The sequence below is a fragment of the Sceloporus undulatus genome, chromosome 2, assembly GCF_019175285.1.
Source record: "Sceloporus undulatus isolate JIND9_A2432 ecotype Alabama chromosome 2, SceUnd_v1.1, whole genome shotgun sequence".
Taxonomy (NCBI): Eukaryota; Metazoa; Chordata; class Lepidosauria; order Squamata; family Phrynosomatidae; genus Sceloporus; species Sceloporus undulatus.
In genome coordinates, this window is record NC_056523.1 from 219,944,403 (window position 1) to 220,088,581 (window position 144,179).

The following is a 144,179-nucleotide window of genomic DNA, read 5'->3' on the forward strand; positions in this document are numbered from 1 at the left end:
AGGAAAAATGAAGACGGGGAGGAGAGGAAGAGGAGAAGGAGGAGGAAGAGAAGAAAAGGAAGAGGAGGAGGAAAAGGGAGAGGGGAGGAAAAGGAGGAGGAGAGGAAGAGGATGACAAGGAGGAGGAAGAAGAGAAGGAAGAAAAGGAGGAGAGGAAGAAGGGGGCGGGGCCAGGGCCAGGGGCGGGGCTGCGTGCTCCAGCCGGGGAATCCTCCTGGCTGCCTTGCTGCGGAGCCTCATTCTCCCTCCGCCTGGTCTCCTTCCTTCCTTCCTTCCTTCCTTCCTTGGGGCGCCTCCTGTGTCCCGGAGGGAGGGAGGGCTCCTTGGCTAAGGCTGAGGCTGCCTTGCTCTGAGCCTGGCCCTGCGGCAGGTAAGCCACCCTCTCTCTCCCTTTCCGGGGAGCAGGGCCACCTGGGGCTCAGGCAGAGGGGCGAGGGAGGGAGGGAGGGAGGGGGCTGGGCCCTCGGTCGCCCATCCATTCTCCCTCCCGGGGGAGACACTTCCCCACATCTCCCTTCTGGGGGGAAAGAATGGTCCTGGAAAGCACTGCATCGCCCAGAATCCCCCGACCAGGGATAACCTCAAATGGACACCCTCCTGGGATAGGGCTGGGGAGGCATCCGCACTGCAGAAGTAACCCGGTTACATACCGCTTTAAGGACCGTAGCTCCATGCTCTGGAATTCCGAGGGATGCAATTTGTGGAGGAGCCCCCCCCAGCCTTCCACACTGTTAAAGCGGTATCAAACCGCATTAATTCTGCAGTGTGGATGAAGTCCCAGAGCTTGGCTTTTGGTTTTGTGTGTGTGTGGACCCTTTTTTGTGGAGGACCTTTTGGCATTCCTCTTGGACAGAAGGCTAAAGTGGAGGACGTGTCCTGGAAAAGGAGGACCTCTGGTCAGCCTGAGTGTGCTTCTTAGTGATGCTCAGAATGGAAGACCTTTTGGCATTCTTCCTGGACAGAATGCTAAAATGGAGGACATGTCTTGGGAAAGGAGGACCTCTGGTCACCCTGAATGTGCTTCTTAGCCATGCTCTAAATGGAGGACAATTTGGAATTCTTCCTGAACAGAAGGCTGAGATGGAGGACATGTCCTGGAAAAAGGAGGACCTCTGGTCACTTTGAGAGAGTGTGACTTGCCCAAGGTCATCCAGTGGGTTTACACGGGGAGCCAGGACTCGAACCCTGGTCTCCAAAGTCCTAGTCCAGTGCTCAAACCACTATGGCACACTAGATCAATAACTGGACATATAAGATACCTATAGGATCTCCTCTTCCCATACCATCCACTCCATACATTCAGGTCCTCTGGGGGACATTTGCTCCAGTCGGCCAGGACTAAGACAGTCTGCATTTAAAATTCATCATTTAAAGTCATCTGGATAAACCTGCTGGAAGAGACTGGCCTTTAATGCTCTTTTAAATGCGGACAGCATATTCGGTTGTCGGATATTTTCCAGCAGGTCATTCCAGAGTCTTGGGGCGGCCGACTGACTGGAGTGAATGTTCCCCAGAGGACCTGAGTGTATGGAGTGGAGGCTATGGGAATAGTAGATGCCATAGGTAACTTGAACCCAAACCATGTAGGACTCTAAAGGGAATAACACTTTGTACCCTGCCTGGAAACTAACTGGCAGCCAGTGGAATGATGTTCATATCAGCGTATGGACTTTATCACGCATGGGAAAATGGTGGGCTTTAAAAAGGTATTTTCCCGGGACAGTCACACGATCGCGGCAAAGATTTCCCCAGAAGTCACGATTAGAGAGGACTTATCCCAGGAAGAACCAGGAATGCTCCAGCAACAAATCATTCTTGGGGGAATCCCGTGAATGATTTGTTGCCGGAACATTCCTGGTTCTTCCCAGGATAAGTCCTCTCTCTCGAAGGAGCTTATCACACAAAGGAGATCGGGAGTTTATCCCGTGAATATCCTGCAAAAACTTGTGCAATTACACGAAACGATTTCACACGACGTCACACAAAACCCGCCATTAAAGTAGTCACAAACAAGCATCTTTTTTACTTTTGGGATTTGAGCAACAAAGCATTTCCGATATCACTTTATTTGTGCAATTGCGTATGATAATCATTCACGCAATTACCATTTTCGCTTCAATTGCAGGATGCTTTAAATATGCATTAATCTCTCTTTAATGCTAAAATTAGCCCCAGTGTGATAAATTCCTAAGTGTGATATGTGTGAAAATCTTTGTCGCGGTCGCACAAATGTCCTGAGAAAATGCCTTTTAAACCCCTGATTTTTTCCCTGTGTGATAAAGTCCTATGAGAACCAGCATGGCATAATGGTTTGAGTGTTGGACTAGGACTCTGGAGAGCAGGATTCGAATCCTGGCTCGGTCATGAACATTCACTGGGTGATCTTGGCAAATCACACTCTCTCTGCTTCAGAGGATAGCCATGGCAAACCCCCCCCCTTCAAGAAACTTGCCAAGAAAACCCTATGATAGGGTTGCCTTAGGGTGGTCATAAGTTGGTAAGGACTCAAAAGCACACAACACACACACACAGAGACAATATGATCACTCCTGGTAGTAGCCTTTGTTGGGTTTGTCAGGAAACTCTCGGGGGACCAGATGTTGCCAGGCATTTCCTGCGAGTTCGAGTTCTTTTCTTGACTGACTCAGATCAGCTGTGCGATTGTGAGCCTTCGCCTTGCGGGTGCGGGGTGTGAGTATTTTTACAGAAGCACATGGCTGCTTATAAAGCAAGAGGGGAAAAGAAAAAGAAAAAGAAACCAATACAATAGCCTTGCCTAGACAGCTTACTGGGCCTTGAGCTTTCTAATATCCTGGGTATTTAAAACCAGACTTTTCTCAACATCCTAATAAGCTACAGAAAAGGATTTTTAAAACAACCCTTTAAACTGAAGCTCCAGACTGTAACTGGATGCCATGGAAAAACTTTATCCCATATTTTGCTGCAAGATTTCTTGCTCGCTCTCTTTCTCGGTTGCTTAATTTAACTATGTACAAATATTGTTTGCTTTCTAACTCCTGTAAAAGGTGCTAGTTTCCTTAAAACTGTGCCTAGCTGGGCTTTTATTACATCAGTCTGCTGATGGCATTTCCAGTGCTTGGCATATTAGTCTAACTTAGGCTGCATCCTGAGTTGTTCTAGGGCCCATTTATTTGTCTTTTCCATGGTATCTGCAGAATGTCTCTCCAGCACCACATCTCAAATGAGCTAATTCTCTTCTTACCCACTTTCTTCACTATCCAGCTTTCACAACCATACATAGGAGTTTATCATATGAAGGAGTTTATCCCGTGAATATCCTGGAAAAATTATGTAATTATGCATAATAATTTCACACGACGTCACACAAAACCCGTCATTAAAGAGGTCACAAAGAAGTATTAATGGGCATCTTTTTACTTTTGGTATTTCAGTGTCAGTGCATTTCTGATATTACTTTATTTGTGCAATTTGCGTGTGATAATCATTTGCTCAATTACTCGCTATTTCTGCTTCATTTGCAGGATGTTTTAGATGTGCTTTAATCTTGCTTTAATGTCGAAATCAGCCCCAGTGTGATAAACTCCACAGAAGTAGGAAATACAATGGTGTGGACAATCCTAACTGTAGTATTCCTTCACAACTGTCCTTCCATGCCCTAGTCTTCTGATTTCTTGACTGCAGTCTCTATCATGATTAATAACTTGGAACTATTTCAATGTCTTCACCATCTGCTTTAAAGTTATGTAAGTCCTCTGTGGTCTTTATGTTTGTTTTCTTCATGTTCAAGTGTAGACCTGCCATGCTCTTCCTTGACTTTCTTCAGTAGTTGTTCCAAGTCTTTGCTATTTTCTGCTAGTAGTATGGCGTCATCTGCAGATTTTAAATTGTTGATGTTCCTTGATCCAATTTTCACGCCTCCTTCTTCCAAGTCTATTCCTGCTTTATGTATAATACATTGTTGTTATGTATGGTACATTCAGCATATACTTTAAACACATAGGGTGAGAAGATGCAGCCTTGCCCGACCCCTTTGCCAATTGAAAGCCATTCCGTTTCTCCATATACAGTGGGTCCTCGCCTTATGCAGGGGATCCGTTCAGGATCCCTCCGTGTAAGGCGAATTCCGCCTATGCTCGAGCCCCACTGGAAACAATGGGGCTCGTGCGCGGCGGCGCAGTGGCGCGGGCGCGTGCAGGGCGCAACGGGCATGTGCGCCCATTCAATTAAATGGGATGCGCCGCCCCTTCCGCCCCGCGCGCGCCGGCGGCTTTGAGCGCCTATGCTCAAAGCCGCCTATAAAAAGGCAGCGTATGGCGAGGCGCGACTGTATGTGTATCCATATACAGGTTTTATATAGTTCTGCATATTGTTTCCATCTTTTTATTTCTGCTTGGTCATATAATGTTTTCCTTTGTTGGCCATAGAGAATCCTCATTCTTGGTTTAAATTTCCCTTTGATTTATTGGATCTTGTGGAAGAGGTCTCCCGTTCTTACTTTTTTTGTTGTCATCTTATATTTATCTGCATTAATGGTTATACTAGTTCTCCTTGTCCCAGCATACTGGTTGTTGGACAGTTATATTCAGGATCCTGGTTTTATTTCTCTCTTTTCACTTTTGCTTCTCATCTATCCTTAACTACTTGAGGAATTTCAGCTATCACCCATTGAAGTTTCTCCTTTTTGTCCATTAAGAGTATCTTTTTGCATTCTTCCCTGACAATGTCCCTGGCACTAGTCCAGAGTCCATACAGTTCCTGATGAATTAGGCTTAATACAGGTTGAGTCTTCCTTATCTAAAATTCTGAAATCCAAAGTACTATAAACCTAAAACCAAAACGTTTTCCATGAGTGGCTGAGATAGTGACACATTTGCTTTCTGATAGTTCAATGTACTTTGCTTCATACACAAAATTATTAAAATATTGCATAACGTTCCTTCAGACTATGTGCATACTGGGCCCTTGGTATCCGCTGGGGTTTGATTCCAAGATCCCTCATGGATACAAAAACCTGTGGATACTCAAGTCCCATTGAATACAGTGATACAGTAAGATGGTGTCCATTGTGTAAAATGTCAAAATCAAGGTTTGCTTTTTGGAATGTATCTATTTTAAAGATATTTTCAAAAGGCAGATGCTTGAATCCATGGATATGGAGAGCTGACTGTATCTGTAACATACCTCAAAATACATCTGGTCATAAGCATTTTGAATAAGGGATGCTCAACCTGTAGTAAAAATCTATTTTTGACATTGTCTGCTTTTCAGGTTGTATTTCAGCATGATGGTTGATTTAGTATTCATCGTCTGCTTTCACCTTTGCTATTAGTAGTTCATGGTCTGTTCTCGCAGTCTGCTCCTGGTCTTGTTTTTGCACAGGGAATGGAGCTTCTCCATCTTCTGCTTCCAGTTATGTTTTCTCTGGATTGGGCATATATTTCTTCCATCAGTAGGTACAGATAAGAGAGGAAGTTAGGATAATCTCTGGCTTTCTGCTGCTAATTTTAAGGAATCTTGAAAGTTTAGTTAGAATTTAGTGACAAAAGAAAAAAAATATCCCTTTAATTCAAGTTTAGGAAAGCCTGGCTTCAATCCTAAATGTAGTATGGTGGACGAGGATGGGGATGGTAAGGGATTTAACTAAGCCATTAGTCATGAACAGAAAGATGTAAATGTTGGTTGCCATGGGACTGGAGAGCAGAAGAGAAGGTATAGAACCAATAGGGCATCTTGAAGGCTGCTCCCCAGGAAGAACATCAAAGCAACAGTGAAAACAACTGGGTCCATCCATCAGCCAGTGGTGGTCCCCCCCCCCCCCCGAGATGTTCAACTCCAATCTCTAAATGTCCTGAGACTGCAGAAGCATGAGTGGAGGAGAGCAATCTGGCTGGGAACTTATTTGAGCTCTAGCCAGCGTGGCATAGTGGTTTGAGCATTGAACTAGGACACTGGGAGACTAGGGTTCGTAATCCTGACTCAACCATAGTAATCCACTGGGTGACCTTGGGCAAGTCACACTCTCTCAGACTCAGAGGTTAGCAATGGCAAACCTCCTCTAAAGAAAATTGCCAAGAAAACCCTCTGACAGGGGTCTCCATCAATTGGAAACGACTTGAAGGCACACAACAATAACTGATGTGACAGTTTCTCACTATGGTGGTTTAACTTTCTTTACTTTGAGGAAAGGAGCAGAAAGTTGCGGCTATGGCAATGGAAGGAAAAGGCTGTCAGTTCTATGCCACCTGTTTCTCAAATACCTGGCTTGACAGCAGTGTTCTGCTCCTTTTTAATGCAATAATTGTTGGTGTTTCTTCCTTTCCTTATTGGTTGGAGAATAGTGGAAGAATGAAGATGAGGGGCACAGATTCTTTTCTTAGGTACCCCAATTTGTTTGTGAATGTACTGAATCTCTCATCTCATCTCATAGATGGAAACATTCTGTGGCCTAGCTCGAGGCAAATTTAAGTGCAAATTCAGTAAACTATATTTTAGGATCTCAGATTATGTTTCTAAATGTTATTTCTAAATGTTGTTACTAAACTTCAGATTTTTTATAATTGTTACACTAATATATGTTTTTGTAATGTTATGGGGCCTTATTCACTTTGGCATTGCACATCTTAAAATCAGCACATGCTTAGAACCTCAGCACATGTGTTTCTAAGTGCTTTTATCTTTTTTGAACTATTTTTTAATGAGTGATCAGTTTTAATATTGTAATAATTTAATCCTATTTTAATACTCTCTTTTGTATGTTTTTAATTGTACTGGAGGGTTTTTTTAAAATGGTAAACTGTCCTGAGTGCCAATTTGGGAGGGAAAGCAGGATATAAAATAATAATAATAATCGTCATCGTCGTCATATTCTTAATCCGCTTCTGGTGTGGCTGCAGGCACATTACTGCCTCTTAACCACTGCTCTGGATCTGTTATGTAGAGTATACAGTTGGCCAACTCTACAAGGTGTTTTTTTTTAAATACTGTAGTAAGGTATGTGACATATATGGCAGTTTATCAAAAGCTACTTATAATGAATTGCTGCTGTTTATAGTGGCAACCTGACTTCCTGCACCAACACATAAATGCCTAAGGTTCAACGTACTGTATCGCTTCACTGTATGGTGCATCTATACAACTGGATTATTAGGCAACATGATATTTTACCAGTTTGTTGTTGTATGCCTTCAAGTAATTTCTTCCCCTCCCCCCCCCCCCCCTTTATTAACATCTTATTACCACTTTCTTTTAAAAAATCACAAAACATTACAACTTGACACACATTACATTACATATATCACACATATAACATCTTTTCTTGGTCTTTAAACTCAAACATTCTTTCTTAGACACTAAAATTGACTTCCGTATGTTTGTAATTTCCCAGGTATCTTTGGTTCTAATGCAATTAATTATGTTCCTTATTTATTTCGTTTACCTCATTATATAACAGTTTCAACTTAGGACCTTTCTTGCATAGTTTCACAAGGTTTTCGTAACTATCTAATTTAACAGTTTTCTAAATTAAAGTTAAAAAACAATTTTTGACTGTATTTGGTTTTCATTAAATTTTGTTTATCCTTATAACTACTAAATTTTATATTTCAAGATAATTTTTCAGTAATACCGGCACTCATTCCAGTATATATGATATATTGTTTAGTAGAAATAAAAACAATCATAATACCATTTACATTTACAAAAAGGTTATACCATAAAACAAGTTATAATGCTATTTTCCTTTTGTTCTTTAAGTTAAATCATATGTTATGTTCCATTCATCTTTAATATAAGATACAACATTATTCTAGTCCTTTATAATTTTACATATGTTTTTGTTTGCGTAGAATTCTAGTCAGTTTATCAGATTCAATTGCTTCGAGTAGTTTCTTCATCCAATCTTTTGTTTTTTCCAAGACTCCGCCAAAGTCATTCTAGCTGTTGATATTCAATAAAACAACACTTTACTATAAGTTTTCTCCAATTCTTTCTCAACAATATTCAATAGGGACATTTCCGGAATCATTTCTGACTCATGGGGACCCTAAGGTGAACCTATCATGGGGTTTTCTTAGCAAGGTTTGCTCAGAGGAGGTTTGTCATTGGCTTCCTCTGAAGCTGAAAGAGTGTGACTTGCCCAAGGTGACCCAGTGACTTTCGTGGCCAAATGGGAATTGGCTAAATTTACTTTCAAGTGATAAAACTACTGGGAGATTTTCCCTCAAATCAAACTGTGTCTAGAGTGGGCCTAGCAAAGTCAGACACTTCTTTTCAGGGTTGCAGAAGTAGGTCTACATGTAGCTCTGGGAGAATAATCTTGTATATGAAAACCTGAAGAATGGAGAATTTTTAGTTGCTCATGTTCGTCTTCAAACATCTAGGTGTTCACTTTCTCTGTATTCTGGATTTGCCCTGTTGGCTTGCACCATCATAACTCACTATTTGGGTCATTGCAGAGACTGGCGTTCTTTATTGATGGCTCAATGACCAACACCCTGCCTTTACTTACTGTAATTGCAGCCCCCTCCTTGGCCATTTTCTGCTTTCTGTAGCTGGAAGCAGAGCAACTACATTATCTACAGGGACTTCTGGAGGACCCACAGGGGTCCCTGTGGATGCTGTGGCTTGGAGGGCTTGGATAGGAGATGCATGATAGGGATGTATCTCAGCTGCATCTCCCAATCCAGGATCTTGGTTGGTTGTTTTAGAAGACAAGATTATTTGAGAACAGCCTTTGACAATTACAACAGCCTGTTGCCTTTCAGCCTATCCTTCCCATCCATCAGGGTAATTGCCTATGATGACTGGGGATGATGAGAGTTGTAGTTTGATATACCTGGAAAGCTCCAAATAAAGGTAGGCTCTTTGAGGGTGTGAATGCAGTTACCTAAAAATCCATGAGTGAACATACTTTCCCTTCCTCTTTCTACCTTCAAAGTGCAAATGATGTTTCTTACTCAGTGGGTCAAGCCCTGACCTAGCAGACAGATTTTCTTCTTCCCCCATTGGAATAGAAGGTCATATATACTGTGGGTGTGTGTATATATTATGGGTCCTTCTAGATCATAATTGTCATTTCCGACTGGCAGCAATGATTCCTAGGAGTTTAGGCAAGACTCTTTTCTAGCTCTTCCTGGAGGAGGGATGTAAAGAATATACTGTATTCTCACTTTTGCTGAGAGAGAGGGTGTCTGGGCTCATTAAGATGCACCATAGAGAGATGGGTCAACCACCATTTTTCACATTTTCAAATATTTCACATCTGAGAATTTCTTTGTGAAAAAAAATTATACTAAAAAAATAGGGTTTGTGTGCAGGAAACGGATTTGCAGAAAATACACTGTTTCAGAGTGTTGTTGTTTTCACTAGCCAAACAAATGTCTTGCAAAAAGCCCTACCCATATGCAAAAAACAAACAAACAAAAACAAAAACAAAAAACCTTCCCCAAAAATACAAAAATTTCTGATTTCACCCAGGAAAGAACAAAGATTTACATTTCTGAGATATCAATCTCTGGTAGTTCCTGGTAGTTCCCCATCTATGTATTAACCAGGTCTGACACTGCTTAGGGGTTATTCAGACAGTGAAAATAATCCTGGTAGAATCCGGGTTGAATCTTTATTGTTCACATGCATTTTGGATACATCCGATTAAGTCTTTCTGGGGAGCTGCCAAAAAAACCCACTTAACCGTGATAATCAATCGCGGTTTGCTTTCCAAGTTTTTCTGAAAGATTCACATTGTCAACTATGTGAATAACCAATGCGAATAGACCTGGTATAAATCAGGATAAAACTTCATGCCTTGATTGTGGTTCAAATATATCCGTGTCATTGAATCCACTTTTATTCGCGGTGCTGACATGTGTGAGCAACAAAACTCACAGAGATGGGCAGAGATCTGGTTCCGATTAAAAAAAATAGTATGAACAACAAAACCGGCATTTGTAAGTGAGACTATTCTCAGTCACACTAAAAAAAACAACATCTGAGTGACCACTACGCCCATCTTTCAAAATAACTCAGTGTGTTGAAGGAGATGTACTGAATGAACTTTATAGTTCATTCATTGCCATATTTAAAAATTGTGTAATCCTTTTTTTAAAAAAAAATGGAGAACTACAAGACAATTTTTGCTTAGCTCTGTGCTCAACCAGCTTTGACTTGCAGACACCTGGAACCAGTTTCTTTTCTGCTTAGTTCATCAGAGAGGATTGTTTGTGTGAACAAACCACAGTGGGTGTGCGGTGCATCCCCCCAGTGTTCATGCTGCTTGAAACAAGCACATTTTTCTATGTGCTGTGAATAATATAGAAGGGAAATAAAGCCCTGTGTAGCCTGCAGTGTCCACTTTGGAAGGGGCTCAAGTTCAGAGTTGGCAACTCGTTATGCATTATTCTTGGCAGCGTGGCCCAAATTCTCAAACGGTTTACAAATAGAAATATGAGAACTCAGGGCTTAGGCTATTTACTCCAGAATAATTGTGCTAACAACTGGGACTGGTTCCAAGTAAGATAGTCATCTATCTTACATTTGCATTTTATGCCTTTTGATAACTCAGTTGAAAGTTTCAGATGTTAATTACTTTCCCCCCCACTTTCTTCGGGTCTTAGTAACAATACATTTCTCAGTTAATCATCATTTAGTTTTATGATTAGCAGTGTGGCTAGGTTTTCAAATGAGGGCAATTAACATTTTCCATTATAATTCTTTTGTCTTCTTCTTTCTGATCCAATTACTAGTGTGAAAAGAGAATTTTGACCCTGCTGGAGAAGAGGCATTGAGGGATCTAAAACAATTAACTGTTGGACTGTGAATTAAGACTCTGGAAGTGGGGGGGATCTGGAGGAGGAGAAGCAAACAAAGAACGTTTTTAGCGATCATAAAATATAATAATTGAATAACTACGGCACTTTGCCACACAGTTCTTAATTATGCTTAGCGTTTTTCCCCCTTTCTTTATTGTCTCTAGAATGCACTGAGCATATGTTAAATTGGAAAATCTGCTTCAGTAAAGCAAACATTTTCCACACGGTGTACAGTAGATTAAACAGATTTCTTGAGTGCAGAATGAGGAGGAAAAAAAGACAATGATATTGGCTTGCTCTGATTGATATCTTTGTTCCAGATTTTGCAATTAAATGAAATATTATAAGGTATTTTCTTATGCTGCCTCACTTTATATATCCACTCTTCCTGCCCTTTAGGAAAGCCCAAAACTGATTTAAATCTACTGATTTTTGTGATTCATTTTTTTCTTTCCTGCTGAACAATCATTTTGGCAGTAAGGATTGAAGGAAGGAGGGTTATTAGTACAGAGAGCTTGTATACTATCTACAACACTAATGTAGAATTTTTAGTAATGCCTCATTACTTTTTTCCTCAAGTACTGTGAAATTAATGGAATTCTCTTTTGCTCATTTTGTAGACATGCAAGGATGCTAAGTAAGATCTTATATAGCATAATTCTACGTAGAGTTAGGGAAGCACAAAATGGTGGATTTGCCACCCCATACCCCTGTTGGCCTGCCATAGTGAGGCAGAAGATATGGGCGTAGTTTGTGGGTCTTGAGAAAGAAAACTGTCACATCCCATTAGATGTTTCAGGTTAGTATAGCTCTGGGGTCTAAGCCAGGCAGCTCTTGGGCAGGGTGACCAGATGTCCTAACTGCAAAGGAGGACAAGAAGCACTGCAAAATTTAAGACATTCCAGAAAGATATAGAACATTGCCAAATAAAAGCTTGAAAAATTCATAGAAATATAAATTCATGCTCCTTAGTCCTGCTCAAAATGGAGGACATTCTGTCCTCCTAGACAGAAGGCTGAAATGTCCTGAAAAAGGACATATCACTGGAACTTGGCATGTTACTTCATCTGGTCACCCAGCTCTTGGGCTTTGACCTGCCTCATGTCTGAAATGATCCATTTATGCTACTGTTGGAGAAAAGACTAACAAATAGCTTTCTACTTGGAAATTTTCATGGGTGGAACCAGGTCACTAGAATATGCAGAACCCCTTCAGTTGACTTCTCCTTCTTCCAGTGGGAGCAAATCTATTGCACCTTAGCTGGTGGATCTGGGAATTAGAATTTTTCCATTAGTTGCACATGAAACTGTGTGAAATATTAAAGATGGTGATTTCTGGGTTCTAAACTGTGAACTGCACAATTGCTATCTATCAGGCTAACCTACCATATAGGGTAGTTGTAAGAATACATGATGGGAACCATGTAGAGCCAGCTGGTAATTCAAGAAGTGCCACCCAGAACATGGAATCACCAGACAGAAGAGAGAACTGTATTTATTTTTGAAATGGAAAATGCTGGTCTTTGTAGTTGATAAAAATATTGAACACTAGAATCTGCCACAATAAGCCATTACTCGTGTTTGTTATCACTGGAACTGGGCATGTTACTTCAGCAAAGGACAACTTCCAACTACAGCTTTGTTGCTTCTCCCAAAGTCTGCAAGGATTCCAGGACGCCTCTAAAAGTGCAAAGGACATAATTTCTGTTATGGCACTTTGGAGAGAGAGAGAGAGAGAGAGAGAGATGCAATCGCTCTAAGGTACACTAGCACTGGCGCTCTGTAAAGTGCTGTAGCATAAATTAAGGAAATTATCACATGGGGTTATAAAACAGGGGGAAATGGAATGCTCCTGTCACTATAGCGTGATCGCTCAAAGATTTTCACATGATGTTGCGCCCATCCAGTACATCTCCTGTAATAACCTAGAATCATCCTGCAACTATTCATTAACAGGAAAACCTTATGAATGGTTTGCCAGTAGCACTTCATTCACACTATTGTGAAGACATGGAGTTAATAACAGTGCATTTGCCCTATTGGGGAGCACTATTGGGGAGTTTTCCCAGACTGCACTTCGGCGCAGGTAGTTTTCTGTCATTGCTATGATCATTTCTGGAGTAGATTTCTGTCTTATTTTGAGGTATAGAGCATTATTTTATTTGAACTGGATATATATCATGGTCTTTAAATATAGAAATTTTATTTTGTTGTGTTTGGAATTGAACCACATTTCAGACATGCACAATAGTATAAGAACACATGCATGAAGTGTCCAATCACGATGTACAGTACTAACAATACAGTCTGATGTTTATCACACTATGCTCTTAAAGAGGTACTATTCCAGTGTGACTCCTCTAGCTGCCTCCTGTTGCATTCTGGGATTGGCAGTTTTAAGGAGGGGTATTTAGAATTCTCAGGCAGAGAAGTTCAGCTCCTTAAAACTGCCAATCCCAGCATGCAACAGGAGGCTGCTAGAGGAGTCACACTGGAATAGTAGCTCTTTAAAAGCATAGTGTGATAAACATCAAATAATGCGATTGGCTTTTGTATGCAGAACGTGACTATGTTTTTGTTTTGCTATTTCATTGTTATAGTGTAATTGCGCATCTGTGCAGAGCTACAGATCACTATAACACTGTGCTTCCGTTATTTTTCAATCACGCGATTGTTGTGGTATTGGCCCTAGTGTTATAATCTCCAATATCTTTCCTGTTCCTGGAAAAATTCCGACTTAGAGCATATGTAGCCATTCAAACAACCTCTAAGTGTATAGAATAGTTTGGATTTTGTTTTTTGTTTTTAAAGAGGAAAGATGTTTTGAAAGACAGAAGGCAGCTAGCTTCTTCAAGAAGCTGTATCGGAGAGAAATTTAAGAAAAATAAAAACGAATGTTAGCTTGCAGTAGAATTTGCCAGCAACGGGTAATGCAAGTAACTCTTGTTCTCACTGCAGAGGGAAGAAAAAGTTTGAGCTCTTGTTGCTTTGGATGGGGAGGGCTTGGGTATTGGAAGGACCATGGCTGCATCCTCACTGCAGAAATAATCCAGTTTGACACTACTTTAACTGCCATCACTCAAAGCTATGGAATTTGGGAAATTGTAGTTTTGTGGGACATCTGGACTTCTCTTTCAAAGAGCTCTGGTACCACAATAGGCTTCAATTCCCAGAATTCTATAACATTGAGCCATAACCATTAAAGCAGTGTCATAGTGGATTATTTCTGCAGGGCAGATGCAGTCTCTTTCTGCCCATATGAGCCTTAGGGTATTGAGATCATCCGAAGAGGTCCTCATCTCTGTCCCACCACCTACTCAGGCACATTTAGTGAGAACAAGGGAGATGACCTTCTCAGTGGCTGCTCCCAGACTTTGAACCTCCATCCCAAGAGAGGCCAGGCTGGCCCTGTCCTTGCTGTCCTTGCAGCTGCAAGTTAAGATATTTCTGTACCACGAGGCCTTTGCAGATGGTTGAGGTTGGGCTTTTAATGATCTGTGGTGCTGGATTTGAAGGTTTTTAAGTGTCGGTACATAGTTTTATTTTTATTGTGTTAATGTGATTTAGAATCCTTAACTGTTTTAATTTGTACAGGTTTTAAGTGCTTTTATCTTTTTAAATTGCATTTTATTTTCATGAGTACAAGCTCTCCACACTTGCTGGGTTTAGGGGGTCAAGACCTCCGTGAAAGTGGGAAAACCACAAATTAAAAAAAACACACTATTGGTATGTTTTTACCTGAGAGAACACCTCTCTAGGAATCTCTAGCTCCTCCAGTGCAACTCCATGGTCAACATCTGCCAAAATTTGACCATGAAATTGCACTGGAGGACCTACAAATGGCCAGAGAAGTGTTCTCTCTAGAAATCTCTAGGTCTTCCAGCCAACTTCTGGCAGAGGTTGCCCATAGAGTTACACAGGAAGAACTAGAGATTTCTAGAGAGAACATATTAATCAAATCTGTAAATAATCAAATCTGAAAACGTCAAAGCCATAAATGTGGAGGACTGACTGTAATGTGTTGTAATTCTGTACCAGTTTAATTCTATTCTAGTGCTCACTTTTGTATGTTTTTAATTGTATTGTTCTTTTAAACTGTACATTACTTTCTGTCTCAGTTTTTTGGGGAAGCAGGTTAATCATTATCATCGTCATACTACCCTTATTTTGAATGATTGTGTAAAAGGGAAAATTCAGCTGGTGTTGCTTGCTATGCAACCAGATGGCAAGCAACACCTCCTGAAATTCCCCCTACTGCAAGGTATAGGGTTTCTTTTTAGTTTTTACTCTGGTAACCATAATTGTTAATGACACCCGCCCAAGGGATTACTTACAAACAAAATGTTATATTCATTCCAAGCTCCAATATGTATCTGCTTCTGTAGATTATTGGATCCTCATATTTGTGTTGCTCATTGTTGAACTGTTTGAAATGCAGAGAGGTTAAATGAAGCTTCAAGTGCTATCATTATAGAAAGGACACAGACACTACATACAATAAATAAAATAAATATAAGATATTTGTAATGACTGACTTCTAATACTAGATATTTCTTCTTTTGTATAGAAATGCATTTTTTTACTCAGTACATTTGTGTGGGTTCCATTCTGAAATACTGTCTGCAGAACAATTTATTTTTATCAAATTGAAGTTCTTTTCATATCAAGCTCTTTTAGAAAGGAGATAACGAATTTTTAAAATTAAAGTCTTGTTAAAGTTTTAAAAGAACAATTTTAACCTGATCAGTTGTCATCCCTCCAGTAAGCTCAAGTGTTGGCTGTAGTAGAGGAGGTGGTGGTATGAGTAATTGCATATGTACTGTGCATTTAGTGATTTGTCCTACTGTTGCTAGATGCTAAACTTGTAGAGAAACTGGTTTCCTTTTGCAGCAGTGATACATATGTTTGTCAAGTACTGGTTTGATTCATGCAAAAACTATGTCTCAGAAGCCTAGCCCATTCCTGTATGGACTTTACTTTTCCAATATATTTACAAAGGTAGTGTGATCAGGTCACAGAATGAAATATTTTCTGTGTGGGAGATACAAAACTTATCTCCAGATTGACAATAGACTTTGTATGTTCAGGATGTTTGTTGTTAAAGGTCAAAGTTGTGGAATTTAAAAATATTGTGAATGTTTCCAGGACAATTCCAGCAAAGTTAAACACGTTGAAATCCAGTTGATCTCAATGGAAATGCTAAGAAACAGTTTAAATCTTTTCCCATTTTTCAGTTACAATCCTCTGCCCCAAGAATCTTACAATCTGAGTTCTGTCAGTGGGAGAAGACAGAGTGAAGTAAGACAGAACCATAAGAGTATGGAAAAAGAAGAGTGAAAAAAAAGATGAATGCAGGCAAATCCAGTCTTCTGTATCTGGAGTTTGTTTTATCTGAAAAGGATGTCTGGGAAAAGAATTAAGTATTAGAAGGACTAGGAGCATACTGTATAGTGCTATTTCCTTTCCAAAAAGTGTTTCAATAGTTATTTATATTTCATGCTGATGCCGCTCCATCAAAAAAAAATTTGTGTACACTCAACTAGGGATGTACAAATCTATTTATTTCTTCCAGATTAGTATTTTATCCCTAATGTTGAGAATTAAAGTTGACATGAAAATTTGTATACATTTTTATCCATAGTTCTTCTAATATTTGCATTTTATACACGATTTTGCCCTACAGGCAATTTTTGCAAACAATTTTCCTGATATGTATGAATTCCACTGTGTAAACCCAGGACACTATTTATTTTATGGAAAACACATCTATCCACATCTCTACATGCTTATGTCACACATGTCAGCACTGTGAATAAAGATGAATTCTACCATGCAGATCTATTCAAAACACATTCAAGGCTTGCAGAGTTTCGTCTCAATTTATCCCAGGTCTAATCACTTCAGTTATTTACACAGTCAATAATGCAACTCTTTTAGGAAAACTCGGGGGGGGGGGACTGAAATTTATTATCCCAGGTTAAATAATGTTTTTTTATCAGCCCACCTCCCAAACCCTAATCGGATGCATTCAAAATGCATCTGAACAACAAAGATTCAATCCACATTCTACCTGGCTTATTTTCTGAATAACCACCTGTAGTGAACCCTGTGTTGTTGTGTACGAGAAGATGTGTGCGTGTGACAAGACCAATGGAAACAGGAGAGTGTTCAAGCTACAAAAGTCTTCATTATCTTGCATTCTTGACTCATAGATTTGTCTATGTCAACAAAGTATATATAGAAGGATCTCTGTAAACCCAGGACAGCCTTACACTTTATACAATGAATGTAAGCAGACTGTTATTTCCTAGATCAAATCAGGATAGTGCAGATGATTAACATGCTTCCTTAAACATCCATATATACGTTCTGTCTGGAAGCCTGGAATGGTCTGGGAATTCCTGGCACATGACCATTGTTGCTTGCAAGCTATTCTGTGTTGCTTATGTATGATGTGCTTATAGTTGGAGAAATTGGTGAATGCTCACAAGAAATGCCAGTGGGGGTGACCTTCTCTTGCAGTTAACAGAAAGTTGGAGAGAGATCCCATAAAGTAAAATAAGTTTGGGAAATGGAGAGAGGGAAGTTCATAGAAATTTGAGTGGGGTGTCATTCATAGCAGTGGTGTGTCCTTTCTTTCCAGATAGCTGGATTACAGAGTGTGATCCAAAATTTTAAGACCAGCCAAGAGAGTGGAGCAGTGAAAGATGAGCAGCGAAGCTCAATATACAAGATGCAGAGGGCCATCAAAGTGAAGCAAGAGGGCCTGAAAATGTCCGCGTGCAGTGATTTTGTGGAACACATCTGGAAGCCTGGCTCCTGCAAGAACTGCTTCTGCCCCAGAAACTTCCATCAGCTGCAGACTTCGGCCTCACCTCTTGAACTAGGAGGTACCTTTGGTCTCATACAGGATCTGAATGGAATCAGAGCTAATGTCGAGAGTATGCCTCTGGAAGATGACAGCATAATTTCCTTGCCTTATTCAAAGCCAACAATTGCTGTTAAACCGACAATGATAAACTCAGATGTCGCTGATGTGTGGGTGGACGGGAACCTGAATGCAGATAACCCACAGGTAATGATTAACAAAAGGTGTGGTGTATCTTACAAGGTACTTCCGTTGTAAAAATCTGTATTTGCCTCAGAGCAGTCCTGGTATTTGTTATGGCAGGACTCCCATAAATTTGCTTCTTTTAGTTTTGTGAACAAGCCAAGGGAGGTTCTTCAGCCAACGGCCTGGAATGCTTTTGTTCATCATTAATGTAGGAAACACTTTCACAATGGTTCTAGGTATCTGTGGGCAAAATCTCATAAAATTTATAGGAATTTTAAAGAAAACCAGAAAGTGTCAAATTCTTATTTTTGTGCCAAGCCTTTACATGGTATCATGTAGTCCTTTGGCTGTGTGAATCCAGGTGAGCTTTACTGCTGCTCAAGTTTCCTCTTGGCACTAGGTGGATGGATGAGATTGTCAGTTTTCAATTCTATGCCACATTTTGAGTTTTTAAAATCTCAGATTCTTTCTGTTCTGAATATGAATAAATTTGTGTAATTCCTAGTAAATGAAACTCAAATATAATTGCCTCAGAGGGATGCTGATGTGGGCAGATAGAGAAAAACACATATTTAGAGGGAAGGCCACAACTTTATTAGCATAACAAAAGCTATATGAAATCATAGGTAGGGTTGGCCCAATGCATGAGGTCTGGATCTGTCATCCAACAGCCCGGTGCTGACTGGATGAACCACAGCTTGGTCGCGGCCAAGCTTCGGGATGGCAAGGGATTTCCTTTTACGCCCTTGTTCCAACGTTCGCCCAAGCGATTGATCACATCTCCGCCAATGTGTCTCAACACATAACTATCCCTTGCCACTGGGGGACGCTGTATCGGTGATGCCCCCGCAGTGGCAACACCGCCTCGCTTGCAGCACCCCCGTGTCCGGATGGACTCCCGATCCAGCGCTACGCAGCCCTGGAAACCACGCCCCCCAGATCCAAGACCTATGCAACCACCCCAAAGTTGTGACAATAGTCCAACCCACATAGGGAGGGTGGGTGGGTGAGCTCCCTGAAAATGGCGCCCGCCCTGGTGCCTTGTGGGCCTTTTATAGGCTCACCGCCCAATAGGAGGCCTGGGAAGGGCTGTAGAGCCCGCCTCCCGGCCCTCCCTCCAATCACGGGCAGCGCCGCTTGATGACGCCGCCCAATGGGAGGCCCCTTCCGCTCGCGATGCCCACTGGGACTTGTAGTCCCAGCATCGTGGGTGGAAATCCCACCCCCGGCTCCCACCCGGAGCCAATCCCAGCTCGAGCGGCCCCCGCGCAAGGGCTGCTGTGAGGCCGCTCGCCGGGCGGGGCCATTTACCACTGCGGGGACGTCCCCCGTCGGCCACTGGGCCGGCCCGCCAAGGCGGGCGGCCTCATTTCTCACCCATCTCTATTCAGCTATACAGGAGCCCTGGTGGCACAATAGTTGAACGCTGGTACTGCAGCCACAATGTTTTGAGTTCGATCCCAGGGCTCCAAAGTTGACTCAGCCTTCCATCCTTTCGTAGGTCAGTAAAATGAGTACACAGTTTGTTGGGGGCAATTGGCTTATAGATTGTAAACCACTTAGAGGGTGCTGAGGTCACTATTAAGCAGAACAAAAATGTAAATGCTATTGCTAAATGCTATCCAGAAATTAATCAGCCATACATAAGCACAGTAAAGATATACAACTGAGCACTAAAGTCAGAATTGTCCAGTCCATTGTATTCTCTATCACCATGAATGGATGTGAGAGCTGGACAGTGAAGAAAGCAGATAAGAAGAAAATGGACTCATTTGAGATGTAGTGCTGGAGAAAGGTGCTCAGAATACAGTGGATGACCAAAGAGACAAACAAATGGGTCCTAGAACAGATCAAGCTTGAACTCTCCCCAGAAGCCAAGACCACTAAATTGAGGTTGTCGTACTTCACCCACGTCATGAGAAGGCATGACTCATTAAAAAAGACAATAATGCTTGGAAAAGTAGAAGGGAATGGAAAGAGAGGAAGACTACATGCCAAATGGGTAGACTCAACCAGGGAGGTCATAGGCATGAATCTACAATACTTAAACAAAGCAGGGAAGGTTGAGGGGTCTTGGAGATGTCTCACTCACAGGGTCACTATGAGTTGGGATCAACTTGAGGTCAGGTGACAACACCACATAAGCCTTAAGGTTGTATGGTTCTTTCTCCCTTATCCAGAAGAACTGCAAGGTCATTGGAAGTGTTCACTTTTTAGAAATTAACTACAGTTGAATATTACCTCTGCACCTTGATATGTGGTAGAATTCAAAGATATAGCCGTGTTAGTCTATATGCATCTGAGGAAGTAGACTGAAACCTACGAAAGCTCATGCTGCCAACTTCTTTATTTCAATTAGGCTCAAAGGTGCTACAAGATCTCTACTCTAATATGTGGTTAGTTTAGTGTTTACTTTAGTGAAACCAGATAAGTTCATAAATCAGAGTAAGAGGTTGAATGTTCTGGCAAACCATTGTTAACACTGATTGCAGTTACTTGGACATAAGGTTACCATGTGATTAATTTAAAATGAAATAGATCTGATCTTTGTGCAGCCACATCAGAGCCAGAGAAGAAAGGAAGAAATTGGCGAGCCCATGTCTCATTCATGTAATACCAGATTTAAGGATGGCAAGTTGTATGTTTAGGAATTATCCTAGCTTTCAGTATGGCATATCTGGAACTCTTCAGAGGCTGGATTAAATCTGCAAGCCACAGGTTCACCTCTTCTGCTTTAGCTCTAAATGTAGCCAATATGTCAGTTAATTCATATTTGCCATGTCTCAGAATTTTGTCTGTTCCCAGAAAGTCTTCCATCCCAGTTAAACTAAAATATTTTTATCCTGAATTTTTGACAAATATGATCCTGCCTTTGATAACAAGATCCCCTAGTAGAGTATATGATTCACATACTTTCCCAGCTTTTAATAAAGCCAAGTTCATGGTGGCAAACCACAATATTAAAACAGTCAAGTTAAAGCAAATACAGCAATAAACAACCAATGTCAACTAAAACCGTGTTTTTTGTGCAACATGGTAATGTGTACTGATTAAACTATTCATTGAGATAAGGCAAATCTTGGTCAGATCTTCTGTTAACAGTGAAACTCATTGACTATGGGCCACCCACAATCTCTCGGTCTGATTTTATGAAATTGTAAGCAAGGTAAAATGGGATGGAGGATGTTGTGCATGCAACTTTGATTGGAAGAGCAGGATAAAATGTCAGATATAAATAGAGCAACAGCAACCCATCAATAATACTATTGGGTAACAAATAGATATAAAAAGATAAAAACAGTGTTAAAACTGATAAAAACAGTATACCTTGGGTGCATCTACACTGTAGAAATAATGCAGTTTGACACTACCTTAAGTGCTGAAGCACCATCCTATGGAATCCTGGGGTTTCTAATTTTATAGAGTCTTTATCCTTCTTTGCCAAAGTGTGCTGGTGCTTCACCCAAACTACAAATATCAGAATTCTGTAGGATGGAGCCATGGCATTTAAAGTGGTATCAAACTGTATTGTTTCTACAGTGTAGATGCATCCCTTAAGAACAAGTAATAGACCTAAGATGATTGCTTTTGATTGAAAAGGAAGCCTATATCAAATAATGAGTTGAGTAGAGTATAATCTTTTCATATTTCCTATTTAGCTCAAAGTTTTAATACAATGGCTGTGGTTGGACGTGGTGAACCACATATCACGAGAAACCTGCCTTCTTGGTTAGAGCAGTGTGTTGCGGCACATTCTCCGATCACTTCTGCCTCCAGTGGGAGCTACTAAACCTCCTAGCAAAGCTCTTTGCTTTTCTGTGTTGTTTCAATATGGTTACTTTCCTCGTTGTTTGAATTGTTTCCCAACAATTGTTTTTGTTTGTTTTGATTTCTTGCGTGACAAACAAGAAGCAGCAAAGCACTTGCATTTGGACAATAAACTTTGCTCCGTGGTTTGTTTAGCCTCTGCCTCTACTAGGTGAAGCGGTCAGGCAGCATGTGCCAGCATGCTGTTCATCCATGAGAAGCCAGTATTTCTGTAGCTCCCTAGACTGACATCTTATCCAAATCTACCCTATGCAACCTAACCTACCCTATAATACCCTATAATAACTGAAAGAAAAAAGTGTGCAGCATGACCTTTTGTAGGCTTAAGTATACAAAAGCTCATGCTGCCAACTTCTTTCTTACAGTTAGTCTCAAAGGTGCTACAAGATCTTTCTTGATACCGACTCTACAAACTAAGACAGCTATATCTTTGAATTCTTGAAATCAGTAAAATGTAATGGTTTAGCTTCTTCCATATGAACTATTAAAATTATTTATTGATATTTTATGCTTGGAATGACATAGTGCAAATTCCTTCAATATGGAAAATGCATGAGCAGGTTAGGACAAGAACAGCAATTTCTGTACAGAAAATAGCATTTTGTACAGAAAATAACATTCCTGAAAACAAGCTTCCTGAACAGTAAACAGCATGTCTGTATATTTCTGCATTTCTGATTTCTGGGCAGAAAATGTTGTTTTCAGCACAAAAGGTGCATATTTTGCACTGGAGAAGTTCGAAACTGTAGCCTTGAAACAGCCTTGAAAAGCTGCAGTTTTCAATAGCTTTCTCACAGTAAAGAGAGGAAAATTGTAAAATTATTTCTTCTTGCATGTGAGAATAAAATTTATGAAGATTTACATTCCTACATTTATACCATGACCTTTCACCATCAGAGTTAAAAGCTGGTTGGTGAAAATATAAGACAAAACTATTCCTGTTTCAGCATGCAGATTCTTGAATTTCCATTTGTTAGGCCGGTCGACTTCCCCTTTGCTGGCATTTATAATTGTATCCTCTTATCATGCCTTAGCTTTGAAATAAGGCTTTCTTTTTTCCTCTTTTGTGCTGATTCTGTCTCTCTCTTTTTGGTGTGTGTGCTGTAGATGCTTTTATGCTACTGTTGTCATCTGGTATATTTATTTATTTATTTTTATGTTTTAATTTTATTTAGATCCCTCCTTTCTCCCAGTACAGGATCCAAGGTGGCATACAGTGTTTTAAAAGAACAATACAATTTAAAAACTCTACACAATTAAATTAAACTTCTATTTTAAAAGCACGCATTAAAAATAGCAGCAAAACTAGTTAAAAACAGCTTTAAAAGACACTGAACACTACACCACCCCATTAAAAACCAAAAGCTCCCTTAAATAAAAAGGTCTTTACCCACTAGTGGAAAGACATCAGGAAAGGGGCAGTCAGGTCTCCCAGGCCAAGAAGGCTGTCTCTGGTGTCCTCACCAGACATGCCTGGGATGGTAGTGGGACAAAATAAAGTCTTCCCCATTAGATCTTAAGACAAAGGCAGGTTCATATAAGAAGATATAGGGGCTAAACAGATGACCTCAAAGAAGCTGCTTGCCACCACCCCTTTGAGCACCAGATGGGAGCTGCAGCAACTGTCCCGATCCGGTGATTTCCTGCTCCAAAAGAAGCGGCAGAAAGCTGCTCCTTTTGGAGCTGGCGTAAAGCTCCCCTTGCTATGGTGGTGGGGGCAGCTTTTCCCTGTTTCTTTGACACCCTTAGAGTTTTTCAGCAAGGGGCTTGCATGATCTCCATAATCTGCTCCAGTCAGCAGCCTAACCAAAGTATTTTGGACTCACTGAAATTTCCAAAAAGATTCCAAAGGCAATGCCATGTAGACCAAAGGCCATGGGGTCAACAGAAATCCTCCGGTACCACTTTCAAGAAAGACTGGAACCACTGCAGAATAGTGCTCCCAAGTCCCAACCCAGAGAGGTAGCTCAGAAGGATACCATGGTTAATGTTATAGAAAGCTATTGAAAGATCAAGCAAGACCAACGGGGATACACTCCCCCTGTCCTCTTTTCTGTGTCAGTCATCCACCAGAGCGACCAAAGCTGTCTCAACCTGGCCTGAAGCCAGATTGAAATGGCACTAGATAACTGGTTTCATCCAGGAACCCCTGGAGCTAGGAGGCCACCACACAGCCGAGAACTTTGGCAAAAAAAAAGAATATTGGAGACTGGATGGTGGTTACCCGGTACAGTCGGATTCAGGAAGGGTTGTGTTTGTTTAACAGAGGTCTCCTAATAGCTTCTTTTAGGCAGGATGAACTCTGCCTTGCTGCAGCAAGGTATTCAATACTCCCATTGTCTACTCATCCAGTGTGGTGGCTCTCATCTCACCAAGGATCCTGTCCACTCCATCCTCAAGCTGCACAAACAGAGACATATCTATTAACCTGGAACAAGCAGGAGCCAAGATTGTATCCACTGGACCTGTATCAACTTGCAGCATCTGAGTCGGAGTGGATCAAAGTGATTTTATCTGCAAAGTGTTATGCAAACTCTTAACAGTGGGCTGCTGAGTGATCTACATGCTGCTTTTCTGGGGCAGAACATAAAAGTCCTCATACCGCTCAAGAAAGCTTCAGTAGATGACACAGTGGTGGCAGAGAAAAACAATTTCTTTGCTGCCACCACAAACATGGAGTAGGTTTTCCAATAGGCTGTAGCTCATGTTCAGTCAGACTCTGGGTTTTCCACCATTGATACTCTAGCCTCCATCCCACTTGTTACATCACCACCAGTCCCCTTATGAACCAGATTTTGTTTGTTTTTATTACATTTAATAAAATTGTATATCCCTGTTAGTACTTTTTTGTGCAGAAAAGAGAAGTAAATATATTATTGACATTTATCTACTTTATTCCAACAGGTATTAAGATAATGTTATATTTTACTTAATTTGTATTGTGTATCCACTGATGGTGGTGTTTTTAATCCTTTCAATTAATAGAGGTGGAAGAATATTGTATATTGCATAATCAGTGCCATTTTTCCTACTGTCTGTACAGACATTGTTTCTCCAGATTACATTAATTGGATTAACCTTTGCCCAATCTAACATTCGATGAAAAGTTGAAAATTCCTGAGTACCCCATAGATCATTAGCCCCTTAGAGCAAGGATTTTTTTCATTATAAACACTTTTAATTGTAAATATTGTTAAATAGAAGGTTTTTCAGCTGTTACATCTTGGAATGAAATCACTTAAAACCACCTGTATAAGAACACATACAAGCCACAATCAGACATGACAACAAACCATGATTTATAATCATGATTAATATTAGACCTGGTTTATTATTAGCTACAGTAAGCTTCAGATTTTGACCACACACTCCCACATACAATTTCAGAAAAATAGCAATTCTCAATCCTAATATGTAGTTTATGCAAAATGTAGTTTGCTAGCAAATAAGGTGCCTGCTTAGTATCCTAGTTTAGTATCTTAACTAACAATAATTTGTACAAGAACTGAAATTTTAGTTTGCTTCATTATCTGGACTCACTGTTTTTATGGACCCGGAACAGAGAAACCCCCTGGACACTAGTCTTGCCTTTTTTCTAACAATATGTGTGTAGCATGATGATGAAGAAGTAAGAATTATTCAGATTTCCTGAAGTTAGCCTTACAAGACAATCTTAACTCAAAAGCATCACTATTGCCCAGAAGGTATCTGACTATGGTATTAATTCCAAGACTACTGATTTCCATACATCAAACCCTTGGTTGTTAATATATATTCTTATTACTATATTTTTATTTTGGTTTTAAAGTAACTCATTAACACCATTCATTATTTAGAGAGTAGCAAGTTATCCCTGAATTACTAAGGTCTTACTAGTGCACTTCTGTTACTCTGTTTTAAAATACTGTGAAATTATAGAAATACAAAAGAACTTGATATCATTTCTTAAATTAAAATGGAAAAATATCAGATAGAGATGTCTGAAACTCACAGACACACCCCTTGAAATGTCAGCAGATTTTCAAAGGTTCCTTTTGACTTTCCATGTAATTCCTCAGATCTTGAGCCCAAGTCTGTACTCAACATGACATTTTGCTTCAGACACACTTGGGTGCTAACTCTGGTTTTGGACAAGAGCTATTTGGTAAAGAATAGATCAGAAGGATGAGCAAGGCAAGTTATTGATTCCATGCAGTTCCTTTAAAATATCACGGTTACTAATTTGGATAGATTCCTAATGAGCAAGATTTCATCACAATCCATTAAAGCAAAGTTCAGTGTTCTGCTACCTACATGTGCAACTGAAAGCCTTTTTTTGGGCACTCAATGAATTAATCATGTCAGGATATGTGGAATAGAAGGAAGAAAGGGTTTTCTGATGCTTAAGGGCTGCTGTGCAAATGCTGGATACATTTTCTTTTTTAAAAAATCGTTTTAAAAGCAATTCTCTAGCCCTCTTTGTTGTAGTGAAAATGGGAAACTGTGACAGCAGTATGCCCCAAAGCCACAAATTGAAAGGGAAAAAGAAGATATATTCGGGAGCTGCCATGTATTATGCTTTCAGATCTCATGATTTCAAAATCTGTTTGATGTTTCTGAAAGCATGGTTTGTGATTTTGAACTTGGGGAAAGGAGTAGCTCTGGCATTCTTTGTCAGCTCAGAAGACTGGGAAATTCACCTTTGTGGGAAGTTGGGGAATAATTACCTTAACGGATGTGAAACTGTTTTACTACCCAAAGCAATTTAGAGTCATATCCGTTGCTATTAATTCATTATTAAAAGGAGGGCTCTTTGACCTTTAATCGGTTGATTAATGAAATGACACTTTATAGTTGATTCTGAAATGGCTTTGTTTTAATTGGTAATACTGAAAGGTAAGGGAGAGACTATTTAAGATTACCTTTCCTCACCTACACTACTCATATTGGAATGAAAAGTAAAATAATACTATACAATCCTAAAGATTTCTACTCAGAGGTAAGTCTCATTGGGTTCAGTGGGGCTAGCTCCTAAGTAAGTGGATAGTGGATTGCAACCCACAGGTAGTCCCCCCCCCCGGTAGCAATTGTTAGATTTGTTTATTTATTTTAAGATATTTTCTTCCACTTCCATACATTCCTTGAAATGCTTCATATACTGAGGTTTAGTGAAGAATACAGTATATTTAAGTGAGCTGGTTGAAGGGCCAATCAGATTTTTTAAAAACATAATCATGAGTTGACTAGGTTTCATAAGTTGGAATATGTCTTGCCATCATGAATTTTTAATATTTCATGTGGTACTGAAGTGCTTATACATCTGTCAACTCTAACCTGACTTCAGTCAAGTCTGGAGATTTTTATATTTACAGTGTTAATTATATGTTAATTAAATATAATGTAAATTAAATAGGCAAACTAGCTACTGTCTTTTTGGGTTTTGTTCAGTCGCTATGATTATTCTGACAACATGCCACATGTCAATGAGGGGTTGTTATATTTTAAAAACAAATCAAAGGAATAGTCCTGCTTAAATTGAATCTATTACCACATAATGAAATAAAACAAAAGAAATAGTAACAATAGTTGGCGATAGAATAATGTTCAACCCATTGCTCATATTACTTGTCTTAGGATGCATCTGCACTGCAGAAATAATCCAGTTTGACAGTGCTTTAATTGCCATAGGGCAATGCTATAGAATCCTGGGAATTGTAGTTTCATGACACATTTAGCCCTCTCTATCAGAGAGCCCGGGTTCCACAACAAACTACAGTTCCCAGAATTCCACAGCACTGAGCTATGGCAGTTAACATGCTGTCAAACTGGATTATTTCTGCAGTGCACACGCCACCTAAATGTTTGCAACTGGTCTTATGCTGGAATAAAATAACAAGTTGCTTTTGTACCAAAAGGAACTATTTTTTGTATTTCTTCCTGACCCCCACAATGCTTAAAAGTCACCAATATATTTATAAGAACAGCATGCTAAAAAGGTAGTAATCCATTAATTCATTTTTATTAATCCATTATTGTTCCTTGAAAAATTCAACAATTGTGGATATTAAAGTTCTGTGTTTTGCTGATAGCATGACTGGCACAGAAAGAAAGGGCAGGGAACAATTAACAACCTTTTTCAATGCAGACTTGACTGAGTAAAGTTCCACTATGTCTGTGAGACTCACTCCCAAAATGAGCATAGCCAGCATGGTAGCTATGACTTGTTTCTGGATTAGCTGGCATAAGTGCCTGCATGTCTTTTTAAACAATGAATGCCTCACTTTTGTTGTTAGCAAAGAGATTAGAAGTGACCAATTAAAAAATTATTTGCCAGTCACAAGCAGTGTCACTGTCATTCCTAAAAGGGTATTTACTATACAGCTCTTTGAATTTCCTTCTTCCTTGGGTTTAGGCTTTCTTTAACACAGATGATTTGTATCAAGACAAAGCTTTTGAACTGCTGTGATTTTGTTTCTCAATAAACCCAGATCCCACTTTACACAGAATGACTCCTACGCCTTTGTAATGCTCATAACAGATGAGGGCAGTGATAAGTCAAATCCCTTTTATGGAAGGGAAAGGAGAGAGGAAATTGTCAATCATCATGAACTTGTGGGGAAAATTTCCTGAACTGAGTGATAAAATAAAAAATGGCATTCATCTGATCAGTAAAATTCATGAATGCATTTTTCTCTGTTCCTCATCCTTCCTTAACCATTTCATTACATTTAATCTGCCTTAGGTTACATTCTCATGAAGGTAATAAAGCAATGTGTAGGCTGCACTAGTCAGATAGGCAGTGGGGATGGTGGGGTCATATGGTTGAACATCCCTCCATACAAAAACATTCAGGAATTTCAAGTCTGATGGCTGAGCCTCATCTCTTTGGCATCTGTTTTGATGGAGGAGCAGTCCTATTGGAAATTTGAAGTCTTACAACAAGCATAGAGGTTATTCTTTGGTAAGAACTAGGCTTTCATTGAAAACACAATCAGATATACAGTGCACCCACTCCATATGCAGGTTCACCATACGCAGACTTGATGTCACATGGATGGTGAGCCCCTGTTAAATGAATGTCATGCATGCCCATGACACGCAGGAGCATGCCACCAATTAAAAAAATAGGATTTGAGGTCCCGCTGTATTTCTTTTACATGGGGGTGTCCGGAATGGATCCCCCACATACATCAAAGGTCCATTGTAATTTTTTCTTCCATACAGAATGATATTGTAGATGGAGAGACATAGCCATGTTAGTCTAGAATATCACTTTTCAAAGGGATCTGTTAGGATCTTTGATATTAATTAAGCAAAATATTACAGAATCACAGAATCACAGCTTAGTAGTATAAGCTTTTGTAGACCAGAGTAGATGAGCAGGTAAAAGCAGCTCTATTCTGTTTTTCCCCAAAGTGGATCAAAACCCCACTATCCACATGGCCCACTCCTAAAGTGGGGCAAATACCCATGTGCAGATCGCTGGGTAATTTTTTGTTGTTGTTGCCTCCCCCAATGCATGCATATCATCACACAAATGCACTGCCTGAGACCTCCAACAACCTTCCACATCCACCCAGATGCCATTCCATTTGATGGCCGCACCTTTAATTGGTCACAAGGCACACATGTGATACTCCGTCTGTACAGAGCATCAGTGTGTCGGTGTGCAAGTGATACAATGGCAAAGTACAATCATGGAGGCCCCCATTCACTTCAGCCCATGCCCCTCTGTTGGACTGTCTGGTTTGTGTATATTGTAATTACAGCCATTGGAGTTGTTGCACTTCCATCTTTTGTTTTGCCTCAGCCCTGTACTCATGCTTGGCTGTTTATATGCAGGCATGAAGATATGCATTTTTTGGGTTCAACTGGAATATCCCACCTTCTTTTTGCTCCGATTTTTAACCCCAGAACATGGCTTTGTTTCGGTTTCCACCTGCTTTGGAGGCATGCGTCATAAAAACCTTCTGCCTTCAAAGCGGGTTGGAGCTTTATTTTACCCATCTGTTTCATTCCTTAATCTATTCCCTACAAAAGTATGCAAAGGTATCTTGCAGCACCTTTGAGACTAACTGTTCCAAAGAAGTTGTAGCATAAGCTTTTGTAGACCAAATCTATGAAGTCTATGAAAGCTTACACTATAATGTCTTTCACACAGTTAGTCTCAAAGGTATTACAAGATCCCTTTGCCTTATAGATTGAGGTGAGGTGCTAAAATTCAGAACTCTACCACTTCATAGCAGTTGTGGGTATACCAGCCAGAATTCACTTGGGCAGTTACAAATTCATAATTACTGTAAGTTACATAGCTGCACAGTGATTCCCAGCCCCACACTCCCATCCCAGTTAGTAGACAGCTGCTGTTGCGATCAAAAGGGACCTGTTGCTCGGTCAATTGCAAAGCAGGTAACTGATGTTCCCTCTTCTTCCTGTGAGCAACCTCTGATGCGACAGGAAAAAGCAGGGTCCCTATTGCATCTGTCAGTTGCTTCCTGACCGACAGGGGAACAGATCCCTGTAGACCACAGCTGCTGCCACCTGGTACTGTATATGGGGACTGGGAGAATTTCACAATCTCTGTATATCCCCTAAACTAGGGAAATACATAAGGATCATGAATACAAAACAATCATGAATGCATAACTGCAGGTGACGCATTTGTATGCCTTATTGGATTCCAGCCACTACATTTTTTTCCAGTACTGACTGATTATTTTTTTAAATCCTCCTTGTAGTGAACTAGCGCTCCAGAAAGAAGGTTTCCTAACACAGAGAGGATTCTGTTTTTGTTTTACATTAGTATTTTGTACATGCACACATGGATGAAATTGATACAGTACTGAAATTCATAACCTAGGTCTACTCCCTCATTTGCATATTGCATTAAAAATCCTTCCTAGCCCTCCTTAGGTATCATTACTTAGCACACATATTCCAACGTCGCATTATTTGTATCTAAATTATAAATTTAAGTATAAATTTGTTCCTAAATTATACATTGTGAAGTGTGGGAAAGCTGTATATGACTTGTTCTCAGGAGATGACACAGCAAGCTTGCCAACTTAAGATTTAACCTGGTCAGAAGCGTAAAGCTTGGCAGGTTGGAGCAGGTCAGAGGCAAAGCCTTGTTACTTTAGCTGGGTCAGAGTGGAATCTGGTTCAGTTTGGCACACTGAGAGATAACCAAGTAAATCAGGATGCAGAGGCAGTTTTGAGGGGGAAATTAAGAATACCTATTTTATGAATCAAAATAATTGGTACAGAATTTAAGACAAAATCACCAAATAGGTAAATACCTGAGTATTATCACATTAAAATGAGGTAATATCTGGTGTATGCAGTATTTGTTGGTTGGTAGTATTGTTAATGGGCACCATTCAGACAAATTTAAGCACTTTTAAGTCTCAAGATTTTTGCTGGAATTGGTGGGATTTAAAATTTTATCTTTGATTGGCTTATGTAATTATTAGAAAGTGTACAGGAGGGAGGTGTGTAATAAACTTGAAAAGAGAGAAGCAGATTAGCCATCGTATATGATTTATTCATACATTGTTGCAAATCAAAAGTTTTTATTTTAATTAACAAGCAGAGTATGGACCCCTTCATTATCATGGGCTTTTAAAATATTCAGTTTTAGTTGGATTATTTTCAGACTTTATAAAAAAAAGTTGAAGTAGTATATCATAAGAGATCAAAGAAGAGCAATAACTTAAGCAATTTTGCCTTCTATGACTTTTTCTGCTTATCTATGTACATATATTTATCTTTGATCAATGCAGGTTACCAAGAGGACAGCAACCAGAAAGCAAGCCTTGATGAAATCAGGAGAAGAACAAAGTGCCTGCATTGAAAACTACAGCAAAAGCATCCTAAGGAAGCCTGTCATTGAGAATGCTCCAAATGACTGTAATTCATACAGTCTTCAAGTTCCTTCACTGATGGGTCTGTCTGGTCTTGAAGGCAGATCAGATAGAAGTATCTCCCTCAGGAATATGACAATTCTAAGTGATACTGGTATACAGGAGGATAGTGTTGAAAAGCCCAGCAAGGAGAAGTTGGCATTGCCATATTTAGGTCTCTGTCACAAGTCATCCATTTTTAGTGACCAATGTCTTGGTTCCACCTTGGACTCTGAAAAATACTCTTCCAACCACCAAAGAGGAGAGGTATCATTTTCAGAGAAGGGCAGTATATCCCGTTCCTCTGACATAGAAAGTGAAGGTGGAGAGTATTGCTCCATTGTAAACTATTGTGGAGAGCCTCCCACTCACCAGGGCTTGAACAATACTAAAACCAAAGTTGCATGGCTTGAAAATGAAAACCCTGCTTCAACATTTCAGGGGCAGGAAGCTGCAGTGAATGGAAGAAGCAGATCAACAGGGGTCAGTTTCAGTGATGGGGGAAACAAGCCATTGAATTCAGATACAGATTTCCAAAGGGAGAAACATCATTCACATAATCATGTATATAACCACGTATGCTCAGAAACAGACAAATCAGCATTTCCTCCAGATACTGTATTAAAAAGCAGGAGCCCCCTTGGTTTATCCCAGGGAAAATATTCCTTTGGTCTGGTCAGAGAACTGGAACAAACTGATGGCAAAAATATAGAAAATGTAAGTAATTCTGTACAGCAAGAACTTTCCTTTCAAGTGGACCGGCAGAATGAGCCAATCTATGCGGAGAGTACTAAAAGGAAAAAGGTGCAGCTAAATAATTCCAGCACATGTGCAAGGAGTGATTCCTTGGCATACAGTCCATGTAATGATGAGGAGGACAGTCTTTGGAGCGAAAAGGCCCTCCACTCAAGCTGTGGAAGGGAGTTTCAAGATTCTGCTACTCAAGTAGCCGCAACTATTACCATTAGGGCAGAAGACGACAACAGGACGATCTTCCTTAGCAGCCCAGACTCAGCTGTTGGGGTTCAATGGCCATGCATTAGCCCCACTTCTAATCCAGAGAGTGGGAAGGCATCATCTTTCTTTGAGCACAGAGAGTTTCCTCAAGCAAGCAGTGAGATGACTTCAAGGGGAAATGGCTCAACTATTCATTCTCAAATAACTTGCAAGAAAATAGTCGGAGAGACCCCTGCTGTTCCTCCAAAGTTGTCCAAAGGGCTCTCATCTTGGAGTGAAGGGTCTCTCATCTCTTCAGTCAGTCCCACTGCAGAAACCTCTGATAGCAAAGACCATGAGGATCTTGATGTTCCAAGGCATGGTGGAAGCAGTCCTATCTTTGGGCCTTCATCCTCCTTGTGTTCTCATGTGGACAGAATCTCTTCAGAGGAGTCCAGCAGAGCACCAGTGTCCTCCAGTGCTGAGAGAAGACAGAAATACTACAATCTGGCTTGGAGCAAGCAGTGCAGGATAGAGGAAGAAGAGGAAGAAGAACATGGACTCCAGAAAAATGCTCAAAAGGTGGAAATGGAGAATGGGGCAACCAGTCCTTCAAGTACTTCTGATTGCTATCAAGGGGAGAAGTTCTCTGTCCAAGACAATAAGCCTACAGGAATGAGCAAATCAGCATCTTTTGCCTTTGAGTTCCCCAAAGAAAAGAATGGAATTGAATTCATGCCACCTCCTCCACCTCCAAAAAAACAATCCAGGTATGTATGCATGCTTTCATGTAGTTAAAAATATGTGATATATATAAATAGATGGTGATATAATGCAAAACCCAGGGCTTTCTAATGGTAATTCTTTGTGCATGCCTCCTGCCCTCTAACAGAAGTAATATGGATGTTACCTTGGGAGGAAATTTCATATTTATGAGTCTCTGACTTTTCTGATTGAAAATGCACTCTAGTGGCATTTGGAGGCCCTTTGGGTCTTCTAGAGGTCCAAAACAGTTTTTGCAAAAAATATCCCCAAGAAATTGTCCCAAAATGTCCAAGAAGATCCATGGGCAAATTTCCATCACATTTTGTGGCTCCCTTGGACCAATTTAGGTCCAGGATAAGCCACCATGCCTAAGCCAAGACGCAGCTGAAAGACCTTTCCTCCATCCCAAATGCCACTGCCCTGGCCTTGGAAGGAGAGAAGAACCAGCAGTATCTGCTGGACTTAATTCCCTCCGATCCACTGACATCCCCTTGTGTGTCATGCCTCATTTATCTTGTAAGCCTGAGGGTAGGGAACTGTCAAATTAACAATTTGTAAGATCCTGTGAGAGCCTTTGTAACTGAAGAGTGGGATATAAATACGCAAAATAAATAAGTGATTTTTGCAATGGAAAGCGAACAGAAAATGACTTCTGCTCATTTCTTTTTATTAAAAAAGTGCCTCTTCCTGGCCCTGAAATAGCCCAGGAAGGTCCCAAAACCAGTGATGTATTTAGGTCCAAGCCTCAAGTTGAGTCTAAAGTCTCTACCTTCGGGTCTCAAGATGAGTCTCAAAGTCCTTGAAAGATACTTTCAAGTCATATCTCAATTCTCATGTCTGGGAGCCATTTTTTATTTCCATTTTTTTTAATGATACATAAAGTCATACATTCTGTGCTAAGAAATCATCTCTTTCATACCTAGAAAAAAGTGTCCAGAAAACAAAGAAAACAAGGATTAAAGAAAAGTCATATCAAACAACTACATTCATATAAATTATTAATACATAAAGGCATATATCCAATCTCACTCAATACTTCCTTATACCTTCCTTCTACCGATTCATAACCATATTCTTTTTACCAGCATACCCTTTTAATTTACCATATCTAATGTCAAACCTTCCTTTTAGACATAACATCTTAATGTACAAATTCTTTAATTCCTTTCTTAAGCTTTCCTTTCTCCTTAAAGGGTGTTCTGTTTATAACACATTCTTCTTATTATAATTATTATTGTTTGTGTTTATTCTTATTCTTCAATCATACTTATGTTTATTGTATTTTCCCATTTTTCCTTTAGATAACTGTAGACTTTTTTCCAGTTATCTATTATACTTTATTTTTTGTTATCGTTAATTTTTTGAGCTAATAAGTCCGTCTCCATCATATCTAGAAGTTTTATTTGCCATTAATCTATTAGGATATCCTTCTTCACTTTCTAATACTTTGCATAAATTAATCTGGCTGCTGTTAACATATAATATATAACTCTCCCATGATTTTGTTTCATTTTCTTCATCTAACCTACTCAGCAATAGTATTCCAGGTCTATATTCTATTTTAGTATCTAATATTTCATTTATATTAGTAATCTTTTTCCAGAACTTTTTAGCCTCAGTACACGTCCACCATAAATGAAAGAAGGTGTCTTTTTCTTTTTCACATTTCCAGCAGAGGTCTTTCCCTGTTCCATACATTTTGTTTATTCAATCGGAAGAAAGATGTCATCTATATAAGATCTTATAATAATTTTCTTTGACATCTTGACTAACTGAGCATTTTATTCTAATATTCCAAGATTTCTGGGAGCCAAATTTTAACAGAGAAAAGGAGGTGAGTGCATTTCTCAGAATAGCAAGTGCATTAAGCAATGGGCTTGAGGCAGGGGGTTGAGTTGTGCTTGGTAGCCTCTTCTCGCTGCACTTCAAAGGAGCCTTCTAAAGTTTTTCAAAAGCTTTAGAAGGTTTCTTCCGCTCGAGCCCATTTCCAAATGCATTTGCTTTTCCCATCCAACAAATGCATCTTGCATTGGGGGGGCAGGCCTTGCCTGCTGTTCGAAGTGAATAGCACCAGCAAGTCAGTCACTAAAAATATGCAAGTCTCAAATCAAGCCGAGTTAGAGTGTCATTTTTGTCAAGTCAAGTCCAGGCCATTGTCACTGAAGCAATTTAAGTCAAAGTCAATTGACCTGAGTCTACATTGCTGCCCAGAATATGGTGGAAATGTTCCTATTAGGGGAAATATTTATTTATTTATTTCAGGAACAGATGCATCCTTCCAAGATCTCCAGGGAAGGTCTAATGTAGACCTTCCACAGTTGCCCACCTCTTTTCTACCACAATGGAATGGCTTTGGGAAGGGGTCTTCATAAGCAGAGTTCAACATGCAGAACCCTTCTGTGGTCAACCAAGTAGGATCTCAACCATTGATTGATATGGAATGAGTGTAAAACCTGTTTAATTGCCTTGACTCCTCTCCGAAATATCCAGGCAGTCAATTACATCCGATATTATTGTTCCCAATAGCCTCTTTTTAAAATGAAGTCCAGCAGATGCCTCTTTTTTAAAAAGCTATTATATGCCAGATCTTTCACTCCGCATGTTAATTTACCAGCTATACAGGAGGAACATTTCGAAATATGAACCTTCTCTAGCAATAACCTGTCATAAAACAATCTGGTATTCAACTAATTAAGTCTATGGACCCATTCTATGAAATATCTAACATGGTTCTTAGTGCTGCTTGTAGAAGGTTCAAGGTGAACTCATGTCTTCAGACACACTGACATCAGAACTGATACACTTGGGTCTCTCTAAAAGAGGTACGATAGAATCAAAATACAAGATAGGATTTGTATATTTCAATTTTTGCACAATTGGGGGGACTTGCATGACATGGAAGCCATTGCTGTGAAGAGAATTTCCCCCTCCTTTCCTTCATGTTAGTGAGACAGGAAAAAGTGGAGACAAGCATTAGTCAATGGAAGAAAGAAAACCTAATATTGTCAATCACGTGGACAAAGATAAGCACCTAAGAAGGATTTTAACTCAAGCATGTTGGGCAGCAACATTTGTTTAAAATCAAAGGTTTCCTATAATTCTTCTACTTCTAACAATTTTAACAAGGCATCACTAAAAATCACTGGCAGTTCTGTTCTTTGGTGATAGGTATCTTTTGAATCATAGATATCTTCTAAGATATCTTTTGAATATAGAGATAGAGATGTACAGAGTACCTTTTGAATCACGCTCAGCCTTGTCTGATCCTGATTTTTACATTACTTTATTATTAGTTTTTATTCTGCTATAGCTGACAGATAAAACTGGTGTTTGAAATTATTTTACAGTAGCTTCTCTGCAACAGAGTTCCTTCAGTGAAAACAAAAAACACTTTGTTCACCAAGGAAAAAAACCTGACTTTTGTCAAAAAGTGCTCACTGCTGCAAAAAGAACTTCATTACGTTGCTTTGAGTAAAACCTTTTAAATTCACCCAGCTGATCTACTTCATTTTTGGAGGCAAAGAGGAGGTCATAACAAAAGGCCAGTGTTTGCTTATTTGGAAAATCAAAGATTGACTCTGATTAAACAATATTGTTGTTTTGTTTATTTGGCAAATCAAAGACTGACTGTGGTTAAACAGTACTGTTGTTGGGAGAGGGATTTACTAATAAGAATGGCTTTGAGAAATAAGAGAACTTCTCCTGTATTACGTCTTTTGTTTGGAAATGTGTTTTGCAGGAATTGGATGTGTGGCCACTGTGATAAATGGCTTCATCCACACCGCAGAAGTAATCTAGTTGGACATCACTTTAACTGCCATGGCTACATGCTATGGAATTCTGGAAACTGGAATTTGTTGCAGCACCAGAACGGAGCCACAATTCCATGGAGCCATGGCAGTTAAAGTGGTGAAAAACCAGATTATTTCTGCAGTACAGATGCAGCCAATGTTGTGGTTGCCTCCAGGCTGGGTTATTGCACGATGCTGTCTTTGAAGAGTATCCAGAAGATTCAAATCTAGAATAACACAATGATGCTATATCAATGGCTGATTTAAATCTTGGTTTAAACCAAATGATTTTTTTAAAATAAAAAATTGCTGGGTTTTTTGTTTGTTTATTTGTTTGTTTTTTTAGTATCCTTTTTTGTAAAGTTTAGCTATTACTACTATTTTCCAGCCCACTTACTGGAACAATATTTTAACGTTAACAATTTATTAGCAATTGTTCGTTCTTAGACCAGTGTCTAGTATCAGTTGCTTCTATTTCATCACTGTATAGTGCAAGAAATGCCATTCTGAAACAAATCCCTCAATTTACATAAATTAACAAAATAAACTTGCTTTAAAGGAGGACTATTTAAGCTAGTGGCCATAACATTTGAAGTGCAGTTCGCTATTTAATTTTCTGATTTAGGCCTATACTGGTGTAGTACTACACATTAATGCAAAACCCCGATTTAAACAAACAAACAAACAAACAAAAAGTTTTAAACCAAAAAAGCCAGGGTTATTTTTAACTGTTTTTTCCCTAACCCAGATTTGTGTTCATAACATAATACCAGTGGTTCTCAAATGGTAGGAAGATGTGAGAGTTAAAAACTCTGATCCCCCCTCCTTTTTCTCCTCCTAAATTTTTTTATGTGTAAAATTCACACCAGCATTGAGCTAAATGAAATGCACAGATATAGGATGGGGGACACCTGGCTGAATGAAACTACATATGAAAGGGATCTGGGAGTCCAAGTAGACCACAAGTTGAACATGAGTCAACAGTGCGACACGGCAGCTAAAAGGCCAATGCAATTTTGGGCTGCATCAAAAAAAGTATAGTGTCTAGATCAAGAGAAGTAATAGTGCCACTGTATTCTGCTCAGGTCAGGCCCCACCTGGAATATTGTGTCCAGTTCTGGGCACCACAATTTAAAAAGGATGTGGAGAAACTGGAGCATATCCAAAGGAGAGCGACTAAAATGGTGATTGGTCTGGAAGCCATGCTGTATGAGGAAAAACTTAGGGAGCTGGGGATGTTCAGCCTGGAGAAGAGAAGGTTAAGAGGTGATATGATAGCCCTGTTTAAATATTTGAAGGGATGTCATATTGAGGAGGGAGCAAGCTTGTTTTCTGCTGCTCCAGAGACTAGGATCCGGAACAATGGATGCAAGCTCCAGGAAAAGAGATTCCACCTCAACATTAGGAGGAACTTCCTGACAGTAAGGGCTGTTCAACAGTGGAACACACTTCCTCGGAGTGTAGTGGAATCTCCCTCCTTGGAGGTCTTTAAACAGAGGCTGGATGGCCATCTGTCGGGGATGCTTTGATTTGGATTTCCTGCATGGCAGGGGGTTGGACTGGATTTTCCTTGCGGTCTCTTCCAACTCTAATATTCTATGATTCTAAATACTGAATTTACTTAAATGAGACTAGTCTAATTTGAAACAGTGTGGTATAATGGTTTGAGTGTTGGGCTATCACTTTGGAGACCAGGGTTTGATTCCCCACTCAGCCATGAAATCCACTGGGTGACCTTAGGCAAATCACATGCTCTCATCCTCAGGAGAAGGCAATAGCAAACCTTCTCTGTACAAATCTTGCCAAGAGAACCTCATTATACGTTTGCCTTAGGGTCATCATAAGTTGCAAATGACTTGCAAACACACAACAGCAATATTTTTTAAATAAAATGTTAAAGTATGAATATATATGAATGTGTGAATGAAAATGCACACACTAAATAAAGAAAATATTTTTATTCACATACTATGTCGAGCCGTGGGGGGGGGGTATCATATCTGCATGTAGAATCAAGGGGGAGGTCCAAGAGTAAAACATCTGAGTACCACTGCATTATACCCTTTGCATAGACAGATGTAAAAGTAGCTTCCATTTCTGTTTTTAAACTTTAATGCTTTATAGAATGCATGTCAAGATCTGATGGTAGCCTTCTGGGTGATTTGGAATAGATTGTCAAGGGCTTCTAACCTCCAAACTGGGTCCTTGGCTCTGGTTGGAGGGCCTTGTAGTTGTAGTTAAAATTTATATATAGGTAGGTAGGTCATATAAGCATGAGGTCAACCCAATCTTGCCCTACATAATGTGAGTTCAAGACCTCTGAAAGAATACCTGTTTCTGCATGCGCTTCCTTGAGTATTAAGAGCCTTGGTGGCACAGTGGTTAAATACCGATCCTGCAGCCACAATGTTGTGAGTTCAATCCTGGGGCTCCAAGGTTGACTCAGCCTGCCATCTTTTCATAGATCAGTAAAATGAGTACCCAGCTTGTTGAGGGCAGTTGGCTTACAAATTGTAAACCGTTTGGAGAGTGCTGAGTTCACTATTAAGTGGTATAGAAATGCAAATGCTATTGCTAAATGCTTAGGTATTATGATAGTGTTCAGGTGTTGATTGGTAAATGGTGTGTACTTTTGGGATGATGGGTGGAAGGGAGTCCACAATTCTATGGCTCACTCCCAAGAGGTTCCATTTCGTGTATGCTGCCCCACTTCCACTGAAAGGAAAAGCAATCACAATATACAGTCATAAGCTACAGGCCCTTTTTGTGAAGCTGAGACCCACACAGTTGGCTAGAGCTGCTGGGTTTGCATTGCCTGTCTCCAAACTGCATTCAGTGAACACAAATGAGTTAAATTGAACTTATACTCTGTATTTCTAAGATGTGGTAGTTGTGCATTTCTGAACTCTTGGATTGTGATGGAGGGGCAGAAAGGATGTTGTGAAAGAGCCTTTGTTTCGATTAATGGTCAGTGAGCAAGTAATGCCACAAAATGTAATCATCCATTTTATGTCATGTGGGGGGAAATCAGTCTTCATGTTTTACCGAGGAATATGCTGCAGGCCACACTTAAAAGAAGGGGAAGAAGGGTCACTGGGAGAAATGGCAAGTAATTGGCATTCATTTAGTTATTTTTAGTACTTCAAGCCATTGCCCCTTTGAAAAAGCAACTAGAGAACAGCAACAGTCATATAAAATCAGGATGATGGGCAAACTTCCATCTTTCTTTTCCCCATCCCCAGTTCAACCTCTGATTTAGAGCAATTCAGATTTTACTTATAACATAATTAGAGATTGTTAAGGCTGTAATCATGTGCATATGTTAATTGGGAGAGAAATCTAAAGGGCTTACTATGTATACATAGGACTGGATTTACATGTCAATTTTTCCTGTGTGTTCTAACCATTCCCAATTTCTTTGTACTGCGGGGGCTTTCCAGATGTTATCTCTCTTCCTCCACCACCTGGAGAGAAATTGGGAGCCAAACTCAGGGTTATGTTTCTTCTTCTGAAATAATGTTTCAGGCTTCCAGGATCAAGGAGAGCCCAGCTTTTTTTGGTCAAATAAACAAGATATCTGCCTCAGAGATAGGGATTTTTGTTTGGTTTGCATTTTAAGCAAGCCATACTAAAACCCACTTCTCAGATATGCAGGTAGAAACACAGATAGCCTTCACACTGTGCATTTTCTTGAAGTTTGTAACACAATTACCAGCTGCTAATTTTAGTACCAAAACATGTATATTCAGGAAAGTTGCCTACAAAAGTGTATGTGTTGGGCAGAGTTGCAAAAAGAAAAGAAAAGAAAACCCAATAATGATGCAGAAATTGGATGGAATGGGGTTAGAGCTATAGCATTACAATAGCATTTAAATTTCTGTACCGCTTATCAGTGAACTCAGCAACTTCTAAGCGGTTTACAGTCTGTAAGTCAATTGCCCCCAACCAGCAGTGTACTCGTTTTACCAATCTATGAAAGGATGGAAGGCTGAGTCAATCTTGGAGCCCTGAGACTGAACTCAATGAATACATGCAAAACTGACAAAAATTAAGCTGAGGAAGGTTTTCCTGCTTAATTATAGGTTATCTCTATATGATGAAAACTGATTTTTTTTTGTATAGATCATATAGAAATAACTAAAGGGCATTCACTTGTTGAGGCGCATTGCTCTCTACACCCGGAGAGTGGAGGAACTAAAGATAGAGTAGTGTAGGGCAAATGCACTCACCTCTTTGTGTTTTGATTCAACATGCTTTTTGAATAGCTGAAAAGGGCTGGTAAATATAAAACACAGGGGAAAACCTTTTAAGAATCAGCAGCATCTCTGATATTTTGCTCAATTAAAGGTTATGATGACTGTGAGAGATATAATAGACAGGTGCTATGTTGGTCAATTGATGTTATTTTATTTTAGAAATGTTTAAAAAATAGGCATTGTTGGATATCATTACTATACCATGTTGAAGAAATAATTCCTTGTATTATGCCTTTGAGAGCCAGTATTGAGCATTGGACTACAACTCTGTAGAACAGTTCAAATCTCCATTCGGCCATGGAAACCCACTGGGTGACCTTGGCAAGTCACACTCTCTCATCCTCAGAGGAAGGCAAAAGAAAACTCTCTCTGAACAAATCTTACCAAGAAATTGGTGTGGTAGGTTTGTCTTAGAGTTGTCATTAGTCAGAAGAGATCTATGTAGGTGAGGAGTGCCAGTGTGATCTTGCTTGGCATGCAAGAGAAAAGGAAACTGGATCTGCAGAAATTCCTTCTTTAATAGCAGCTCCTAATGGTGAAAGGAGAAGGTGCTGTCAGATCTTATCTTTTGTATATGTATGGGCCAAGATTTTCTTTTTATTTCCTGGCTTCTCCAGATAAAAAATCTCAAACTTTTGGGAATTTTCTTTTACCCTAGTCCTTTGGAAAGGAGCTCCCAGTCAAAATACACTTTGCCATCTTGCAGGGACCAAAAGTCTTGACTCTCTAAAAAGACAAGTTTTGTGTAAAACTGAAACTCATGTAAAACTCTAGTTTCATATAAACTAGAAATCTAGAATGAAAATACAGTTGTTGTGTGCTTTCAAGTTGTTTCATACTTATAGTGACTGTAAGGTGAACCTATCACAGGTTTTTCTTGCCAAGTTTCTTCAGAGGGTTTTGCCATTGCCATCCTCTGTGGCTGAGAGAGTGTGACTTGCCAATGGCTTTCCAGTGGGTTTACATGGCTGAGCCGTGAAGAAAACGGAAGTTCTCTACCAGCTGGCACCTCAGGAAGAACACTACCATCCCCACATCACTGTAGGCACATCTGTGCTTAAGTCCATCCAGCAGTTCACCTACCTGGGAAGCATCATCTCCTCAGACACCAGGATTGGTAAAGAGATCAATCACAGACTGGCAAAGGCATATAGTGCATTCAGAAGGCTTCACAAAAGAGTCTGGAGTAACAAACACTTGAGGCGAAGCACAAAAATCAGTGTGTATAGAGCCATTGTACTGTCTATTCTCCTCTATGGGTCTAAAACATGGGTCACCTATCGCCAGCACCTACGACTCCTTGAACGCTTTCATCAGCGCTGTTTACGCACAATTCTAAATATACACTGGACTGACTATGTGACGAATGTTGCTGTCCTTGAGCAAGCAGGGATCACCAGCATTGAGGCCATGCTATTGAGGACGCAGCTGCACTGGGCAGGACACATTTCTAGGATGAAGGACCATCTCCTCCCAAAAATAGTATTCTATGGTGAACTCGCCATGGGTCAGCATAAGAGGGGCACCCCAAAGAAGAGATACAAGGACTCCCTGAAACAACTTCTCAGGTTTGGCCAAATTGATCACCAACAATGGTCCTTCCTGGCCTCGCATCGGGAGGCATGGAGACGCAACATCCACGATGCTGCAGCCTTTTTTGAAAGCTCACGCCGAATAAGTCTCAAAGAGAAACGACAACGCAGAAAGAACCACAACCTGGAAACATCACCCAAGGAGACTTTCCGCTGTGCTTTCTGCAACTGGACCTTTTTAGTCACCAACGTGCTTGTACAAAGCGCGGGATGAGTCCTTCCTGAATCTTCGTTCGCGAAGCAAAGCCAGAGAGAGAGAGACATGGCTGAGCCAGGATTAGAAGCCTGGTCCCCAGAGTCATAATACAGAGTCTTTACTTTCTTCCTCTCTAAGAACTCATTCCTTTTCCCATCAAGGAAAATATAGTACATACAGTAGAAGAGCTGTTGAACAGGGACGTAGCTAGGATTTTAGGAAGGGGGGGTCCAGACTAAGTGCCACCATTATAATGGGGCTTGGGTGTGGCGGTGCAGCAACACACACCATTCGTTTTTTTTAATGGAAGGGGGGTCTGGACTCCAAGAACTCCCCCCCCCCTTTGGCTACGTCCCTGTGTTGAACTGAAGGTCCTGCCTCCATATACAATGGATAAGGTACAGTGGATACAGTTATCTATGGAGAACTTTAAAAATGTATGTGGATAATGTTTCTGAGATGAAAGGACTATACTATTTTACCTTTTTCTTTACTAAATCATCTGAAAGGTCATTTGGTAATTGCTTTCAAGTAATACACATTTAATTCTTTGAAATAATGTATTTGGAACATTACACACCAGCCCTGACTATTTTGCTTTCTTCCTTAAAGCTCAGTAACTTTCCATAGGTCAAATCTGGAATCGAAGCATAAAGGTAAAATTGATCTTATCTGATGTTGCCTAACAAGTATCCATCAGCTGCAGCTGTTAATAATAATATATCTAGACCTCAGGCCAAGAATGGGACTTTCCAAAGGTCAGAACTTGAGAGATAATTCTGAATTTTGGGATATCAGCACCTATTGCAAATGCTGCTGTTTTTCCAAATTCTGCCATCAAAAACCATACGGTGATGCTCATTTGGCTTTTCCTAAGATGGCCACTGTGAGAACACCTGAATTGATTCTTTGTCTGAGCCTGTCTGTGTTTATTTGCCTATTAATTTTAATTCTTACAGCAGTCCCTCATATAATAGTTCATAAGTCAGTCCAACTAGACATGCCTTGAGGTTATGAGTTCTCAAAATATTTTGTCTGAGCTGGGTTCTGTATATTTCCAACCTTTGAAATGGCAATGTTTTCATTATCCTATAATTTTATATGTAAATATGTTTCAAGTTTCCAGTTGTATGTAGTTCTATTGGATAATGCCTAACGAATAATAATAAAGTATGAACAAAAATTGTAGATTCTCTTTTTGGGAAGAAGAAACCTTAAATAGGAAGGGGAAAGTCTTTCCATGGGAAATAAGGTCTCAGCAACAACACAGGTTTCATTTTTTAAAATATGATTTTGATGTGTTTTTTTTTTCAATATGGCTTCTGTCTGTTTGAAAAAAGATCTTTGCTTTATTCACATATGAAACAAGTTTGGACTAGAAATGTCCATATTTGTGTTAATTCATTAGCCTTGACTAGCAGGGAGTGGTACTTTATGTACTTTGGAAAGTATAGGAATCGTATACTTAATGGTGTCTGTTTCCTAAATTTTGCTAAAGTGTTAAACCTGGCATTCCACCTCCTTCCAATTTTCATATATGCCCTTAAGCACTGCGTCTTTGGCATTCCTCTTGACTGTAAATTGCAAATAAAACTGGAAAGTGTAGCATACTTTCCACATTTTTATCTGGGCAAATGTTGAAATTTTCCTTCCTTCCATAGATATTGAACAAAGGTGGATTTGGAGCGAGTGATCAAGCAAAATTAGAACTGCAGTCCTACTTGGGAATAAACCCCCATTGAGCTCAATGAGTCTTCTCACTGATTGTATTGTTGCTGTGTTTAATAATTTGCACCTGCCTCACTTAAAAGCTGCCAAGGGCTCCACTTCTTTCAAGAACCACCATGGACTGAAATTTTGTCTCAAGCTGTGCAAACAGAATGTACGTCATTCTGATTTTTGTTTTATGAGCAAAGCCACATGTATTTCTGTGCCACTTTTTAGGACAGTGAAATGCAGGGGGGAAAGGGAAACAAATTAGGTTCTGCCTATCTCTCCTTTGGATTTTCGTGCTTTAAACAGATTATATGTTTCTGTCAAATGTTACCTGAAAGAGTAGAATTTGATAACGTTTCAAGGAAAAAGAGATTTCATGGTCCAGTACCTCAGTCTTTTCTAGTCGCTATGGCAAAAAGACTAGAAGGTGCTGTTAGTTTTCTTGCATTCTTCCAACTTTACAAGATTGATCAATCTTGGTCCTCTGTATCCATGGATTCCTTATCCATGGATTCAACCATCCATGGCTTGAATACATACATACACACACACATTCCAAGAGCAAACATTGATTTTGCCATTTTATATAAAGGACACCATTTTACTATGCCATTGTCTTTAATGGGACTTGAGCATCCATGGATTTTGTTATCCACGGAATCCTGGAATCAAACCCCAGTGGATACCAAGGGTCCACTGAATCATCATTTATTGGGCAGGTTTCTCTTTGTTACAAATGTCCATGTTTCTAAATTTCACCGTCCAAATGTAGAAAGGGAAATTCCATTAGTGGTCAACACAAGGGAGACTGGGATTGAACCTGTTCTGAAAATATCAGGTTCGTAGCTGCCCCTATGCTACCTTGGATTTCCAGATGGCTTCAGTAACAAGGAGTACTTCTGCACAACTCCATACTCCATTCTGAGTTGGTGTGAATTAGCAATAATCATCTGTGCCTCACTTATGCTGTATCATGAATACTACAGCATGCTTTGTGATAAATAGCCACATATGTGATGTAAAATGCAATAGCTAAGCTGCTAACCATTGAGTATCAAGTTCATATCACTGGATTACAAAAGACCTGCATTGATTGCAAATGGTATTCTGAGCAAAATTCAGTGCTGATTTTAATCTTTACAAAGCTGAATGGCTTAGAGTCTGGCTGCCTTTGAGGCCACACGTCTTATTATGAACCAGCCCAGATACTGAAATCTTCAGGAATGATCCTTTTGAGAATACCATCATCTGTGGAGGCCCAGATTGTTTTATCTACTTGCCTCAGAGTGGTCAGTTCCACTTTTGTGTGAAGGTGCATCTTTTCAACTTGGCCTTTTAACTGATTTTATTTATTTTAATGGGATCAGCTACTTCATATTGTTTTAAACACTGCTTGGTAACCACCTTGAGTACTGTTATTTACTAGTAAAGCAAGACAAAAATGAAATTAATGAATAAGCAAAAGAGAAATTGCTTCCTTCTTCATGTGAGTTTATTTCAGAAATAAGCTACAGGCTGGCAGCCAACATTTGGGCTGGTAAATTCTTTTCGATGTCCTTGTTCCTGTTCAAGTGGAAGGCAATGGAGAATTTCTCTCCCTCCCCCAGCTCACTCTCTAACACACAAAACACACATTTACACACAAACACACACTGGTGCCTCTTACTTCAAATCCTTCCTTTATCCACTTTTTTCTCTAAGACCCCAAATTTCTAATAACTTAAAATTTCAGTTGCTCAATTAGAAATACAGTTTAAGCATGCAAAGAAGAAGCGACTAAGGTCATGCAAACAACAGCAAATATAAGAGTTCAAGATGTGAATGATTTTCAGTGTCTCACTATCTGCACAGCTAGAAATTGCAGGCCAGTGTAAAGAAGAGATGAAGCAAAACCATCTTAATCATAAGCGTCACTTTAAAAAAAAGGTTCCCTTATATTATGTTGGGTTGATGATTTCCCCATATCTATTCCCTTTTCCCTCATTTCATAATCTTGTGCCAGCTGTACACACACACACACACACACTTGGGCAGACTCCCTTCCCTCGTCCATCTCCGCCACTATTGGCATTTAGAGTGTGAGCTCCCCTGGTCAGTGATCTGCCTGGGTTTGGGGAGGAAGGTTTACTTAAAAATAACTTACATGCCTACATATATATTTTACTGTGAAAAATGCCATGTACTTTTACAGTGTTATATAAAATAAGAATGCTACTTTGCTGAGAGTGCTCGAGGTTATTCTCTTGTATGGCAGCAAAGACGGAAAACCGCTGTTCCCCAAGCAGCAATGATTTCTATTTCAGTTTTACCCCTATTCAGAAAGTGCATTTTGCACAAGGCACGAGGGCAGTGGGAATAAAGAGAGCTCTGCTCACATATGACTTCATCACAACCAGAGATGTGATGCAGCTAGCTTTTGAGGGGAAAAATTCTAATTCTGAATTGATTTCTTGCATTGCCCTGATGTTGTCGACATGATTGCATGCTAATATGTCAGACACTCCTGAAAAAAAGTTTGACGTTCTGGTTTTACATCATTTGCTGGGATGGTAAGTTGCCTGTGGGTATCTGGCTGCTGGTTTCTAGTGCTTAATAAGCTATTTTGCTTTTTTTTTTAAATTACTTATTGTGGGTTTTAATAATAGAGTTAGTTGTGTTGTAGAGCTTTATATAAATGTTTTGTTTTCCTTGAACAGATAAATATTTTATTTGTGAACGGAATTGGAAAGGCTATAATCCTAGGCTATCCAAAAACCTATCGACATCAGTGGGAGTGACTCCCAAATAAACATAACATTGAACTCTTACATATTAGCTTCAGAAAAATCAAGAGAGATAACATATTTACAGATCTTGAAATATTTTCTGTGAGATTGTGTGAGTGAAGGAATCCTTGAAAAATAATTGTGTTGGGGTCCAACTTACTATTTATTTAATGAACATACAAGTATGAATGTATTTTCCTTTGCAGATATTTAATGCAGCAATTTTCCACACCTGTTAAAAAAACATTTTTACTAATCAAATATTGGGGTCACATAGACAACTATTTAGACATGGCTTTGGAAAAAATATGCTCTTGGACAGTGGTCACATTCACACATAACAAAGGCGAATTTGTTTGGCCCAATTGCTATTTGTCTGAATATTCAAAACCACCCACAAAGTGTGGCTTAATTTTTACCAGAAACCCCATTCAAAGTGACAGAAAGTTCCTGGTTTATGTGTTGTGGCTTATTTTGATTGTGGTTTGTTGTGACATCTATATCTGTATTGGGGTTTATTCCTGGTTTGTTTTGGTGCCACATCCTAGCCTTTTGGCAAGCAATACAGGTGCAAGGCAAAAACAGGTAGATAATGAAGCTGTTTCACTTTTTAATTTGCTGGATTCTTGTTCCCCCCCAAATATACCCTCTCTCTTCACTTTGTCTAGCAACAGACATTTTTCTTTACCCAACAGCTCTTAAACTCATATTAAAAAAAACTTTTACATTTGGAAAAAACATGAATGCTGGAGGCCTCACAATGACCTTGAGGCCAAATAGGACCCATAAGCTGCATTTTTCTGTATCCCTGCTCTACAACTTGATAGACTGAATTCAAGGAAATCTAGAGACCTAGAATGTTGTCCTTGGACTGGATGGGTCTTTAGAAGCCTAGTAATGTGTTATTTTATTTATATCCATGCTTTCTCCCAACATGGGTTATGAGAATGGGCTCCATATCTGGGAGTTCTTAGTTCAAATATTGGCTTAAACCAGCCACTTGTCTCCTCAGTCCCTCTCCTTCCACCTCAGTCTCTAATAATATGAGTATAACTATACAGTACTGTCATGTTACAGGGATTGCTTACATAAAATCTGAGTACATTCTCTTTGTAAGCAAGAAAATTTGCCTTGTTCTGTCTACATGTATTTATTCTCCAGATGGTAGCCCTCTTAGGCTGTAATCCTCGTTATTCACTTATCTGGGATTAAATCCCATTGGATGCAGTAGAACTTCATTTTGTGTAGGCCTGCATAGGATTGTATTGTACAAGGCCTTAATTGGCATATTTTAGACTTTGGATTTAATGGTCTCAACAGGTTAAGATATATTACTTCATTTACTTTAAAAGGTTGTGCACCAGCCATATTAAATCCTGGACCTTCCTGTTTATTTTACTGAGTGGGATCATGGACTTTTGCCTCCCAAATCTTGCCCTGGTGCTGTTAATTGCTGCAATCAAATTAGAAATAATCTTGTGTCATCTGTGAGGGAGCAGATGTGTTACAGCATAAGCTTTCATGGACACTAATAGAGTCATCTTCATTAGATATGTACACCTGCATGTTTGGCGGATATATGTACACATGGGTGTCAAGGGGGAAATGTTTTAACAAGAGGTTAAAAGTAATACTTCTGCTAATTATAATGATAGATGATATCCACTGAAATGAAGGAGAACTATATAAATCTTTTGGGACTGAGAGATAAGTTGGAGGTTTGGATTTTTTTTTTAAAAAAAATAAAGCAGTGCAGTGTAAGAAAACAGCATTACATTTTTGTAGCAGGGAAGAAATTGCAAATATCCTCAGTGAATAATAGCTTGGTGAGAAAATAAATGTATGTGAGCTTTTGTTACGCTTTTCAGCTCCTGATAAAGACATGCTGGATAGGTAGGAGTTCTTTTTTAATCAGAAAGGCAGCTCACGCCTTCTCAGTGAGCATTCCTTTTGTAACTTATCAGCATAGTGCTTTAGTGCTTATTGCAAAGGTATTCTGCGAAAATAATAACAGCAAATCAAGCACTTCGCCTTCCACATGCAGGGAGAATCATGCTAGAAATGGAAAATTCCTGTACAAACCAATCAGTCAATTTTGTTGCATATGTGAGCATAATAGCGATGCGGTGAGGCAACCCTGGGGTCATTCAGAATGTTGAAATTTTCCTTCCATCCATTCAGACATCTCACACATTCCGGGTTTGTTATTCATACTATGGAATCACAACGATCTGCATCTCTGTGAGTTTTGTTGCTCATATGTGTAAGCATTTGAATAAACATGGAGTCGATGATGCAAATGCATTTGGAACCCCTTTTTTGGTATGCAGAGTTTTATCCTGGGTCTATTCAGGTCGCTTGTTCATGCTACTGACAATGCAGATCTTTTTTTAAAACTCAGGGGAAAACCAATATCAATTATCCCAGATTAAGTGGGGTTTTGGGCAGCTACCCCACCCCCAAACTTAATCGGGTACATTCAGGATGTATGTGAACAAGAGAGATTTAACACAAATTCATCCTGGATTATTCCCCCCCCCCCCAAGAATGCCTAACTTAGACATATCAGCTTGCCTCTGAAATGGCCATTTTGATTGCCTTAGTAAAAATTTACTTAAGGAGCAAGAGCACCTTTGGAAGCAGAATGTGGGTGTGTTTCCTGAGAAGTAAATTGTTTTGCTTCCTATATTTGGGTCTTCCTTTACCTTTCCTGAAAGCAGCTTATATGGTTTTTCCAAGCTCTGTTTAGGCGTGGATTAATCTTGAGACCTGCTTAACTTGACCATTCCCTTGTTATATCAAGATCTAGCCCTCTGAACCCCTCTTCAGTGTCAATATCAAATTGATATCTATCGGACATTTAAAGCATGTAGCCACCCCAGTGTCAGAAATTGCATTCCTATATAAGGAAATCCAGTAAGCTCAGGATAGGGGAGTTCAAGAACATGTAGACAGGATAAATCAGTTGAGATCAGAATTCGCATAATCCCTGCACTGATGGAAATGATGGTAAGCGATAGACCTGGTGCTTACACGTGAACAGAAATCCAAGTGCACTTCCCTCTGGGAGCAATACTTTTTTTGTCTAAGGACATTTCCAGTGATTGTTCAGCCATTCTCAACTTCCTTACTCATTCTTCCCTCCTGGACATCCTTTCATATCCTGAAACCTACCCCAGGATATGCTTCACCCTATAAATATGCCTGCAGCACACCCACCAATTTGGTCTTATTTGAGGTCAGACATGCACTGTCCATATCTCGCTTGACTCCTCAGCATAAGCTGGCCTTGCCACAGTCCCAAGGCAGCTACTGAGCCATTTTCCATTTCACTGCATTCCCTGATTGCAGCTACATGTCTGGAATTGGTACAGTATTACCCTGTGCAAACCCCTTTAAATCTCTATTTGCTACCAACCTTATATCATTCTTTCTTGAGTGTGTTCATTACGTTGAACCTGGACTGAGGATTCCTGTTTCTTGGAACCGTTATACACAGTCTTGATCCTCGTTTAGTTGCCCAAGCCAGACACGCATTCTAGACTTTAGGAGAACGGATTTCAGTAAACTTAGAGAAGTATTGAGGGAGATCCCGTGGTCAGAAATACTAAAAGATAAGGGAGTTCAGGATGGATGGGAGTTTCTCAAAAGGGAGATAATGAAGGCACAATTTCAAATAGTTCCAATGAAGAAGAAAAATGGGAGATGTCTCAAGAAACCAGGATGGATGACTAAGGAACTTTCAACTGAGCTAAGTTTTAAACAGAACATGCATAAGAAATGGAAAAACGGGAAATCACCAAAGAGGAATTCAAAGAAATAGCAGCACATGTAGGGGTAAAGTCAGAAAAGCCAAAGCACAGAATGAACTCAGGCTTGCTAGAGAGGTTAAAAACAATAAAAAGGGCTTTTTTGGATATGTCCGCAGCAAAAGGAAGAAGAAGGAAATGGTAGAGCCACTACGTGGAGAAGATGGCAAAATGCTAACGGAAGACAGAGAAAAGGCAGAATTACTCAACACCTTCTTTGCCTCAGTCTTCTCAGAAAAGGCAAAGGGTGCTCAACCTGAGGATAATGGAGCAGAGGACAGAATAGGGGAATTTCAGTACAGAATGAATAAAGAGATAGTAGAGGAATACCTTGTTAATCTAAATTAATTTAAATCTCCAGGACCAGATGAAATACATCCAAGGGTACTAAAAGAACTGGCAAATGTAATATCGGAGCCATTAGCAATAATATTTGAAAACTCCTGGAAAACAGGAGAAATCCCCGCAGACTGGAGGAGGGCAAACGTTGTCCTCATCTTCAAAAAGGGGGGAAAAGATCCCAACAGTTATCGTCCAGTTAGTCTGACATCAATACCAGGAAAGATATTGGAGCAGATCATTAAACAAAGAGTCTGTGAAAATCTAGATGGCAATTCCATAATCACAAAAAGTCAACATGGGTTTCAGAGAAACAAGTCATGCCAGACAAATCTAATCTCTTTCTTTGATAAAATTACCAGCTTAGTAGATGAAGGGAATGCTGTGGATACAGTATATCTTGATTTCAGTAAGGCCTTTGACAAGGTTTCCCATGATATTCTTGCAAACAAGCTTGTAAAATGTGGGCTAGACAAGGTAACTGTTACATGGATCTGTAATTGGTTGACCGGCCGAACCCAAAGGGTGCTCAACAATGGCTCCTTTTCATCCTGGAGAGAAGTGACCAGTGGGGTCCCACAGGGCTCTGTCCTGGGCCCAGTGTTATTCAACATCTTTATCAGTGACCTGGATGACAGGATTGGGAGCATACTTATCAAATTTGCAGATGATACCAAATTAGGAGGAATAGCTAATACTTCAGAGGACAGGATCAAAATTCAAAATGACCTGAATAGACTAGAAAGCTGGGCCAAAACTAACAAAATGAAATTCAACACGGAGAAATGTAAGGTACTGCACTTAGAGCAGAAAAATAAAATGCACAGATATAGGATGGGAGACACCTGGCTGAATGAAACTATATGTGAAAGGGATCTGGGAGTCCAAGTGGACCACAAGTTGAACATGAGTCAACAGTGCAATGCAGCAGCTAAAAAGGCCAATGCAATTTTAGGCTACATCAATAAAAATATAGTGTCTAGATCAAGAGAAGTAATAGTGCCACTATATTCTGCTTTGGTCAGGCCCCACCTGGAATATTGTGTCCAGTTCTGGGCATCACAATTCAAAAAGGACATTGAGAAACTGGAGTGAGTCCAAAGGAGGGCGACTAAAATGGTGAATGGTCTGGAAACCCTACTCAGGGAGTTGGGGATGTTTAGCCTGGAGAAGAGAAGGTTAAGAGGTGATATGATAGCTCTGTTTAAATATTTGAAGGGATGTCATATTGAGGAGGGAGCAAGCTTGTTTTCTGCTGCTCCAGAGACTAGGATTCGGAGCAATGGATCCAAGCTGCAGGAAAAGGGATTCCACCTCAACATTAGGAGGAACTTCCTGACAGTAAGGGCTGTTCGACAGTGGAACACACTCCTTCGGAGTGTAGTGGAGTCTCCTTCCTTAGAGGTCTTCAAGCAGAGGCTAGATGGCCATCTGTCGGGGATGCTTTGATTTAGATTTCCTGCATGGCAGGGGGTTGGACTGGATGGCCCTTGCGGTCTCTTCCAACTCTATGATTCTATGAAGCCCTTTCGGCTGCTGCCATATGAGCTAACAAAATTCCCCTATTTGAATATTATGTGTGGGTGCTCTCTCGGGACCCTTGCACTTTACATAACACACTAATATATCCCCTTTTATCCTCCCTTTTATCTCTTGCTACTCTTTGCAAACAGGTGATACAAGTGCACCAAACAATAACATCAATAATATTGGGAAAATAGAAAAGGGGAGAACAAATTGCAAGAAAACTAGCTGGGCTACAGGGACTCCTCTGTAGACATAGCCACATTTGTCACCATGTGATGCAACAAATGTCTTGTTATGAACTTACAGTATTCTCACTGTGCTTCCCCTTCTCTCCCTGCAATCTCTAGGCATTTCCTGAGAATGAACCAAAGTCAATCTGAATTTGAAAAGCTCAACAGTGATTCCGTGGAAAACCTCGCTCCCCCTTGTCAAGGGATCCATGTCACTTTCACAGCCGGCTCCACTGACAGTTTGAATTTGGAAACAAATGCATTCACCAATGGAGGTAATTAAATATTGTGTGTTAACATGGAACTTGTATAAGGATCTTGGGAAAACTCTCTGTAAAGCTACCTTAGGATCTCCACAGGGAATCTTTACAAAGTCAGTTTCTTTTGGAGGAAAGAATATGGGATGCTTCCGATGTTTGGTAACGTAATGTTTATTTACAGGTTGAGCATATGTTACCAAAACAGCCACACAGCAGTCTGTCTTAAAGCAGGAACACTACTGCTACGTTTGACAGCCCATATTATAAACGTACAACTGTTGTTCACACTAGCTAAAAGTAAACTACACACACACCTTTTTCATGTTTCTTGGCACCTTTTAAGATAGTCAAAGCCAATGCATATGCTCAACTTGCTGATCATTTCTGATTTATGATGACCCTAAGGCGAATCTATCATGTTGTTTTCTTGGAAAGATTTGTTCAGAGGAGGTTTGCCATTGCCTTCCCCTGTGGCTGAGAGCATGTGACTTGCCCAAAATGACCTAGTGGGTTTTATGGCTGAGCTGGGATTCAAACCCTGGCCTCCAGAGTTGCAGTCCAACACTCAAACCACTATGCCTCAGATCTGGTCTGTCTTAAATATCCATGGCCTGCTGCCATGACTGCCCATTAACTAGTCAAAGCTGAAGGAAGGCTTTGAAGAAAAGGACAAGATGTCTCATGACCACAGTCTCCTAGCCGAGCTGTCTTACACCCTGGAAGGCATATCTGCTGAGAACAAACCGAAATGGGGATTATAGTTTTCTAAGGAAAGCCCTGCTCCCACTGCAGTCACAGGGCCATGCTTTCTGTGGTGTAGGAATTAGAAATAAACATTTACCCCCCCCCTTCCTCCTCATCTGTCTAGCAGGAGTTGTTTAGCAGCATCAGAATTAGGAGGTTGGTGGAGGGCTGGATAAACATAATGTTGGGTTGCAGTAGCAATGCAGTAGAGAGCCGGTGTGGTATAATGGTTTGAGTACTGGACTATGACTCTGGAGACCAGGGTTCAATTCCCACTCACCCATATAAACCCAATGGGTAACTATGGGTGAGTCACATACTCTCAGCCTCAGGGGATAGCAATGGCAACTCCCCCTCTGAAGAAACATGCCAAGAAAACCCCATGATAGGTTCACTTTAGAGTCACCATAAGTCAGAAATGACTTGAAGGCACACATCAACAAAGGCACTGGGCTGCCCAGTGAGAGCTATAGAACTAGCCCCATTGAACTGTTAGGAATCATGAGAAACAGGGAGGCCAGTGGCTGCTTCTTGAATGGCCTTTTTATAGTGCAGTAGTGAAGAATAATGGGATGAAAAATCAAACAGCATAAAACTCTTCCACTGCTTATTTGGCCTCACTGTTGCCTGACACAAGTTGAGAATCCCCCCTGCGGCTTCACATTTTATGGGAAGACGTATTTTGACATTCAGGCAATCTGCCATTTGAGGATGCTGTCTGCCATACAGAATTTTCTCACTTGAACTGCACCCCTCTGATAAACTTCTGGGGAACCCCAGCATTGCTAAGAATGCAGTTTGAAACAGCTTCTCTCAGTTGCAGAATGCACATTTTTCTCTTGTTCCTAAACTGTGTGCTGGGGAAAATTTATGTGCTTTGTGCAGCAGCTGCTTATGTGCAGTTTGAAATGAAATAAAGGTTCCTGTTAGTCCAGGTTATTTGCTGTGTTCCTTGCATGATTTACTGCTCTAGCCTTGGAGTGAGGTAGCATACCCAAATCAGTGATTCATACAGAAACACAGGAAGTGGGGCTTCTTTGGCAGGGGATGGGGGTGGCAGATTTATACCCAGAGAAAGCAAGCTTTTTGAACAGCTGAGTGGAATTTGTTGTTCCTGTCCACCTTCAGTCGATCTTGACCTGTGGCGACCCTGTAGACATCTCCAAGACTCCCTGCCCTCCACTGCTCTGCTCAGTTCCTGCAAATTCATACCCATGACATAATAGAGCCCATCCATGTTACTCTCTTTCTGTTTTGCTCCACCTTTCCAAGCATTATTGTCTTTTCTAGTGAGTCATGCCTTCTCATGATGTGGCCAAAGTACAACAGACCTACAGTAGTTTGGTCATCTTGGCTTCCAGAGAGATTTCTGGTTTGATCTGCTCAATGACCCGTTTGTTTATCGTTTTGGCTATCCATGGGTTCCTCAGCACTCTCCTCCGGCACCATATTTCAAATGAATTGATTTTCTTCCCGTCCGCTTTCTTAGCTGTCCAGCTCTCACATCCATACCTGGTAATAGAGAATACAATGGCTTGTACGATTCTAACTTTCATGCTCAGTTGTATATCTTTACATTTTAGGATCTTTTCTAGTTCTTTCATAGCTGCCTTCCTCATTCTTAGGAGTTTATCACACTGGGGTGAATTTCAGCATAAAAGAGAGATTAAAGCGCATTTAAAGCATCCAGCAAATAAAGCGAAAATGGCAACTAGTTGCGCAAATGATAATCACACACATTTGCATAAATAAAGTGATATTGGAAATGCATTGTTGTAAAATTCTGAAAGCAAAAACGATGTGTGTTAATGCTTCTTTGTGACACTTTAATAGTGGGTTTTGTGCAATGTCATGTGAAATTGTTTCATATAATTACGTGATTTTTCTGGGATATTCATAGGATAAATTCCTAATCTCCTTTGTGTGGTAAACTCCTTAGTCTTCTAATGATTTTTTGACTGCGGTGGAATACACTTTTGTAAATCAGCACAAAAATGACCCTCTGCTAGCAGTGGTTTGGGAAGTACCACATATTAGTATTTGGCTTACCCTCTTAAAGAATGTCATTCCCACCCTAGCCTCTGTTGCTGAGCAGGTTTGCTTCTTTCTGAGCCCTTACCACATTGCTCAAATATTTACCTGGTTCTAGCTTAACTTGTCCTTGGCAGCCAGTGCCCAGTTCCATGGCAAAGAGCCAGGTTGTCTTCAAAACGTTGGCCCGGTCTTCCAGGCTATTTCTTTATTCAGCGGGATGTCTCCATTTACAGTACGGCTATACAGGTTGCAATGTACTTGGCATGCAGCTTGTGAGTCCTTCCAAACAGGTTTCGTGTTGTTGTTTTATAAAACACAGCTCGATGAGTTTCAAAATCAGGATTTAACTTAACATTCCATCATTCTGAACTGGGCCTTTTTGCTTGTTCTGTTCAAGCCACAAAGCCCCTTCTTGTTCACAAGAATATTTGAGAGGGCCTGATTTCAAGAGGGTGAGCAGAAAAGGAACTTGAGTTTTCTCTCTCATCTTTGGCACCCTGCTGAATTGCTGTGTGGGCAACATCTTCCATGGCCAGCACAGAAATGCAACATGTACCATTTGTTTCCAGTCATTCATTTCAGAGGTACCTGGGATGCAGGGAAAGCAACGTAACTGTCCCTGGGAAGGGTCCAACCACCAGTAGTCCTTCCTGGGCAAGGTTCCTTGTTTTCTCCAGGGAGGGCACTCCGCCATGCAGGACAGGGAAAAATAACAGCACTCTGGTGTGCAGCATGATGCCAGCATGCCACATCCCCACTCTGCCCTCACACTGGCGTTTCTTGACAGTATGTTGAGGGCCTAAATCCAATCCAGAATATCAGTTGCATTAAGATCTAGTGAATGTTTGCTTATTGAAGAGACTTTAGAGATGTCTGCATCACTGCCTGTGTTGTGGAGAAGTCCTTGCCAATAAAGATTTCTTGAGATCTGTAGAGAAACAATATTTTTTTAAAAGTCTTTATTCAAAACAAAATTTAAATATATAAAATTTCCATACATTAACCACAATTTTCCATGTAAATGTCACACAATTCATATCAATTATTTATCTATAAACATCTAATCCACAATTCATCTACAAATTACCTCCTTTCTACATGCTTCCTACACCATCTATCTCTTCTACATCTTTATCACTTCACATTCAAATACCTTCTAATACCTCCTACCCTTCAATCCTTCTTACACACTTTGTAGAGAAACAATCTTAACAGTCTTGATGACTGAGAACCAAAGCTGAGGACTAGTTTGTGCCCACATTGTTTTATGATCCCACAATTAACAATACTTTTTCATAGTTGCCAAAAGTAGTTCTACAGTTGCTCTGAGCTCTTCTCATTTGCTCTTCTAATCATTTGCTCTTCTACTCAGAAGTAAGCCCTGTTGAATCCAGTGTGGCTTCCTCATAATTAAATGGGTACAAGATTGCATACTAAATTATCCGTTATCAGGCCCACGATAAACTACAGTTCCCAGAATTCCATAGACTTGAGCCATGGCAGTTAAAGCAGTTTTCAACTGGATTATTTCTGCAGTGTGGATGCAGCCTGGGTTACACATTTGTAACTGCCATATAGGATTCTGTCCAACATTAATAATGGACAAACTAATCTAATTTATATTTATTTTGAGCCCTCCATCAGATAAAATCACAATGGCTGTGACTGAGCCCAATTTTTACCAATGGGAGAATTAAGCTTGATCTTTAAATTTCCCATGGAAATCAGTGTAATTCACCACAGTTATGTTTGTCTAATTTATGTTTAGTTACTTGTGATATTTGTTGCTCAGGATAAAAACCAGTATTAAAAATTATTCTTAAATATTATCTGCGGCAAAGCAGGAAAGGGCAGACAAGGTTTAACCTCTTGTACTATTCCCTGCTGTGCTATTAAAGCTTTTCCTTCCTGGAGTAAAAACAAACAGCCATCCAGGCAACTAAATTTATGAACAGAATTCCAATATTGTCTGGGTATTAAACTCAGATAACATAACTATGAAAGTGGTAGACAGAAAAAAAAACACGGGCTCAGGACTAGAGCTAAAATAACACTGTTTGTGGGAATCCACATTTACGTGGCATCTCAGAGTAAAGGGCCATAAATACTTGAATGGCAAAGGCATAAAAGATGAGGGGGAGAGTGGTTCCATAGCCTCAGGCTGTCTGAGAGAGGTTAGGATACAATGGAACAGCCAGTGATGTATTCAAGTCTTTTAGTCCAAGTCTCAAGTTTCTACCTTGAAATCTCAAGTCGTGTCTCAAATCCTTGCACGATACCTTCAGGTCAGGTCTGAGAACCAACTTTAAACATGGGGCAAATTTCTCGTAGAGAAACAGCAAACATACAGTATTAAGCAATGGACTTTAGGTGAGGATTGAGATCTGCTCGGCAGCTGGTCCTTGCTGTACCTCAGAGGACCTTTCTAAAGCTTTTCCAAAGCTTTAGAAGGATCCTTCTGCCTCAAGCCCATTGCCTAACACATTTGCTGTTCACTTCCAAGAAATGCGCCTTCCACTCTGTTGGCCTGCTACTCGAAGGGTGTGGGATCCGCAAGTCATAAAAATATTCACATTTCAAGTCAAGTCGAATCAGTGTGTCATTTTTACCAAGTCAAGTCACGGAAGCGACTTGAGTCCAACTTAAATCCAAGTCAGTTGACTTGAGTCTACATCACTGGAAATAGCCTCTTCACCAGAAGGAGTTATTTTGTGGGAGATGGTACATCTATGCTGGGCAGCTCAATTATGTTTATGGAAATTTTCCTCCTACACTAATGTGTGCAGGGACTTTTAGGAAAAAAAGAAAACACTGTAGAAAAAAAAAGCCCTTCCCTTACCCTCGCCTACACATACTTCCAACCCAGGCTATTGCAACCCTGCAGGGAACTGATGGTTGCTGTCACCGAGCTTCAAAAACTTATTTTTTGGGATTACTGTTCCAAGACTTCCCCAGCCAGCATAGCCAGTGGTGTAGTAAAAAAAATTAAAAAATGTTAAGTCCTGCATTGAGCTGCCACTGTTTTGTTTTTTAAAAAAGAATCAAGGAAATAAGCAGTTTGGTGGGCACCACAAAAGGAACCCATGTGGAATTTGGGTATCTGTAGGCACCACACACTTGGTTTCCAAATTCCTTTTGCTCAATTTGTTTCAAAATGCAACCTGCCATATTGTTTTTAACTTAAGGCCATTAAGTTCATAACACAGTTACAGGTTGCAAAGGGCAGCCGCTTTCTACGCAAAGAGAAAGGTTCGTTTGGATTTCCAGATCTATCGTAGAATAGATGAAAGAGGTCTCACAGAAAACAGACATATTTAAAATTTCAGCCGATCAGTTATAGGACTTGGCTGTGGCTACGTGTATACTTTACATGTTATGCTAGCTAATCAGAGAAGGGTGTTTTTTCCCTTTAAGTTACCATTTTTCATGCTAGCTGGGGAGTTCCAATTAAATACTTTTTGAAGAGTTGAGATATTACTTTGACTATGAAAAGATATAAAGACATTTCCTACCATTACACCACAATTGGACAGGGAAGAGGAAAATTATCATTGCTAATGCAATAAGACAATCAGGGGTGCTGGGGGTCATTCTGTGGAAGACAAGGCTTGAATCTAAAAAGGAAATTCAGCACACATTCAGAAAATCAAATAGGCTGATAATATGTATGTTTTAAGGGCTCATAGGTATGCTGTTTCTCTAGTTAGGAGTGACCAGACTTTTAAAATCCACATACCCATAAGAGTATAGAAATGTCAGGAAAGTTTTTAATACATTCAAAAGTAAAGGTAACAGGTTTTTTAAAGGAGTTTATCACATGCGAGGGCTCCCGTCATGCTCCTGTCACCCAAACGTCACCAATCTGTGATGGGAGCCTCCTGGTGGGATCATGCCTGACACTATTAAAGTGGAATGCTTCCTTTTTCGTCATGAAAGCGTCAGCGTAATTGTTAGGAAAAGGGCTCATTTTTAATAACGGATCAAATTGTTATTTTAAAAAAGGGCCCTTTCCCTAACAATTATAATGCTTCCATGATGAAAACAGAAGCATTCCAGTTTAATAGCACCAGGCGCAATCCCACCAGGAGGCCCATGTCACAGTTTGTTGACATTTCGGTGACAGGAGCATGACGGAAGCCCTCGCGTGTGATAAACTCTAAAGAGAAGTTGAAATACTCCACAGAATAATTTCATGATGGTTATCTTTTCTGTAAGGCTTTATGTATTTATTTTGTTTGGATGGGGTGGGGGTCAAGACGGTTTCCTCCATTTTGTCATACTCTTAACGTGACTTGGGCTGCCTGTAACAAAGACCTCTGCTGGTTTGGCTGCTGCCCCCTCCCTCCACAGATAACCTTGGGTCAGTCTGCACCCACAGAAGGCTTTTTATGCAGCTGCAGAGGTGGCTTTTCTGGACTGAAGGTGTCAGTGAGGGCTTGGCTGTGTTTCGTGCCACTATTGCCCAGTGATGTAGACTCAAGTCAATTGACTCAGACTTAAGTCAGACTCAAGTCACTTCAATGACTTGAACTTAACTTGGCAGTAAATGACACACTGACCTGACTTGACTTGAGACGTGTATTTTTTTTAGTGACTGACCTACTGGTGCCTTTAAGCAGCATGCCAACCCACTCCCAAAGTATGGGGCACATTTCTTGAAAGGGAACAGCAAATGTGTTAGGCAATGGGCTTGAGGCAGAAGGATACTTCTAAAGCTTTTCAAAAGTTTTGGAAGGCTCCTCTGATGTGCAGCAGGGGCAGGCTGCCAAGCAGACCTCAAGCCCCACCTCAAGCCCATTGTCTAATGTACTTGCTGTTCCCTCCAAGAAATGCACCCCACCTTCTTTTTTTCTGTTAAAAAATAGCTCCCAGACTTGAGACTCAACTTGAGACTTGACTTGACAGTATCTTGCAAGGACCTGAGACACCACTTAAGTAATAACATAGAGACTTGAGACTTGAACGTAGAGACTTGAGACTTGACTTAAATACATCACTGCTGTTGCCCTACTCTAAGGAATACATAGAGTTGCAGGAATAGGGCCCACATGCTCTTCCTTGTCAAGTGTTAATTGGAACATTTCACATAAAATACCACACCATATTTGGCTTATCACCTGTGTGTTTGATTTATTATGCTTTCTTTGTATGGCTTACCTTTGTAGACAGAACCTGATACTTTGAGTCTGGCATTGTAAAATGTCTTTATTTTTCCATACTGGTAGGAGTCTCTCCCTCATAATTGGTTTATTATCTGTGTGTGTTTCAGGACAGTCATGCAAGATGAGCCTTCGTTCACCCACCCGTACAGGGAAGCAGGTCTTTCCTTTGGTGCATTTCTCTGCATCTCCCAGCAAAGACAGGACACCCTGTAAAGACTTACAGCCGCCTCCTCTGCCACAGAAAAAAACAGTCAGCAGAGCTGTTTCATCGCCTGATGGCTTTTACTGGGGACCAGCCTCTCCAGCAAGAGCAGCCATCCCTACAAGCCCCAAGCTGAATTTCAGCCAGTCAGAAAGTAATGTCTCCACCCATGAAGAGTCTTCATTTGGCTCAAACTTGGGTGTTAACCACCGAACATTTTCCTCTTCTGAGTCCTTGGAGAAAGCTTTCAAAGGATCTGCTTTCCCATTTCCATGTTCTGGTAAGAACAGCAATACCTGCAGCAGCCAAAACAAAAACTTGCCCCTGCGTTCATCCTCCCAGCACAGTATGTCCACCCAAGTTTCCTCCAGTTCCAGCCTCCAGCTGCACAACCTCCTCAGCAACATTGACAACAAGGAAGGGGTGTACACCAAGTTGGGGGGTCTCTACGCAGAATCCTTGCGCCGCCTGGTTTCAAAATGTGAAGACTGTTTTATGCATGACCAGAAGAGTGAGCTGCATTTTAGTGAGAACAACTGGTCGCTCTTCAAACTGACGTGTAACAAACCTTGCTGTGATTCAGGGGATGCCATATATTACTGCGCAACCTGTTCCAAGGATCCCTTGAGCACCTATGCAGTGAAGGTATGTACTTGCCAGTGGCCATCTCATAATGGCAAGGTGGGGCACCTTTTCTTTTCTTTGCCAGTGATTCCCAGGAAAAATCACCAGGGAGAGGGCTCAAACAAATGATGGCTGGGACTAGAGGCAACATTTAAGTAGAAGTTGCATAGTTCGGTCTTTTTCTGTGTAGCTCCATTCCATCTTGCAATCGCACATTGGCACCACGTAATCTCTCTCTCTTTCACACTCTTTCTCTCTCACACACACAAACACACATACGTAATCTCTCATGCACACATTAACACTCTTTCCCTTGTTATGAAATGAGAAAAATCTCACAATGGTTTAACCTTTGAGTATTCTTTATATTCTTGGTCTCCATATAGATCTCTGAGAGTCCCCACTACTGGCTTTCCTGCACTGCAGGAACTGGCTCTTTACCTCCCACTTTCTGTTTCAAATCCATCATGAGACTGTTAAATTTGGCGAGGGACATTATATTTGGAAGTCCAGGTAAACAGTGTCTTGCCCACGTATTTGTTAAAACTTTTAAAGAACTCTAAGTTAGTGGCACAAGACACTCCTTTACCAAAAGCCAAGCTGATTGCTTTTCTCCCTTCAATTTGCTTTATAATTTTATCAGTAGTAACACTTTCCACCAACTTGTTTGGAACAGACATTCAGCTTGCTGGCCTGTAATTTCCTGTACCCCTAGGTCTCTTTTAAATAAGAGAAAGAAGAAAATGAAGGTTGGTTTTTGATCACTTTCAGATTATTAATAAGAATGAATTTGCTTGTAATTTGTCAGCTAGGCCTAAAATGTTCTCTTTTACCTCCACTGTTTGCCTCAGCTCCTCTTTCTCTTGCCAGAATAAACTGAAACTCAAATGCAAGGCTAGGGTCAGCTTCAAGGAACTGGTCCAAAAGTTACTAAAGAACAGGAGAGAATGCAGAGCTTACAATGCATAACATTTCTTATTTGGCCTGCCAGCAGCCATTCTACTTTCCTAAATGCGACCCACTGAAAACCTGGGATTCAGCCAATAGGGTGCATCTGTGCCGTGGTGCCCCTAACAGCACAGGTAGAACAGAGCTGGGCAGTAGCGAATCTTGACATCAACATTTCCATCAGATGAAGTGCCAGGAATAGGCATGCCCATATATCTCTGTCATCTATGGGATGCTATGTTTGCACAGATACCTGGTGAAAGAATGTTCAGAGACACAGGACCTGATTTACTGGGAAATTCTCTTTCATAGACCCCTTCAGAATGAATCTGCATCACACATAATGCTTATCACCTTTTTCTTGATCCTTAGTCTGTGTTAAGTTTTTTTTCTGTTCTGTTCATGACATGTTACCAAAATCCCCAAGTTCATCTTGAGTCACAAGGACTAAAAATACAACTGAGCACTAAAGTCAGAATCATCCAATCCATTGCATTCCCCATCACTTTGTACAGATGTGAGAGCTGGACAGTGAAGAAAGCAAATAAAAAGAAAAACAATTCATTTGAGATGTGGTGCTGGAGAAGAGTGCTGAGGAGACCGTGGACAGCCAAAAAGACAAACAAATCAGTCCTTGAGCAGATAAAGCCAGAAATCTTCCTGGAAACCAAGATGGTTAAACAGAGGCTGTCCTACTTTGGCCACATCATGAGACTCATTGGAAAAGACAATAATGCTGGGAAAGATGGAGGGCAGTAGAAAGAGAGACGGACCCTGCACTAGGTGGATAGACTCAATTAGGGAGGTCTCAGGTATGAATTTACAAGACTGGAACAGAGCAGTGGAGGATAGCAAGGCTTGGAGATGTCTCATCCACACGGTCACCACGAGTCAAGGTCAACTTCAGGGCAGCTAACAATAATAAGATTTCTTTTAATATATATATTACGTTATTAACAAGAGTGAATCAGACAGTGCAGACCTGTCCCAGATGCATGTAGGGATGAGCAACTGCAACTAAGGACCTGGAGATCATTTATTGTTCTTTCTTTGCTTTCCTTTGCTTTTAATGTGAGAGATTACAGCAGGCTTTAGAGGTCTTGAAACAAATATTTACCTGGGTAGGTCTAAAACCTGCATAATTTCTTGTTGCGCCACCTGTTTCTCCTCATGGTGTGAACTGTGGCACTCATTTTCAATGCATTGCACGGACAGCGTCTGCATGGATGCCAGTTTCACAAAGAAAGAAGGCCTGCCTTCCTGTTGCTCAGGTTACTTCCCTTGGTTTGGATTCCCAATGGATGCTTTCTGCAGAGTGTGATTGCAAGGAAAGGAGACAAACCTTTTTTTGTCTCCACTGCAGACCACACGCATGTGTCCCTGCATTACAAAATGTGCCTTTATTGTCTGATGCTGGCATACAGGAGCACACTGAAGCTTAGTCAGAAGAATGAAGATATAAGCTTGGCTGCAGTGCTTGGGTTTCAAGTGGGGAAATGTAGCTAGGCAATTTTTAGGAATGCTTTCATACACATTGCTGGAATATTTCTAAGAGACAATAGCATAAGGGCTTGGCAGCTGGGTTTTCTCTCGCCTCCCTCTCCCCACCACACACAATCCGTGTGATATTGTGGTACTGCTTCCAGACATGAAAGAAACTATAGATCAGATCACTGCCTGAAGTCAGGCTTCAACAGGTCTGACTCTTTCAAAGTGTGAGCTAAGACAAGGCTCCTATCATCCGTGGGAGCCAAAGCACTGTTCACAGATAAAATAATGAGCAGGATTGGCAGGAAACTGAGCCCAAACAGTTTTTCTTCAAAAATCGCTACTCAGGGCTGAACTACTACATTTGACAGAAGACCAAAGACTGGGAATGTAGGTCTGCAGCTGAATAGGTGAAAGGAGGTTACAATTTAGAAGCAAGAAGTGGTAGCAATCCTTTTCCACTTACATTTTCTGGACACAGGTTTATAATAGTTGGGAAAATGGGGCCGGAGAAGGCAACTGCAAGGAATAAAGCAGAGCTTGGGAAATTTTATTACGAATTTTATTTGTAATTAGTTGTTTTTTATTATTAAGGCATAGCTATAAATACCCTGAAACCACCAAAACTTGTCTGATCTTGAAAGCTATGCAGGATCTAGCCTGGTTAGTACGTTAGTGCTTGGATGGGGGACAGCCAAGGAGTATCAGGTGCTATGAGCTATATGTCAGAGGGCTAAGGCAAACCACCTCTGAATATTCTCTGCCTAGGAAAACCCAATGAAATCCACAGGGTTGCCATAAGTAAACAGGTGACTTGAAGGCACATTCACACACATGTCTCATTATGATTGTTATTCAATGAAGGAGATGACTTCTGTTGCACTGCAACTGTAATTGTTTCAGTTACTTTGGTAGTAATTATATCATGGGGAATATAGCAAAGTACAGTATCATCCAAAATCCACAAAACAGTGATACTTTTATTGGACCAAAATACACATTATACATGTCACAAGCTTTCAAAGCTCCACTGGCTTCTTCATCAGGCAAAAAAGAAAGAAAGAAAGAAAGAAAGAAAGAAAGGAGATGATGTTAGTCATATTGGTCAAGATGTTGTGGTTGTTGTCCTTAGTTCAGATGGTACAGAAGGGTATTCATGCAGGTGGTCCTCTCTGCCTTCTGGCCACGTGGATACTGAGAGATTCAGTCCAGCAAGTAAACTTTAAATTTTATTAGAAAAACAAAAAGCTATTGCCTTTGAGATCCAGTTTGTCTCAAATCCTTTTTAAGGCTACAAGCCCCTTTAGGCAGAGACTACCAAATTTCTCAGGAAACCTCTGTGCTTTTGCATCAGGAAAACATTTGGTAGTAAATGTAATGGTTTTAGCTACTTTGCTCTGTTGGGAGTGTTGAGGTGAAAAGGATGGAGTGTGGAGAATATATATATCAGGAGAATATAGTTGCAATTAATAACTATTTTAGTTACTTTAGAAACAAGTACAGTGGTGCCTCGGGTTACGAAATTAATTCGTTCCGCGGCCGCTTTCGTAACCCGAAAAGCCTTCGCAAGCCGAAAACCCATAGGCGCTAATGGGGAAAAGCCGCGTTTCGTGCGAAAAAGCGCCGAAAAGCACCAAAAAAATTTTTCGTAACCCGAAAAAACATTCGTAACCCGGAACAGTTATTTCCTAGGGGATTTTTTCGTATCCCGGAAATTTCGTAACCTGGGTATTTCGTATCCCGGGGTACTTTTTCAACAGTGTGAGTAAAAGAGGGCTTAGAGCCATAACAATCACTGATTTTTAAACATTACTTTCAGAGCTCTAGAATAAACAGGAGGACATGTTAACTGCCCCATCTCTGTCTCCATCTGATCCTTTCCAAATTACAGTCCCTCGCTTGCCCCTCAGTTGGCTTCATATATGATCTGCAATGATTCAGGTTCCCAAACTGTGGTCCTCTGTCAAATATCTAGTTTGCCACTCAAATATATTTGCGGTGGCCCTAGAAACATACTTGTAATTCAGTCTCAAGATGAGAACTTAATTTTGTTGTCTGTTATTTTTTGTGTGCAGTGCATTGACATAAATCACACTATGAATAGAAAAAGATAGACAAAAATCCCAGCACTCTGTTTAGGTATGTGTGCATCCCTTTCAAATCAATGGGATTTAAAGGACTCTAAAGGGCCTACATACCTATAGGCACCAGATCCTTCTGATCTTGGAAGCTAAGCAGGGTCAGCTATGGTTAGTACTGGGATGGGAGAATGCCAATGAATACTAGGTGCTGTAGCCTATATTTCAGAGGAAGGAACTGGCAAACCCACCTCTGAGTATTCCTTGCTTAAGAAAACCCTATAAAATGGATGGTGTCCCCATAAGTTGACAGGTGGCCTGAAGGCACACACTCACAATTGTGCACAGTACTACAACTCTAGAGAACAAAAATAGCATATAATGTTCTGTTTAGTATGCAGTGGGATCCTGTAGCACCTTTGAGACTAAGTAAGGGATAGAAGTTGGTAGCATAAGCTTTCATGACTTGGAATCTACAAAAGCTTATGCTACTAACTTCTTTCCCTCACTTAGTCTCAAAGGTGCTACAAAATTCCTTCACATACTGATCCAGGCTAACATGCCAGTGTCTTTTAATGTTCTGTTTAATATTCAGTTAAGGGTATGGAAATATATTTGGCAGCTTCAAGCACCCATCCTGAGTCACAGAGGAAGCAAAAGCATTTATGGACAATTTAGTGCACAATATTTTCAGTATAAAATACCATTAAAATAAATCTGAGACCCAACATTGGCATAGTGGTCTGAACAGTGGACCATGGGGCTGTACAGACAGGCAGTGGGATACCACCCCTGTTTGTCCCAGATTCAGGCCACGGCAACCACATGCCACAGACTTCGGAGGAAGCAAAAAGAAGCCCCGAAAAGGGGCTTCTTTTTGCGTCCCAGAAGGGGTGCCATAGGCATGCCAATGTGCCATGTTGATACCCTTCCACACTGTGCTGTTTGGGCACTGCGCCCGGCATGCGTCATCATGGCACATGTCATGTGGATGGGCATGCACCAAAATGGTGCTCACCACATGCATAGCCCTAATAAAGTGCCGGTCTGGACAGCCCCCATGACTCTGGAGACCAGGGTTTGATTTCCAGCTCAGCCATAAAACCCATTGGGTGACCTTAGGCAAGTCACGTGTTCTCAGCCTCAGTGGTAGGCAATGGCAAACCTCCTCTGAACAAATCTTGCCAAGAAAACCTCATGATAGGGTCACCTTGGGGTTGCCATAAGTTGGAAATGACTTGAAGGAACACAATAACAACAAAATAAACCACCTATATAGATATCCTTTAGACCAGCCCCTTGCTTATTTCTAACTACAGAATCCTTGGCTGATATATGACCACTGTGGGAAAAATACCTTAGACCTGGAATAAAATGCACTTGAATTGAATTCTTTTGTTTGTGGATCTTTCTGAACACTAAAGGATTCTATATTTCTTTATTTAAACAGTTAATTTACATAAGGGGAAATGTTCCAGGCATCAGTCTAGCTCTGCATAACACATTGCTGTGATTGTTATTGTGTGCCAACAAGTTGTTTCCAACTTATGGCGACCCTAATGGAAACCTATCATGGGGTTTTCTGGAGCTGAGAGTGTGTGATGTTCTTTGTTCTTTGTTGCCTGTTTTATTGAATCATTTCCTGTACTGCTATGTATTTTATATGTATTATCCTACTAGAGAGGCAGGCCAGCTCCAACAGGCCTCCCTGGAAGAAGATTAACCATCCAATAAGAAGCCAAGCCCTCCCTCCAATCCATCTCCCCTGATCCGGGCCTCGGAGGTAGAGAAGAACTGCTGCCCTCATCCCCTTCCCCACCACCTCTCCCTTCTCCTTTTGTGTCGTGTCTTTTTAGATTGTAAGCCTGAGGGCAGGGAACCGTCCAATTAAAAAGATTGTATGTACAGCGCTGTGTAAATTTACAGCGCTTTATTAAATAAAGGTTAATAATAATAATAATAACAACAACAACAGTGGGTTTCCATTGCCAAGCAGGGAATCGGAGCCTGGTCTGGAGATCTGTAGTCCAACACTCAAACCACTACACCATACTGGCTCTCCTGCATAACACTAGGCTCCCTTTTTTAAAAAAAACTTTATTTTAGGTGTCAAGGAGGATTCCATGCCTTTTTTCCAAATTCATTTAGGTGGAATTAATAACCTGCAGAATGTGAATTTTATAGCATTCTCTACAGAATACAAAAAGGTCACCAGCTCTTTTTGTTTCTTTATGTCCAACTTCATAGTGAGACAAAATTGCTCCAGGGGCCTTTGGCTCCATTTCAGCCCAGTACTTGGTATAACTAAACTCCCAAATAAAATGATAGTTAATGACAGTTCTGAGAGGCCAGACAGTGCAGCAGACCTAACAAGTTACTATAACAAGCCAGTTGTTTATGGACATACCTCATGCCATTGTGTCTGCAGGGACGTAGCCAGGATTTTGGGAAGGGGGGGGGGGTCCAGACTAAGTGCCACCATTATAATGGGGCTTGGGTGCGGCAGCACACACCTTTCATTTTATCTAACAGAAGTGGGGGGCGGACCCCAAGACACACACACACCCGGCTACGTCCCTGGTGTCTGATTTGATGGTGGTGGTGTTTTTGATTAACGGTTTTTAAAAGATGTCCATCTCGGAAGAGAACATAAAAATAATAACCTTGGAGTACAATGCATCTCTTTCTGGGGAAGTTCTAAGAGATAATATGATGAGAGTATTATACTTCGTATAAAACACTTGTATGTGTACACACAAAGCACCAGTCAATTGAGAAGCTACACAAATAACAATGTCTACATAAAGGATGTTTTTTCTCATATGATTCCTTTCCCCTGAGACAACCAGGTGGATGATGGGTAGAATGGTAGTTGTGTCCATCTTGTACACAGAGGTCCCCTACTCCTAAGGCCCTATTGCACTTACTTTGCTTTTTTCTCCGCCATTTGTTGTGGTGTAGTTTCAAGCCATTTCTACTTATGGTGACCCTATCATAGAGTTTTGTAGGGCTAAGAGTATGTGAGTTGCCCAAGATCACCTGATGGGTTTCCATGGCCAAGCGGGGAATCAAACTCTGATCTCCAGAATCACAGTCCAATGCTCAAACCATTACGCCATGCTGGTTGTCCTTTTTCTGCTATATCACTGTTGAATATCTCCAAGTGAGGGTTACAAGGAACTTCTAGACTTAAAGTCAATAAGCAAGCACATTGCTGTGTGCCTAGCTCGACATGGCAAGTTGAAATGGACTCCATAGGGAGATCTTCTCCTGTGTATCCTGAGCTAAGGTCATGGGGAAGGTAGATGGGGCTATTTGGTTGTGTTAAAATGGACTAATTAAATAGAAACAACACAGAACGTGTGGCATCTTAAACATGAACTAATTTATTATGGCATAAGGTTTAGGGGACTAAAGTTCACTCTATCACATGCAAAGCTTATGCCATTACAAATTAACAGGACTTGGGGTTGATTGTTTGTTGGTTTATTTTTATTCTAATAAACACAGATATATTTCTTGAAAAATAAGATTTTTAACCAGTACTTTTAAAGTACTTTTTAAATGCCTTTAAATAGTCTTATTTTAATATGTAATTTTTACATATCCCGTTTGTATTTAAAGTTGTTTGGCACTGACCTATAACTGCCTCCCCAGTGTGCCACAGCTATGTGTCACAACAAAATGTGTATTACCACGCGAAGGACAAAATTGAAATGTCATTTAATGCAACAGAATTAGATTGCAGGTTCAATTTTTGTGTGCATTTTGCTAGAGAAACCTAATTGCTCAGTTTTAGAAACCAAGTTTAGAATTTCCTTGGGTGGTTTAAGATTGTTTTTCACTGAAGCGTCTCTGGATGCTTTTGGACCTAACTTTAAGGGGGGGGGGGGTCCTGAACCATGTTGTGCTTTCTTCTTCTGTGCATTTTGCATGGTTGTGTGTATACATTATTTTCTGATTATTTAATATTTTATCATTATGAGAAACATCATAAAGCAAGACTACTTAGGGGCAATACAGACGGACGGCTCTGTCCCGCCCATCTTTGCCCCACGTCTGTGCCACATTCTAGGTGGCTCCTTTTTTGCACCATCATGGAGGCTGCAATGCAGCCCTATGACGCCTCTTCCACCCAGAAGACAAAACCGCAGCCTTGTGATGTAATGGCGCCAATAGTAGGGCTCGATGTATATGGGTGCTGCACCATATCGAGCCCTACTATCGCTGCAAATGGCCCGTCTGTACTCAGCCTTATGAGGCAGGAGTGGATTGAGTGTGGACCTCCAAACCTTGGGCTCCCATTCCCATTACCTTCCTGCCTCCTGCTCTTGAGTAGGAGAGAGGTACCCCAACAACTGCCAACACTGTCCTAGCCTCCTTTATAGGGACATCCCAAAAGTCAGTGACAGAGGCAAATGTTACTGAGAACTTGTTCACCAGCTTCTGATTTTACAAAGACAGTCCCTTCTTATGTGCACACCAAGAAGGCAAAGAATATTTGAAAATAAAATGTGGCCTTCCACATTTGCTTATTTGATTATTTGCAGTTTTGATTAATATAGTCTGTCTAGGAATCTCTAGGTCCTCTAGTGCAACTCAGCCAAAAGTTGACAATAGAGTTGTGCTGGAGACCCCAGAAGTTACTAGAGAAAACTCTTCTCTAGGCATTTGGAGGTCATCCAACATGATTCTGTGATCAAATTCTGGCAGATGTTGACGACAGAGTTGCACTGGGGGACCTGGAGATTCCTAGAGAGGTGTTCTCTCAGGTAAAAAGAATAAGGGGGGTGTATTTGTGTTTTTTTACACATTCACAGGGTTTCTTCACCTCTAACCCCAGTGAATGTGGAAGGACCACTGTATTTATATCTTAGAGCTTGCTCCCATTAAGCACATCTTAAAAAGTCACAAAGTTACCAAAGAGTCTTAAGTCACATGAAGACATATATGAAGTGAAATATAACATCCATAACACATCTAACTAACTTTACCTGTTCTACCCACAATGCCATTGACAATTCCATCTTCAGATGTTCATTGTGGAAGCAGGGAGTCTGGATATCTCTGTCCAGCTTGACAGCACACTTCTCAGGAGATAGCAAGGTAGGCAGCTCCCTGCCTACTTCTTCATCAGTCCCAAGAAATCTCTCTCACACCATGTAGTGCTATGTTTTTATAATCTCTCTCCTTCAAAGGATCTAGAAACTTTCATACTTTATCAAAAACAGGTCATCTCACTGGAGGTGTGGTGTGTCTCACGATCTTCAGCAGATCCTATGACATTGTAGTTGTTGTGTGCCTTCAAATCATTTCAGACTTATAGTGACCCTAAGGCAAACCTGTCATTGAGTTTTCCTGGCAAGATTTTGTTCAGAGGAGGGTTGCCATTGCATTCACCTGCGGCTGAAAGCATCTGATTTGCCTCACCCAGTGGGTTTCATTGAGAGCAGGGAATTGAGCCCTGGTTTTCAGAGTTACAGTCCAACACTCAAACCACTATGCCACGCTGGCTCTCAGTTTATGTCATACTGTTCCCCAGTTCTAATGCCATTCACACCTTGGTTACCTGGAATTTGCCCTTTAGTGTCCAAGATAACCTCAGGGTACCATGATCACATACTCCCCAAACTTTATACAGGGCAGTTACAATACAACAGCATTTAGAGGACACAGTTGCCTACTTTGTCTTTAGAAGGTCTCAGACCTGGCAATCTGAATCTGTTGAATCCAAATGCATTCCTCTCAAGATCACTTCTGCAAATGGTTGAGTAGTCCTGTTGTAACTTCTTGCTCAGTGAAAACCAGGTGACACAAAAGACCGATAGCAACATGTTCTGATAATGCTTCAAATTCTGTCCTGGTTCCTCAGTTTCAACAGTCTGATCTGAACTTGGACAAATTACCCATTTGGATATAATTCCCAGAATCCCACCAGAGTAGGATGGTCAATAGCCATACTGGTTGGGGGATTCTGAGAGTTATAATCCAAAAGATAAAACTTTCTCAAGCTCTGGATTTTATTACTTCTTTTTACCTCTTATTACTTTGCTTTTCAACAAAACTTTCCTGATTCTACCTGCTTGTTTGCAATTTAGTGTTTGTAGATAAATGTTTCTCTGGAACCAGACCTTTATTTCCATATCTTTCCCTCCATCTTGCAATGACCTTTTATTGCAATGAGTCTTTTATTTCTGATACATTTCTGTTTTCTGTTCACAGATATGTAAGTCACAAGACACAAAAGCTGCCATTTCCTGCTGCAGCCCTTCTGTTCCTGTTCACTTCAACATCCAGCAGGACTGTGGCCATTTTGTGGCCTCTGTGCCCTCCAGTATGCTGAAAAATGCTCCCATCGAGGGCCAGTACCCTTCCCATGCTGCCACTGAGCAAGACTGTGTGGTCGTCATTACTCGAGAAGTGCCACACCAGACTGCTGCCGACTTTGTGAGGGAAGGCAGGGCTTTCCATCAAGCAAAGCCAGAACTGTATGAGCGGCGGGTTTGTTTCCTGCTCCTGCAGCTCTGCAATGGGCTGGAGCACCTGAAAGAGTACAGTGTTATCCACCGAGATCTTTGCCTCGAGAACCTGCTTCTGGTGCACTGCAGGCCTTCTCTCAGCGGCTGCAACAAAACCAAAGAAGACAAGCACTTGCCGAGGCTCATCATCAGCAACTTTTTGAAAGCCAAGCAGAAGCCAGCTGTGACCGAGTCGAAAGGGAAGAAGAACCAGGCCCGTCTGGCTCCTGAGATTGTTTCTGCCTCCCAATACAAAAAGTTTGATGAATTCCAAACAGGCATCCTCATCTATGAGCTGCTCCACCAGCCCAACCCCTTTGAAGTGAGGGCCCACCTCCGGGAACAGGAGTACAGTCAGGATGACCTCCCTCCACTCCCCAATCTTTCCATTTATTCCCGGGGACTCCAGCAACTCGCTCACTTGCTGCTTGAGGCCGACCCCATCAAACGCATCCGCATTGGGGAGGCCAAGCGGATACTGCAGTGTCTGCTTTGGGGTCCCCGGAAAGACCTGACAGATCAGCCTCTGAACCATGAGGAAGCCCTCCACAGGGCTCTTCACAACTGGATTGACATGAAACGGGCATTGCTGATGATGAAGTTTGCAGAGCGGGCTGTGGATGCAGAGCGTAGAATTGACCTGGAGGATTGGCTCTGTTGTCAGTACTTAGCCTCTGCAGATCCATTGTCTCTGCCTAGGTCACTGAACCTTCTTCAGCTACTTTGATTTCCATGATGTTTTTCAAGTGTGGTGTCCATGACGTTATGAGAAATTCTGTAAGGAATTCCCATTGTGCTATGGTATTTGAGAAAGACAGACCATGTTACATAGCCAGACACACTCAAAATGATCAGACCTGATGGATGTTTCATGATACATGTTATTGTGTTGTAAAATTATAAATAGTGTACCTGGGACTGCCACCAAGTGTATTGTTTTCTGGGTAACCCTTGCAAGCCATTTTGTCTCATGTGTGTTTTTCCTAATATTAATTTTGTTCTGGCAAGGCTTTATTTTATTATTCTTGTGGTGAATATGTCCATTTTTGGAACTGTAAAATACTTGACAGTTGAAAAAAAGCACAGTGTTATTTTCCTGTACCGTCTCCTAAAAAACAACAAGCCAACTCCACCTCAGCCTGGCAGATGCAGATAGCAGGAGGCAGTGCTACTAACCCACCCCGACTCCATCATAGCTTTGCTTGCCTGGGCCTTTCCTTTCTCTCCTGTTCCAACTCTATCATGCCTCTTTCAGTCGCTGCCTATTCAGGATACATGGATTCATGGAAGGATAAGATCTTGTAAATCAAAATAGATACAGCAAGACAATTTGGGGCTTTGAAGTCTTGGGAGTTAGCTTCAGCAGTGTCTCTCAAGCTCATGTTAAGCAAATCTTTTCTCTGAATGCGCCCACCCCATTGAAAAAGACTTCCTATTAAACCAGCATCTTAAACCTGCAATTATGGCAGTTTCTCTTGTGGTCACTAGATCTGCCTGGGCCTGTGAGTTGGTTAACTGCCCAGGTCAGTAACAACAAAGCATCTGTGTTGCAATGCGTTCTGTGAACAGAGATGTCAGGTAGGAATGGAGAAATCTGCCAAATGTGGCTTCTTTCCCAAGCTTTTAAGTTCATTTTGGCCTCTTCTTGCATCAGCTTGAATTCTTCTGAGGAAAAAAAGTAAGCACAAAAATGTTCTTGTGTATTTCTCCGATTATCTACACACCTTTGTTCACTTTTCCTCATAAATCCCTTTTGCAGGCAGTTTCCCATAACGAATTTTGATAGTTTCTACTAATGTTTCCATTTTTACAAATAAATTACATCACAAATTTTGGAAAAGTGTAAAAATGAAAAAAGTTATAGCTACCCTTCAGTTTGTGTATTGGTTTCAGAAGTGTAAATTAGGTGCAAACAGATTAAAATATGTACTGAATACATAATACTTCCCATCCCTGATTTCAGGTGCAGATCAATGTCAAACATTTTCCTGAAGGTAGGGACAAGGGGAAGAGTTATGAAACATCCTCCATCACATACAATTAGATCCATTTTGAGAAGCGCATAGAGCATTCTGAAGAAAAAATGGTGTGGGGAGAAAAGAATACCCCAAAAGTGCTGGTCCTTGAAAGGTTGCCAGTTGTTATTTGCCATCAAATTGACTTTGATTTTTGGTGACCTTATGAATGAGAGACCTGCCAAGAGACTTATTTAACAGCCCTCTTTTGGTCTTGCAAACTCTGGCCTATGGCTTCCTGGATTGAATCAATCTGCCTGTAATGCAACATTCATCTTTTCTTATTGCCTTCAACTTAATTAATGGCTTAATGCAATTGTTCTCAAACTATGGGGCAGGATTCCCCCAGGAAAGCAAGACTTGGAGACCCTGATCCTTCCTCCTTTTCCTCCTCTGCTTCCCAAACATTTTCTATCCTGAAGGGAAAGATAAAGGCAAGGAGGGCCCTTGGAGCCTCTGCCTGAGGGAGGAGGAGAAAGAGAGCTACAGTTGGCCCTCTGTATCCATGGTTTCTTTATCCACCGATTCAACCATCCACGGCTTGAAAATATCTTTTAAAAATATAAATTCCCAAACACCAGCCTTGATTTTGCCATATTATGTAAGGGACACCATTTTACTATGCCATTGTATTTAATGAGGCAAGCATCCACAGATTTTGGCATTCACAGGGGGTCCTGGAACCAAATCCCAGCAGACACTAAGGACCCATTGTATTTCCTTATAAAATAAGAATATACATGAATGTGTGAATGAAAACACACACACTGAACTAACAAAATATTTTAATTGATATTTTATTGATAGATCATGTCAAGCAGGGGGTTGACAACTTCCAGATGTAGATGTAAACTAAGGTTAAAAAAAATTGAGAATCACGGGCTTAATGGAGGATCAATAAGATCCAGAAGTCCCTGGATAGCACTCACCCTTCAAAACCTTGGAAGGCTGCATCTAACCCTTTTGTGCAATCTCACATTCTCCACACAATGATAGTTTTGTTCCCCCAGATAGTTTTGTGGTCACTTCTAGCTTTGGAAAAAGCCCCCTGCCCTAAGGCAAGTCAGCCGTGAGCTAAAAATAATGTAAAAGCAAGTCAGCCCTGCACTAAAAATGATGTAAAATGGTTCATAATATCAAACTGAAGTTGTGATTGGCACAAAATGAGAGGTCTGTATGAAGTGCAGTGAGGTTGAACTGGTTTGGGTAGGTACACTTGGGGGCCATGCGTATCTCATGCAGCCCATGGGCCACATATTGTGTGCTGTTTGTACAGAAAACAAAGTTCCTAAGAGCGAATTCATAAGGTGCATTTTCTTGTTGCCACTGTTATTCTGTGCATATCATTTCCGTATATGCATCTGTGTTTTTCAGCTGCAGGAGATGGGAATTAAAACCTTGGCTTTCTAGGGTAAACGCCCACAATCTGATAAACTTCCTTTTCTTCAAGAAACTTGCACGGAGGCTGTCAAGGAATCCTTAAAGCCCCACCAGTCAAATTGTTTACAGAGGAAAGAGGGGAACAATTGAGCCTTCACACTGCCGGCTTTGTGCCATGCATATGAAAAGCAGCATCTGGTTTATTCATCATGGCATGACTGGCTTGGACATCTTCCCACTTTCCCATACAAAACTGATAGAGTAGCCAAAGAAAGGTTGGGTGCTTTCAAGAATTCTACACCAGAAGGTCCCAGAAAAGATAAGCAATCTGGCAGGGTTTTTGAGAATATATATTCTTGGACAACAATTTGTTTTACTGGTTGAACGGAGTTAAACCTTCTTGCCTTCCTTCTTTCCCAGGTAGCCAGCTCCCAGCTCTCATTGTCATAAATACACATTCTAACTTTGCTTGAGCTCTTAGGTTGAAATTGTAGAGACCATACAGCTTGATTCGACCTTAGAGGGGAACTATTGTGCACCTTTTTGTTATATTATATATTATGTCCTCAATGTAACTTTTAAAATTTTGTTCATCTTAATCCATGTCATGTCAGACTGCTGTTAAAGCAGGGTGGGCAGCTGTAGAGAGGAGAAGGAGTTGGGGCAATTCCCCCAATCTCCATAAGAGATGAACCCAGCCTGGAATACTGTGTCCAGTTCTGTGCATCACAGTTCAAAAAGGATGTTGACAAGCTGGAGTGTGTTCAAAGAATGGCAAACAAAATGGTGAAAGGTCTGGAAACCACCAAGTCATGTGAGGAGATGCTTAGGGAGCTGAGTGGGTTTAGTCTGGAGAAGAGACGTTTAAGAGGTGTTATAGTAGCTCTGTTTAAATATTTGAAGAGATGTCATGTTGAGAAGGGAGGAAGTTTGTTTTCTCTTGTTCCAGAGACTAGGACATGGAGCAATGGATTCAAACTACAAGAAAAAAGATTCCGCTCATCATTCGGAAGAACTTCCTGATGGTAAAAGCTGTTTGATAGTGGAAGATACTCACTCAGAAAGTGGTGGAGTCTCCTTCTTTGGGGGTTTTTAAACAGAGGCTGGATGGCCATCTGTCAGGAGTGTTTTAATTGTGAGTTCCTGAATGGCAGAACAGGGTTGGATTGGATGGCCCTTGGGGTCTCTTCTAACTCTATGATTCTAAGAAGAGCAATGTTTTGAAGCATTTTCTGCCTAAGATGCCAAAGTAATGTAGGTATTCTGGACCTTGACCTGAGTGACTGAGGAGCACCATTTGATATTCTAGCTCAGGCAGTCAAAATTTATTCGGCAGGCCCTGAACCTTGAGATCCTTGCCAGTGGGAGCAATTATTTTTGAGCTGGCAAGGGCATGGGAACATGCTTGTTTTACCCTCCAAGTGAGCTATCAAGCCAGGAGCTCCCCCACAGAGATCCCATGAAAAGACTTCAAGTTTCAGCTTTCAGAAGGTGAGGATTGGTGTGCATTAATATTTAATAAAACACTGTTGGGAAATCAATACAGTTACCATTTACCAAGCTTGGTGTCAGCTGGGAACCTAGCAGCCAGGCTGTGCATGAGGGGAGATGTTTGCTCTCATAATTTAAGCAGGAGGGCATTAATAAAAGGGTAGGTCATATTATACTTGAAGGAAACATTTGGATGAAAAACACTCACACAGAGGTAAAGGTTTTGCTCAGAGAGAGCAGCTGGGCAAAGTTCAAGGAGTTGCACAACATCCTGAGTGAAGAAAGGCCTTTGTCCTGAGGGCTAAGGGAGAAATGGAATTGCTGGAATATAGAAATTGCTTTCCATGCTGTTAGTGCTTGCTTGAAATCAGCCTAGATATGAGAACCAACGTGTACATCATTCCATACTACTTGGCCATAGACCTTAGAACAGACCCAATGGGGTGTAGTGGTTTGAGTGTTGTACCAGGATTCTGGGAGACTAGGATTCAAATCCCTGCTTCCTGTTGTTGTTGTTGTTGTTGTGTGCCTTCAAGTCATTTCTGACTTATTCCAACTAAGGCAATCCGATCATGGGGTTTTCTTGGCAAGATTTGTTCAGACGAAGTTTGCCAGTGCTTTCCCCTGAGGCTGAGAGAGTGTGACTTGCCCAAGGTCCCCCAGTGGGTATCATGGTCAAGCTGGGAATCAAACTCCAGAGTCACAATCCAACCCTCAAACCGCTATGGCATGCTGGCTCTCTTCCCTGTGCACCTATGGAAACCCACCTTGGGTGACCTTGGGCAAGTCTTCATATCATTCTTCATTCCATGTGTAATTCATTTTTTATCTCTATATATAGCTCTTCTGTGTATTGCATCCAGTGAGGAGGAGTTGTTGTTGTTATTATTATTATTATTATTATTATTATTATTATTATTTCCTCTTAGTCTTGTAGTATATTCCTTTCTCATCATATAGCGTTTAAATTTGGGTGTTTATTTCTCTTATCTTATTGAAGAAATCTCTTGTTCTTCCTTTTTTTGTTATTTCCTTCCATTTCCTTGCACTGGTTATTATAGTAGTCTTCTTCATCCTTTATCACTAGTCCTTAGGGCAGTGTTTCTTTCCAACAAGATTCTGCCCTAGGTGGAGTGGCTGAAGTCTTTTGCAGGAGATTCAATAGCCATATACAAACCCTGGAGGGACCCAGACCAGGGATCAGCTCTGGATTTCTTGCTGCCTTCCATCTTCCACCATACTTAGCTCATTGCCACCAAACACACCTATCTAGCTGTTTCAACTTTGCCCATAGAAACAGGCCATAGAGAGACGGCAACCTTCTAATGTGCAGAAAAGAGCTGTTACACTGGATCAGGCTGCCATCTGGTGAGTCTTTTAGCAAAGCACAATCAGGTTGTGTGTTTTTCCTAGAAAAGATCTTAATGTGTAAAGATCTGTAGCTGAACACTAAAGTTAGAACCGTCCAAGCCATTGTATTCCTCATCACGAAGTATGGCTGAAAGATCTGAAAAAAGCAGATAGGGTTAGTATCAACTCACTTGAGGTGTGGTACTGGAGAAGAGTGCTGAGGATCCTGTGGACAGCCAAAAGGACAAACCAATGGGTCTTTGAACAGATCAAACCAGAAATCTCCCTGGAAGCCAAGATAACACAACTGAGGCTGTCGTACTTTGGGCACATCGTGAGAAGACACAAATCACTGGGAAAGACAACAATGCTAGGAAAGGTAGAGGGAAGTAGAAAGAGAGGAAGACTGCACACCAGATGGATAGATTCAATCAAAGTCATGAGCATGAATTTACAGGACCTAAGCAGAGCAGTGGAGGGTAGGGGGACTTAGAGATGTCTCATCCACAAGGTCACCATAAGCTGGGGTCGACTCAACACCATGGGACACAGTGGTTAAATGCCAGTCCTGCAGCCACAACACTGTGAGTTCAATCCCAGGGCTCCAAGGTCAACTCAGCCTTCCACCCTTTCATAGGCTGGTAAAATGAGTACCCAGCTTGTTGGGGGCAATTGGCTTACACATTGTAAACTGCTTAGAGACTTCTTAGTTCAGTATGAAGCAGTATAGAAATGTAAATGCTATTGCATTTACCTAACTAGCCAAGGCAGGAAATGGTGTGGAACTACAAGACTAACAGACCAAAATATACTGTAGCACCATGGGTTGCTCTCACACTTTTCTCCTCTGCATAATGCTGCTATTTGTTCAACAGCAGCTAAGATGAGAAGCAAACCACCAAGACATGAAAGTAAAGGTATGGGTGCTACCATATGTTATCAAGCAGTGGGCAGCTAGCATAGAATAGTTGTTTAAGTGCTGGACTAGGATTCCAGGGCATCAGGATTTGAATCCATTGTTCAGCCATGGAAATTCCTCAGATGACTTTGGACAAGTCATACTCTCTCAGCCTCAGAGGAAGGCAATGGCAAACCCCCTCTGAGCAAATCAAGCCAAGAACATCCTAGGGCAGAGTCAGTATAAGTTGATGTTGACTTGAAGGCACATCCCAATAATGAAGCTGTGCAATGGCACCACCTTGTGCTTTGCACTTGTGGTGCATTTGCCAGAAAGATAGGTCAGCAGCTGAATAGGATGCCACACATAACCGGAGAACACTGTGGGTGTCATTAGTATTATTTGAATGCTTGAAAGGATGTGCATCGGTAGATGTTTCCATATAATGGGACTGTCATGCTAGGTCTAATTGTACAGCAGGGATGGGAATTTTGTGGTCCTCCAGATGTTGGTGGACTACAAGTCCCAGCATCCCCTACCATTAACTATGATCACGAAAACTGCTGAGAATGGTAATCCAGCAATACCTATGGGCCCATCCTTGCTCTAGAGACAGTAACACAAGCAGGGAAGGAATGGGAGAGGGAACTGCATTTGCTTTATCTGTCACTTGCTAAGTGGATTTAAGGGGAGGCAACCCAGTGTTTAGGCTGCTCAGTGTTTTCAGCATGTTAGCAAAGTTACAGTATGTGAGCACTTTATATCCATTTATATCCATGGGCATTTATTCAAGTATTTGTGTATTTTTTAAGTGTCTACTGAGCACCTTGGACATTGCTTAAATAGAAACTGTTTCTATATTTTCCTGAATGGTTTGGCTGTGTTTAGTCTCCCATGGGATAAAAGCTATGCATCAACAACTCACCTCTGCTTTTCCGAACCCTGACAGTGTTGCAACTATTTTGGAAAAGTTCATGCTTTTATAGGGGTAACATGAAAGATCCAGGTATCCAGACTTATATTTGTATTATAATTTAAAGTCTTTTGTCACTATAGAAACTCACATGCTTGATCGGTGTCACCAGGCCTGGTGTATTAAATTATGCTACCCAAAGCAAAGACAGTAGTAAGGTTTTGAATACAGCTGTTAAACTACTTTGGATACTTCAAATTTTGACTGACATTTATACTTGGTTTGACATCGCAAACATTTTTGTGCACCTTCAGGGCCAATGGGCAAGGTTTAGAGGATTTTTTTTCTTTTCAAAAAAGATTTATTAAATTTATTAACAGTTACAACAAGAAAGAAAGAAAGAAAGAAAGAAAGAAAAAAAGAAAGAGGCAAAGCAAAACCAATAAAAAAAGTAGGAAATTCAATGTAAGATAACAATTGTCAAGATATTTGTTCTAGATTATACTATGGAGAAAAGAAATCTCTCTTCATTGTCTGATGAAAAGAAAACCTGAGACAGTTACTGGTTTTGGTTCCATTTTGTATGGAATGATGTTAAAAAATTATGGCTTTTAAGTATCACCTGTTTCATTTCATTCAAATCATAAATGAAATAAACAGAATCAACCCAGGCAATGCCAAGCAAGTACCTGTATTCCATTTATTTATTTTCCTAGTATATGAATAAGCATACGCTTATACGCAAACCCACTCTGAAGAAACTTGCCAAGAAAATCCCATAATAGGTTCATCTTGGCATCATAAATCAGAAATGACTGGAAAGCACACAACAACAACAACAAAACAACAACGCATCTGCAGAATGCATTGAAAGTTTTAAAATCTGTCTAGATTACCCTCATTCTTTTAAATAAATATATACGTATTTCTAATATCAGGAAGTGTGCAAATGAGGGTCAGTCGAACTGAGCACTCTTTTCTTTGCTAAGAAGAGGAGTGAAATGATGTAGACAAGTGGAAAGAAACTATTATATGAAAAAGATAGCCACCAAAGTATTGAGAGACCCCTCATTTCGACAGCAGTTATAATGTATGCCACAACTAGCTGTGTGTGACACCAGGTCAGGCTTTGATACACCAGTTTCTGAGGCTGTGAATTTGCAACCGAACTGAAAAAGCGATGAAAACAGTAGTCAGCTTCCACCATAACCGCCCAACACAAGAACCCAAAGACCTGACCAGGATGGAGGCCGTGCCACCAGGCGGAGAAGGCAAAAGTAGCCAACAGAGGATGTGATTTGCTCCGCTGGAATATGAGCCTCCTCAGCCATTGAGCTGTACTCTTGTTCCATGTTCGGGTGAAGACAGCAATCATGTTGGTCGTTTCGAGGGTCCAAATGTCCGTGTCCATAAGGGCTCCATCAGCCGTTCCCATACAGTGATCACAGCCTAGTTTCAAACCCAAGCCAGCTGCAATGAAGAGAGACTCATCAACCATCCAGTTAGAGTAATAAGTCAGCCTGAAGACCAAGGCTGAAGTCCACATGACATAAATACAGCCAAAGTGAGTGCAGTCAGTCAGATCCGCCCGAGAGCAAATGTATCCCTTGACAATATTTTTCAGGAGGCTGAGTATCAGAGCGCCCAAGCCTTTTTGAGCAGCAGCCCAAATGTAGCACTGGGAAGATGAAGTTCTTTTGGAATACTTTATCCATGTCTGAAATTGGTTGAAAGAACGCAAAGGTCCACCCAGTAGGGTAGGGAAAGAGAGCAGATAGGTACAAAATGGCAGTGCCTGGAAATGATGCCATCCAAGGGATTCCTTCTCTGCATCCGGCAACCAGATCCTCACTTTTTTTTCATGGATATCCAAAGCCAGTGAGGTGACCTTCTGGGTCATCAACATGAGGGCAGAAAGGGTAATGAAAAATCTGAAACAGAGAAAGTGAGAAGGAGAAGAACATATACTTTGCCTTTATAAAGCAAAGGTTCTTTTTGTTGTTAAGCATCTTCTAGTTGATCTTGACTTATGGCAACCCTGTGGATGAGACTGCTCTGTTTAGGTCCTGTAAATTCATACTCATAACATCCTCAGTAGAGTCCATCCATCTAGCATGTATTCTTTCTCTCTTTCTACTTCTCTTCACTTTTCTTAGCATTATTGTCCTTTCTAATAGGTTTCGAGCCCAAAATGTTCTTGGCTGTGACAATTCAGTTTGAAAAATATATCTTTCATTATTTTAACTGTTCAGAATGATCTAAGACATCATTTGGTGAAGGTGCAGCAAGATATTCTGTTCACTCTAACAGTCATATTGAGGCAGCCTATAACATTTTGCAATGAGCACAACTTAACCTAATTAATCTGCAACTATTAAACTTCATTTCATGCTGAAATAAAAATGCATGTGCTTCGAACCATATTTGTTATCTATTTATTTGCTCTGTATCTGATCTTAATACATAATCTTCATCTGTTTACTCTCCCCTTCTCTCTCCTTCCCCTCCATCTATTGCCTTCTGTGCATCAAATTTTGCTCCGTTTTTGTGATTAGACTACAATGCATGTATAACGTATATGCATGGACGGGCAATATATAAAATAAATGAAAACAGACTAGTAACCAAGACATCCATCTGGATCTTTAAAAATAACAGTTGTTTCTTTTCTCTACCACCTGGTCTCTCTGCTTTATCCAGAGCCTGAAGAAGTATATTGAATTCTACAGAACTCAAATGCTATCTCATTGTATATTAACTCTTAGTGTGACCTGATCTCTTGCTGTTCTTATTTATATCAGATACAGTTTCTACATGGAGAAACAGAATGGTTCCCAATTGGCAAAGGGGTCAGGCAAGGCTGCATCCTTTCACCATATCTGTTCAATTTATATGTATAAAATATTATACAAAAAACAGACTTCACAGATGTAGAAGAGGTAACAATAGGAAAAAGGAATACCAACAGTCTAAGATATGCAAATGTCACCATAGTACTACCATAAAGCATCACAGACTAAGAGCAACTACAAAGGAAGATGAAGGAAGAAAATGCAAAGGCAGGCTTACTGTTGAACATAAAGGAAGCAAAAATAATGACCACAGAAGATCTATACAGATGCAACATAGACATAGTCTGGATCTGGGGGATAAATGACAAAGGAGTCAAAGATGAAACCGAGACTGCGTGCTTCCTGGACCGGCTGGATAGAGACATTATTGACAGAAATAGAAAAGGAATAGTGAAGGGTGGGCTTAGGAGGGAAAACAAGAAGCTCGGTCTTGGACATATTGAGCTTCAGATGTCGATGGTGCAGCTGTCTCCCACTCCCGACTTTGTACAGTGCTGTGTATAATTACAGCGCTTTAGAAATAAAGTTTATAATAATAATAATAAATGAGGAAATGGAGATAGTAAAAGAGTTCTTGTACCTTTGATCAAACATAGATCAAAACAGAGACTGCAGTCAAGAAATCAAAAGACTGGGAGATTATTGTACAGTTTAAAAAACTGACTTACTGCTTCCAAATTCATTTCTAATTTGGGATACATCCAGATTTTATTGCACACGTTTTTGCTCTAATCCGAATTCAGCTGGACGATTTGCAAAGCCAGGAAGCTCCCGGCTTTGAAAAGAGGCTGGCAGAACTCAGATTCTAGCCAGATGTTACCTGGGATGCACCCAACTGGCAGCATTGGTGACAAAAATCCATGTGGTAAAATCTGGATGTATCCCAAATTCTAATTGAATTCTACAGCGGTAAGTCAATTTTTTAAACTGTGCACTAATCTCCTTAGACTGTTTTAACTGCCCTGGCACAGGGCTGGGGAATCCTGGGAACTGTAGTTACTTGTGGCACCAGAGCTCTCTGACAGTATGGGCTAAATCTATCACAGAATTACAGTTCCCAGAATTCCCTAGCACTGAGCCAGGGCAGTTAAAGCGGTCTCAAACTGGATTATTTCTGCAGTGTGTTTTGGACCTAAGTCTACGATCAAAAGAAGTAGTACTAGTAATAATAGCATTATTGCCTGAATAGGATCCCTGGATATCAAGACTCACAGTTGTCTGTACAATTATCTATACATCTGCTATTCCTGTTACACATATTAACACAACAAAAAGTAAACAACCTCAACAAAACAAATTGCTTGAAAAATGTGAGCTGCATTAACTGATTGCATTAATGAACTGGCTTTACCTGGGGCATGCAGTTTCTTGGAGATAATATTCTTTATAGTGCAGCCAAAGATGGCACAATGTTTGCCAGGTCATCTGGAAGAAGAATGCCCGTTTGTGGACTTGCTGCAAGTCAGCTGAATGGATTACAGTGAGAGAGCAGAAAGCAGATGCAAATACCAGCCAGGCGTAGTATCCCATGGCAGCACCAGCCAGGATGAAACCACCTACCAAGAGGAAAACGTATCTAAAAAAGGAGCAGAAAGGATTCCAAAGTCAGTTAGGCCGTTTTTCAGCCTGAGAAGTTTCCTGCTGTTTCTGAGGCTTTTTGAACTAGGGAACTGAAGATTACTTCTAAAATTGGAAATTAGAAATGGCAGGAAATTAACTCTCTGCCTAAAGTGACTTTGGAGATAGAGGGCATTTGCAGGGAAGAAGAGGGCATGGGTGCTTATCTCTTCTCCCACCTTCTGCTGCTTTCCATAAATATTTTCCAGCAAGTGGACTTTTTAATAATGATGATGATAAATGGAGATGTAAGGCAGGTATCCTATTGGAAATTCACATCATCGTATCAACTCCAGTTAAACAGTTAGAATTGTGGTGTGGTGCAAAAGTGATATTCCCATTCCCATTGTCATAGCTGAGCCACTGGGACCTCAAGCAGGCCAAACAATGAGGTCACGGTTGTGCTAATCCGAAATCTTCTGAATGTTGGTGTGTGTGTGTGTGTTTTTTTTTCCTATGTCCCCAAACAGACGCTGTACTCTGGACAACCATAATCTCTGAGGTAAGTGGTCACATCCACACTACCCCATATGCACATCAAACAGAATAGTTTGGGAGTTGCAAATGGGAAATTTTAACACCTTTGAAGACAGGCAATTGAGTCAGAATGAATGAATGAATGAAAAATTTATTTATATACCGCTATTCCTATATATATCCCCAACAGTGTAAACAAACTACCCATAACCAATTCAAAACTATACAAAATCCTCTAAAAACCATTATATTACAATCATTAAAGCCATGTTTTGCTAGACAAGCCCAATAAGGCTGGTTTACAACTTCATTCTCAACCCGGAGATTGCCAGTCCAAGCAATCCTTTACAATGCAGATTTGATTTCTTTTGATGTAGGACAAATACACCATTGCCTTCAGGCTAGTTTCTGCCTATAAAAGAGCCCCAAAATCCTTTGTTAGTGGCTACTTAGAAGGCACAGGGACAGTCTGTCACTGTGAACTCTAACCAGTATCGGTACGTTTGTCCCCCCCACTGCTCACCTGAACAGCCATATCCCATGCCATCCCCTTCACAATTGGATCCAGAGCCAAACCTCGTCTTGTGTAAGTATCGCCATTAGTTTAGCCTCCAACTATTCCAAGCTAATTCCTGATTTCCTTAGTCCTGGCATGTATGTTATGTGTGAGTGAACATGGATTGTTGTGTGATTCCCCCCCCCCCCCTTAATAAAAGAAACACTTCATTCAGAGAGTTCTGCCTCTCCAACATTTCTTTGATCTCTTTTCTCTTAGTATAATAGGTGGGAAACTTTCCCATAAAGGTTGCTTGTAACACAACCTTTAATTAATTAATTAATTAATTAGATTGTGCTAATTAAAATTACCCTAGAGAGACTCATTGCTACACTATATAATGCACAAACCAGGAGAGTCTACAGGGAAAGGCACACTTCTACGCCTTCCTCTTGTCTCTCCCCTGCTGAGTTGAGTGCAAACTATTCTTGCACATTGACCTCAGTTTTCAATAACTGAAGTAAGCTGAGGACAAACAGGGAAAGTGGGAAGAGAGAGAGAAAAACCTGGACATTTTAAAAGCATCTGAAAATGTGGGGCAACAGATTATCTGGGCCTGTCTCTACCAAATTGGAACAGTTGGAAGGTACATAATTGCGGTTATTGTTTGATTGTAGACATTTCTTAGTGTATTTCTTGCTAGAGAAAAAAAAACCATTTAACAAATAAAACATTCACATTGTTGTTGTTATTGTGTGCCTTCAAGTTGTTTCTGACTTATGGCAACCCTAAGGCAAACCAATCATGAGATTTTCTTGGCAAGTTTCTTCAGAGGGGAGTTGCTATTCCCATCCTCTTAGGCTGAGAGAGTGTGACTTGCCCAAGGTCACCCAGTGGGTTTACATGGCCAAACTGGGATTTGAACCCTGGTCTCCAGAATCATAGTTCAACGTTCAGACCACTACACCACACTGGCTCTTATGGGAAAAAAATAGTACAGTATACAGAAAATAAAATAAGCACACATACCTTGAATTTATAGATAGATTCCTAGAGGTGCATAGATAACGAAACAAGACAGCAAATGGTAAGGCAGCCAGCTGGTACAAAGCTGTGGTTTGAAATAAAAATGGGTTTTCCCAGTCCATTGTGATTGTTTTTCTCAAAACGCTGTTTCACAGATATTCCAAATGAGTCCTGACCAAAGTGGAATAGAGCGGTACTATTACTTCCTATTACCTCTTTTGGTATCACCTAAGTAGCATTAACAATAGCATTTATATTTCTATGCCACTTCATATAGTGAACTAAGCACTCTCTGAGTAAAGATTGTCCTGTACATTGCTGCCTTTCCCATATATCATGGTGAGCTCATGATGGAGGTCATCCAGATAACAAAGGTGAGTTAACCAGAATTTTAAATGACTATGCCAAGGAGACCTGGATTTTTGCTTTGGGTTCGTGATATTACACAGTAAAAAAAAAAGACTGTAAATATCTTCTGTTTGCCCAAACTCCATTTTTGCTTAGCATCTCTGTCATGCTCAGATTGACAGATGTTACATACTGTACTTGCTCTGCTGGGTTTCTTCTGAATATGGATAAGATCATGTGGAAGTGGAGATAAGAGCTAAAATACTCAATAATTTCAACATCTCCATGATGCAGGAAAAAGAATGAAAGAAACATAAGTGTGTTCTTATCCATTCTCTCTGGTTACAATCATATGCACACTACTTCTATGATGATATGTAGTGAAACAAACAGAAAGGTCTAGTAGGCAGTGTTCATAAAGTAACACATGAGAAAGGTTTAATATCTAAGATATTCAAATGATGCTTGATTAACTTATAACTTACTTATACTGGATGACACCCTAGAAATAGGATAATTATTTTACTGTTACTACAGGTATATTTGTCAGATTATTATTTTACAATATAGTATTTATTTGTCAATAAAATTCTAACTATACTATATTTCCCATTTTTTAGCTTTATTTTGCACTGAAGAAGACGTTCAATCAAAATGCGTTTGGATATTTTTATATTTTATCTATTTTGTATGTTATTTGGAAGCTCATATACTTCTTATTTTCGATGCATATTGGGTGTGTTTATACTTTTAACTTTGTATGCATTTGGGGAGTGTACATACACCTTGTCGTGTTTGCGTTCTGGCACAGTGTATTGTTTTGTCTGCACACTGTTTACCTGGATGCCAGAAAATTACTGTTACTGCATCATTTGAATATTTTAGACATTAAAACTTTCTCATGTGTTACTTTGTGAACACTTTCTTCCTAGACTTTTCTGTTTGCTATACTGTTCTGTGTAGTGTAAACCATGGCAATAGTGGTAGGCATGGACAATTATTTAAATAGAGCTAATGGAAGTAGGTCTATAATAAGACAATCTGATACCAAACTCAGCATTTCCCATATACATCCTAAAAGCAGGGGCAGTTAGGAACAGGAAGAGTTTTTCTTGAAGAAAATTATTCTAGTTATTCTAGTTGGCATCCCTTCACTGGCTCCCCCTCCCTTTCCGCATTCAGTATAAGCTCCTGCTGTCAACGTTTAAAGCCCTCCATGGACTGGCCCCTCCTTATCAGACCTTCTTTCTCCTCACCTTTCCACTCGGACCCTCCGTTCTGGTAGTCAAGGTCTGCTGTCTCAGCCTAGGATTTCCTCTGCCCCATCTCGGATTCGCCCCTTTTCACTCGCTGCCCCTCACTCCTGGAACCTTCTTCCCCCACAAGCAAGAGCCATCACTTCTTTAACCAGCTTCAAAACGGAATTGAAAACCATCCTGTTCAGAGAAGCCTCCCCAGGCATTGCATAATTGTCGCTTACTATATGATGTTCTTGTGGTGCCTGTTTATTGAACCATTTCCTGTATTGCTATGTACTGTATATGCTTTATCCTACTTGTGAGTATGTATTTTCCCTGGAAAATGATTAACCATCCATTATGAAGCCTCGGCCTCCCTCCAGTCCATCTGCCTTGGTCCAGGCCTTGGAGGTAGAGAGAAACTGCTGGACCTCTTACCCTTTCCCTCCACCACTCCCTTCTCCTTCTGTGTCTTGTCTTTTTAGATTGTAAGCCCGAGGGCAGGGAATCGTCTAACTAAAAGATTGTATGTACAGCGCTGTGTAAATTTACAGCGCTTCATAAATAAAGGTTAATAATAATAAATAATAATTCACCATTATATTCATCAACCCCATCCAAACACACATACTTCTCGCTAGCTATTAATGTCTATCACCTTGGGATTTACAATATCATCCAAAATCACAAGACAGTGATACTTTTTTGTGGACAACCAAAATGCACATTATACATGATGCAAGCTTTCAAATCTCCACTGGCTTCTTCAGCAGATGAAGGTGTAAAAAATCATACAGGAGAAAGAAAAAAATTGACAGTGTTAATCATAAGCACCTTTATGGAAAACTCAAAGAGTAAAGTCCCAGTCCATTGGCTCTTTCTTTAGGATTCTTCTGTTGTGGCTAAAATGCAGTGTCTTCACATCCAGAAAGTATCTACAAGGGTGGCCACGTTGGCCGCCTTGAGTCCCTATGTTGGGAGAAAGATGGAAATAAGAAAATAAAATAAAATAAACAAAATAATAATAATTGGTCATATAGTAAAGTACAGCATCATCCAAAAATTCACAAAATATTGATACCTTCATTGGACGAACCAAAATACACATTATACATGTTGCAAGCTTAAGCTGTAGAAGGGCAAATAGCTATCACTTAGAAGGTAAATCTTTATGTAAAAATATGTATGCAACTATATATCAGTTGTGATGGTGCAAAGCAATACAAGCATACCTCTGTTAACTAAGGCCCAATACAGACTGGTGCAAAGCGCAGGCCTGGCTGGGGCCGATTTTAGGGTTCTGGAGGACTGGGCATCCATATGCGCCCAGCTCTACTAGCGGCGCCCATGCGCCTTCTTGCCGCAGCCCCACCCACACGGGCATGCACACCCAAAGGGCATTCTCCAGAAGGGGTGCCGTTGTGGCACGCTAGCGCCATTATGGTGCTCCTAAAAATAAGTCACTCTAGGCGACTTCTTTTTAGGGAGCGCGTCAGTCTGCATGGAGCCGCCCATCTGTATCCCCCCAAAGGCTCCGGCAGCTCCTTCAGTGCAACCCCCTTTCTGCCATGCAGTAAATCTGTCACTCCCTGTTACAGATGGCCATCCAGGCTATGTTTAAAGATGTCCAAAGAAGGAGACTCCACCACTCTCTGAGGGAGCATGTTCCACTATTGAACAGCTCTTAGTGTCAGGAAGTTCTTCCTAATGTTGAAGTGGAATCACTTTTCCTGTAGTTTCAATACGTTGCTCTGGGTCCTGTTCTCGGCAGATGCAGAATACAAGTTTGCACCATCCTTAATATGACACCTCTTCAAATATTGAAACAGGGCTATCATATCACCTCTTAACCTTCTCTTCTCCAAACTAAACATACCCAGTTCCCTAAGTCTCTCCTCACAGGGCTTTATTGTTTCCAGACCTTTCACCATTTTGGTCACCTCCTCTGGACACGCTCCAGCTTCTCAATATCCTTTTTGAATTGTGGCACCCAGAACTGGACACAGTATTCCAGGGGAGGCCTAACCAAAGCAGAATAGAGTGGGACTACTTCCCTTGATTTAGACACTATACTTCTATTGATGCAGTTTAGAATCATATTGGCCTTTTTAGCTGCTGTATGTTCAAACTGTGGTCTACTAGGACTCCTAGATCTCTTTCTTATATACTGTTTGTTGCCAAGTCTCCCATCCTATATCTGTGCATTTCATTATTCCTGCTTGACATTTCTCACTTTTGAAATTCATTTTGTTAGCTTTGGCCCAGCTTTCTAATCTATTAAGGTCATTTTGAATTTTGATCCTGTCCTCTGGGATATTACCCCCACTCCCTCCCAATTTGGTGTTGCCTGCAGATTTGATAAACATGCCCTCTGTTCTTTCATCCAAGTCCCTGATAAAGATAATGTGATGGGACACTGCAGTGTTTGTGCAATAAAGCCTGAGTTAGGAAAGAATGGGATTCTTCTCCAGTTGATCCTATTATATTTTTCTATGCCTGCCTATGGGAGAACCAGCATGGTGTAGTGGTTTGAGTTCTGGACTGTGAATCTGGAGACCTCAGGATTTGATTCTCAGCTGAGCCATAAACTCCACTGGGTGACCTTGAACAAGTCACACTCTCTCAGCCTCAGGAGAAAGCAATGGCAAATGTCCTCTGAACAAATCTTGCCAAGAAAACTCCAAGTTAGGATCACCAAAAGTTGAAAACAACTTGAAGGAGCACAACTGCAACAACAACCATGCCTGCCTACAAAAGACAGCAGTTGCCCCCAACATCTCTTTCTGAGCATGCATGAATAGCAAAACAGAGAAAAAAGGGAAAAGCAGATTAGCCTGCCTCACCAGCTACACTCAGCATGTTTTTGAAAAATATAAATACTGTATATGCACCAAAATAGAACTCGTAAGAAAAATGGAATCTGGTGAAATTAAAAATAATCTCTGCATGTATTTTGGAAGAAAATTTCCAACGGTCTCTAGAAGATTCTATGCATATTTTTGGTCCAGAACACACTATAGCAATAATCCATTTAACTGCCCTGGCTAGTGCTAGGGAATCCTGGGAATTGTAGTTTATTGTGGCATCAGAGCTCTCTGACAGAGAAGGCTAAATGCCTCACAAAAACTTCCCTAACACTGAACCAGGGCAGTAAAAGCGGTCTCAAACTGGATTATTCCTGCAGTGTGTTTTGGATCTTTCTTTACTTATGCAAAGCTTCCTTGGACTGGTTCTTTCATTTCAAAATTTTTGCAGAAACATGTTATATTATCCCTGTTCTCTTCTTTCCATCTTGTTTCTGTTTCTGGTACCAAATTTTCTGTAAAAGAAGAACCAGCCGGGAACACATGGTGGTGATGGTGGCGGCAGTGGCAGAAGAACCATAAATGAAAAGGATCTCTGCAGCAACAATTAAAATGCAAATCAGGAACGGGAGAGACACAGTTCAAAGATATAACCATGTTAGTCTGTAGCATTGGTACGTAGAGAGATCTTGTAGCACCTTTGAGACTCACAGAAAGAAAGAAGTTGGCAGCATGAGCTTTCGTAGACTTCAGTCTACTTTCTTGGGTGCATATTATTATTATTATTATTATTATTATTATTATTATTATTATTATTATTATTATTTAGCCGTGTTAGTCTGTAGAATCAGTATGTGGAGAGATCTTGTAGCACCTTTGAGACTAACTAAAAGAAAGAAATAGGCAGCATGAGCTTTCGTAGACTTCAGTCTACTTCCTCAGATGCATATCATCATCATCATCATCATCATCATTCAAAGATATAGCCTTGTTAGTCTACAGAATCAGTATGTAGAGAAAACTTGTAGCACCGTTGAAGATAGATACAAAATCATATGATAATTACCTGCTGACGATGCTATTACCCTATGCAACTGCATTTTTACTAACCTTGTGTGATAAAAACTATTGAGACAATTGGGGCAAGCCCATTGTTATGTCATGGGCCTTTTCACACTACACAGCTATACAGTCTGCTCTCCATGTACGTTGGTGGCTTTGACTTCTGTGGATTTGATTATTTGTGGATTTCATAGAATCAGAGAATCATTTGATTAATATGTTCTCTCTAGGAATCTCTCGGTCTTCCAGTGCAACTCTGCTGGAGAAAACACTTCTCTGGGCATTTGTAGGTCTTCCAGAGTGATTCTGTGGTCAACCTCTGACAAAGTTGTGCCGGGGGACCTAGAAATTCCTAGAGAAGTGATCTCTCCACTAAAAAAATAAAAAAATAAGTTGTTATTTGTGGTTTCTCCACATTCCATTGCCACCCTTTGAGGCTGAGAAAGTGTGACTTGCCCAAGGTCATCCAGGGTTTTACATATGGCCAAGCTGAGATTCGAACCCTGGTCTCCACAGTCGTGGTCCAATGCTCAAACCACTGGCTCCCTCTTCTCCCTTCCATATCACTGACTGCTAATTTGTCGTGATGTTTATGTTTTGATTGCGTGCTTGCTGTATTATGTTAGAGACGTTTTAATTTTGTAATATTGGTGTTTTAGGCTGCGTGCTGTTTGGCAGGTTTTTATTCTTATTTCATTATGATTTCTACTATGTAAAGGGCTCTGCAAATTCTACAGTGCTCTTTAAATCATCATCATCATCATTATCATCATCATCTTTGGCTGCATCTGCAGTTTGACTCTGGTATTTTATACTGAAAATATTGTGTATGAAATGGTTAATAAATACTTTTGCTCTCTGGGCCGCATCTGCACTGCAGAAATAATGCAGTTTGGCTCTGGTTTAACTGCGGTTTGACTGGAATTTCATATTGAAAATAGTGTGTATTAAATGCTCTCGCTCTGTGTGTGTGTCTGAGGATGTGTATTTTGAGCTACTTCCACACCTTCAACTAAACATTAAAAGACATAGCTGTGTCAGGCTGAATCTGCACTGCAGAAATAACCCAGTTTGACACTGCTTTCACTGGTTCCATGGTGTGGAACACTGGGGTTTGCAGTTTTGTGAGACATTTAGCCTCCTCTGTCAGAGAACTCTAGTATCACAACAAAGTACAAATCCCAAAATCCCATAGCATTGAGCCAGGGCAGTTACAGCGGTACCAAACTGGATTATTTCTGCAGTGCGGATGCAGCCTTCTGTAGTCATGAGGTAAAATTAACTCATAACTGAACTGTTCATTTTTCTGAGGGACATTGAAGAGTAGTGGGCGGGGCCTGACTGCGTTTTGGCCCCGCCCTCCATTGTTTCTCATTGGTTGCGCGTCGCCCATGGCCACGCCCAAATCCTCTCCAACGAGCGCCCCCACATCGAGTGCCAGGATGACGAGTCGATTGTGAGCGGCGCTGCCCCCAGATCGCCAGGCTGGCGAGTCGAATTTCGAGCAATGGATGAAGGGAGGGACAAAATGGCGGAGAAGGTGCAGAAAAGGTGAGCTCGCCTGGGTCGGTTGTGGGTCTGAGTTTGTGGGGCAGAGAGCGCCTTCCTTCTCATCTCCCTATAAGGAGATACCTTGGCTTGGTATAAACTCAGGGTGCCACACTCTCAGCTGCTGTTGTTGCTGTGGATAGATGTTTGTTGTTGTTACTGTGTGCTCTTTAAGGGGTTTTGGACTTCAGCTCCCAGAATCCCAGGCTATTGGCCAACATGGCTGAGGCTTCTGGGAATTGAAGTCCAAAATCTCTTAAAGGGCACAGTTTGGGGACCACTACCTAAGGCAAACCTATCATGGGGTTTTCTTGGCCACATTTGCCCAGAGGAGGCCTTTCCCTGAGGCTGAGAGAGTGTGACCTGCCTAAAGTCACCCAATGGGCTTCCATGGCACTCCCAGGACTCGAACCCAGGTCTCTTGAGTCACTTAAACCACTACACCATCCTGGTTTACTGTGTGTGTTTTAGCTCAGTTAAGATAAACGGGAACTGAAGCCATGAGGTGAGAAGGAGACTAGCCTGTGAAACTCATTGCAGAAATAGTCCAGTTTGGGACCGCCTTAACTGCCCTGGCTCAGGGCTAGGGGATTCTGGGAAGTGTAGTTTGGTGAGACATTCAGCCTTCTCTGTCTCAGGACTCTGGTGCCACAATCAATTCTCAGGAAACAAACCCTTGGGAAATTCTGATGCAGAGTGGTCAGCTGTGATTACATATATAAAGGAGAAATGGGGGCACCTGAGGACATAGTTATATGGATAAGACACACTATGAGTAGATGTAGAATGTATTATATTATATTATATTATTATATCATAGCAATATTGCAGGAGAAACAGACTAATATATGGAAAATAGTAATTAGAAATTATTTTAAGCTGTAAAGACACAAATCATAAGAATTTTTTTCTTCTTGAAGATAGCAACTTAATAGATAAGGAAATAAGGTCAGGATAAAGAAAGTCACTTAGAAATGATGAAAATGGGGGAAGGAAGTCTAAGGAAGTATGGGTAGAGTGAACGTTAAGGAACTAGAATAAGTAGATTGTATAAGATAAATTTAATGTGCGATTTAAAAGATATGTATGCTAATGAATGCATACATATTTAGTAAATTCAATTTAAAAAATTAAGATAAAAAATAAATTCTCAGGATTCCCTAGCATTGAGCCAGGGCAGTTAAAGTGGTCTCAAACTGGATTATTTCTGCAGTGTGTTTTGGATCTGGGACTGAGAAGAGCAGCCATGAAGGAACCAGAAAAGATCCCAAAGTGTAAAGTACCACTGAGTACCAAAGTTAGACTCATCCAAGCCATTGTGTTCCCAGTTACCATGCACAGATGTGAGAGCTGGACAGTGAAGGAAGCAGATAGAAAGAAAATGAACTCACTTGAGATATGTTCCTGGAGAAGAGTGCTGAGGATCCTGTGGACAGCCAAGAAGACAAACTAATGGGTCCTTGAACAAGCCAGAAATTCCACTAGAAGCCAAGATGAATAAATTGAGGCTGTCATATTTTGGTCCCATCATGAGAAGGCGAGACTCATTAGAAAAGTCAATAATGCTAGGAAAGGTGGAGGGCAAGGAGAAAGAGAGCAAGGCTTCATTCAGGGGTCCCCAAACTATGCCCTTTAAGAGATGTTGAACTTTGGCTCCCAGAAGCCTCAGCCATGTTGACAAATTAGTCTGGGATTCTGGGAGCTGAAAACCAAAATCCTTTAAAGAGCACAGTTTGGGGGACCGCTGTAAGATGGATGCACTCCATTAAGGAGTTTACAGGACTTATGCAGAGCAGGAGAGCCAGCATGGCGTAGCGGTTTGAGTGTTGGACTGCGACTCAGGAGACCAAAATTCAAATCCTGCTCGGCCATCAAAACCCAATTGGTGACCTCCTTGGGCAAGTCATATGTCCTCAGTCTCAGGGAAAGGCGATGGCAGCAAATCTTGCACATAACACATAAGCAGAGCAGTGGTGGATAGGGAGTCTTGGAGGTGTTTCATCCACAGAGTCTCCATAAATAGTTTTCAACTCGATGGTGGTTAACAACAACGACAAATGTGCTAGGCCTGCTGAGGCTGCATAAGCTTCATGAATTCGTTGTCTCTTCTGTTTACATCCCCTTTTCACTGGATAGCGGCAGATAACGCTCTCACATCTGACAGGAATAACCTCGTTTGTGAAAGATTTGGATAATTCTCCCACTTGAAATTAATTTCTGCTATTTTTTTTATCTGCTTCTTCAGACCTTGTTCTTTTGTATAGTTCCTAACATAGTGATGTTGAAGGCAAAAAGCTCTTGTTTTTATTTACTTTAATGCAGCCATGAGAAAAAAATGAATGCGGGCATATATTTTTTAAAATGAAATAAATAGGAGATGCTTCCCGGAGGTTTATAATCTAAACTGTTTATAATTGCTTTGCCTGCAGACTTGGAAATTGGTTCCCCAAACTTTCTAAAAGTCATGAGCCAAAGCTTGGGGATGTGTGGCACTCTATATGTTGGGCAGCAACTCACATCACTCCATTTGGCATAACCACTAGTGACAAATGCTAAAAGTTGCCATTAAGCAACATTTCTGGAGGGGGGATGTTTTCTTCACCCCTGTCCTAAGTGGCTCCCTGCAATCTCTACTTTTCCTCTACCATCCGTCCCAAAGAAATGCAGTGTCACTAAGTAGAGCCTCACTTTTATTGTTGTGTACCTTCAAGTTAATTCTGACTTCTTTGAATTGCAAATGGACATTAAATTTCCTTGACTTTCAAAATCTACCAGTGACCGCATGCCTTTGTTTCATCTATTAGTGTCTTGGTGCAAGAACTGTATAGCCACCCTGGTATTCAGTAGACAGGAAAGAAACTGTTGGGTGTCATTTACATACTTACAATATTAAAATCCAAATTCACATGTGACCTTTCCTACCAGTTTGACACTGGTAATAAATAGCATGGAAACCAAAATGGAGTCACTATAGGGGCTGTGGCAACTGAGGCATTGAACAAAAATGCCTTAGCAGCACTTTCTGTAATTGCCTGTCCAGAAAGAATGGGATTCACAGTAACCTTGTATCTCTAGTACAAGGGTAGGCAACCTTTTTGAGCCGGGGGCCGGGTTGCTGTCCCTCAGACAACTGGGGGGCCGAAGGCCGGGGGGGGGGGGAACTTCCAACCCTCCAGGGGCGGGGCTGCGTGCCGGGGGTGGAGCTTCCACCCTCCCAGGCCCTCCCTTCGGCTCTTCCTCTTTGGCCGAAAGGGCTCCAAGGGGCCTTTTTGGCCGAAGGGAAGGGCTTGGGCAGGCCACCCTGGGCTCCTCCACGCCCTTGCAGCCCCAGGCTTCTCTCTCCAGGAGGAGGCTTTGGGCTGCATGGGCTGAGAAGGAGCCTGCAGAAGCGGCCCGCCGCTCCTGGGCTCCTCCACGGCCCTTGCAGCCCCAGGCCTCTCTTCCGCCAAGAGGGAGTCCTGGGACTGCATGGCCTCCTACAGGCCCGCTGTGACCCCTGGAGCCCTCCTGGAGGGCTCCGGCAACCGCAGCGGGGCTCCTACAGGCCCGCTGCAGCCCCTGGAGCCCTCCTGGAGTGCTCCGGCAACCGCAGCGGTGCTCCTACAGGCCCACTGCGGCTCCTGGAGGGATCCGGCGACCGCAGCGGGGCTCCTACAGGCCCGCTGCATGGCCTCTTGCGCGAGAGGTTCTGCCGCCGATTGCCTCGCAGTCGGCGGCAGGACCAGGCTGGGGCCGGTCCCAAGGCCTCGGCGAGCCAGATCCGGCCCGTGGGCCAGGGGTTGCCAGACCCTGCTCTAGAACCTCTTCTAGTAAGGCAGTCCAGAAAGATGCCTAGTTCTAGTGCAGAGAGCCACTGCAAGGTTCTAGGTTCTCTCATAATCAACTGAATTTACTTTTAAAATGCACATATTTTCTGTGGAAATGCACAACATGATTACTATTTCTATTGATCTCTTTTCTAGTGTCAAGATTGCTCCTGGTGCTGTTGTTTGTGTAGAGAGTGAAATCAAGGGAGATGTCACAATAGGTAAGAAAAAATTGCTTGTGTGGGTTTTTTTTGGCATCTTTGGAATTACTTGCAGTAACTATCAGAACTTAGAAGCTAATACAGAAATTCCTCTTAATTCTCCATTAGTGCATTATTGCTGTAAAACAAGCATTGGATGATATGTCTTGGGTAGTTCATTGTCTTTTCAGAAGTACTCCTGATTAAGCTGCTCCACATAACAGTGAGCTGCATAATGATAGTACAGTAACCAAGAGCATCATTTGAAATTTAATTGTGAAAAAGTAAAAGCAGGATTATCAACAAGGCCTGAAAATATATTTCATTTCTTAGAATTACTTTTCTTATATTGCATCCTCATTCTAAAAATGATGGCCTCAGACTTTGGTATTAATACCTAGTAGATTGTGGCAGTTTGTTGGAACTGAATCAAATGCTCTCCCTGAGTGCATTTGTCTTGTGAGGCTCTGCCTTTGTTTGTGCTTCCTCTTTTGATAGCTATCCATGTGGATAAAATTAGAATGAGGCACATGTTTCAATGTGCTTAAGCCACAAATCCAAGGATATGAGATATCAGTCATGGTGTTCAGACCTAAATGCATTGGATTTTGGGGGGGTATGTGTATGTACAGCTTACTTGCATGTGTGGATGTTCAATGAGACAAGCACTCCTTGTGGTCAAGGTGGGAGGATATTAATGGAACAAGATAGGTTTAAAGACAGGGGAGAAAATGTAAACAGGTCTGTTATTTATAGTTAAAATTATATAATAGGAGTGATAATTTGATGGATGTAGCCAGAAAGCTGATCAGAAATACAGGGATTCTTGAAAGGCTACTTGTGCTCCTGCTAGAAAGGTAAATTCTTGCTTGTGTTCTAACCATCCCTATCCACTGGTTAAGAGCATAGTGGATGTCTCTTCTTTGGTACAAAATAAAATTTGCTCACAACTTAACTTCCTTGTTGATTCCATGTTGCAACCATTTGTCGACTCAAACCAATTACTGTAGTAGCTTTAGATTATTCTTGTAGGTACCGTATATTCCGGCATATAAGACGACCTCCAAATTTACAACTTAAAATAGAGTGTTTGGGATATACTCACCGTATAAGACCACCCCTCTCTTCCACGATAAGTTAGAAAGGAGCTGAAGGCACACGCAATAACAACAACAACAGCAGCAGCAGCGACAGAGGAGAAAGAGGGGGTAGGAGAAAAAAGGAGAAGGAGAAAGAAGAAAAGGAGGGGAAGAGGAGGGAGACTCCACTACACTCTGAGGAAGGAGTGTGTTCCACGTTTGAAATAACAGCATACACAACATTATTTCACCCGCCTCGACAACTCCTCCCGCCCTTCCTCTTGGTGCATCTACACTTTAGAATTAATGCAGTTTGACACCACTTTAAGAGCTGCTGCTCCATCCTATTGGAATCCTAGGATTTGTAGTTTTATAAGGTCTTTTGCCTTCTCTGCCCAAAGAATGCCGGGGGGGGGCGCTGCTCCAAACTACAAATCCCAGGGATTCTGTATGGATGGAGCCGTGGCAGTTCAAGTGGCTCCTATTGGAATCAAAGCCCAGGAAGCTTTGTGCCAAATAGAAACGTGTTCGGCTGCAACTGCACTGCAGAAATAATCCAGTTTGACACCCCTTTCACTGCCCTGGCTCAGTGCTATGGAATCCTGGGAATTCTAGTTTTCTGAGACATTTAACCGTCTCTCTCAGGAAACGTTGGTGTGACAACAAACTACAATTCCCAGGAATTCATAGCACTGGGCCATGGCAGTTAAAACAGTACGAAACTGGATTGTCTCTGGAATGAAGATGCAGCCTGAGTTGGATGCACGACACACTGCAGAAGTAATCCAGTTTGAGACTGCTTTAGCTGCCCTGGCTCAGTGCTAGGGATCCCTGGGAAGTGTAGTTTTGTGAGACATTGAGCCTTCTCTGTCAGAAAGAGCTCTGATGCCACAACAAACTACAATTCCCAGGATTCCCTAGCACTGAGCCAGGAGAGTTAAAGTGGTCACAAACTGGATTATTTCTGCAGTGTGTTTTGGACCTTGGTTATTAAAAATGCTCAAGGTCCAATCCATACTGCAGAAATAATCCAGTTTGAGACCGCTGTAGCTGCCCTGGCTCAGTGCTAGGGAACTCTGGGAATTGTAGTTTTGTGAGAAAGAGCTCTGGTGCCACAATGAACTACAATTCCCATGCATCTGAGGAAGTACGCTTAAGTCTAGGAAAGCTGCCAACTTTTCTTTCAGTGAGTCTCAAAGGTGCTACAAGATCTCTCTCTCTATCATCATCATCACCATTATTGTTATCATTATTAAATCCAAATGCACCTGCAGAAGTGGACTTAAATTGGCAACACTGATTATGCTGTAGACTCATTCTCTGGGGCTGGGATCTGGAAGCATGGAGGCAATTCCCTTGAAAAACCAGGGAATCCTGGGAATTGTAGTTTGTGAGGGCGGGGGGGCAACCACTGTCCTCTCTCTGATTGGCTGTTAGTGTGACTCCATCCAAACAGGATTGGTTGCTCTGTAGCCTGGCTCTCAGAGGGACTCAGGGGCTAAGAGAGAGAGAGAGACCCTTTTCTGAGGGTGGGGTGGCGACCACTCTCCAGCCCTCTCTCTCATTGGCTGAAAACTGTGAGTGTGTGACTCCAAAGGCTAGCCAGCCTCACTCTCAGGCTGGAGCCAGAAGAAAAGAAAGAAAAAGGGAAGGAAGGAAGAAAGGAAGGAAAGAAAGGGGAAAGCAAAGGAGGGAAGGAACGGAGGAGGACGCTCCTTTGCCTTTGAGAGAAGGCTTCCCTACCGAGGACTCTCTTTAGGACCCAGGGGCTTTCCGGCATACAAGACGGCCCCCGACTTTGGGGAAGATTTTCCTGGGCTAAAAAGTCGTCTTGTACGCCGGAAAATACGGTAGTAAGATTTAGTGTTTGTTTCTGGGATGTTTTCCCCCTCTATCCCACCGGCCCTTGTATTTTTTCTATATTGTTAAGAAATTAAAGAGAGTACCAACTTGAGGACAGGGTGCAATTGGACATGACTGAGATCCCTGCACACTTGAAGTCAGCTTTGAAAAATGAAAGCACTTTCTTCTGCATGTGCATGTACTACCATGAAGTATTTTTTGTTCAATATTAATGTTGCATCAAGGACAAATCTTGGGTGTTTTCTGCAGGGCCTCGGACAGTGATTCACCCCAAAGCACGAATCATTGCAGAAGCTGGACCAATAGTGATCGGAGAAGGCAACCTCATAGAAGAACAAGCGATTATCATTAATGGGTTAGTATGATTCAATGTGATGAATCGTCCTATATTGCTTGCAGTTGTTATGGCAGGATTCCCAACCTGGTGTCCTCCAGATGTTTTGGACTACAGATTTTGTTATGCTGGTCCTGGCCATTCTGGCTATGCTTTACAGAGGTTGAGCTCCAAAATAAATTGCTTGATCAAACTGTAGGGATAATATCTGAGTTACCCTAAGAAATATTACTGGTAGTTCTTTTTTTAATAGGTTGAAGTAACAGTGAAATGATTTTTAGCTGATTGGCCAGCTGTCTAAATGTAGTCTTCCACAATGTAAAAACCTTGGTAGAGGTGCCTTTTTGAAATACTGTAGAAGTGTAAGCTAAATTACAAGTTAATAAAATACCAGTCACTATTAGACAAGAGGGCCACCTTTTCATATTACCTTTTTCATGCCTTATTACAATACAATACAATACAATAAAAAATAAATACCAAAGAGATAGCTGTGTTAGTCTTGTCATAGCATAAAAAGGAAAACACAGTGGTGGAAAAAAGAATCTGGTAGCACCTTAGAGACTAACTAGTTTGTTTGAAGCATAAGATTTTGTGAATATTAATCCGCTTTTCAGATGCACTGAATAAATAAATAAATGAAATACAGTGCACCCTTGCCTTACGTGGAGGATCCATTCCGGACACCCCCCCACACACACACACAGCAAATACTACGTATGCTCGAGCCCCATTGTTTTCAATGGGGCTTGTGCATGCGGCGCAGTTTTGTGCAATATTTTTGATAGATGCATACATAGCATAACTTTCCTATCTGGCTTCTCTTTTTGGTAGAACATACAATTTTGACCAGACACAACTCCTACCAGAAAATCAACACAGAAAAACATATTGAGCAGGAAATCCAAACTGTGCAGCTACCAAATTTAAATACAGTTTTAAAGAGTTTACAAGATAATAGCATGACTTTTAAAAAATATAATTTTAATACTTCCTTTCAATTCTTTTACAGCTATCCTGAAAATATTACCCCTGATACAGAAGGAGTGGAAGCTAAACCAATGATAATTGGCACCAATAACGTGTTTGAAGTTGGCTGTTGTATCCTTCTGAAGAGTAGTGTTAAAAGGGAGAGGTCTGTGTTTGTGCATTACGGTGAAAGTTATATAATACCTGAGAAATGAGAACTGTTTTGTGATGTAGCAGCTCGTCAAATTTCTGTTTTGCGTAAGAATTGTCTAGAATGTCTACACCATTTGTATGTCTTATCTACGATCAAACATATGTCATTAGTCACTTATTAATGTTTCTGTGGGCCGAGACAGACGGCCCAAATGCGGCGTGGCAGTGGCAATAGTAGGGTTCCAGACCATGCGGCAACTGTATGGTCCAGAACCCTAGTACGTGCGGGTGGCTGCCTAATGGCGGCCTCCCGTCCACACAGGGGCTGCCATCTTGGTGTAAGCGACACACAGCATCGGCATGTCACTGCGCATCACTTACGTGAAGAGTGCACCATTGCTGCACTCGCAACATAACCTGAGAGGCGCAAAAAGAACACAGAAGAACTGGGTTCTTTTTACCACGGAGCCGTGCTGCTTGGCAGCTGCAGCGTCCCTCCACAGGTAAAATAGGTGCCTGCAGACCGCTGTTTTTTTTATTCAGGCACATCTACAAATTTAATTAGCTCACATTCAGTGTGGGGTCATCTTAATTGTGGTTGCGGGATGTATGGTGAATCCCAATAATATATAAATCATTCATTTGTTTTACCACAGCTCTATCTGCACTGCAGAAATAATCTGGTTTGACACACTTTAACTGCTATGGCTCAGTGCTATGGAATTCTGAGAAATGTACTGTACTGTAGTTTGTTGTGGCACCAGAGCCACATAACTACTCTGGTACCAAAACAAACGACACTTCCCAGCATTCCATAGCATTGAGCCATGACAGTTAAAGTGGTGTCAAACTAGATTCATTCTGCAGTGTGGATACAGCCTATAAATATATTTTTTCACTACAATAGCACACTGCACAAGATAATTGTGATTTGTCATATCTTCACAAAGAATATGAAATGAAATAAATGCTTCCTGTATTTCAAGTACAAGGGTTACAACAACAACAACAAAAACCAGTGTGAACAGGATCCTTGTTCACCTTGCTAGATTAAAAGCATTAAGATTTTTCACTGAATTTAGAGGATGAACCATTGCAGTCTGAGTTTTAAATTGTAATCCACTGTTCAGCACCTGTAAAATAGCATGAAAGCAGCATTTATCTCCCCACTCTTTGCTAAATTGGCTGTTGTTAATCATCAAGTCCATTTTGACATATGACTACCCTATGAATGAAAGATTCCCTGAGCCCTGATCTAAGCCTTGCTTAGGTTTTGCAAACCCAGGGCTGTGACTTCCGTGATTGAATAAATCTATCTGTGATGTGGTTTTCCTCTTACCAAGAATCCTTATCTTCTTTTCCAATGAGTCATATCGGTCTCATGATGTGCCCACAGTACAAGTCATAGTATCTAGTGAAAGTTCAGGATTAATTTGCTCTTGGATCTATTTATTGTCTATTTGGCAGTCCATAGTACCTATAGAACTCTTCTCCAGCACTGGTGTTACTGTGTCTTATAACTAGTTGAAGCTCTACTGATGTAATGAGCTGTGAGTTACTAAGCTTCCCGCAGAGCCTATCTTTTTTCCTCTGCCTATTTTTAATGCCCCTGTTGGACCTCTTTTCAGTGACTTGTAATTTTTGAGGCCATTGAGTAAAAAAAAAAAGCTTTGCTATAACACATTCATAGTTATAGCAGCTAGTTGGTTGTTCATGAAGAAATTTTCACTAATGCTGTTACACTGAAACTGATTCAATACGCCATACCTCTTTTATGGCGGTTTGTCATAGCCTGTGATGCTGTAGCAGTTGCAGATCTCTGGCTCCACAACTGGCTGCTTTGAACAATGGACTGGCTTTTGACAATGCAGTAAAATTCATAGCCAGATTTTGGATAAACCAAATATCATTATAAAATATTTATTTCAGATGATAAGTGATAAATCTGCTGAATTGCCTCAGAAGTGTTTGCCCAAAGGGATCACTTCTACTAGCTGCTTAGAAGAAGGTAGGATTTACATTAAAACTTTTTTTTAAGTAGTTAGATTTTTCTGTCACCAGTGTTGTAAAGACAGCAAGTTACATTTCCTGACGTTGCTTGTGGGCTTTTATTTGGAGGACTTCAGGATAACGGGAGAAAGAATAAAGGGGGGAAATTACATTCAAAATACTGAATATATTTTGACCACTGAATTTCTTAACCACAACTTGTAGATTCTCAAGCAATGAAAATCGGAGACAACAATGTAATTGAATCCAAAGGTAAATGTCCTGATTAAGTGGGAAATCTAGTGATTAGTTATTTTCTCTTATCCCAGCTCTTACACTATGCTGTGTGCTGCAAGGATCCAATCTGCTATTTAAGCTAGATCATCCTGCTCCCACCTGAATCAGTAAACCCTCTTTTTCATATAGCCGGCCCCCTGCACATCACATACCTGCTCCAGGGTCTTTCCCAGCCTTCCAGAGCAGGTTTTGAGATAGGTGGGGGCTGCAGAAAGGAGTAATTATTTCCAATTCTGGTGGGAGTAATGTATTTCAGCTTAGCTATTTCATTGATTCTGGTCTGTTTGTTGTCATATTCCATTTCCATATCCCTTAATGTTTAAATGGCTTATGTGCAGAACTGACTCTCAGTCTGGTACAGTGATGCTGCATTGTACATTTCACTTCCAATCCAATCCTAAGGAAATAGAGTTGGAGGTAAGTCCCTAGCAGTCTGTGGAGGTTTTTGTTTGTTTTTCAAACTGTCTTCCACTCAGATCTTGGTTTTCCAGCTGTACTCTGAAAATAAAGGGTTCCTCAGAGGGCAGATAGCCTTCTCTGAAAAACAGATCGCTCACCAATTCATTCTTCTTCTGAAATGCACAGCCTAAAAGCAATGTTGGCAAGTGGGAGTGTTCTCTCCTACTTTCTGTGTTTACATGGGACAGCAATGAGTCCAACAAGGCTGGCAAATTCTTGACATGAGTGGAATGTGTATCCTGATAATCCCAAGAATCCTGTGCAATGTGCAAAGGCTGTTCCAAGGAGTTCCTTGGACAGAAAAAGTCAATAACCTTTGCATTTAGACTTTCCACAACCTCTGCAGTGAGACTTATTCAGACAAGCAAATGAGTTGTAGGAGTATTCTCTTATTTTGATATTTTAATGTGGAAACTGAAGGCTAAGTATATGCCATCATTATTACTGTCCCTGCCTTCAAACCCTCCCCAAACTCACCTCCAATTTAAAATATAGAGCGCATATTTCTTAAGGCAGCATATGATTAGTAGTACAGTCAGCCTTCCATATCCATGAATTTTTTAATCCATGGATTCAAGCATCCATGGCTTTAAAATATTCCAAAAAGCAAACCTAGATTTTGTCCTTTTATATAAGGGATACCATTTTACTTTGCCATTCTATTTAAAGGGGCTTGAGCATCCATGGATTTTGATATCCAGGCGGGCCCTGGAACCAAATCCCAGCAGATACCAAGGGCCCACTGTAGTGTTGAGCATCACTAATGTGAGGAAATGAAGGCTATGGAAAGAAATTAAAAGTTCTCAATGGCAATTTATTGTGGTAGCCCAGCTTATATATTTTGGAACCCTGGAGACAGTAATGCCATCAGAGTAGGATTTGGAAGCAAAGGTTCAGGGCCCATTCTGCAAAATGAGGAGGAGGGCCCCTAATGCAGGAGGACTATCTTACTTCAGAATATGGCAATGCACTTGACCAAATAAAAGAGTGGGTTCCCTGTAAGACCATTAAGTCAGAAATCTAAAATCATCTTGTTCCACTGGTGCTTAGAAAAGCAAAGTTGCTGTTATCAAAGGCCACCTCAGAACTGAACCCTTAATCTGGGACAGTATTTCTGCCAGGCCAATTGTGTTCATGAAATTCTGAGTAAACATTTTCTTTTCAACCAGTTCATTCAAGGGCTGCTTGACTGGAATGGCTTTTGAGGGAAAGTGAAAGATCATGGAAAGATCAGAATTTGACAAAAGAGTCAGACTGGCTTTCCCCAGACAAGTTTCCTCCAAAGATATTGGATTGTAATTCTCATCATCTTCAAACAACATGTCTCTTGGTTTAGACTATTCAGTGGGTTGTAAAATTTAGCATTTAATGTTGGAGAGCATTCTACCACTATGCTCTGTCCCCTTGCAAGCTCTAATAACGCAGAGGCCTCTCTCTATTCTGCTAAAAGATAAAGAGAATGCCAACCTGTGGGTAGAATACAGTTAGACTGCGATCCATGCACACTTGGAAGTCAGGCTTGAAATTGGAAGGACACATTTCTGAATGTGCACATGGTTGCAGCCAAAACTGGTTGTAGCTCTTTGGCAAATACAAACACAGTTCAGTAAACTATACAATTATAGAAACAAGGTGGCAAAAACTGGAGAACAAATGGATGGCAGTCAGAGAATTATGTTGGTGGTAGAGTTAAAGAGAGAATACCGGGCTGTGGGTTCTTATTGTATGTTAATATGAGTCTTAAACGTCTTGTTTCTGTAGCTTATGTGGGTAGGAATGTGATCTTGACAAGTGGCTGTATCATTGGTGCCTGCTGCAATGTCAACACCTATGAAGTTATTCCTGAGAACACAGTAATCTATGGAGCTGACTGTCTCCGTCGAGTTCAGACTGAAAGGCCACAGGTGAGTGCATAGAAAGAGCACATGCTGCCTGACTTGAGTCTGTCTTCCTCTTGCAAGAGTATGACTTTGCCAATGTAATCTGGTCTGAAGATAATTTGTTTCAGGAATAGAGAGTTGTGGAAATTGTGTATATATGTGCATAAAGAGTTGTATTTCTCTGATGGGTAATGTCTGCCTCGGCCTCTCACACCTGTTAAAACAAGAGAAGTTACTCAAATGAAGAGACGAGAATAAGCACCAGTAGACTGTGATCTAATACATCTAGGCATAAACTGCAGCTGAGCTAAAGAGAAGGGATCATCTTGTGATTCTCTCATTTTCTTAGTTTGCTTTTCAGTTCATTATGTCTTTTTTGGAATAGTAACCTTCCAAAGAAATCAGGTTTTACCACCATAACCAGCTTGTCAGTTCAGACATTATGCAAAACCTCAATTAGAACAAACTTAAACCTACTTCAGATCATTATACTGGTTCTAGTTTTCTAGCTACTGTATTTAAAGATCAGACAGCATAGGCTTTGACAATGACCCAGTCCTGCCTAAGCGGAGGAACATTTTAGGATCCCTAACTTCTTGACTGGAATATTAGGGGTGGGTATCTACATGACTATGAACAGCTGAAGTGTGGAAGGAGAAGTTTGTTTTCCCTTAAAGCCTCAGTTGCAATTCACATTCCTGAAAAAAAATTAGAAGACTGTTGTTTTTCTTAAATTGTGCTGAAAACCTGTGAGTTTTGTGATATGTAGCAAGGTCCCTTTGGCCATTCCCCTGTGTATCCATTTGGTCCTTTGCCTGTGTATTTGTGGGGACCCAGAAATTGAGGATTTGCCTCATTATTTGTTTTCTTATCCATTACATTCTGAATCTAGATCCAAATTTCTGGAATCTATTCTGCCTTATTTAGATTCTAATGCTGTTTCAGAAAAGTTTTTTTATATATTTTTTTTTCTGTCTGATACTGATTCTATGGTAATTCTCAAGGTTTCTCTTTTTGTCCGGGCAACAATGAAAATTCAGGTGAGATATATATTGCTGATACTGTTGTTGATTGCTCTGGGGATGCTCTCACTTAATTATAGTATCATTTGTTGTATTTTTTTATTTTAACCAAATTGAATTTTAAATTCTTTATATGCAAGATTGTTATGCTATTTATTTTATGTTGTACTTATATAATGCTGCTCTTACCTGTTACATTGTATTTTATCATGCAAATGGTCTTTGGTCTAAACATTACTAAATAAAAATGAAATTATATGTGGCAAGGAGAAATAAGGGTGTATTGGACAGGAAATTTCTGGAGGCCAGATTACTGTATTTGTGTTCCTTCCTTTGTGTCTTCCTTGGTGCTGTGTTCTTGCTTGATCAAATTACTGGATATATTTATTCTGTCCCTGTTAGAATAGAAAGGATAGGTAACTGAACTGAGACTGCCCATCCTTGTTATCATCTCTCTTCTTTTTAACACATGTGCTGTTCCTTTTAGCCACAAACACTGCAACTGGACTTCCTAATGAAAATTCTGCCAAACTATCACCATCTTAAAAAGGCCATGAAAGCAACTTCTACTCCAGTCAAAAACTGAAGATCTCTCTGCATGATTACTGAACTTGTGGTTGGGATGTTTTCCTCTGCTTTCAGAACTTCACGTCTGCAAGAACTAACTTGTTTCCTTTTGCTAACTCACTCATTCCATTGTGTAACATAATTTTATTTATTAAAATGATGAAAAATAAAAGCTAATGTATTGTCTTTGGTGGGTTTATATTCTTTACAGTATGCTTTGTTTATCTGAATTGTCTCTGCTTTTCCTGTTTGATAGAATTCTGTGTTTTCACTGAAGGAGGAATTGTTAAGCCAGTCTTAGCTGGCTTGAGGTGCTCCAGATGTATTGGAGTACAATTCCCATCTCCTTCAAACAAGCCTACCCAAGCTGTGCTTTTAGTGTTAAAATGCTCTTTTTGTGATATTGAGGCAAACTGTCACAGACAAATTAAACACTTTAAAGTCCCATTAACTTCAATCTTCCAAGGGATGTGGTGGCTCAAGTGGTTAAGATGCTGACTCTGTTGATTGCAAGATCGGCAAGGTTGGCAGTTTGAGGCCCGGGTACCGCATGATGGGGTAAGCTCCTATCATTAGTCCCAGATTCTGCCAACCTAGCTGTTCGAAAGCATGCAAATGCAAGTAGATAAATAGGTACCACTCTGGTGGGAAGGTAAGCAGCGTTCTGTGCAATCATGCTCGCCACATGATCACAGAGTAATGGCTCTCTGGCTTAATAACTGAGATGAGCACCACCCCCTATGGTCGGACACAACTTGACATCCTTGTCAACGGGGAATACCTTTACCTTTCTTAACTTCAGTCTTATGTGTGCAGACTGCAATCCTAAGCATGCTTAGTAGTAAGCGTTACTGAATAAAGTAGGATTTCCTTCTGACTAGCTTATTTAGGTGGTGTGCTAATTATCTCCCATAATAGCAGTCTCAGGATAAGCCTGTTATCTCTTTTCATTGCACAAAACATGCAACTGAAGAAAGTTAAGTATCTTTAAGCTTATTGATTATAAAGGAATTACACAGTTAGCTATGTTGGGTAAGACCTTTTGATTTTTAGTAGTATAGTGGACCCTTGTTATACGCTGGGGTTTGATTCCAAGATCCCCCATGGATAACAAAATCTGTGGATGCTCAAGTCCCATTAAATATAATGACATAGCAAAATGGTGTCCCTTAAAAAATGGAAAACCAAGGTTTGACATTTGAAATTGATACTTTTTTTTTGAACATTTTCAAACCGTAGATGCTTGAATCCGTGTTTAAAAAATCAGTGTATAAGAAGGGCCGACTGCTGGTCATTATGTTATAGTGGTTTTACCATTGGACTACAGCCCCAGAGATCAGAGTTCAATTCCCTTCTCGGCCATGAATGCCCCCTGGGTGACCGGTGAGTCCCACATTCTCAGCACCAGAAAACCATGTGATACATCTTTAAGCTCGCCATAAGTCAGAAATGACTTGAAGACACATAGCAACAAAGTCTTACATTTCTCGGGATTTTTCATTTTTTGCTAGGTCACTGCCTTCAATAGGAGGTGTCCAGTACAGGGATGGTTAACATTTGCATTCTCTACACCTGCTCTTGTCTAGTGGTCTAGAGACCAAACCAGGTAACAAACTGATGATCTCAGAAGTGGCAAGGTTCTGCTGTAATTCTTGTGTTAGACTGCAGTAAGCATTTTTACGTTAAGGAACATCAATCGGGCAGAACGGGATCATTACAAGCAAACTGAAGAGATGTGACATTAAGAGTGGAGTATGTTTTTTGTAACTGCAGGGAGACAAATCTGTTTCCTTGCTGGATGAGCCCAGAAGAAGCAGATTAATGTTAGAGACCCCTTACTGAAAAATGTGATAGGACCACAAGCATCAAGATAAAATTGTGTCAGAGCTGGATCCAGATGTTGGTGTTCTTCATCTAGGGTACTTGTGACTACACACATGTAAGTACGGTTAAAAGGTACTTACTTCCAAGTAAGTGCACATACTCTATGACTGCAACCACTATAAATACATTTATCCTGTTTTGTACTAAGAAACAATAAGAATTGTTACCCGAAGATTCATCCCCCTTTCAGTCCCCTCATTTCTGATATGAAACTGATATCAAAAGGGATGTTTGAGGTATCTAGCTGCGAATGCAACCCCAACACAAAGAAACAGCCATACAGTATTAGGAAATCTGGGACCACATTTGGGGATCCAAGATGCTCAGCAGGGGAAAGTGCAAAAGCACATAACCAAGGAGAAATTGGTCTATATAATCCCCTTCACCAATGGGTATGACTATGGGTTATAAACCTTGTGTTTACAAGAGAACAAAAGTCCAAGATAACCTCCTGGGATCAATATCCCTTTGTTCAGGGACATTTGCACTAATTGTCTGACCATTCCCAACTTGCTTTTCCAATCTTCCCTCCTAGAAAGTGCACTTGTAATCCTGAATTCTGATTGAGAGGGTTTTTAAATATGCCTGCCTAGGTACCACCAATTTGGTCTTGCTTGAGATCAGATAAATTCTCTGGAGATTATCACACTGAGAAAAAGGACAGGAGAGAAGCACGATTATCACATGACATCCTATGACCACGCTCATCCCATCCTTCTCCCATCAATGAAATACAATAGTCCTGTCATTCTTTATTAACTAGTTTTGGAACTGGTATATGCAGGCTAGGTCCCTGCTTTAAGTGGCCCAAGCCCTTTCGCTGCTTTCAATGGAGCTAATAAAATCTCCCCCACTGAATATTAATTTGTGGGTGTCATCACAGGATCCCTGCATTCAGGTAACAAGACATACAAAAACCTTTAAAAATGCATGAGCCTGCATTATGTAAATTGTAATCATGGTCCTGAGCCTGCGAGACTTGAGCAGCACTGTTGGTGACCAAGAGCTCTCAGCGGTCTGTCTTTCATCGTCCAACAATGGCAAATAACAACAACAAATTATGTATTAAGGAGGAAACAGCTTGTGATTTAACCACAGTATCATCATTTCAAAAGTTATTCCAGTTAATAGTGTTAATTACACAGCAATTGCCCCTGGGCTGCTGCTTCCTTGATTTTAATTGAACAAGGATCTATTGGGACTTCCTTTGAGTGGCTTGAGCCTCATGTCACACGATTATTTTTGCAGCAGTTCTGGCCACAACTGAACAGCCAGTGCTTCAAATGTATAACTTTCTTCCAAATCAAGCAGTTTCTTGTGTGGGTGGACTGCCATCTAGTGGGTATGAAGTGCTCAGTCTTCTCAGAATATTTGGATATTAAAGGCCAACAATTCTTGGGAACCATAATAATTTCTTTTTAAAATTATTGTAAGCCACCTTGAATCCCAAGCTTGGCAGCTGGTGAACAAATTTGCAGTTTGTCCACCATGATAAAATAAATAAAATAAAATAAAACTTTTATTTATATACCGCCCTTCCTGAGATCAGGGTGGTTTACAACATAAAACAAGCAAATAACGATTTAAAAACAGTAACATCATCACTATCAAATATAAAAACAAGACAAGACAAAGCCCCCGTTAGCCAATCCTCTTGCAGGATACAAGGAGTACAAGGAGGCCTGTTAGGACTATGATTGGGGGAATGCGATCTTAAACAGAAAGGTTTTAGCATCCTTTCTAAACTGAGCCAGGGAGGCGGCCGAGCGGAGCTCTGAGGGCAGCGTGTTCCAAAGGGCCGGGGCAGCGATAGAGAAAGACTTCCTCGTGGTAGAGGTAAGCCTGGCCCCTGGCACCCTAAGGAGTTGCTGCCCAGATGTTCTGAGGGTGCGGGACGGAATGTACGGGGAGAGGCGGTCCTTCAGGTATCCTGGGCCCAAGCCATTTAGGGCTTTATAGGTCATCACCAACACCTTATATTGCGCCCGGAAGCGAATAGGCAGCCAATGCAGATCTTGAAGCACCGGTGTTATGTGGCTGGCCCTGGAGGTTCCAGTGACCAGCCTGGCTGCCATATTCTGTACCATTTGTAGCTTCTGGGTTTGGTATAAGGGTTGCCCCATGTAGAGTGCGTTGCAGAAATCCAATCTCGAGGTTACCAGAGCATGTACAACAGTTTCAAGGTCCCTCTGGGCCAGGTATGGGTGCAGCTGGCGAATAAGCCGAAGCTGATAACAGGCGTTCTTGACCGTCGCATTCACCTGAGCAGTCAGGTGAAGCGACGAGTCAAGAAGCACCCCCAGACTGCGCACAGAGTCCTTCACAGGGAGCGTGACCCCGTTCAGGACAGGTGGAACCACCGCCATTCCTGGACCAGGGGAACCTATCACTAGTACCTCCGTTTTCTCTGGATTCAATTTGAGTCGGTTTTCCCTCATCCAGCCCATTACTGACTCCAGGCACGTCACGAGACGAGAGACGCCATCCTCGGCCACTGCATCAGTCGGAGACATAGAGAAAATGATTTGGGTGTCATCAGCGTACTGATAACCCCGCGCCCCATGCCTCCGGATGATCTCTCCCAGCGGTTTCATGTAAATGTTGAATAGCATGGGAGACAGAATGGCTCCTTGAGGGACCCCAGTTTTAAGGGCCCGCTCGTCGGAGCACACGTCTCCCAGCTGCACCATCTGGGACCTCCCGGAGAGGTAGGACCGGAACCACTGGAGCGCAGTGCCCCCGATTCCCACCTCTGCCAGGCGCCCCAGAAGGATACCATGGTCTATGGTATCGAAAGCCGCTGAGATGTCCAAGAGCACCAACAGGGACACGCTTCCCCTGTCAATGCCCAGACGGAGATCATCGACCAAGGCGACCATGGCCGTCTCAACCCCGTAGCCCGCCCGGAAGCCAGTTTGAAATGGGTCCAGATAATCCGTTTCATCCAAGACCGCCTGAAGCTGGATCGCAACCGCCCTCTCGATCACCTTCCCCAAAAATGGCAGCAGCGAGACTGGCCGATAATTGTTGTGTACCAGGGGGTCGAGGGAGGGCTTTTTTAATATAGGTTTTACAATGGCCAATTTTAATTCTGATGGAAATTGCCCTTCCCTCAAAGATGTATTAATGATCCGGCGTAACAATAAAGTTACCGCCGGTCCCCCCCTGGGCCGCTAGCCATGAGGGACAGGGATCGAGAGAGCAGGTCGTCTTCCGAACACTTCCGAGGATCTTGTCCACATCATCGGTACCGACCAACTCAAACTGATCAGCTGATAACGAACTGACTATATCCAGGGGAAACTGTGTTGGCCATATAGCAAAGTACAGTATTATCCAAAATACACTAAACAGGGCCAACCAAAATCCACGTTATACATGTTGCAAGCTTTCAAAGCTCCACTGGCTTCTTCATCAAGCAAAGGTGTTCAAAATAATAAAAGGAAGAGAAAGAGGGGGGAAATGACAATGTTAGTCCTAGCCCTGCAGTTGGTCATGATGTTCTGATCGTCTTCAGTACAGATGGCACGGAAGGGTATTCATGCTCTTCCTGACAATGTGGGTACTGGGAGATTCAGTCCAGGAAATCCAAGTTTTCCTATCGTAAAAGCATGGAGGCTTCCTGAGAAATTCAGTGTTGTTTTTCTAACAAAAGTGTTTTTGGCCTCACAAAGGGTTCAAGACAAACTGGATTGGATTTCCTGCATGGCAGGGGGTTGGACTGGATGGCCCTTGTGGTCTCTTCCAACTCTGCGATTCTATGATTCTATGATTCTATGGATCTCTAAAGCAGAAGCTTTTTTTTTTTTTTTTTTTTTTGGCAAATGGAATTTAAAGTTTACATCTTGGACTGAATGTCCCAGCACCCACATGGCCAGAAGGAAGAGGGACTCACCTGCATTAATACTCTTCCGTATCATCTGAACTGAGGACAACAGCCACAACATCCTGATCAAATGCAGCTCTATGACTAACACTGTCATTTTTTTCTTCCTCCTGTATGATTTTTAACACCTTTGCCTGATGAAGAAGCCAGTGGACCTTCGAAAGCTTGCAACATGTATAATGTGCATTTTGGTTGGTCCCATAAAGGTATCACTGTTTCATGGATTTTGGGTGATACTGTAATGATCTGACCAGAACAATATGCTACTGCATGGGAAAGTTGGGCATACTCTCAATGCGTATTAGAAGAGCCAAGCATAGGAAAGCATACATAGGCACATAAGAAGCTCCCTTATACTGTCAGACTGTTCATGTAGCCCAGTACTGTTTACACAAGGTTGGGTTGTGATGGGAGTCATAGTCCAACATATTGGGGGCACCAAGTTGAAGGAAAGCTGAGCTACACTGATCAGCTCTCTAGGATTTCAGCCTCTCCCCCAGCCCTAATTCTGAGGTGCCATGGACAGAACTTGGAACTTGGAACTTGCTGCATATTGAGCATGAACTCTACTGTTAAGATAGAGAAAGTAGAGGAGGAGGAAGTAATTAGTTTATTTTACCATACCCCCATTAAAATGGCACCAAGTGGTATAGAATCAGCATTTAAAATTTCCCATAATAGCCTGAAATGAGGGGTACTACATTATGCTGTTCAGTACTGAATGCAACATGGCTACTCACTGTCATTTGTAAACCTCCAGACCCCACTGATGTAGCTTGTTAGAGGTTATTTCAGTCTGGCTCTAGGCCAATGTTTCCCAAATTTTGGTCCTCTGGCGGTTTTGAACTTCAGCTCCCAGAAACCCAGTCTTCATGGCCAAAAGCCAAGAATCTTGGGATCTGAAGTCCAAAACACATGCAGGAACAAGTTTGGACACCACTGCTCTAGGCTTTGGGGTGATTCAATAGAGCTCATATTATTATTATTTTAAAAATCACACCATTTCTTCTGTACATGAGCCCTGGTGGTGCAGTGGTTAAATGCTTATACTGTAGCCACTCACTCACAAACCACAAGGTTGTGAGTTCATTTCCAGCCAGGGGCTCCGGGTTGACTCAGTCTTGCATCCTTCCATAGGTCGCTAAAATGAATGCCCAGCTTGTTGGTGGCAATTAGCTTACACTCTGTAAACCATTTAGGGAGTGCTTAAGTACACTGACAAGTGGTATAGAAATGTACTTGCTATTGCTATTGCTACATCTATGGAGCTTTGAGATTGTATTGTTCCAGCCCAAAGCCTCCTGCATCATGGTGCAGGAGGCTTTGGGCTGGAGCAATACAACCTCAAAGCTCTGTAGATGTACAGAAGAACTTGTGTTTATTTTTTATTTTTTTATTTTGGATCCTGGCCACTTTCTTTATGGGCATAATAATCACGTATGTCCTCCCAAATCAGCAATAGGCAGCCAGTTTTTCCTCAATGTCATCGTCTTATCTTGATAATAATACATACATCCTCTGGTCATAGTTATTTCTCAACCAATATGTTACAGCTTGCAACAGTGCTTCAAAGATATCAAACAAGTGCTGACTAACATCTTCCCTCCCCACATTCCAATGGTAAAAAGTCATTCGAGGAAACGCTAATGAGGTGGAATTGCTCTGATAAGAGAGCTGGTATAGCTAGACCCCTGGAAAGCCCAAGAACTCAGAACAAATGGGTAAATGTTTTAAACAATGCTGAGGAAAGCACAGGAAATTGGAGTGCAAGGAGTGGTCTTGCCAAACATTTGATTTTGTTCTTTTTCCTTGGCCTTGCCTGCTGGACTCAGAGTATAAATCTGAACTACACACCTATAGTAGTTTGATACTACTCTGGTGGTTCTATGCTATTGAATCCTAGGATTTATAGTCTTGTGATATACAGTGGTCCTTCCACATTTGCTAGGGTTAGGGGAGAAGGACCCCTGTGAATGTGGAAAAGCTGCAAATAAAAAATAAAATAAAAACACTATTCTTTTCATCTGGGGGAACAACTCCCTAGGAATTTCCAGGTCTCCCAGTGCAACTCTATGGTCAACATCTGCCAAACGTTGGTCATAGAATCGTGCTGGATGACCTACAAATGCCGAGAGAAGTGTTTTCTCTAGGAACGTCTAGGTTCTCCACCACAACTTTATGGTCACCTTTTGGCAGAGTTGTGATGGAGGACCTAGAGATTCCAGGAGATAACATATTAATCAAAATGACAAATAATCAAATTTGCAAAAGTGAAAGCCTCAAATGTGGAGGGCCAACTGTAATTGGAATTAATGTATCTGCTAGAGAGCCTTCGGAGATTATCACACAGAGGCTTATCATCTTTAAAACATGGCTAGATTGTCCCTAAAGCGTAAGGGTGTGATTGCCGGTCAAGCTTGTCTCCCGTGATGACACCGTTTCCCTCCCTCCCCTAAAACAAGAATTAAATAGTTAAACATTAAAAATAATCCAATTAAAATAAAGCAATTAAAATATAAAGCATACGACTGGGTATGGAGCATTCGAAGAGGAAGTCGTGTTCAGTGTGTGGCTGGGCTTACTGTTCAGGAAAGGCCTGCCGGAAAAGATCTGCCTGGACAGCCTTTTTGAAGCTGTCTAAACTGGCAATATGATGGATCTCCTCTGGCAGGCCATTCCATAATCTGGGAGCAGTGGAGGAGAAGGTCCTCTGGGCCATTGTTTCCCACTTATGGGCACCCTAAGATCCCCTAAGGAATCTATCACAGGGTTTTCTTAGCAAGATTTGTTCAGAGGGGGGCTTGCCTTTGCCATTGCCATCCTCTGAGGTTGAGAGACCGTGACTTGCCCAAGGTCACCCAGTGGGTTTCCATGAGTAAGCAGGGATTTGAACCCTGGTGTCTGGATGCATAATCCAATGCTCAAACCACTATGCCATGTTCACTCTCTGGTACACTTACACTCTTGCTTTTCTGGCTTTTTAATGAAGAAAGGTTTGAACTGTTTACCTTAGGCTCAAGAGTTTATGAGGTGTAGTTAAAGACCTCAAGGTTACTCCTATATAGAACATAAACTGAAAGCTCTTGGTTTATAAGAAGATTTTCTCATTACTCAGGCCTGCACCATGGCCCTTATCAAGGTGGAGTTAAGAATTAAAAAATTATAGAAATCTTCAAAGCCAGTCTAGATAGTGGATAGTGAAAATGAACATAAGATTCAGGATCTGCCTTCTGCTGACAGAAAGTCTCATGTATATTTACCTTATTTGGGGGATAGGGCACGCTATGTATATAGTTCACAGGTGAATAATTATTTTTCAATAATCCTTCCTTACTTCAGAGAATTGGTGCTGCCTAACACAAACTGCTTTTCATTTTTGTCAGCTCTTTTCATCCTTTATATACAGTATTAACCAAATTTCCTATCTGGTAGCCTATACCTCTGTGTTATCATTCTATAGTTATATAACTCAAATATCAATAAATTTCCACACACTACCTGTTTAACTGTCACTAAAGACTATTATACTTATAAAATCAATTTTGGATTAGTTAGGAAGGATCGAATTAGGGGGATTTAATTAGCTCAAATATTATGAGAGGCGTGTCCTAACAACGCATGCAGCGGGGTTGGGTCCCTATGTGTATACCAGAGGTCATCTAGTCCACCCCCAGAGAGAAAGAGACTCAAAATGCCAATGAGTTGCAATTAAAATATAAACATTTATTAAAGCCACACAACAAAGGAGATCACACACACACACACACACACATTCAATGCTAAAGCAAGAGAGGGGAAGAGTTTGGGGGTAAAGGAGAATGGATAGAGGCACCGTTGGAATGTTTACCTTAGGAGTCTTCTCCAATGCGACGGATGCGAGTGATGGGGAATGGTGAGACACGGCCGCGAGGACAGGGAAAGCAAGCGGTGACCGCAGTGGCTATGAGCTGAGTTCCAGAGGGCAAAGCTAACAAGAGGCCCAAGAGACAGTGAGCTTTTGGCTTAGCTCGAGTGATTTCAGCGGAGCCCAAGGCTCAAGGATCGCAAGCTTGGAGCATGCTGCTCGACAAGCAAGGTATCAGGTTTGGAACTCAAAGCTCACAAGCCCTGCTTGGAATCAGGCTTGGAACTTCTGCTCTACAAGCCCAATGAGGGCTGGAGTGAGAGTCCTTTTATACCCCTGAACATATCCTCAGGCTATGGCTACCTGGTGAACAAAGGTCTTGATGGCTATCTTTTTACACAATGGATACACAAAGAAGAGGTCTGGCACTTTTCAGGGGAAGACAAATATCTAGATGGCAGAGCTGTTAAGACAATCACTCGCTCATTAGGAGAGAGGCTGCTTCTATTGTCCTCTCATTCTTGGGCAGCCTGCGAAACTTGTAGGGCAACTCCCAAAACTGCTTGCTTAAGGTTTAAAATGTACCTTTGTTTCCTGTGACCAAGCCTAGCAAGCTGCTGGCTACGTGGTCGGCTTGCTCTTAGGGTAATGGCGGCTTGCAATGGAGTCAGTCAGGGGTCATGATTTTTGAACGCTTGGCACCCAAAATTTATATAAAACCAAACTTGGTAACAAATTCCACATTGCCATATATCATCACATTACCATATATTTTACCGTGTGTGTGTGTGTGTGTGTGTGTGTGAGAGAGAGAGAGAGAGAGAGAGAGAGATGTGATTTCAAGTTGTTTCTGACTTAGGGCAACCCTATCCTGTTTTTGTGTGTGTGTGTGTGTGTGTGTTTTTTGGCAAGATTTGTTCAGAGGAGGTTTGCCATTGCCTTCCCCTTAGGTTGAGAGAGCGTGACTTGCTTACAGTCAGCCAGTGGTTTTCATGGCCGATCAGGGAATTGAACCTGGTCTCCAGAGTCAGAGTCCAACACTCAAACCACTACGTCACATGAAAAGCCTCCCAACACAGAGGTGATTTTTCTACAAGACAAGTAATAAGTGTATTGCTTGCAAGCACAGACCACTGCAAAATGTAGCAGAGTACATAAGATACATATGAGGGGACAGTCTAACATTCCAACCACTTGACCATGCTGGCTTTCATATTTTATCTTACATGATTACTTAATATATTTTTCCCAGGAAAGCTATCTAAGATAGCTTTAACAATATTCAAAATAATATTAATAAAACAGAATTCAAGAGAATCCTGTTGTGTATCTATTGCCTCATCTTCACCTGTGAAATCTTGGAAAGGGTATTGCCTCGACACAGGCTCAGGGGCTGCCTAAATATTTTGCTTCCCTTTCAAAGCAGCATCTCTGTTCCCAGTGGTCTGCAGTTATGTCCACCTCCCCATTTGCTGATATGGCTTGCTGGTCTCCCCTTAGTAATCTTGACTTTTAACAGCCCACTGCCAGAACTCTGGTGTGTTACCCATCACACTGACAGTCCGTCTGCCTGCCAAGGCGGCTCTTCATCTGATGTTGAGGGGGGAGGTCTGAAATTGACTTGCTTCAGGAAATCTAGACATGCTGTTTATGTGGTTTACTTCCTCTACAAAGAAAAGCAATGAAGAATGTTTTGGATTTCCCTGTCAGGCAACACTCAGAGCTTAAACTAGGAACACTGTCTTTCTTTCAGCAGGCTGTTGGTAAGAAAAAGAAACAATAGTGGGGTTCAAACCAGGATACATACATACTAAGATCACAAACCAGAATGCTCCTTGCCCTGCGAGTCATGTGAATTCATGTGCCAATCCAATGCTACCAGCTCTTGTTCAAACCAGGATACATACTAAGATAACACCAAGAATGCCCCTGGCCCAACGATCCATATAAATTTATGTAATTTATTTAGTCCAATGCCACCAGCTACTGTTGACCTTCTATGAGCTATTACATGGGTAAAATGACATACCATTTGGTGTTTTAAACTATACCTTCCATAATCTCTTGTGGTTGGCAGTGTGGTTGGTAAGAATTAGAATCCAAATTTGATGTTATGCTCCAGGTCACTGATCTATTTATTATATTCCCACTGTTAGAGAAACTGTTATTGTGAAAACCTGCTCAGTTTTAGCTTTTTAGACATATGCATTGAAATGCAGCAAAGACCATTCAGGAGAAAAGTAACAGTAGTTATGTTTATAGATATTCCAATTAGCGAAAGAATGATAAATTGCTAGGCTATGTTGAGGATAGAGTGGGGGAACACGGGGATGTGAAGTCATGTCTAGAAATGGTTCCTGTTATAGATAAAAAGGAGAATGTCCTGGTGGTTCTATCTCGACCACTACTGTCCCCTGGATACACATTGCCCTTAACAAACCTTTCCAGAACTTCTGCCATTGAACTGCTAGTTGATCTTCCTATTCCAGATATTTCCTGGATCCTACATTTTGGAGACTGTGCCTTGTCAGTTTTCTCCTTCCGAAGGGTTTCCAGATCAAACTGCTTTGGCTCTCTTCTCCAGTCCTCAAGGTAAGGAGAAGAAATCTCAGGATTCCTTAAAAAGTGAGTGTGTATTTCTCCTTTGCTCAACTTGATGTTTTTTATTTGAATGGCATATTCTGTGGAACAACTGTTGATGCCCAATAACGTCACCAGTAACATCATAGGGAGTGAGGAGAACTGAGCTGTCAATTCCCACCACGACCAGCCTGAGTGTTATGTGGACTGCAGTTTTAGATCCTGAATCTGTATGGAAACATAGTTATCCTTGATCAAGGAAATTCCCCTCCCCTCCAGAGCAGAACAGCCCGGCAGTCTGTTTCAGGAGAAAAGAAGAACAACTTCATTAGCACAAACCAGAAATTTATACTCACATTGTGACCACACAGAAAGCTGTAAACCCATGTGTATAGCAGAGGGATTCTCATGACTTCATTAGGCAAAAAGTATCAGTTCAGAATTAGTTTTTAACAATCAACAATAGGGTATTCATTTCATCAACACTGGTTAGTTGTGTAATGTCATCAGGGTCTACCAGCTATGCCATCTCCAGAAGTTATTCTCAGGCCTCGGGTCTGGGTGCTGAAATATCTTGAAATCGTCTTGATCTACCAATCCCACGGGGTTAGATCAATATCCTGTCGTGAAGACTGGATCTTCTATACAATGCCTGATTTAGCCCCCAAGCCCCTTTCTCCCACACAGAAAAAAGAAGAGTACAGTTGGCCCTCCATATCCACAGATTCAAGTATCCACAGCTTTAAAATATCCAAAATATATATAAATTCCAAAAGGCAAACCTTGATTTTGCAATTTTATATAATCAAAACCATTTTACAGTGCCATTTTATTTAATAGGATTTGAGCATCCACAGATTTTGGTCTTGGAACCAAACCTCAGTGGATACCAAGGATCCACTGTAAGAACTTCTAAATCTGAAGCACATGTATAGCAGTCATACCCAGATGGGCTGCTTGCAGTTGCATATTTAGCAATTCTATTTGGAATTTTTGTAATCAGTTCACATCAGTTTTATAGGGAATCCAGAAGACATTGCTGCAACTTGTTGCGTTAGTGCCACAGTCTTCCATTGTCTTCTTTTTCAGGCCTAAGATAAGGATCAACCACATTCTAAACTTTTTCTTAACTTCGAAGATAAATGGATATGCTTCATGGAGTCTGGACTGGGTGCAAAAGATAAGAAGTTTTTCCTCCCCTGAGCTCATCTCTGTTACTTTGACATTGTATGTAAATAGATTTTTCTGGGGAAGGAATTCATAGCTTCTATGAGATTTTCAGAGGGGGACAGAGGTACTGGTTTTGTTTTCTTTTCAATATTCTTCCTTGTCCCTCTTTTAAGGAAATGTTTACTTCATGGCTCCTATCATTTCATCTTCACAATGCTCATTAATCTCTGCAATTATCCTTTATTAAATGGGAGGAAAAGTGCTTTAATAATTTGTTTCCACTTTGGAAAAAGAACTATTGTTCACTGTTGTCGTTTTTAACATGATCTGTGTGATTATTTTTTTAAAAATAAAATTTTATCAGCATCTTGAAATGCTGGAGAAATCCAAAAAATGGTGCAAGACAGACAACTAGCACTGTGTTGGGACATGCCCATCTTCACAAGGGTCTACATCAGGATGTGCAAATACAGCCTTCCAAATGGTATTGAACTGCGACACCCAACATTCCCTACCACTTGTTCTGCTGGTTAGAGCTGATGGGAACTGCAGTCTAACAACATCTAGACCAGTGATCCCCAAACCTTTGGCTCTCCAGGTGTTTTGGACTTCACCTCCCAGAATTCCTGACTTTGGACAAGGTGGCTGGGCCTTCTAGGAGTTGAAGTCCAAAATACCTGGTGGACCAAAGTTTGGGAATCACTGATCTAGATAGCACTTCTTGCCCACCTTGGTCATTGCAGATTCACCTGATGCAATAGAAATTATGCATTTTTAGGGAACCTTGAGAATTAATGTTCTATCAAGGGAAGGCACCAGGGGTCCCTTACAGATAATGCTTCAGTCAACCAAAGTGACTATGCTTGCAAGTGCCTGTCAGTCCAAGAAATTGTGGCCAAGTTGGATGATGGCACATGGGCTTACAGCCAGATACAAGGACAACTGCGAAGAGACCAGGATCATTCAGAGAGAGTTGAAGGTCTCTTAAATAGACCTTTGACCAACAAACAAAAGTCTCAGGAGCCATAAAGCCATGTAACTAAAGATGCCCCTTTATTAATATAGCTTTTGTTGGCTGCAGAACTATAGGGTTGCCTCTTCTGCTTCACCTCAGTTTCGAGGAAAGAATGTGCTCAACAGAAGCTCCATAACTCCACAGAACCACGAAACAAAGAAGGGACTGTTCTCTAACCACAGACGAACCTGTTTATCTGTTTATGTTAGCACTGAAGAATTTTTGGAGCACTGTTTTTTTATTATTCATACAGGTTAATAAGAATATGAGAAAAGCCTTGCTGGATCAAGCTAAAGCCTGTGCGGTCTGTCATTCCTTTTTAAGTGGTGCAGCAACCACATTGTTGAACCGGTGAACTTGCAAACAGGGCATGAAGATTAATATTTTTACCTTTCCGTGGGGTTTTTAGAAGCACACTGAACAGAAAGGCAGAGCTTGGAAAATTTACTTTGTGACTGCAACCCCCAGAATCCACTGATCAGAATCCTGGGACTTATGGTCCAAAAAAAAAGAAGGAAGGAAGGAAGGAAGGAAGGTAGGAAGGAAGGAGAAAGATTTCCTGGTTCTGGTTTTAAAAAAGAAAAAGAACAGTTATTAAAAGTAAACAATAGGTGACCTGTTGTTATGAAATACAAACAGATACAAATATAGAGACAAAAGTCAAAATCAGGATCAGCTAGATAAGCAGTTAACTGATTACTGACATTTTATTATAGGATCTGGTTCTGGCTCTTATAACTGGTATGTGTTGGCAAAATGTCTTCAGTGGATTATTTCTCCACCCACTAGTCCTTCATGATTTTTACTGTGATATGTTTTGATATATACCGCAGTATCAAGGGGGTTGAGGGTTAGACTGGATGGCCCATTTGGTCTCTTGCAACTATATGGCGGGATACAAACCGCCATATAGTACGTATTCTATACGTACTAGGGTTAGGAAGGGGCAGTGCTTCCGCACCCCCCTAACCCTAGTACGTATAGAATACGTACAAGATGGCGGCGCCCCTTCCACATGAGCGCCGCCATCTTTATGTACTGGACGCATAGCGTCCAGACGTGTCACGGCGCCTCTATGACGCATGGCCTATGAAGGCCAGCGGCGCCTCGCAACGTCATAGAGGCGCCGCAAAAAGAAGCTCCGAAATGGAGCTTCTTTTTTGCTCTGCGCGGGAGCTGCGCGGTTTGGCTGCTGCAGCTCCCGCGCAGAGCAAATGGCACCGGCGGGAGACCGCCGCAAAGCGGAGGTCTGTATCCCGCCTATGATTCTATTATTCTATCTCATGATATGTTGTGGTATATGCCACAATATATGGGACCTATACACATGGTCTGATGCCATGGGCCAACCCATAGTCTCCTGCCTGCAGTTCTGACCCCTGTGTCAGCACAGTGGCCAGTGACTGTTCACATACTTGCATGCCACTGCACTGCTGCTCCACACAGTTGTGCACCCCAGCCATGTTCCCTCTGCAGGCCCCTTCCACAGGTCATAATGGCAGGAAAGAGGTACCTGGCTTCACCCATGTGGCCAGGCATCTCCTCCCAACATCACTGGTTGCAACCACTTGGCCTTCAGAGGGAAAGCAGCAGTGGCAGCATGTAAGGGGGGGTGCAACCTCGTGTAGTCTGCCAACAGTCACAACCAAGTTTCCAGGAAACTCTGCTGCAAACAGCCAGACTTTATAGACCACTCTAAGGGCCTTTGGGGCAAGGGGTAGGCTGGGACTCCTGGATCAGCATCCAGTCTGCCCAATCCTGGTTGGGGCTATTGCCCTGCATTGTCTGTAAAAGATCAGGCCAGGCAGGGGAGGGGGGGCATAGGACTTTGGGCCCATAGGTTCAGCCCCAAGATGTTATGTAATATATAGGGATGTGTGTGTACGAGAGAGAGAGAGAGAGAGAGAGAGAAGGGAGGATATGTTCTATGATAGATTATATACCATGATAAGTCATAATATAATGTGTTACAATATATGTTATGATTATAGGATGTCATACTACCAATATGCCAACCTCTGTTCCTGGTCTTGCTTTTGCAGGGAGAATGGAGCTTCTCCATCTTCTGCTTCCAATTATGTAGTCTATTTGATTTCTACATTGGCTATCTGATTACATCCATGTGTACAGCCATCTATTTGATTGCTGGAACAGCATGTTTGTAATGAATTGTTGGCCTCACAAAATTCAATAAGTTGCTATGAAGTTTCATTTCTTGATCCTAGGCTAAATTCTCCCATGATGTTTGGTTCTATTCTGTTTTATTTTTGTATTCCAATTGCCTATGATTTTCAACATATATTTTTGCGGCGCTGAGAAGTAGTGGTGGCCAAAAGTCACATAAGGGTTGTTCGCACTCGCAAAATAAACCAGTTTCACCCCCTTTTGAGCCTTGCAGTAATTGAAAACTTCACTTGAGCAATTAAAACATAGTAGTTTAGCATGTAGAGAGATCTTGTAGCAACTTTGAGACTAACTGAAATAAAGAAATTGGCAGCATGAGCTTTCGTAGACTTCAGTCTGTTTCCTCAGATACATATAGTAGATTGAAGTCTACGAAAGCTCATGCTGCCAACTTCTTTATTTCTGTCTCAAAGGTGCTACAAGATCTCTCTACATACTGATTCTCCAGACTGACACAGCTATGTCTTTATATAGTACAGTAGTTTAGGGATCCGAAGAAAAGGGGCAGGCAAAGTGAGCAAAGAGTTGTAAACCCAGCAAAAAGAAAGTTGTGGATTCGAATGATTTTCTGTGCCTCTCTGCAATGCTAGAAATGTGGGAACTGAAGGAAAATTTCCTTTGTGGGGAGGCAGAATTCTTATTTAGGGAGCAATGCTGTCACACACAGACACATACACACCCCATAGCTACACCCCTAGCTATTTTGTTACTGCAGCAGTGGAGTAAATCATGGATTCCTAATGATGCAATTTTCTTGTTCTGTCCAGCTGCTCTTGGAGGTCTAACACTCTCAAACTCTCTCAACCCAAAGTCTCTGTTGTGCCTCTGAGCTGCTTTGATTAACTGCTCAATTTCTCAATTGTTTATCTTCTATACATACCAGCAGGAGGCCCATTCCCTGCTGGAAAGAGAACAGGACTACAGTAGCTGGAATAACAAAGGCGGAAAATATAGTTGAACAGGGGCTGATCTCTGTGGCTGTTCTCTTGGGCCAATGGAGCACATTGGCAAATGAGTGGGATGGGTTTTTGGTTGGTTGGTTTGTCATCTATAACTATATGTTGGACTGCAACTCTGGAAACCAGGGTTTGGTTGCCATAAGTTGGAAACGGCTTGAAGGAATGCAACAAAAACAACAATGCAAAACCACCTCTGAGTGTCGTGTAATGGTTTGAGCATTGGACTAGGACACTGGGAAACCTAGGTTCAATTCCCTGCTCAGCCATGAAACCTACTGGGTGATCTATTTATTTTTGGGCAAGTCACACTCTCTCAGCCTCAGGGGAAGACAATGGCAAAACTCCTCTGAACAAATCTTGCCATGAAAACCCCATGACAGGGTCACCATGAGTAGGAAGGCATACAACAGCAGCAAACACCCACTTTATAATGCTGTGTGTCATTCTGATTTATGGCTGAATACACCAAATCCTGACACATAAGAGACTTGTCTTGTTGTCAACTTTTAGTCCAGGGTTTCTTATTTGTGTGTTAGTGACAGTTGGGATAAGTAGATTTCAGATGTTTGGAATCTAGTTTGCTTTTTTCTTTTAATTAGATTCCCCTAAAGCACCAATTGAAAGTTAGGACAAAAGTCATATGCTTGAAAGAGTTCTGGACCCAAGAATTTGTTTTGACTAGAAAAACTGAACAAAGGTCACAGTTCTTCCACATACACAAATCTACTGATGGTTAATCCATCTGCACTGCTTTTAAAAATAAAATAAAAGAAACCACATGTCTACTTGTAGCTTCTTTTACTTGTAGAAGATTTGAGGAGCCCTGCACCCTGTCTATGCCAATGCTACCACTTGGAGGTCTCACAGAGCAAGAAAAAATAGGTTTTTTTTGCATGGAGGCATTAGGCAGTGAAGGATTCAAACATAACCTTGGAGGGGTTCTCATAAGTTTTGCTTTGTCCACTCCCAATGTCATATTTTGTTCCTGTTAATGGTATGAAAATTACAGTTGTCAGGTGAAAAACAGGACAAGAGCTCCTGTACTTTTAAGAGCTCTGTAGAAGAAGGAATTTCAATTGGATGACCTTGGGCAAGTCACACTCTCTCGGCCTCAGGGTAAGCAATGACAAACCTCCTCTGAACCAACCTTGCCTAGAAAACCTCATGATAGGTTCGCCTTAGGGTCCCCATGAATCAGAAATGACTTGAAGATATAAGTGGATGCGATAAATAACTTCAGCAGATGGGGCTTGCATTAGAAGCAACAACAAGTTGCTTCTAATGCAAGCCTTATCTGCTGAAATTATTTATTGCGTCCACTTATATCCTGCTTTTGTCTCAGTAAGGGAACTCTAGGTGGCTAACAACATATTTAAAATAATGCAAAAAAAATTTAAAAAACTATATAATGTTAAATCATTAAACACTGCAGTAATTAAAATTAATTAAAAGACTATCTACAAACCTTAGAAATAGCACTGTACAGCAGTAACCCCCTGAGGGGAGGATTTCCTTCCCCACCTGGCCCCCTCCCCTCCTGACAGGCCGGGCCCCCTCCGCATTTATATTAACATTTTTTTAAATCACCCATTTTTTTTTTGCGTGTCCTCCATGTAAAAAAAAAAAAAAGTCCTACATTTTAAATTTTTGTCCTACATTTATCCCGGTTTGGAGGTCCTGACTTATGGCAACCCTAGCCACGCCCCCACTCTGCCCCGAAGCCAGCATATAATGCTGATCTGTCAAGGCCCTTTCTCTTTGGGTGAATGCAGGTGGAAACTGACTCAGGATAGCCATCACAATTCCCTGGCATTATCATCATTAAAGAATACAAGCAGTTGCTGACTTCATCATTGCAAAACATGCTTGCGCATCTCCACACAAATGAATGCAGATACACATACTGATCTGGCTGACTAAAATGGTTGATTTCGAACTGTGATGAAGAAGCCAGTGGAGCTGGGATTGCTTTGGCATGTTTTACCTTAACCTAAAGGTTTTCTTGATGCAAAAGCATGGAGGCTTTCCAAGAAATTCAATGTTCTCTTTCTCACAAAGGGGCTTATAGCATCAAGGATTCTAGATAAACTGGATCTCAAAAGCAGTAGCCTTTTGTCTTGCTAATAGAATTTAAAGTTTTTTCCTGGACTTTAATAATCTCCCAGTACCCACATGAACAGAAGGAGGAGGGATCCACCTGCATGCCATTTGAACTAAGGACAACATCTGCATCTTCACAAAACGCAGGCCTATGACTAACACAGTCACTTTTTCTCTTTCTGCTGTATGATTTTTAACACCCTTTGTCTGATGAAGAAGCCAGAGGATCTTCAAAAGTTTACAACTTATATGTTGTGCATTTTGGTTGGTCCAATAAAGGCATCACTGGTTTGTGGATTTTCGATGTTATTGTACACTGCAAAACAAACGTTACAGGTTAGATTTGAAACACAGCAATAATCAATGAGAATGTATTACTTTTAAAAGGTAACTTCAAACGTTAACAACACTTCTTGGACCACCACTAGAAGGGGCATATCCTTCCTGTGGCCCTTGCTCCTCAGGCTAGCAACAGGGATTTCATTGTCCTTCTCCTCAGTTGTAGAGCCACTTGGTTATGCATACATTCATTTCTCCCTTGCTTCAAAACAATAAGAGAATGCAAAATTATAGCAGCACGTGTCTCCTCTGCAAAAATTGCATTTCAAAGATTTTGCCCCAATAATGTCATTGAGCATTGGTGCCTATCTTTGTGACTTTACAAGGTTTAGCAAAATCTACACTGCTCATTGCCAGCACGTTACAAAGCTGCAGAACTGGTTTTGTCAAATTTGACTGTGGAGAAAGAAAGGTATGTTTAGGGTGAACACAGGGAGAGTGGTTCAGGACCAGCCCCATTGCCCTACAAATAGTATCTCCTTTTTCTCTCAAGAATAGCATCAGCTGCATGGAAACACAAATAAGGGCTGCTTTATTTTTAGCTTCCTGTTTTTCTCCTCCACTGTTCGTCCTTATTCCTGAATGTACATATCTTACACACTGGAAGAGGTCTCACCAGCAGCTCTCTCACATCCTTTTTGGCTGTATTTGATGATCAAAAAGCAATATAAAGAGTGATTTAACGGGAAACCTGAAAATTGACTGATTGTACAGACAGCCCACTTATTGTATTGTTGTACCCAAAGGCACATGAGTCTGTTAATAAAGATATTATGAAAGATAGAATCATAGAGTTGGAAGAGACCACAAGGGCCATTGAGTCCAACCCCTGCCATGCAGGAACTCTCAAATAAAGCATCCCTGACAGATGGCCATCCAGCCTCTGTTTAAAGACTTCCTTGTTGCAATGGAAAGGCTTTGCCCAGACAAATACACAAGAACTGATTTTCATCAGTGATTTTATTTATTTATTTACATTTCACTCTTTGGCCACAAATGCCCCAAAACAGCTTTGTTGTTGTTGTCTAATGCTTTCAAGTCATTTTTGACTTATGGTGATCCTAAGGCCATCATGGCTACCATGGCTATCATGGACTCTTCTTGGCAAGACTTGTTCAGAGAAGGTTTGCCATTGTCTTCCCTGGTGGTTGAGAGAATGTTACCCAGTGGGTTTTCATGGCTGAGCTGAGCTGGGATTTGAACCCAGATCTCGAGTCCCAGTTCAACACTTAGATCACTACACAAGAGCATCTTACAGATTGCTAACTTGACAGCTCCCTGCTTTCAGGTTTACAATCTAAAGACTTGACACAAAAGGGGACGAGAATGGGAAAGGTGGAAAGCAAGTACATTTTCATACAATTGTGGAGGAAGACTCAGACAAAGTTAATATGAAGCCCTTGACAGGCCAGATGCAAAAATAAAATGGGGGGTTGTGACCGCACACTAGACACAATTTCATCCTTAAAAAAGGCTGATGTGTATTGTGTGTCATTGAGCCTTGCTCTCTTTTCTGTTTCTTGTGCTATTGTGAGTGTGGGAAAACACAACCTACCCCAGTACCTAACCAAGGAGCTATGTGTGAGGGATACGGAAAGTAGACCCCCTTGGATTTTTATTCTGACAGAATCTGGGAAGCATCCCAGCTTTTTTAGGGTAAATACTGTAACTTACTAGACAGGTGTTTGGCAATTGTATAAATATTGGGGATAGCCAAGCACAGCTAAAAGGATTGAACGAACAATGAGGAGTCACCTTATAGCTGCTCAGAGACACTCCAGCCTCTTTCTTGTTCTTGACTGCCTTATATGGACTACTACACATTTCTGTATGCTTTCCAGTGTGACACATCTTGTCCCTGAAAGGAAAAATTATGTATGTGTTGATAGATATCGCCTCTCACCAATGGCAGAATTAGATGACTTTGCTTCCACCGGGCTGCCTGGCACCACAAACTCAGTCACCTGTTCTTTCTGCACTGTGCTCCTGGGATGATGAATTGGAAGATGAAGGACTGGGGGCCCTTGAAGACGGCAGGCAGAAATTTTCAAACAGAATCTGTTTGGCACAGTGAATTGGGTGGCCAGGAGGAATCCATCCCCTCGCATTTCCACACTTATATCATTCTTTGGTCTTGCTACAGTTGTTCAGCTTGAGTTAAATGTTACTTTTGGAAAAAGCCATTTGGTTGTTCCTCACTGCTCCTTCAGGAGGGCCAGCCAGAGCTTGGAAAGGTTTCTGAGGGGTTATTCAGATGGTGAAAATAATCCAGGTAGAATCTGGGCTGAATCTTTGTTGATCGCATGGATTTTGAATGCATCCGATTACATTTTTTGAGGGGCTGCCAAAAAACCCAGGGTAATCGATCTTGGGTCCCCCCCCCCAAGTTTTTTAAAAATGCACATTCTTGGCTGTGTGAACAGACCCAGGATAAACCGGGATAAAACTCTTCATGCCTTGAACCTGTTTTCAATACATCGTTGACCCCATCTTCATTCAAGTGCTAGCATGTGTGAGTGACACAACTTGCAGAGATGCGCATAGATCCAGTTTTGTACTGTGAAAAAACCCAGAATGCATGAGTGAGATTATTCGCTTAGACGTGCTATAAAAAATGTCTGAATGACCCCAGAAAGTATTTATTTAAGCCCAGTTCAGATGTGCAGGAAGTGCTGTATTCGGGCCGAAACTAGGGTTTAGGAGTGAGCAGTGTCCGCACAGTCCCGAACCCTAACATGTAACGGTGATGCCATCATGGTGGCCTTCCATTCACACGGGGGCCGCCATGAAGACGCACAGGCCGTACAGCATCCAGACGTCGCTGGGAAAAAGTGGCGTCTTGGCAGTGCCCTTTTCTGGTTTTGGCACCACAAAAAAGAAGCCATTCTAGGCAGCTTTTTGGGGGGAGAGCGTCGGTGCTGCAGCGTGTGGCTGCTGTAGCACCAACTCAGGGCAAAGACAGGGCAAAATTGTCCCCTTAGTTATTTTGCATCCCATCTTTCCCCCAGCATTCAAGGTGGCATGCAAACTTAGGAAAACACAATACGGCTAAAAAAAACCTCTAAGGAGATCATCTTAAATGGTGGGATAAAAGCGGGATTTAAACTGTAATCACGGGATCTGATCACACCACGCTGTGGCTCAGCAGTAGGTATCCTGTAGTCAACCCTTGCTTCTGCTGCTGCTTTTAATGAATGGGAAAATCCTGTCAATAGTTGTCAGTCTGGTAGTTAGCCATTATTGAAGCATGTGCCATAGGTCATTCAGGGACAATTCAGAGAAAAGGGGATTTAAACTGGTTTCACTGCACCCCTCCCCATCCTAATGAAGGCTCCAGAAGAAAGGGGATTTAAAGGGCTTTCACTGCATGGACACAAGCACACACACACACCATTCCCAGACTTCTTAGTGCTGAGGAGGCAACCATTTCATCAGGGCATTCTCCAGAGTCATAGTCCAATGGTCAAACCACTATTCTACACTGGCTGGCAAAAAGAGAGCAAAGAGCGGGCCAACTGAGCGTTCCTAGGGGAGGGAATTCCACAGCTTAGGAGCAGTTCCTGAGAAAGCTGTCTCTCATGTCAGTACAGTTTTAAACACTTCTATCATTTTAAACTTCATTTTCTTATTTTAATGAGCAATCTCATTAAAATACAGTGGTCTTTTGGTATCCTCTGGTTCCAGGACCCTCCCATGGATATAAAAATATGTGGATGCTCAACTCCCATTAAATACAATCGGGTAGTAAAATGGTGTCCCTTATATAAAACGGAAAATCAAGGTTTGCTATTTGGAATTTATACTTTTAAAAAAATATATTTTCAAGCCACGGATCTTTGAATCTGTGGATAAAAAATTCTGTGGATAAGGAAGGCTGACTGTATCACCTTTGTATGTTTTTAATCATATTGTAAGCCACTTTGAATGTCAATTTTGGGGGTAAAGCGGGATACTACTACTACTACTACTACTACTACTAATATCTTCACCAAATGAGGTGGAGGAGGGTGGAACCAAGAGAAAACCTTTCTCCAAAGACTGTAAGAAGTCATATTACATCCCCATTATCCAAACAAATAAGCATTTTATAAGATGTCTATCTTACTATATCCCTGCTACTACAACAGACAAACATTAGCTCATGATAGGAAACAATATTTATGTGTGTTTCATGGTTTCTGTGACCTGGGGCCAGACCTAGGGCCCCCAAAACTGGAGTACAAGTAAGTCAAACTGATCTTGACATCTCTGTGTTTGTTGAGTGTACACAACCAAACACAAACCACAAACCTCTACTCTGATCTGTTTATAATATTGTAATCTGTTTATAATACAAGGGGTTCCCCCCCCCTAAATTTCAGTTACTTGTTATTACACTTGGAACTCTATATCCATGGATTCAATAATCCACATCTTGAAAATATTAAAAATAAATAAATAAATACCAGAAAGCAAACTTTGGTTTTGCCATTTTATATAAGGGAAACCATTTTACTACACCATTATATATAACAGGTCTTGAGCATCCACAGATTTTGGTATCCATGGGGGTCCTGTAAATCAAACCACAGCAGACACCAAAGCACAACTGTATATATTGAACCGAATATGTCTTGTAAGCTTCTTTATTTACATGTGTATATAAATACCTATACATAGTTTATTTGCATTATATACCTATGTGTGTGTTTTTGTGGTTTGTTGAGTGTACTGTCTGAAGTGAACTAGGCAAAGAAAGTAAGCACCTTAAAAACTTTCTGTAAAGTTATACAGGCTGTATTGATACAGTGTGCCCACACCATACGCAGGCGGACTATACACGGCTTTCAGCTTACGCTGAAGCCGTGCAACAAAATGATGAATGGTGTGCCATGAGCACAAGCCCCATTATATTTAATAGGGCTCGAGCATACACACTTTTTGCCTTACACGGGGGGTCGGGAACAGATCCCCTGCGTAAGATAAGGGCCCACTGTACTTATTATTTAAAAATATTAACTGAATTATTTAAAAAAAATAACTAAAATTTAAAAGTATACTCCTTCCTTTCTTTTCCACTTTAGGTCATTTGTTCTATATGGAAGTTAATACTGTATAGTTGGCTCTCCACATTTGCTAATTTGATTATTTGACCATAGAGTTGTGCTGGAGAACCTAGAATTTCCTAGAGAAAACTCTTCTCTAAGCATTTGTAGGTCATCTAGCATGATTCTATGATCAACATCTGGCAGATGGTGACCATAGAATTGCGCTGGAGAACCTGGAGATCCCTAGAGAGGTGTTCTCTTAGGTGAAAAGAATGGTGTCTTTTTTTTATTTGTGGTTTTTCCACATTCACAGCGGTCCTTCACCCTTAACCCCAGCGAATGTTGAAGGGCCACTGTAGAATGTTTCTTTACCAAGGCAACATTAATAAGGAGTATAACCACCATAAATACAGGAAACGCTATCAATAAGTATTCAGATCTCTACAAACAAAAATCCATCAGTCATACCTTTTATTGGCCAACCGAAATGCACAATATACTTGTTACAAGCTTTCGAAGCTCCATGGGCTTCAAAAGCTTGAAACAAGTATATAGTACATTTTGGCTGGCCGAGAAAAGATATCACTGATGGATTTTTGTTTGTACTTGTTAAATGGCCAACACAGCTACACAGCTATGTATTCAGGTCTCTGTTTTTCTTCAGAGGAATGGCCCTGCTAGTCAGTCTCTTCTGATTCTACTTACTTAGGGTTGAATAGCCTCTGTTGCTTTGCCTTGTGCACCACTGAGTGCCTGACAAATGCCATGATGGATGGTATGTTTGCTGTGTACATTTACATGGAACCGGTTTGTCTGAAGTGGCCCCTTCATGCACGGCACCCCACCCTGCCACAACCCTTTTTGTCTGGCTTGCAAAATATTTCTTCCTGAATCCTGGCAGATAATGGTACAGGAATTTACTTTACACTTTCAGCTTCATGTAATATAATGTGGAGTCTGAAACATTTTAGTTTGCGGGAACACTTTCTGTATCATCTTAGCTGCTATTCTTATTCTTGTTATTATATACTTATACACTGCTCTTAGCTTTCAAAGCGGCTTGCAAATTGTTCATTAGACAGTTACCTACCCTCAGTCTTACAGTTCATCAAGCAACCCTTCAGTATGTCCCATGGGTTTCTTATATATTTCTAGGATTTGGGGGCACAGTGTGTTTTTATTTGCAAGGGGTGCTGGCCAGACTGATTCAACATTGACTTATGTGAACTGAAAACACAGGCTAAAATAAGAGCTTGGAATAATTATTTCTTTGGATTGCAACACACAAAATCCCCCCGGCAATGTGGTTCAGAGTTGTGCTGCTGGGGTTATTCTGCAATGTGTAGTCCCCAAAAGTAACTTATCAAAGCTCTGGATAAAAATGCATCTAATGCTCTCTTGTACATCTAGGGTTGCCAGTGGGCGGGACTTTCCCGCTTTTGGGCGGGTCCGCCGCCGCCGCAGCGAGGCCGGGGCCCAGGCCGGGAGGGAAAGCCTTCCCTCAGCGAGGCTCCTATTCAAATGTAGGGCACAAAAAATGTGTCCTACATTTGAAAACTTTGTCCTACATTTGTCCTGGTTTGGAGGTCCTGACGTATGGCAACCCTATGTACATCCATATATAAGAGGAAGTGTGTGGCAGAGCACTAGACATGGTTTTTTTTGGGGGGGGAGGAAGTATTTGTACAGCTGATCTTCCAAATAAGGAGTCCGTAAAGCACATGTTCTCAGCCTCACAGGAAGGCAATGGCAAACCTCAATTACAGAGGTCACGGGTACAAATCTGCAGAAACTGGGAAGAGTAATGGAAAATAGGGGGTCTTGGAGATGTCTCATCCAGAGGGTCTCCATGAGTCAAGATCGACTCAAGGGTGGTTAACAACAACAACAATAACAAAGGGTTGTGATAAATTGGAAAAGACTCGAACGCATACAACACACACACACACATACACACTTTATTTTGAATTGAAGGGGCCTGGCTTGTGACCTTGCAAGGGGGATTTAAGTCCTCCCCCCTCACTTCTTATACCATTTTCTTGTTGAACATCTCACACCTTTGCTATTTTGCTTAACTGGAAAAAATACAGACTGATCCTATACATCCATTTGTTTTTCCAAGTGGGGAAATAGGAGCTTCAAAAATGCACAGGTAAGCATAAGGAGGAAAAGAGCATGAAGGGAGAGTCTTAAAAAATTCTCTCTAAATAGAAGTCCTGATCTGGGTTCCCCTCTGTTAAAAATGGCTGCTTTCTGCATATCAAGGTAAGAATCACACAGCCCTTCTGATATTTTTGAACTGCAACTCCCAGCATTCTAGCTATGCTTGCATAACTACTGGGAGCTGCAGTCCAACAACATCCTTAGGGCCACAAGAATTGTGTATAAGCACCTTGACCTTAAAATAGTTTATTTATAATATCCTTTGGGGCTATAATGTCAAAATAGTGCTGTGGTTGTGTTCTTGTTGTTGTAAGTGATGATGGTATCCCAATTATTACATTTGGAATATAGCTTGCAAACACGAACCTCTGCTATATATATAAAAAGTCAAAAGATATTGAGATGCAGCCTTCTTTACTCACATTCACGCGCACGTGCGCGCACACACACACACACACAATGAATAAACTGCAATGGCTTCAAAGGAGCCACTTGTGTTCTGTGCTGTCAGTGAGCTGTGCTTTAGGGAGTCCCTTAGAAATGAAGAATCATTATAAATCCTTTCTGATCATCCGATTTATTTTTAGTGACAGAGAGGCAGGTATCATGTTGATAAAACTCAGTGTGAAATCTATCTAGATCTAAAGACTTTTGGAAGTGATGCAAACTGATGGGAGCCTTGTTATTTATCTCTGTTTTCTGTGAAATTCTAAATAAAATTAATACAGAAAACCCTGTGCATAAACAAATGGGTGTGATTATAGCAGTATTTTCCATATTTCAAATATTTTTTGTCTCTATATTAAATTGGAGATGTGTGTCACTCTTGCACCTTAAAGAGATTTAAATTTTAAACATGGTATAAATTATGACTTTCTTACTCCTTGTATTTCAGCATGAGTCACTCCTTCAAGCATGCTTGTTGGCTGGACAGAAGCATATCCAAAGCAGTGACTCATGCAGAGATGCAATGGGTAGCCCACCCCTGTGGGTGGTAGTTGTGTTTTACCTTTGAAATTAAGAGTGATCTGAATAATACAGTCACAAGACAGAAACACAGCTACACCAGAAGCCATTTAAAAGAAGCCAGCATGGTGTAGGACTCTGGAGACCAGGGTTTGAATCGTGGCTTGCCCATGTAAACCCACTGGGTGATCTTGGACAAGTCACATTCTTAGTCTGCAGGACGGTGGAGGATATCACACAAGACGGGAGGCTCTCAATTTCGAAAGAGAAGATAGCGAGGTCAATTCGAAAGTTCATGCAATTACATTATTACTTATCACACCTTAAATTCGCTGTAATGTCCTCCCCGAACACGACCCAGATTCTGTGCGAAGTAAACCATCACATCAGTGGGTTCTTAATTGCGAATTGGCACCCTTGCGCAATTAAGGAACATAGCATATTTAGGCGAGTGAGAGAGAGGAACCAAGGAATCCCACAATTTACAAAAGAGGTAGGGTGGTTGGGAAGAATGGTTGAAAGAACATACTCTATTCACGTTAAAACGAACATAAATTCACTCTTGTCACGTTAAAACGTGAATGTAATGGTTATCCGATAGCTCTGGGTCCATGTCTTTTAATTAGCAGGCAGCAGCCCGCCCCCCAGCAATGCTGAAGGACAAGCGGAAGCAAAATTGAAGTGGAATTGCAGCATGGCTTCATGGGAACCCCCCCTTTCAGATTGGGGGGTGGGAACCAGGACCAAAGGAGACATGCACATCACACCAAACAACAGCGCACTGGGTGTGAAGTTGCCTAGAAACAGGGTTTGTGACTTGGCTAGTTCACCGAATTTACTTAACTGTGGATTGACGCGTGATTGCATTCGGACTGCCAGCGATCGTGTGTTGTAACCTTTCGTGCAATAACATGAATATGCATGATTGCATTCAGGATGACACTGGATTATACTTCCAATTTCAGTCGTGTGATATCCTCCGGTATCACATTCTCAGTCTTCAGAAGAGGGCAAGGGCAACTCCCCTCTGAAGGAACTTGCCAAGAAAACCTCATGATAGACCTTAGGATTGCCAAGTCAGAAATGGCTTGAAGGCACGCAACCACCAGGGAATCATGAAGAGAACCAATGGACAGCCTCATTGTGGTTGCATATTTCAGGTTCACAGCAGACTGTTGTTACTTTAGGTCCCATCATGGGTTGCAGGCTGGACATAATATAATATAGGATACTGTATAAGATAGATAGATAGATAGATAGATAGATAGATAGATAGATAGATAGATAGACAGACAGACACCGAGTTTACTTCTTGTGTCATGCTACTGTGACCTAGCACACATTTTAACATTGCTATAATAAGTTATTTGTTTTAAATTAATATTTCAGTTCCAGTTCCATCCCTCCCATGTGAGACCTGTCCATTGCAACAGTCTGGGGACTGAAGTCTAATTTGCACTGTAGAAATAATCCAGTTTGTTCAATGCTGCGGAATTCCTGGATTTGTTCTGTGAGCTATTTACCCTTCTCTGTCAGAGAGTTCTGGTACCACAACAAACTACAGATCCCAGGATTTCATAGGATGGAGCTACAACAGTTAAAGTGTTGTCAAACTGCATTATTTCTGCACTCCATATTAGACCTGGATCTGTCAGCATACAGACAACCTGAAACGTGGTTTTCAAACAAGGGCGGATATAAGATAACTTGGGGTCTACCATTGATGGTGATTTATCTCAGCGGACATATCTAGGGGACATCCCATTGTGTCAGAGCTCCCCTTTGCCCCATCCTAACCCTGCCAGACCTGTGTTGACACTCTTTTTGCCATTTCTAGTGTTCCTCTCCCACACTCCATCCTAGACCCAGTCAAATGATCCTTTCCTAAGATTGTGTGCATGAGGAAACCAGTGTCTAGTTATACAGAGCAGCAACAGCTGGCTTACAAAGATGTTACTAGTCATGATGGTAGACCGTTATTTCAAGCAGACATGTTATTCTGTTTAAGGATGTAAGATGGTATTTTTAAACAAACCTTGTAGTTAAGTCACCAAATAAAGGTCCCTCCCTCCATCCCACCAAATTCACAGAGGGAAGGAGAGAGCCTTCTCAGTGGTTGCTCCACATTAGGCTGGTGGCCTCCCTGCTCTCCTTTTGCCAGCAGGTAAAGACTTTTTTATTTGAACAGAGATGTGATTAACTCGGCAGGGAGGTCTCTTAATGGGGTTTCAATGCTGTACTTGTATTGTGGTTCTGATGTTTTAAATGATTTCCCATAGTTGTAATGGAAGTTTATTTATTTGCCTTTTAACTTAACAGTCGGCCCCTTGCATCCATGGGTTCTTTGTCCATGAATTCAAGTATTCACGGCTTGAAATATATTTTAAAAATATATAGATTCCAAAAAAGCAAACCTTGGTTTTGCCATTTTACCATGCCATTGTATTAAACAGGATTTGAGCATCCACAAATTTTGGTATACATGGATACCAAACACCAGCGGATACCAAAGGGCCACTTTATTTATCATTTGTGTTATTTAAATGTATTTTATTTTGATTCCTGGGGTGGGCTGCCATGGGTCCCATGTCAGCAGAAAGGTGTGGTAAATAGCTAAATGAGAACATGGGAAGCTGCCTTATACTAAGTCAAGCCATTAACTTTTCCAGCCCACTGTGGGCTCGACTCACTATGCAATTTCCATCATAATTCTTTCCTAGCTCTTCCTGGTGCACCAATTCCCCCTTGAAACTTCTGTGTAACCATTAACCAGGTTTGACCCTGTTTAAAGTGACTCTCCTGAAGCAGTCAGGAATGTGTATATGGATCTCTTTTATGTGCCATAAGAACAGTTGGAAGCTAATGGGCTACAATGCTTCTCAGACTGTGCCATAGCCCATAGTGAACTTCTCAATGTATAAAGAGAAAAAACTAACATCTTCCCAAGTGCACTAAAGCAATACTTCTCATTCTATCTTATGTCAGGGACCAGGAATTATTTTCTTTCAGTGTGCCAGGTACTGGTACCCAATATGATGGTACTTTGGGCTCTACAATTGTCCCTTTCTTTCATGAAAACCCACCAGGGACTGGCAGCCAATGGTTCAAGGACTGGCACCAGCCCAGGGACCTCCACTTTGAGTTGCACTATATTAAAGGACATATTAAAGTGCCTTATTCTGAGTCCACAATTGTCTCACTGGATCATCAGCAGATCTCCAGGCTATCTAACAGAGGCCTTTCCATGCCCTAGTAGCTAATAGCATTTGAAAGCCCAGCTTTCTAGTGGTGTTTGACTAGAAGAGGATGCCTGTTTGCTATATTATGTTGTTGTTATGGCCTTCCAGTTGATTTATGGTGACCCTACAATAAAGAATTCTTGGCAAGATTTAGTGAGAAGATAGTTGCCATTGCCTTCAAGGCAGAAAAATCTGACTTGTCCCAGGTTATCCAGTGGGTTTCCAGGGCTGAAGAGTGATTTGAACCCTGGATTCCCATGGTCCAGCGTGCTGTAGTGGTTTGAGTATTGACCTACAACTCTGGAGACTAGTTTTGGATTTGCTGATCACCTATGGAAAACCACTGGGCTTCCCATCTTGACCATGAAACCAACAGGGTGACCTTAGGCAAGTCATATGCTCTCAGCCTCAGGGGAAGGCAATGGCAAACCACCTCTGAACAAACCTTACCAAGCTAGAGTTGCCATAAGTGGGCAATGAAGGCACACAACAACAACAGTTCCCACAGTCCAAGTCTGGAGACCCTGAGGGCTTGTACAGTTTTCTGATGGACTCAGCCCAACCAGCATGGGTAATGTCTATAGATGATGGGTTCAGCCACATCGGAGGGGACAGAGACTTCCCTCTTGTTGTTGTGTGCCTTCAAGTAATTTCTGGTGCACGGTGACCCTATCTTGGGGTTTTCTTGGCAACATTTGTTCAAAGGACGCTTGTCCTGACTGAGGCTGAGAGCATGTGACTTGTCCAAGGTCACCCAGTTGGTTTCATGGCTAAGAAGGAAATCGAAACCTGGTCTCCAGTTATAGCCCAATACTCAAAACAACAATGCCATTCTGACCAGGGTGGCCAGATGTCCTAACCACAAAAGAGGACAAGGCACTATAAAATGTAGGACCTTCAAGTAAAATGAGGAATATTCCCAAATAGAAGGTCAAGACACTCATAAAAAGATAAATTCATGCTTCGTAGTGATCTCTAAATGGAGGACCTTTTGGAATTCCTTCTGGACCAGGGTGATCAGAAGTTATTTTTTGCCAGGCCATGTCCTACATTTCAGTCTTTTGTCCAGAAGACATTCCAAAACGTCCTCCATTCTGAACATGCCTAAGAAACACAAATGTACATTTATGAGTATTTTAGCTTTTTTTTATTCATGTCCTCCATTTTTCTTGACTGGCCTAGAAATTTTTGCAGTCCCTTGTCCTCCTTTTTTGTTAGGACATCTGGTCACCCTGAACATGTCCTACACTTCAGCCTCTATGACTATGAAGCATGAATTTATATTTCTAGAGTGCCTTTTGCTGTTTTTTGGTTATATCCTCCATTCCAACCTTCTGTTCAGGAGGGCTTTCAAAATGCCCTCCATTTGGAGCAGGACTAAGAAGCATGCATTTATCTTTATATGAGTGTTCCCAGCTTTTCTTTGGTCATGTCCTCCATTTTTCTTGAAGGTTCTCTTCCTTGATGGTTAGGACATCTGGTCATCCTGGACATGTCCTACACATTTCAAAACATCCTCCATTTTATTTGATCATGTCCTCTATTCCAACCTTCTGTCCAAGAGGAATTTCAAAAAGTCCTCCATTTTTGGAAAGTGTAGGTTGGAATAGTGATATTAGGAGAATGGATCAGGAGGAGTGTGAGAAGAGATATGAATGTGGATAAAGTAGGTGTCGAAGGTAAGAGTAAGTGAAGAGAAGAGAAGGTAGGAGAAAGAGGAGTATATGGAAGTAGTGGAGGGATACAAAGATGGAAGACCCCGGAGAAAAGGAGTAAAAGAGAGAAAGAAATAAATTAAATACTAGCAATAACAACTTTCAGGGTTGAAAAGGATGGATAATAGAAGGAAAGAAGGAGTTGAGGAAAGAGATGAGAGGAAGAGGAGAATTAGGAAAGAATTTGAAGATTAATGGGAAGATTAGTGATAACATAAAAAAGAAATAAGGAAATGTAGAAAGGAGCATGGAAAGAAGGGAAGACTCCCCTGGTCAAGAATTAAGAAGTGAGAATGGAACTAATCTCAAATTAAATAAATTAAATGGATCATTTATAGATAATTTATAATCTAGATATTGGAATATTATGGTTCATGGATTGATATAACATGGGATTTAACATGAGATGATATACATGATATCTGATTGTTTAATTATATAGTTGTTTGTGAGATTTTGAATGAATGTTGTGATGAATATATAATAAATATTTTTTTTAAAAGTCCTCCATTTTGAGCAGGACTAAGAAGCATGAAAGTGTGTGTGTGTGTGTATGAGAGTGTCTCCAGCTTTTCTTTGGTCATGTCCTCCATTTTCCTTGAAACTCTCCCATTTTACAGTGCCTTGTAGTCCTTGGCGGTGAGGAGGACATGTGGTCACCCTGGATATGTCCTACACATTTCTACCTTCTGTCCAGGTGGAATTCCTAAAAGTCCTCCATCTGGAGCAGGACTAAGAAGTGTCCTCCTTTTCTGAGCAGGACTAAGAAGCACATTCAGGGTGACCCCCCCCCCCCCCCTTTTTCCAGGAATATATCCTTCATTCCAACCTTCTGTCCAGGATGAATTCCAAAATGTCCTCCCTTTGGAGCATGACCAAGAAGCATGAATTTACATTTCTAGTGTTTCGAGCTTTTCTTTGGTCATGTCCTCCATAGTCCTCAAAGATCCTCCATTTTGCTGTACCATATACTTTGTGGTCACTCTATACCTGTCCTACACATTTCCATTCTCTGTCCTGGAGGAATTCCAAAACATCTTCCCTTTGGAGCAGCACTAAGAGATACGAATTAATATTTCTAGGTGTGTTCCTAGCTTTCCTTTGGCCCTGTCCTCCATAGTCCTGGGAGAACCTCCATTTTCCAGTGCCTTGTCCTCCTTGGTGGTTAGGACATCTGGTCACCCTGGGGTCAAGGCCCACTTAAACAGTATATACACACATACATGTGTTTCTTGCTTTCCTTTGGTCCTGTCCTCCATAGTCATAGTCTTGCAGTGCCTTGTCTTTTTTCTGGTCACCTGGGTTCAAGCCCTATTTAAATAGAATAAACACACACACACACACACACATATATTATGAGAGAGAGTGTTCCTAGCATCTGGTCACCTGGGTAAACCCTATTTAAATGGAATATATATATATATATATATATATATAATACAGACA

At 41.2% G+C, this 144,179-nt stretch overlaps 3 protein-coding genes and 1 long non-coding RNA gene across 6 annotated transcripts; 2 read left to right on the forward strand and 2 right to left on the reverse strand.

Annotated features, from left to right (window-relative positions):
• Nucleotides 1-232: 232 nt before the first annotated feature.
• PRAG1 (PEAK1 related, kinase-activating pseudokinase 1) lies at nucleotides 233-74,989 on the forward strand. Of its 3 annotated transcripts, none has more exons than XM_042455186.1 (6): nucleotides 233-370; nucleotides 17,430-17,861; nucleotides 31,430-33,255; nucleotides 53,589-53,746; nucleotides 61,779-62,518; nucleotides 73,234-74,989. In XM_042455186.1, the coding sequence occupies exons 2-6, from the start codon at nucleotides 17,520-17,522 to the stop codon at nucleotides 74,254-74,256; spliced, it is 4,089 nt and encodes a 1,362-aa protein (XP_042311120.1). In that variant the 5' UTR covers nucleotides 233-370; nucleotides 17,430-17,519; the 3' UTR covers nucleotides 74,257-74,989. The 3 variants fall into 3 exon arrangements, with proteins under 3 accessions (XP_042311120.1, XP_042311119.1, XP_042311118.1); XM_042455185.1 differs by lacking the exon at nucleotides 233-370 and adding an exon at nucleotides 11,067-11,135; XM_042455184.1 differs by lacking the exon at nucleotides 233-370 and adding an exon at nucleotides 13,626-13,713.
• On the reverse strand, nucleotides 12,309-15,570 carry LOC121924083. Its single transcript, XR_006102519.1, has 3 exons — nucleotides 15,526-15,570; nucleotides 15,121-15,209; nucleotides 12,309-12,466 (listed from the first exon to the last, which is right to left on the reverse strand). It is a non-coding gene; the product is annotated as an uncharacterized LOC121924083 (long non-coding RNA).
• A 7,407-nt stretch (nucleotides 74,990-82,396) lies between the features above and the next one.
• On the reverse strand, nucleotides 82,397-88,166 carry MBOAT4 (membrane bound O-acyltransferase domain containing 4). The gene is made up of 3 exons (XM_042447691.1): nucleotides 88,048-88,166; nucleotides 85,780-86,004; nucleotides 82,397-83,507 (listed from the first exon to the last, which is right to left on the reverse strand). The coding sequence occupies exons 1-3, from the start codon at nucleotides 88,164-88,166 to the stop codon at nucleotides 82,511-82,513; spliced, it is 1,341 nt and encodes a 446-aa protein (XP_042303625.1). The 3' UTR covers nucleotides 82,397-82,510.
• A 6,769-nt stretch (nucleotides 88,167-94,935) lies between these two features.
• DCTN6 (dynactin subunit 6) lies at nucleotides 94,936-109,848 on the forward strand. The gene is made up of 7 exons (XM_042454929.1): nucleotides 94,936-95,047; nucleotides 99,007-99,071; nucleotides 102,242-102,347; nucleotides 103,339-103,427; nucleotides 105,663-105,710; nucleotides 107,955-108,097; nucleotides 109,583-109,848. Exons 1-7 carry the CDS (start codon nucleotides 95,004-95,006, stop codon nucleotides 109,679-109,681), a joined length of 594 nt encoding a protein of 197 aa, XP_042310863.1. The 5' UTR covers nucleotides 94,936-95,003; the 3' UTR covers nucleotides 109,682-109,848.
• Nucleotides 109,849-144,179: the final 34,331 nt, after the last annotated feature.

What these genes read in the sequence shown, in the direction of transcription:
- PRAG1 (XM_042455184.1), top strand. Translation starts at nt 13,681, where the DNA reads ATGTTAGCTTGCAGTAGAATTTGCCAGCAACGG. An exon ending in TGAATGCAGATAACCCACAG is followed by an intron (nt 17,862 to 31,429) that starts GTAATGATTAAC and finishes TGATCAATGCAG; the next exon opens with GTTACCAAGAGGACAGCAAC. An exon ending in AAATGCATTCACCAATGGAG is followed by an intron (nt 53,747 to 61,778) that starts GTAATTAAATAT and finishes TGTGTGTTTCAG; the next exon opens with GACAGTCATGCAAGATGAGC.
- MBOAT4 (XM_042447691.1), bottom strand. Translation starts at nt 88,166, where the DNA reads ATGGACTGGGAAAACCCATTTTTATTTCAAACCACAGCTTTGTACCAG. An exon ending in AATCTATCTATAAATTCAAG is followed by an intron (nt 86,005 to 88,047) that starts GTATGTGTGCTT and finishes CTCCTTTTTTAG; the next exon opens with ATACGTTTTCCTCTTGGTAG. An exon ending in CAAGAAACTGCATGCCCCAG is followed by an intron (nt 83,508 to 85,779) that starts GTAAAGCCAGTT and finishes TCTCTGTTTCAG; the next exon opens with ATTTTTCATTACCCTTTCTG.
- DCTN6 (XM_042454929.1), top strand. Translation starts at nt 95,004, where the DNA reads ATGGATGAAGGGAGGGACAAAATGGCGGAGAAGGTGCAGAAAAG. An exon ending in CAAGCGATTATCATTAATGG is followed by an intron (nt 102,348 to 103,338) that starts GTTAGTATGATT and finishes ATTCTTTTACAG; the next exon opens with CTATCCTGAAAATATTACCC. An exon ending in CAATGTAATTGAATCCAAAG is followed by an intron (nt 105,711 to 107,954) that starts GTAAATGTCCTG and finishes TTGTTTCTGTAG; the next exon opens with CTTATGTGGGTAGGAATGTG.